The 121896-nt window shown below is 48.4% G+C and overlaps 4 protein-coding genes across 5 annotated transcripts; 3 read left to right on the top strand and 1 right to left on the bottom strand.

Annotated features, from left to right (window-relative positions):
* The first annotated feature begins 19362 nt into the window (after nt 1-19362).
* Nucleotides 19363-43551, top strand: Haus7 (HAUS augmin like complex subunit 7). Of its 2 annotated transcripts, none has more exons than XM_047537105.1 (10): nt 19363-19528; nt 20400-20515; nt 25428-25495; nt 27137-27198; nt 31900-31991; nt 32530-32688; nt 32837-32933; nt 33415-33627; nt 34978-35092; nt 43414-43551. In XM_047537105.1, the coding sequence occupies exons 1-10, from the start codon at nt 19367-19369 to the stop codon at nt 43482-43484; spliced, it is 1155 nt and encodes a 384-aa protein (XP_047393061.1). In that variant the 5' UTR covers nt 19363-19366; the 3' UTR covers nt 43485-43551. The 2 variants fall into 2 exon arrangements, with proteins under 2 accessions (XP_047393061.1, XP_047393060.1); XM_047537104.1 differs by having other exon boundaries at nt 19372-19528; nt 33403-33627.
* A 1852-nt stretch (nt 43552-45403) lies between these two features.
* Trex2 (three prime repair exonuclease 2) lies at nt 45404-47074 on the top strand. The gene is made up of 2 exons (XM_047537106.1): nt 45404-45463; nt 46106-47074. The coding sequence occupies exon 2, from the start codon at nt 46140-46142 to the stop codon at nt 46848-46850; it is 711 nt and encodes a 236-aa protein (XP_047393062.1). The 5' UTR covers nt 45404-45463; nt 46106-46139; the 3' UTR covers nt 46851-47074.
* An 8754-nt stretch (nt 47075-55828) lies between these two features.
* Nucleotides 55829-71795, bottom strand: Zfp92 (ZFP92 zinc finger protein). Its single transcript, XM_047535351.1, has 6 exons — nt 70985-71795; nt 66143-66176; nt 63985-64036; nt 63542-63668; nt 62253-62357; nt 55829-61874 (listed from the first exon to the last, which is right to left on the bottom strand). Exons 1-6 carry the CDS (start codon nt 71793-71795, stop codon nt 60640-60642), a joined length of 2364 nt encoding a protein of 787 aa, XP_047391307.1. The 3' UTR covers nt 55829-60639.
* A 12482-nt stretch (nt 71796-84277) lies between these two features.
* Pnma6e (PNMA family member 6E) lies at nt 84278-87280 on the top strand. Its single transcript, XM_047535350.1, has 2 exons — nt 84278-84420; nt 86104-87280. Exons 1-2 carry the CDS (start codon nt 84278-84280, stop codon nt 87278-87280), a joined length of 1320 nt encoding a protein of 439 aa, XP_047391306.1.
* Nucleotides 87281-121896: the final 34616 nt, after the last annotated feature.

Raw genomic sequence — 121896 nt, 5'->3', positions numbered from 1 at the left:
TTTTAAAGAAGTGGGTCTCGGAGTCCAGTAACACCAGGGCACCTGGCGCTTGTGCACGGCTTCTCCAAACAGGACCTTGATCAGGGTCCACTTCACTCAGGGTCTGGCTCAGGATTCCTGCGCATATCTTCTGGCTTCAATAGAGTCACTGGTCACAAGCTGTCTACTCCATTTGTAAACTCCTGGAGGGGATGCTTAACTCTGCCTGCCTAACACATTTCCATCTCCTGCTCTCACCAGCATGTCCCAGGTTGTCCCTGTGTGGCCACGATGGTGGCAACTGCTATGGGTGTAAGGGCTGTATGGGGGCAGAGGCACAGGGCACCACATTAGACATTCCCTTCCTGGAACAGCTTCTTCTGGAGGAGGACAACTGAGCAAGGCTTACCCTGCCATGGGTATGAGACAGGAACTCAGTACAGGATGTGGGAAGGCTGGACAGGACTCTGTGACTAAGGCCAGAAGGGGAGCAGAGATGCAAGATCCTGCTGAGGTCCCCAGAGGAGACACAGGCCCAGTCCCAAGAAATACATGGGTCTCCATTCCCATTTTCCACCCCTTGAACTTGTTAGCTTTATGCATGCCTCTTATTGTCCCCACTGTTCTTACCCTCAGTCCCACTGCCCCATCATCTTGGTATCCCCATCTCAGTCTGGGTACTGATGAGTGCTTCCCTTTTTGCCACTTGAACCCAGTCACTCCTACCCTATCATCACCACCAAAACGATTGCTACCACCATGTGCCTCCAGAGGTCCAGCACTTTGGGGTTAGTGACTGGGCTGCATATGCTATGATGCTCAGACAGAGCTGGTGCCTGCCCCAGGAGAAGGGCAATAGCTACCTGCCCTGCATAGGTGTGAGGGATGGCAGGAGCAGGCAATGAGCAGCTCCATCCTGGCCCCAGGCCCTGCTACGCTACACTTGCTCTCCAGGCTGGGCTCTGTCTGGGGATGTCCCTGTAGTGCTGGCCAGCATCTCCCACATTGTCACAGGACTGAAGCCCCAGCCTCCAGTTGCTAGGACCCAACCCCAACCCCGATCCCCTGGTTCTCTTGGGGAATCCCTTGGGCTGGAGAGAGTGCCCTGTGTTCCCTAGTTATGCCTCCTAGCTAATGATGACCTGGGGTCATAAAGGCTTGATTGCCCTGTCCCAACTCAGGGCCAGCCCAGCTCCTGAGTGCCCATGGGACTGGCTGAGGCCTACCTAGACCTGTGTTGTCAGTGGCAGGTCAACTTCTCACTTGGCCAGGTGGTGACCCCCTAGAGCCCCCTAGCAAAATTCCTGAATTCTAAACTCCTGCCCTCAATGGGGACAGTCACAGAGGGACTACTGCCCACCCTGGGCTCTGCCACCCAAAGTCAGCCCCGAAGACAAGCCATCTAGAAGTGAAATCAGCCCAGGAACCACCATGGAGTTCCTGCTCCCTGTCCTCCATCTGGCAGGGGCTCTTCCCCCCCTTGTCTAGAGGGGGCTTGGGGCCAGGTTGCCCCCACAACCCACGGCAGTCTTCCTGACCTCATTTGCTCTGCAGAGGTAAGAAAGGGGAGGAGAGGATGTTGGGGCTGCCCAACCCACACTTCCTGTGCCTCCAGGCCTGAACTCTGGGACTGAGAAGAGAGCAGGGGCTGTAGGACCAAAAGGCTGCAGCAGGAGGGGCAGAGGCAGGGGCAGGGGCTGGAGCTGCCAGGTCAGGGAGTAGGGGTCGTGAGAGATGAGAAAGCAGGGCCAGTGCCTTGAGGGCTGCTGACCTCTGACCCAGCCCAAACAGGAAGTGCCATATCTGTGGGCCCAGGCCCCAGAGAAGGAATGCAGGGATGAGTCCAAAGCAAACACTCCACCAGCTTCCCAGGCTTTTCCCCGCCCCCTGCCAGAGTCTGGCCCTTTCTCTACTGCAAACACAACACGCATGCGGGGGTGGAGGTAGAGGGATGGGGGCGGGGGCAGAGGCAGATCAGCCACAGAATGGGACAGAGGCAAGATAAAGTTCCCAGGCCCAGAACCCAGCTGGAGCCAGTGGCGGTGTGGTCCCTGCAGTGTGCATCTTTGTGCCCTTCCTCCACCCACATCCTTGAAGGCAGGGACTGGTCCCTTCCCTGCCATGACCTGCCTGCCTGCCACCTTGCATCACGAGCCCATCCCTTTGGCTCCCCTCACACAGGTGCAGGGCAACTGCCTCAGTGCTTTCTGGCGCTCTGCAGACCAAGGGTCTCTGTCCAGCACAGCAAGCAGTCCCATCCTCAGGACAGGGGCTCTTGGGCTTAGCGCCACAGGCTAACCTTGCTCAGACAGACAGCAATTCTGATCAGAGAGCAGTCACCACTGGGTTCCCAAGGCAGGGCATGGTCTTGTATAGACTCAGGGTTCTGCCCCAATAATTATTGAATAGATGCTACTGTGGCACCAGTCCTCACTGGGGCACAACCTGGTCTCACAGCAAGCAAGCTGTACGTCCTTGGGCAAGTTACTGGACTTGTCCACACCTTAACCTCTTGTCTGTGAGCTGGGGTGGTACCCTGAGGACTTGGCAGGCTGAGTGTGGGTAGGGGTGCATGGGAGGAGCAGAAAGAGGGTCCTGCAACTTGGAATGGTGGGAGAAGGAGAAGCAATGTTGGTCCCCCAGAGGTGACACTGTATGGCAGTCCACGTCCTCACTCTAGGACAAAAGACAGGTGCCATGGGCCTCTGCACTAGCCTGCAATGACAGTCAAATCCATCTCTTTGGATCCTGGCTCAGGACAGGGATGCTTGCTGGGTAAGAGGATTCAGGTGGCAGGAAGGGCAATTGCAAGGGACTGCAGAACCCTGGTAAGGGTGGGTGAGAACCAGGCCCTCTGAACCCCCTTCTAAGATAGTAGTGGTTAGGGCATGGCCCAGGGACTCCATGGATACTGCAGAGCCAGTAGCTTACATCTTGGAGGGAGGGAGGCCCATCTCAGGCTTGAGTGGAATTCATTTATTAGTTCAAGTACAAACCAGTGCTCCCCACACCTCTTGCCCTCTGATGGGACATTTGCTAAGTGAAGGGGCCTCCATCAGTCAATTGGAAATAGATCTTTCTCCCAGTCTGCAAAGATCAAGTGGAGCCTGCCCTGGGTGACCCCTCACACAATCAGCAGCATATGTATGGGGAAGTTGGGCATGACACAGCTAGGAGCCCTCCTCCCCCTGCTGGGGTCAGAGGACCACGCTGTGATAGGCCTGGATGCAGGAGAAGGCCATGGGCGGAAAGTGGCACCAGTCAATGAGGTTGTTCTCCAGGTGTGTGGAGATGAGGTTGGAATCCTAGGCCACATGCGTGTCATAGATGGAATTCAGGGGCACATGTCTGTGAAGTGGGTGGCAAGGCAGATCAGGGGAGAAAAGAGCCCTCAAAGGAGGGGAAAGCACCATGCAAAAAGAGACAAGGAGAGACCCCACAGAGAGAGGAGTGATTCCAGAGACTAAAACCTGGGCAAAGGTCAGGCAGGCTCCTGACGGCAGCAGTTGCTACTCCCTCCTGGCCCCGTCCCACCTGAATGTTCAGGACTAGATCCCAGCCCCACCCTTCTGTTGCTCACCCTCTTGCTCAGATACAGCAAGGGAGACCAGTTACAAGGGACTGCAGGCTCCTGGTGAGGGAGGGTGGGTACCAGGCCCTCTGAAGCCCCTGCTGAGGAAGCAGTGTCTAGAGCATGACCCAGGGACTCCATGGACAATGGACAGCCAGTGCATGTGGCTCATATCTGTCCAGACTCACCTGTCCCAGCCCTCTTCCTTGGCTGCCTAGACCTGGCAGTCACAGGCACAGATTCCCATCATGACAACCAAGATGGACCAATGGATGGATTGTGGGGAGGGAGTGATAACCCTACTCCTGCCCTCAACCTCTCCCAGGCCTCTGAGGCCTGTGGGTAAGGAGACCACTCTAGCCAAGCTGAAAGATGTGGCTTCCTGGCCTCAGATGGCCTCTTTCTCCCCTGGCTGGGGGTGGGGACTGAGGGCAGAAGGTGACAGGTAGGTGGCCCTACCTGATCTTATTGTGGCTCAGGTGCAGTGCCTGCAGACCTTTGAGGCCCAGGAGGCCACGTGGGATGGCCTGCAGCTGATTGTGATCCAGCAGCAGCTCTGCCAGAGTGGCATACAGGCCCTGGAGGGACATGCCATGGACACCGTCAGTGCGAAGCCTGTTGTGGAACAGGTGCAGGAACTCCAGGCCTGGTTGCATGTGTGCAAACACATAGCCAGGGATGTGCTTGATGAGGTTGTGATGCAGCATCAAGTGCCACAGGCCCCGTGGCAAGAAGGAGGATACATGCATCAGCCGGTTATGGGATGGGTCGAGGGCCTCCAGCTTCCTGGAGAGCAAAGACACAGGTGTACAGGAAGCTGGTGGCTCAAGAGTGCCATGCCCAGCTGTAAGAGTTCCAGAGACTAGAACTCCAAATCGGAATCCTGGGCCCATGCCCAAAAGGATTCTGGGGATTTGACCCTAGATGGCAGCTGCCACCTGGACCTCTCCACAGCAAGGACTCATACAATTTCTGAATCAGGCCAGACCTTGTGTTTCACCTTCCGTCCTCTAAAGACTGGGGAGAGGGGAGCTGGGCGGGACCTTTCTTACTCTCTGCAGGGCTAGCAACATCAACCTCTGTGGAGACAGCAGACCCTTCTCCCACTCCTTCCACTCCCTCTGTGCCTTGTCACCCCCCACCCCTCTGCTTCCCCATCCTCTGCCTCAGAGCCCTCCTACTCTCCTCCTGTGCTCTTTCTGCCTCAGCCAGTCTTGTCATTAGCCATGCCGAAGGTAGGTGCGCAGGGAGAGACAAACCAGGCTCCCAGAGGGACCCTGAGGGATCATGTAGTCTTCAGTGTCGACTGGTGCACAGGGATGCAGGGAAGCTGATGATGAACTTCAGGGTACTACCATCTGAGGGGCCACTGTGAGCCCCCTGTGGCTTCATGGTGGACCCCTGAGGCCCTGACCCCAGCAGTGAGAAAGCCCTAGACCCTGCAGTTCTGTAAGAGCAGAGGGTGGTAATGCTTCTAGAATGAATCAGAGCTGGAAAAAAGGTCCCTTTCAGTGATATCCTCTAGTCCTTTGGGCAGCTCCCCTGCCTCTGTTTCTGCAGCCCCACAGCCCCCTCCCCTTCCACCAGCAGATACAAGATGAGTCAAAAAGAGGCAGGGGCTGAGCTGCCTGTGCTTGACTGGCCGCCAGCCCCCTGCCCAGGCCCCGCGGCAGGCGGGCAGCAGGAGTGGAACGCGACTGGGTGGCCCCTCCCAGGCTGCTGTCTGCTTTCCTTTGCCCCCTTGGCAAGAGGGGGAGAGGAAAAAGGAATAATTAAACCCAAACGTCCTGGTAACTTTTTCCTGGAACATGAGGATGCAGGGCGGGAGGCTCTGGTCCGGGGAATGGTGGTAGGACTGTCTGGGGACCCCTGCCTCCCCTCCTCACTCCTGCCCCACCCTGTCTTGGTAGTCACCAGACCCTCTTCAGCCTCTGTCCTGGCACCCAGTCTCTCTCAGCCTTCCCCACTGTTCCCAGGACCAGGTCCTGGTTCCTTAGCTCTGCAGCCTCTGGTCACTGGGAAAGGCCTCTAAGTGCTCGCACCCTCACCCAATTGTCCAAACCACATCTATGACATCATCCTAACACTTCTTGTAGTGGGGTGAATGGTGGCTCCCAAAAGATATGTCTACCCATACCCTGTGAATATGACCTTATTTAGTTAAAGGGTCATGCAGATATAGTCAAGGTAGGGATGTGGCTATGAAGTCATCCTGGAGTGCCCAGGTAAGCCCTAAATCTAATGACAGGTGTCCTGATAAGAGACAGATGAGAAAGAAGACAGAGGAGGCTGTGGGGACACTGAGGAAGAGACTGAAGTGATGCTGCTACAAACCAAGGAACAATTTGGGGGCCACTAGAGGCTGAAAGAGGCAAGGGAGGATTCTGTTCTAGAGACTTGGGAGGTAGTATAGCCCCCAACACCTAGACTCCAGATTTTGGGCCTCCAGAACTGGGAGAAAAATCCACTTTTGGATTTCAGGCCACCCACTTTGTGGTGCTCTGTGATGGCAGCCATAGGAAGACAGACTCTACTCTTTGCCCTGCCCCTTCCCTTCCATGCCTCTTCTGTCCTTGTCACCTCATAGCTAAACCTAGCCCTAGGCCAACCTCTCTTCACTGCCACTGCCTCTGGTGGGCTTCCTGGTACTTGCTGGGGCAGACCTGCACATGGGAGTGCCAGGGAGACTCTCTGGACAGCAGAGACAGAGGGAAGGCCTTGGATGTTGGCAACAACTCAGAGGACCAGGTGGTGACAGGACGGGGGGAGGTGACCTGAGTGACCCAGCTAAAATCAGGCCCAAGCAACAAGTTTCCCCCAGTGCTTCAGGCCTTCCAGCCTCTCCTGGACTCGATGGCTCCACACCACCCTCTTTGCTTCCCCGCTTGTTTCTCTGGGTCTTTGCAGCCCTTCTTTCTTCTCTGACCTCCAGGTGCTCTTCAGGATGAAGCCCCCCGGGGTAGAGCACTCACGGGAGATCTATCCAAGCATGGAGCACCAGCTGGTCCTCCTGGACGACGCTGAGGCTGTGGTTGTCATTCAGCACACTCTCTGCCACCTCCTCAATGAGATTTTTTGCCAAGATGCAGCTCCTAGGGCCAGGGATCAGGGCGAGGGCCCACCTGCCTCTCACTGGTGGCCTGGCCAATTTCTGGTTCTGTCTGTCCCCATTACCTGCAAGCACTGCCCACTTCCACTCAGCTCCATCCGTGAGGTTCAGGTGCCATCATCTTGGCTACTCTCATGTCCCCGGCTATCCATGCAAAGGATCCTTGGAGTCCCCAAGACACATCCCCAGAGAGCACCATCAATAGGGATGACCTTTTCAGGGATCTATGTGGCTTACAGAGGATGTGGGCCTTACTCAGGGATGCACAGTGGGTCCAGGAGGTCCAACTCTGGGCTTTGGGAAGGTTAACTCAGGCTGAAGAGAGGCCTATTGCCTCCAAAGTCCCGTGAGTGTCATTGTGAAAATTCCCCCAAGGGGTTGCACTATGGCCTTCTGCAGATCCTCTGGTCATTCTACTGTAATGATATCACCTCCCTATCCTGAGGGCTCCAGCTCACCTGCAGAGAGGCCGGCAGGCCAGGTGGGACGGTCCGCAGTAGGTTCCGGTCCAGCCTCAGGTAGAGCAGGCTGCAGAGGCTGGAAGGACAGGGGGGAGATGTCCCTATCATGCAACTGGTTTCCTTCCACCTCCAAGGTCAGCAGATGGCTGAGCCCTACAGGGCAGACAGAGAAGCTCAGGCAGCTGGCTGCAGTGCTTCCTCACTGGCACCTCTCCTCAGCCTCCCCGCCTCCCAGGCCCAGCTCCTCCAGCCCCACCCCTGGAGTCTGCCCACACCCCGGAAGCTGCTGCGCTGCAGGCCCCGCAGGAGGTTGTCACTGAGTTTGAGTTCCTGCAGGGAGTCCAGCAAAGCTGGCACTGTGGACAGTGAGTTCCCATCCAGGTTCAGGCGCTTCGGCCGCGTCAGATTCTGGGGGAAGAGGAGAAGGGTTGGGCTGGGGGCTGGGGTGCTGCTGTCATGGCAGCACCCTATTTGACTGCATTGTGGCTTCCTAGTTCTCACTGGAAACAGTCCTACTGGGGGTATCATTTACTCTTTCATGAGGCACTGGGGTCTGTACTGCTCCCCACAGTCCCAGCTATAGACTATGTACCCCAAATGATGGAAGCCTTCCATTCTGGGTGACCCCTGCAGTGCCGCCAGATTCAGGCCTCACCCCCAGCAGCTCCATCCTGTAGAGCAGTGCAGAGGAACATATGCCAGAACCTGCCAGTCTCCAGGTCCAGGCTACCCCAGAGAGTAGGTGGAGGGCCGTGCACATCTTGAAGGCGTGCGGGGGCAGGCCTCGGGTGTCCAGTGTATTTCTTGCCACTCCAGGTTGGACAGTCCCAGGAATGTGTAGGCCAGCATCTCAGCAATTTCAGACACATTCCGTGCCCCCGTCCCCTCCCCTCTGCCACTCTGTACCTCCTGCTTCTTTGAAGAAGCCAACTCTTCTGATTGTCCCAGGTTAGGACATCTTCTTGCCACCAACCAGGACCCACAGGGGTAGGTTGTCCCCAGTGCAGTGAGGCAGCCACGGTGGCCTAGGACCCACCAGAAGGGAAGCCAGGGAAGAACCCAGGCATGTATATCCTTCTCATTTTCTCACAAAGCTGGAAGAGGGGTCACTCACCTGCCAGATAGAATGTGGTCAGGCCAGGGTCAGTCAGGGCAGGGACATGCTTCATCCTGACATTGCTGCAGGCGATAGCTGTCGGGCCAGGAGGCATGAGGCTGGCAGGGAGGGAATGGCCCGTTCTGTGGTGCCCATGTCTGCAAGCCCAGGCCTGTGGCTTCTCTTGCTTCCTGATCTTTTCTGCCCAAGGCGTGTGGTCTCCAAGGCGCTGCTTCTGCTGCCCTGGCCTCTGCTGTGGTCCTTCTGTTGGTGCTGGGCCCCTGGCCCAGATTGGTGGGAGGCACCTGGAGGAAAAGAGAGCACTCTAGCCTGGTCACAAGCAACAAGGGTCTGCTGAGGGGTAGGGGCTTGCCAGTGACTGAGACTGGGAGGTGACATGACATTGAAGGGTTCCCCTCCTGACCCCTGAGTTTGAGTGGCTGGTGATGCTGGTGTGATTTGTGGAGATTGGACAAAGCCTCAGCTACTCTGGACACTCACGGGTGGCCCCATTACCCCCAGTAGGCCCTGTCTGGGGACCATCTGTCCTAGCCAGTCTTTACCTTTCGGGAGCCTCCTGGGCTTTGGGCCCCTTCTTCTGGCTTCCCAGCCTCCTACTTTCCTGTCCTGGACCTCCTCTGTAGGTACTGTACCCTCTTGCATTCCAGAGGCTCTGCTGGCCTGTGAGGCCTGAACTTCTCAGCCCTGAGAAGTTGTGGCTGTGACCTGCAACTGAGCCTGACTGGTGCTGAGCATCTCGTTCTGACCCCACTCCTGCCCTGAGGCCAATGGAGCTGACTCTTTCCTCAGAGTCAGCCCTAGCCTGGCAGATGCCTTCCAGTCAGGGGTGAAGGACTTGGTGGGGGCCCTGTGGGCTTTCTCCTTGGGGGTGGGCCAAGCCTGTGGCCATTCCATGTGCCAGTCCTCAGGCCTGTCTGGGCTGCCGTTCCTGGGGATAGGTAGCACCTGACCTGCAGAAGGAGTCCATGTAGGGTGGTGTGGCTGAGGGGTCTTGCCTCCTTCCCCACAAGTGGGGTGTCCATGGTAGGCCAGCCCGCCAACCTCACAACCTCACCTCTCTCCATGCAGGCCTCTCTCTGCCTTTCATCTCCCAAGGAGCACCAGAGAGAGAGAGAGAGAGAGAGAGAGAGAGAGAGAGAGAGAGAGAGAGAGAGAGATTAGAGTGCTACCCAATGTCAAACAGGTCAAACCTGAGGCACCTCTGTTTTGCTCTGGGCTCTCCACAACCATTGGGATAAGGCACAGGCTGTCCCCCAGCTCACAGGGGCCAGACCTAGGACAGCTTCAGCTGCTCTAGGTTGAGGACCTCTGACTGCTCAGGGGACCTTGGCTACTATCTCCCCTCACTTCCCCCAGTACCTCCTGAAGACAGGGTTGGGGCGGTGGCAGGGCACTGCCTCAATGTCCCCTCTGCCCTGTACTCAGTGGTGAGCAGGGTCCTTACATGTGCATCAGGGGAGATGAAGGGAGATTCAGCTTCCTGGCACAGTTTGCTTTTGGAGCTGGCAGCCCCAGTACCTGCTGGGAGGCAGGGGTTGTTGGGGGCTAGGCAAGCCCAGAGGCCACCTTGAGGGGCTGTCAGCCATTTCGAAGAAGGGGTGTTAACCTCTGGGGCCTCTCTTCCATACAGCCCAGCAGCCTAGGAGCACTGTTCTATCTTCATGGAGCAAGGGTCTGGACCCACTCAACTGAACCCCCCTGCCCTGTACCTAGGTCTGTGGCAGGTACATCAAGCATAGCATCACCCACCAGCCTGTGAAACAAAGACTGTACCCATAGCCCTCATCCTGGAGTCACTGGAGCCCCTGAGTGCCAAGCACCCCACCCAACCAGGCCCTACCCTTCCTGATCCCTCAAATTCTCCTGGTCCCAGAAGACTTTGGGGCAACAAGATCAACTCCCTACCCAACAAACCCTGATCCATTCTCCCAGCTGTCCCCTTCCTTATTACATCCTATGCAGTGAGCACAAGGCCTCCCAGAGTCTGAAATCCCCTCTTGCTCACCAGAGACGCCTCTCTGAGGGCCTATGGGACCCTCCCAGCCCTGCTTAAACACCCCAGGTGGCCACCAACTAGGCAGCCTCATGGGGACTGGCTTTCTACCTACTCACCATTTGAAGACCTGGACAGTGGCTGCAGGGCAACCAGGCCCATAGGGGTCAGTAGAGCCATGGGCTCTCTCTCCAGAGTAGCACCCTGCCCAAAGAGCCAGGAGGAGGAGCATCATACCTTCATGGCCCCCATGGGCAGGCCCTGCAGGCCAGCAGGGGGCATAGAGAGCTGGGAGAGGTAAAATGGTGACCAAAGCAGGACGGGTCACAGGGACACATACAGTAATGACTGGATGGCATGTGCCAGTGCTGCTCCCTGAGCTTCTGGTCCTGGCCGTGGTGCTAGGAGCTGCCCTCACCCACCCAAGCCCTCCTCCTGGAAAATTCCTTTTTGCCAAACGATCACCACCCCAGGCCTTGCCTCTAAGTCCCCTGGTGTCCCCTGCTCCCATATGAGGAGAAAGACATACTGATTCTTTCCTGGACCTGAGTACTTGGGCTTTTCCTGTAAGACCTGCATTGATTCCCCACTGGCCCAGGCCCAGTGGCCCCCATGAATGGAGCTTCTGTCTCCACACACAGCAGGCCTGTGAGACCCACCATGGAGCAAAATGCCCACCACTAGTTGCCAGGTCCTACTTCCATGGCTGGAAAAGGAGAGGCCCAGGGGCCTCCTGGGTCCCCTGGAAAGGGGCAGGTACCAGGGCTAACTAGGCAATGGTGGTCCTGGCTTCTACAGAACCTGATAATCCCATGCACATCTGCCATAGGTAGCAGGCCTCCCAATCCCAGAGGAAACAGCACAGAGGGCAGTGAACATGGACCCTCTGTCCCTCAAGGCCCTGGTACTACTAGGCACTTGGCCTACCTACAGACAGGGCTGATTCCTGGTTCTTCTACCAGCTTCCTGCCTACTTCTGGGCAACTCCCTCCTCTCCAGACTGTTTCTTCTTCTGTAAAACGGGGGGGGGGGGGCAATTTGTACGTCTTGTGCCACCCCCACTGAAATTGCATATACCAGGGGCTGCCTATGTGATGCTATTTCACAGGTCTCCCAGACTTCTTGGCCAAGAGGCCTAGGTCTCAGTTGTGACTACTGTCTCAGACACTCCTCTGATGCTCCTGTGCCTCCCCCATATACTGGGTCAGAGGGTTCCCTGTGGGTCAGGATGGCATGAAGCAGCCAGAAAGGAGGCTGGACCTGAGGGCTAGGTGGAGGCAGATGAGCAGGTGGCAGAACAAGAGGCACAGAAATAGTCCTTGGAGGGGTGCCAACAGTCTCTGCTCCAGTGGCTGGGATTGGACACTGACCAGGCCCCAGTCCCACACCAAGCTCTGGGATCCTAGGGCGGCAGGCGGAGGGGCTGGCAAGGAGCACTGAGCTTACCACAGCTTGGCTCTTTGGGGCCAGAGTTGAGGAAGCTTTTCCTACAGCTCTGTCCAGTGTTGACTTATGTTTGGAAGCAATCTGAAAAAATGAGTTAATTGTGGGTGAGGCAGAGGGGGAGGGGCAGAGGCCACAGCCTCCGTCTCCATCTCTGTCTGGGTGTCTGAGTCTCTGTCTAAGGTCGAGGGGCAGTGTATGAGACCCTGGAGGGGTGCAGGAGCGAGTCAAGGTCGGGGGGAGTCTTCAGCAAGGGGGTCTTCATTGGGTTCCTCAATATTTACCTGCTCAGGTCTGGGAAACAGCAGAGGTACCATGTGTGGGAGATGGTGGGTGTGTATAGGAACTGCTGTCCTGGAGGAGCCCCCACACCAGCTGAGAGCCATGTATGAGCCACACAGGGTTCATGGTTGCCCTCCCCACCCCTGCCATGCAGGGCTCTGGTTTATGATCTGAATTTGGGACTGTGCCACACACTGGGCAGAGACAAGGACTGTCTGGGGAATGAGCAAATGCCTTGGAAGCCAGGGATGAGGCCACCGTCTGACTGTGCACGCCATGGGTGACACGGTATGGCCCAGGTCCAGCATCCTGCCTGATGGGGGGCATTGCTGAAGCTGGGGGAGGGGACAACTCAGGTAAGAGAGGTCTGAGGTGTGTCTGAGACAGAGTGAAGTCTGCCCAGGCAGCCTGGGAGACTGAGCACCACCAACCCCCCATTTTACACAGAAGGAACGTGGAGGGGGTTGGGCTCACTCAGTCACCATGTGCCTCTTGCCTCCTGGTCCAGGTTATTGCCTGAGCCAGGGGCTAGGACCCTGCCTGAGGTGGGCTAGAGAGGGCCTCAAGGGGCGGGGGCTGGAGATGCCTGTGCTGGGAGCCCTGGCTCTGCCCCTCCCCCTGCCTGGGGATGGATTCTGGAATCCTGGCCCCCTACCCATTTCCCCTGTTCTCGCTGCTCCCCAGGCGCTGACTAAACATCCTGCCATCTGGTTCCCATTAGCTGGGCTGGGGGTGGGGGGAAGCCTGATCCCAGGTTTCTCTGGCACAGTCAGTTTGGAAGAAGGAGGAATCCCTGCTCCTACCCACCTAGGCAGGAGGGGGGACGGAGCCTGGGGTGCTCTCAGTTCCCTAGCTCCCATGGAGCCCTGTCCTGGCTGCCCTTCCCTGGGATGAGAGGCCCAGTGGCCACCTAGGTGTGCATGTGGGGAGCAAGCGGTATGCTTGTCACCTACTCTGTCTGGTCTCAGGGGCCCTGCCAACTTGACCATCGCAGGACTTTGAAGAAACCCCCACAGAGCAAAGTCAGCCTGTGGAGCATGGGGGGCCTCAACAGAACAGAGGTTCCCAGCAAGTTTCTGTCTTGCCCTCCCTCTCCCACTCGCCCCTCCCCAAAAGCTCACTTGCGGAAGGACTCCACTGAGCCAGGCAGGGCCCCAGGCCAGCACTGATCCTGGAGCCGGTGTCTGGAGCAGAGGGTGGGAGGGGCATTGGGATTTTCCAGGAACTAGGAATGAGGCCTGGGGGTTGCTGGAAAGAGCTTTGGGCTCCCTGCTCCACCATGGACTGACTGGCCATGTGATTTCAGGAGCAAGCCTCCCTGCTCAGTGCTGCAGTCTCCCCTTCTCAACATGGTGGAGACGGGTTCTTCTGGAATCTGAGAACAAGCAAGGAGAAGGAGCTGCATTAGATGATCGAGATCACTTCTAGCTGTACAGTCCCAGGATTCTAAGGGCAAGGAAGGGATTCCTGCCCCTTCCCTTCCACACAGCGGGCATGCTCACCAGTGCACACACCCTCTGTAAGTCAGGACTCAGTTTGGTAGTGGTGGGGAAGATGACAAAGAAATGCTTTTTGTCCTTTAAGTCTCCTTCCACTTGCACAGCTGACAGGTCCCCTCTCATCAAGGGAGGATTGGAGAATGGAGTCTTTGCTCCTGGAGCATTCCTGAACCTCTGCTAGTGAGAGCACAGGGACTCCATCAGAAAGGGACTGGCTATGGTGGCTAGAGGGAGGAACACTTTTGTCAGAGGATCCGATAAGGACCATGAGAAAGCGCAGGGATGCGAATGGAGAAGATGTAGCCATGCAAAAAGAGCTCCGGTAAAGGAGAAAGAGCAAGAACAGAGTGGTGGAGGGTGAAGAAGGGGTTGAGACGGGAGGGGCAGGAGAGCCTGCTAGAGTAAAGTGTGAAAGGGTGGCCGGTCACCTCTGCCTTTGCCCTTGAAAGAAACAAGAAGACTCTGTGTGTGGGCTGCTCCTCAGAAGAGTTGTGGGGTTTGACTTCTATTATAAATTGGTCCCTGGGTGGCAGGGTGGAGCACAGACTCACTGGGGCAGGGAACAGAAGGTAGCAGTCAGTGAGGAGGAACTGAGTGGCCCAGAGGACAGCCTGGAGTAGCTGGCCCTGGGCGGAGGCCACAGGTGGGGGAAGTGGGAGGGGCAACCCTTGCAACTCCCCAGAGAGGGGCAAGGGGCCCATTCTCAAGCTTTCCACACCTTGTCTGTATGTCTCACATGGATGCGGGCTCCTCATGTGCACCATGTGGGCAGGTCTCTGGGTACATGTGCCTGCAGCTTTGTTTTATGTCAATACAGGTATAGGGGACCTTTTTTTCCTTTCTGTTTTGAGAAGAAAAAGGCCAAACTTTCCATGCCCTCCTCCTTCCCAAGAGAAAACCCATCTCATTTTAGTGCCATCAAAACCTCAGAAGATCTGGTCCCAATTAAAGAACTTTTCTGGCAGATGTTTCATGAGCACCAAAGACAGCAACTGATTTGGGTTCAGACCCACCCTAGGGCTTCCCTGCCTGAGACCTGGTTGGGGAGGGGCACACAGAACACAGATGCGCAGGAGCACAGAACCTCTGCTGGCACAGGGATGTCTGGAGACATGGGGGAGGGGAGTGAGGAACCTGGACCCTCAGGCCTTCAGCTGCTGGGCTGTGGGCATCCTCAGGGAGGGTGCCAGTGGAAAGTGACCTGGAGAGGGCAGCATGCACAAGGGGGGTTTGGGGGCAAAGGTTCCACTTGGCCCACGTGGCTGGGTGGAGGGAACAGGGCTGTGGTTCATATGGGGACCACTTTCCCATCTTCTTCCTGGACAGAAATTCCAGTTTGTTCCTGCCAAAAAACGTGGGCTCCACTTGACTCCCAGTGAAAGCTGTCCTGCCCTGCTCCTTCAGGTGGGCCTTAGACAGGGAGCAGAGGCTGGGCACAAACTGGGGCTCAGATTGGGCTGGGGGGGCACTAGGGGTAAGAAGGTAAGATTAAGTACCCCCTCCCCGAGTCTGGCCCGGCCCTCCAGAGCGGGCACGTTCATGTTCCAGTCCTGGCGTCCACGTCTCTAGCTCCAGACACATGTGACTCAGCCCTGCCGGCCTTGCCAAGTCGTCTAGACCCAAGAGTCTCCCCACGGAGGGGGCTCTCCCGCCGCCGCTGTTTCCTTCATTTCTGCCCAGGCTGAGCCCCGCACACATGCAGCCAGATGTCCCATGCTCACCCCCACCAGCCCCCGCCGTCAGCACCCATGGTGCACCAGGACCAAGGCAAATAGGGAGTGTGGGTGGCGGGGTACTGGATGGGGGTAAGAACTGGGCTCATCTGAATGCAAAGGTACCCAGAGGCCCTGCCTGTGTCCCCATTTTCAGGGCCTTGGGCAAGAGAATGAATGAAGACCTTAGTGGTTACCTTCCCCCTGCCTCTGCAACTCAGCCTGATGCATGGAGGCCAGTTACCATCCACTGGGTACATGGAGCCCATGTGAACAGGCCCTGTTTGTATCCTGATCAAAAGTGGACAGACTCTAGGGACCCTTGCTGGTTCAGGGAGTGGGCTGGAATCCCACTGGAGTCCTGGGCTGTTGAATGTGCTCTTGTAGGAAATTGTGGCCAGGAAGGGGCAGGTGATGGTGGCACCCCCTTGGCTCTGAGCACCCTTCAAATGCAAGATTTGAGGGTGGGGCCCTAACGCAAGAGACTCGGGAAGGAGTATCATAGGATAGCAGGGTGGTACTGCTTTGGACTCCCCGTGGGGAGCTAGCTGCCTTTGCTCCAGCATAGATACTAGAAATGACAGGAAGAGGAGGCCAAGGTCATATGGCAGCCTCCCTGTCCTCATGTGCCAGTGGACTCCCAAGGTGGACACAGTCTAGAGTCACCAGTCCTTAGCTCCGGGGTTTACAGTCTTGCTCATCCAGAACCAGGAGCAGAGATCGCCAGACTCCCAGGCTGTAGTGAGGACAGGCCCACATCTGTGAGTCTCATAGCTTCTCATCCCGTAACTGAACTCTCCTCCCAGAAGTATCTTTCTCTTTCTCAACCCCTCCCCCATGAGCCCGCATTTGGTGCTTGCTGCTCTTACTAGGGAACTTCAGGGGTGGGGAAGGTGGGCGTAAAGGGAGCTTTGGTTCCTGGTCCCTCGAAGGCTGCCTGGGATCCCTGGCTCGGGGTCAAGCATTGACCAGACTGGGACATGCAAGGCTCCTGGTGCTTCAGCTGCCCGTGTGCCTTTAGGTGGGGGAGCTCTTCATCATTCCTAACTCCAGTCGGAGGGCTGCTAAAAACGGGAGTTCTTGGTGACTTTGTCTTGTCCTGATGCCTTCCACGGCTCCCTCGATGATCTGCTGCTCCAAGGCACTTAGGCTGACTCTCAGCCTGACTGCTTGGTCATACATTTCTGAGCCCACCACACAAACAGAGGGGCCTCACATGCTTCCACCGCCCTCCAGCCCATCCCCAGCACTGTGGGCCAGTGCCTGTCAACTGCTCTCATTTTCCAGACTGTTTGCCAAGCACCGAAACGTGGCTAAGGCCCTGCTGGGACCCATGGCCAAGTTTCCCCTATGATCAGGAGGTTGGTTGCTACTGCCTGCAAAGCTCAGCCTCCCCTTGCAGGTCAGAGGGGCCTTCAGCCCCATTTTTGGCCCCTGACTCATGCAGCCATCCCTCACAGAATCCAGTCTCTGGCAGGAATGCCCTTTAGAGATCTGCCCACTTTCTCCTCCACTGCAAGCATCCACCCCTTCACCTCGCCCCCTCCCTGGGCCTACCAGCTCAGGTGTACATACCTCCCAAGGCAGGGCGCTCTCTCCCTCTCCAGACAGCCAGCTGGTATGTAGACCATGCTTCCTGGGAGTAGTACTTCCCTGTGTTGAGCTTGAGTCTATGTTTCCAGAAGCTTTTACCATTGGGCTCCTTCTTTCCCCCTCCCTGAGAGGCCCATCACCCTTTCTGTTCACACACCAGTCTCCAGCCTTTCCAGTGGGGGATGCCTGGGAGGTGCCATGACTCGGTAAGGGAGGGGGGATGCTGCAACCTACTGATGTCTCCGTGGGCCAGACAGCAGCTCCTCCATGCAGGGGGATGGCTTCCATAACCTCTTGGGATGGTCTTCACCCCTCCAGACCCTGACAATACCTCCATGCCCCACCCTGTGCCATAGACAGAGCTGCTGAGTCGGGGAAAAGTCTGCTTAGTGTACTGGCTCCCTGGAACTGGGTGGAGAAGGGGGATTTTCTTCCAGAATACACAGGGGCTGGTTTCTTCCCTATCCTCAGGAGCAGAGGATATGGGAAGGGCGGGGGCAGGCAGCCACACTGCTGTGCTTTCTCCCGCCAAATTCCCCAGTCCTAGGAAAGATCCACAGAAAAACCCACAAGAATTTCAATGTCTGAGCTGGGGCTGTGATTGAAATGAAATTTTCTAAAGAGAAAGGAAGAAAAACAAAACCAGAAAAAGAGGGGAAAAGGAGTAAAAAATTATCTTAACAACCCAAAGTCTCTTACAGTTCTCTTTTTCCAAAAGGGCCCAAGACAGCAAATGTGTGGAGTGGGGAGGGGGCCTTACGGTACTTTGCCAGCTGCTGGGATCCTGGGTCAGAGCTTTTGGGCCGTCCTCTCCCCAGGTCCCTTCAGTTCAAGTTTGGAATCTCCATGACTTCAGAACAGCTTGAAATTTCAAATCATTCAGTAAGCAATCAGGCTCTGGGTGCTCCAGCTGGGCCTGGGTCAGGGCCTCTGAAAGCCAGGCTGAAGTCTCTTCCTGTTAGCCCTATTCCTGCCCACTCCTTCCTCCCAGGATAGAACTGAGCCCTCTCCTGTCATTTGGATGACTGCAGTTGCCCACTAGCAGGTCCCTGACTTTCCCTGCCTCTTTTTTTTTTTATTAAAATCTTTTTTATTTTTACAGATTTCATTTTGATTCATCGTACACAAATGGGGTACAACTTTTCATTTCTATGGTTGTGCACGATGTAGATTCACACCATTCAAGTGATCATACATATACATAAGGTAATACTGTCTCATTCTACTATCTTTCTGTCCTCCACCCGCTTCCACCCCATTTTCCTCTACACCATCCAAAGTTCCCTTATTCTTCTCTTTCCCGCCACCCCCCTGGTTATATGTTGTCATGCACTTATCAGAGAAAACACTCGGCCTTTGATTTTTTGGGCTTGGCCTATTTCACTTAGCATGATATTTTGACATACCCCCACCATACCCCTCCAGGAAACCGCAGGGCAGTGGACAGATGAGGGACAGCTGCTGGCTGTGACTGACTATCTACTGATGCTTTCTCCCAACTTCCTGGCACCCTTCAGCTCCTACCTGCCTTGTCCAGTCAGCAGATCCCAGTGAGGGGGCATTCAGCAACCTGGAGGTTTTGGAGTTGTGGGGGAGGAGGGGTTGACTAATTTCACTGCAGTCTGACTCCACAGGCCTGAGAGATGCAAAGAAACTTGTAAGTGGATAGGACAGGAATGAACCACAGGATCATCCATGAAGGTCAAAAGTAGATTGGGGAGGAGTCGCGGGCAGGGCCTAGCACAATAATACTACACATTTGCCTGGTATGGGGGTACTTGCCTGTAATCCTAGCCACTCAGGAGGCTGAGGCAGGAGAATCACAAATTCGTAGGTCAACTCCAGCAACTTAGGGAGACCCTGTCACAAAATAAAATAAGTCTAGGGATGTAGTTCTGTGGTACTGGGTTCAATCTCCAGTACCAAACCAAACAAAAACAAAATAATAGTAAACATTTATCCGGTGCTTTTGACCAATCAGGCACTGCCCTAGGTATTTCATAGGAATTATTACCGCAGGTCATTCTCATTAGCAATTCAATGAGGTGACCTTTCTCATTATACCTGTTAGGTGAAGGCAAGGAGGCACCGAGATGTTAGGTAAACTGGTCCAAAGTTACACAGCTAGTGAGCCAGATTTGAACTTAAAAAACTTCTAACCATAGCGTGAGCTAGAGAAACAGGAGATGGTACTCCGCGCTGGGAGATGGGTCGCTCAAGTTCCGTTCTACACCCAAAGTTGCTCCCCTTCATCTTACTGGGGACCAGGTTCCGCCCAGCTCTGACCAAGGAGAGCTGTGGCAGGAGCGCCCTCTCCCGGAAGAGCCTCGCCTCTCGGTGTTCTGCTCCAGGGTCGCCACTAGGGGCGATGCCAGCAGACCCGCAACAGGGAGCCAGTTCCAGCCCGCCCCGCCTCCCGCTCCGCGCGGGTGGTACTGAGACCCACGCAGTGGAGCCGCTGCCCAATAGGAAGGCGCGGTGGGAAAGGGGACGGCCCACAGATGCTAGAGATCCTGTTGAGGGGCCCCTGCTGAGGGGCCCCGCCTCCGCCGTGCACGGACGAGGGGGCGGGAAGAGTGCGAAGCTGTGGTGTGATTGGCAGCCTGGATGGCGAGTGAGGCTGGGGGCGTGGGCGGGGCTCTGTTCAGAGCGCGAAACATGGCGCGGCAGGACGCTGGCGTAGGCGGCGGCTCTGGCGACGACTACTGCGAAGACAATGGCGACGACAGCGTTTTCAAGGCGGCCGTGGAGGTGTTCGGGAAGCTGAAGGTGCTGCGGGTCCAAGAAGCCACCCCAGGGAGGGGGGCTGGGTAGGGCCCAGTCCACGTCCTGCTCGTATTTACCCTGCGTGACGGCGGCGCCACGCGGCCACTGTCGCGGGTCTGGGCTATGGTCTGTGACCCCGCAGCGCGGGGCGGCTTTACCTTGCTCTTTGGGGTTCCCTGGACCTTTGCTCTTGGTGTCTTCAAGGCCTGTGCCTGGCCGTGAAGTTGAGGCCAGCGCCATGCACAGAACTGCAAGACCAGGTCTGGGATCTGTTTGTTATTTCCACAGTCCCACAGTGCTGGGGACTCGATCCCGGGCCTCCAGCATGCGAGTCAGGCACTCTACGTGATGGGCTATATTGCCAGCACAAGGTCTGGGATCTGGAAGCAAGTGCAGAGACCAAGGATGCGGGCCCTGACCCCAAGGAGCTTGCACGGTCTAAGAGGACAGATGGTCGAACTCAGTACCACCTGTCAAGTCAGAGAGTTGGGGAGCTTGGTGTGATCAGGGAGCTCCCCAACAGACTTCGTCCTCCCTCTCACTTTCCCTCCCCTTTCCCACAGTCCGGAGCTGAGATCTGAGTATTTCTAAAGGTCCACTCTTTAGGCATTGTTTCTAGTTCTGCTGCCACCAGATCCCAGAGGGGACACACTTAAAGGTGGTGTGGGGCAGCAGGCTGCTGCAGATGTGGGGGTGAGGATGAAGGACTTGCAACTACTGGCAAGGTGGAAGGAAAGCAAGAGGGGTGTCCAGGGGCATCCTGCTCTGGGCTGCCAGCCCAAGAATGGGTCTGAAACACACGCTGGCAGAAGTGCTTTGCCACCCAGCAGTGACAGACTTCCTAAAGCTTCCCATTTTTCTTTTCCTTGCTTAGGACCTAAACTGCCCCTTCCTTGAGGGTCTCTATATCACAGAACCAAAGACAATTAAGGAACTGCTGTGTAGTCCCTCGAAGTACCGCTTGGAGATACTGGAGTGGTTGTGTACACGGTAAAACCTTTCTCTTCTTATGGGGTATCCACCACGCCACCAGCTCACCTGGGGCAGATGGGATGTTTAGCTTCATAACTCAGCCGACTGGGAGAGTAGCTGGTTGTTGTCTACAGAGCACAAATTGGGGGCTATTTGAGCCTCAGCAGTGCTGGTCTACTACATCTGTCACCTTGCTGGGGAACTTGGCTTGCCTTCTGAGTGCTCTTCTAACTTTAACTACATGTTTGGATGTTCCGGGCTGGCAGGGACCTGAGAAATGCACTACTTCACTCCTTCTCAGACTAGGGAGCTGAGGATAAGTTGAATTCATGAACTGTCCTGGATCTGTGGTAGAGGAGAACCAGGAAGGCCAGGGTGCACAGGCTTTTGCCTGTGCGATGGGTTTACCAGGAGGCCCTCATGCTACCTTCTGTACCATGATCCAATTTCCCAGTCCTTTGGGTCAGGTGTGGCATGGTGTATGTTCTTCCTTGGTATGTGTACTGGGAGCAAATGGGTCTGTCCAGAAGGCAGTGAATGTCTGCTTCTCAGTAACACTATTCCCTGAGGCACATATTGTTCCCCCTCAGTTCCTGGGCTGAGCATCTGTCTTAAAGTTGTAGGTGCAGAACCTTGCCCCAGCCTCCCTGGCAAACACAGGCTCTTGTGGGATTTGGCATGACCTCCAGGAACCTCTCTGGAATGGCAGTCATCTGCTTGTATGGGAGTTCCTTGTGAGGCCAGGCATGGGCCTGCCTACCTCAGTCTGTGACCTGCTACCCTTGCTGCTGAAAAAGGGGCCTGGGCTAGCTTGCACTCAGCATATATGACCTGTCAGGCCACAGGATATCAGCAGGACAGCCAGGGGAAGAAAGCATTTTCACATTTGAACCTCTGCCTTTCCACCACACCTTTCCTCAGGCTCCTTCCCAGGCTTCAGCACCCTGGCATTTTATAACCTTTTGATCTTACTAATACTGCATGTCATACATACTCCTAGACACCCTCAAAGGGCCCGCTTGCATGTCCCATTTCCTTATCAACTTATTTTTTTTTTTACTAGTGATTGAACCCAGAAGCACTTTAACATTAAGCCTCATTCCCAGTCCTTTTTTAATTTTTAATTTTAAGACAGGGCCTCACTAAGGTGCTGAAGGGTCTTGTTAAGTTGCTTAGGTTGACCTTGAACTTGTGATTCCCCTGCCTCAGCCTCCTGAGTCACTGGGATTACAGGTGTGCACCACCATGCCCAGCTCCAACTCCTTTTATAACGTTTCCTGTTTGCATGGTGTGGTGGCATATGCCTATAATCCCAGTGACTCAGGAGACTGAGTGAGGCAGGAGGAACATAAGTTGGAGGCCAACCTGGGTACTTAGGGAGACCATGTCTCAGAATAAAACGGAAAGAGGTCTGGGGATATGGCTTAGTGGTAGAGTGCTTCTGGGTTCAATCCCCCATATTACAAAAAACAAAAAAGGTCTCCTGTTCTCAGGGTGAATCGTTTCTTCTTCCCCTGGATGTCTACAGTCATTTGAACATACTCACCCCTGCTGGAGTCCTTAGCCTTTTGTTCTCTTGGACCATTGTCCTATCTGGATCTCCAAAGCTCTGGTTCCAGCATGGTGTGGCACATGGTTGGTAGGTCCTCTAGGGTGCAGCCTGATTGGCAGGTGCACGGATGCACATGCACTGCTATGCTATTTTAGGTGCTGCAGGCATAGATTGATATCCTCAAGGATCCAGGGCTCTAGTGGGTATGGGTCCCAGTGGCAAGCAGAAATAATGTGTGCCTCTAGAGCCTGAGTTGCATGCAGTAGTTGTTGGCAAGGAGCAGTTAGCAGTTGATCTGGGAAGGGATAGGTAATGGCTGGGTGGTTGCGGGTATAGCTCAGTGGTAGAGTGCTTGCCTAGTGTGCACAAGGCCCTGGGCTCAATGCAGCACTAAAGAAAGAAAGAAAGAAACAGGAAGGGGAGGGCAGGGCAGCACTGACCCAAGGCGACATCTTGGTGCAGCTTACTCAGGGCCTGGCAAAGCCTTGTGAGGGCCTTTGAACTTCATGTTCTGGGTATGGCAGGCATGGGGCCAGGGGAAAATTGGCATTTTGGGGGTTCTGTGGTAGATAAAGCTTTAGAAAGCAATAGCTGGAGGCACAGAGACCAATACCCCAGGAAAGGATGGTGGGAACCTGGCTTGGAGTGGCAAACAACCTGTGTGACAGCCATTGCAGGTCCTGGAGGGACCAGTGCCACCTGGTCCAGGAACCTGGGAGGAGAGGCACTAGTGGGGTGGCCTGGCCATGTATGGTTTGAGGCCCCAGGAAGGGAAAGGAGGGAGGGAACACAGATTTGTCAGGCCCAGGCAGAAGCTTGAACCAGCAGGAACCAGGGTGCTACGTTGACCAGAGAGGGATGGGTAGGGGGCTAAGGCCACATCTCTCAAATGCTTCCAGTAATTCTTTAAATACTAGAAACAGAATCATTTTAAGAAGCATCCAAGGAAATATAATGCCATTTTATGATCCCAAGTTGGCAAAAGCACTTAGGCCTCTCAAGGGTCCCGAAGGAAGATTGGACAGATTTCAGTTTTCTCCCCAATTTCTTGTTGCTTTGTTTGCACGTGGCTGCACCAAGGTGGCCTCCATCAGGGCTGCTTTTTCCCTCTTCTAATGGAACCTGGAAGCTGTATCTAGCATTTGATAGATACCTTGGTGCACTGGCCCTCAAGGTGGGGTGGGGTAGAGCCATGTGGACTCCTTGGTTGTTGAGGTCAAGGTTTCCTTGGTGCTATCAAGGCCTTGAGCACAGTTCTTTCTACTCTGTTCTCCTGGCAGCATCAAGATTGACTGTAACAAAAACCCTTCCTGGGTTAGGCAGCATGGGCTTTTGTGGCTTGTTTTTGAGTATGCTGAGGAATTTGCTGTTGTCCAGCAGTGATTACTCTCCAGTCCATTGGCATCTTGTCCCTTGTGATCAGGGACATTGCTCAGCAACCCAGCAATAGAGTCCAGCCTCTAGCGTTTCCCTGCTCCTTCCTAAACCCTATTTGCACAGAACTGGGGGTTGTCTTTGTGCTTCCTGATGGCAGAAGATGCAGCTGAGGCAGTTGGTCCTAGCCTTGTCTTGCTGTAGTCCTGGATCAAGTGTGGCCCCAGGGAAGGAGTATCTGGGTCCTTTCCAGTCACAGCATCCTTTCCCACCACTCTGAGTCAGCAGGCCATAGTGCTGGGGTGCAGGTCACACACACCATGATGGAAATGGTGGTGTGGAGGCCAGCCTTCTACCGCTGTGTGAAGAGGCTTTTTCTCTGTACATGGGGGGCTTTCTGTGGTGACAAACACTTGGCCCTCCCTAGTGAGCAGATAGAGCCATGCTGCCAAGGCCTCAGCTGTACCAGGCATGGAGCTTGGGGTTGGGGGTGCAGCACTTGGACCTGCCCCACTGAAGGAGGAGACTTAGTGGAGTTCCTGGGTGTTGCTGGACTTGATGAGTTATAGTCGCATGTGGAATTTGTTCTGCTCAGCAGATTGCTGTCTTAAGACAAGGTGTTTACTGGAGTGGTCATTGTGACCAACATTTATCTTTGTGCCAGTGTCAAGGCCAGGGCAGAAGAACTGGGACATTGACTGTAGATTGTTTTACAGTAGGAGCCTCAAATGGCTTAAAACGGGACTCAGCAAGGCCTTTCTGGCAAAGGGCCAGTCAATGTTGTTGGTCTGTGTTATGACCCCTCCTGGAGGATTGGGGTTGGGTGAGTGCTGATAAACTTGATTTATTAATTGTTTTGCAGTACTGGGGATTGAACTCAGGGCCTTCTGCAGCTAGGAAAGTGCTCTACCACTGAATTACAGCCCCAGTCCTCAATAAACCTTTATTTCCAGAAACTGGAGGCCAACTTGTGGGCTGATTCCTGCTTTCAACTGTGAACTAGTTTTTTTTTTTTTTTAATTTGCTACCAGGTATTGAACCCAGGGGTGCCACATCCTCAGCTCAGTCTTTTATTTTTTATTTTGAGACAGGGTTTTGCCAAGTTGCTTAGGGCCTTGCTAAATTGCTGAAACTGGCTTTGAACTTGTGCCCCCCCCCACCCCCCTGTTTTCAGCTTCCTGAGCAGGTGGGATTACAGATGTGTGCCACCACACCTGGCTTCTTTTTTTTTACACTTGGAGATAGGGTTTTGTTAAGATACTTAGGGTCTATGCTAAATTGCTAAAGCTGTCCTTGAACTTGAGATCCTCCCGCCTCAGCCTTCTGAGCCACTGGGATTAAAGATGTGCACCACCTCACCTGGCCGAATTAAGTTTTTTTTTTTTTTTTTTTTTTTTTAAACAGAACATTTCTCTCTGGAAAGAGCTCAGCATTGGTATTTCTTGATAGCAGAGGTGGTGGTCATTCATTCCTTACATGCTCACTGTCGTCCTCTGGGTCATTGCCCAGAAACGTGCTAGGCTCCAGAAATACTGAACAGAAAGCCAGCTTCTGGCCTATAAGCAAGCCTGCACGCCAGGTGGTGAGAGCCCTGCTGGGACCACCACCAGTGTGATTGCAGCCTTCCCTGGGATGGCCTTTATGAAATGTTAGCCACTGACTTGGGGACTGGAGTTTTGCCTTTTATCTGTGTTCAAAACCAGGTTAAGGACAGTTGCTGCCAAAAAATGATAGGGAAAAAAAAGAGGTTACGAGACAAGCCCCATCAGAGAGCAAGCAGGGTGATTCTAGGAGTGCACATACCGTGAGTCAGAGCACTGGGGACGCAGGTGAGAATCACTCTCTACCTACAAGTGCAGCAGTGCCTGGGGGACCCTCATTCTAGACTCTAGAAATATCGACAGGGTGTGCATCACCCAGAACAGAGTCTGATGGAAAACTCAGTTAAGAAAGGGGGATTCTCCAGCCCCTTCAGGCCTGACTGACTTTGCTGTTTTCCTGCAGGATCTGTCCCTCCTTGCAGGACAAGTTCAACTCGCTGAAGGGGGCCTCGGTGGAGTTGAAGATCCAAGGTAGGTCTCTTTATGGGAGTGTGGAATGTGGTGGTAAATTCTGAGTGATTCTAAGCTTGATCACAGTCCTTACTAACAGCTGTCCCTGCATGCTAGGGATTGAACCCACGAGTGCTCTACCTCTGAACTGTGTCTCTATTCCTTTATATTTTATTTTTTTGAGGCAGGGTCTTGTTAAGTTGCCCAGACTGGGTTCAAACTTGCCATCCTCCTGCCTCAGCTTCCCAAGTAGTGTAGATTATAGGCCTGTGCTACTGTGCCTGGCTTAGGCTGGTTCTTGAATTCATCTGATATGCAGGGAGTTTACATGTTATGTAATAAACCAAGAAGGTCCTAAAATTTTCAGTGCATGGGGTGGTAAGAAGAGCTATAAAGAGTTGGGAAAAGCAAGGTGGTGCCTGTGGTGTCTGGGGGAAGCATGACCCTGTTGACATAAAGATGGCAGGAAGGGAGGAGATGAGCCTGGGTGATAGCAGGAGCAGTGGTGTTTAGGGTAAAGGGACAGCAAGTGCAAAGGGCCTGAGGTGGGCTTGTGCCTGGAAACTTTGAGGAAGAGTCAGGAAGCAGATGTGGCGGGAGAAGAGGGAGTGTAGGAGGTCCAGAATGGTTGGGGCCACATTAGACCAGGCCTAATTGACTTTTACTCAGGAAGGCTGCAGTCCTATGTTGAATTTTGCATGTTCTCTGGGGCCACTGTGCTTAGAATAGGAGCATGTTGGCCGAGACATGGAGACCAGCCCTGGGCTCTTGCAGTGACTGATCCAGGCAAGAGGTTGGAGGGAGTGCTAGCCAGGTCCTGGATTTATAGTTGAGGGAGGGTTGGCTAGACTTGCTGAGGGGAAGAGAGGAGTCAGGGAGGATGTGGGTTTAGGGCTATGAGTGCAGCAGGCGTGCTTGTGGGGAGCAGTTGGCATTTGCAGAACATTTCCAGGGGGATCGAGAGCTCACATGTAGATTGTCTGCTTCCTTCTTGCAACAGACCTCCCAAAGCACTGGCCCCAGGCATTCTGACTCCATGTCTTGGCCTTTCTCCACATTCCAGATGGTTACAAGATACCCTGGGCACCCTGGAAGATGTGACTGGGTGTTCTCTGGCCTGTGCAGGGACTCAGGCTTCCCATGTATAAAATGAAGCTAAGACACTCCCCAAGGTTGCCACAAGGTGACAGGAGAGGATGACATAAAAGGTCTTTAGGATGTGAACCAGTGTGCTGTGGTTCCTTTTGCTTTGGTCACAAGGCCTCTGAAAGGGCTGCACACAAAGTGTTTCAGAGGTTCCCTGACCTCTGTTGGCTCCTCGGGCAGCTGACTGTCTCTGTTAGAATCCACTGTTAGAGAGTTCCATACATGCAAGAGCATTAAAGGCAACCTCTTATTTTCACACAAGGAAACTTGTTCAGAAAGGGGCAGAGAATGGGTGTAGGCCACACAGCAGCAGGTACTGGGTATGTCTTTCACTTGCCTCCTTGTCCTCCTGTTCTTCTGTACTCAGGCCAGCCTTGTGGGTCCTGCTACTGCTGCTGATGTGGCAGAAACCAACTCACTGATGAAGAGCCTCAGCACCCCATTTCTGTGACTTCCTGGGTGTCTGGTGTCCTCTGTTCGGGTAGGTGTAGTAACAGGGTCTTTGTGTTCCAACAGAGATGGTGAAACTAGGCCATGAGCTGATGCTGTGTGCGCCAGATGATCAGGAGCTTGTACAGGTGAGAGAGGGCCCTTGTCTGTCCCTGTGGAGGTAGTGCACGTTTCCTCTCCTAGGCTGAGGTCTCCACAACCAGCCAAAGAAACCCACTCCCTACTGTTAAAATGTTTAAATTTCGAAGTAATTGTCTCCACTTTTTGACTATTGTGGACAGTGCCACTATGTGGTCTTGCTTGTTTTTGAATGAATCTATTTTCGCTTCTTTTGGGTTTGTGGCGGAGAGTGGGATTGCTGGGTGATGTGGTAGCTCTGTGTTTAACTTTCTTTCCATTCTGCTGTTGAGTCTGTCCGGTCAGGTTTCTTTTATTTTTATAATAAGTAGACTTCAGTGCACTGATAAAAGCAAAAAAAAAAAAAAGTAATCTTAATGTTTTGAGAGAAGTTTTAGATTCACAGCAAATTTAAGCAACAAGTACAGAAAATTTGCCCATACTCCTGACCGCCCCCACAGCCTCCTTCATTGTCAACATTTGTTACAATCAAGGAACCAACATTGACACATCATTATCACCAAAAAATCATATCCAGTGAGTTCTAGTTCAGTTTATTCTGTTTTTCTGTTCTCAAGTTGCTACATGGTTGTTTTATTTTCTGCTTCTTTGCTGATGCTTCCAGTTTTAACTTTTGTTCATGTTCATAGTTGCTTATTCAAGCATTTTTATAATGGCTGTTTTAAAATCTTGGTCAGAGTATTCCAACATCTGTGTAAGTTTGTCATTGGCATCTATTGATCATCTTTTCTCATGCAAGTTGGTGTTTTTTCATGTGCCAAGTAATTTTGGATCATATCCTGGATATTTTTGCTATTCCTTTGATTCTGGGTCTTGTTAAATTGTGTAGAGAATGGTGACGTGTTCTAGCAGGTATTTGACCTGGTTAGGCTTAGGCAGCAAGGTCCAGCACCCCCTGGGGCCCCATTGTCAGCTCAACTTCTTGCTTCTGTCCTACCGGTGCTCCACCCATTGAACAACCTGGGACCTGGGCCTTGGTTTAGTAATCCAACTCAGCTGTTAGGTCAAAATGAGATCCACCCCTGCTCAGGTGGGGCTCAGCCCAGGCATTCAGAAACAGATATATGGAGGTTACTTTCTTGAGCTCCTTCTTCTCCACCATCTCTTTGAGATGATTTTTTAGTTTGTTGGGGCTCCCCTTCCCCATTCTCTATAATCATGGTGCAGTGGTCTGTGTACAAAGAGGGAAAAGTAGTAAGAAGGTTACCCCTGTGCTGTTGGTACTACTATCCCTGTGTACCCCTAACAGAGCAGAGGCTCTCCCCATCAGAATTTTTATTTTGAAGAGTCTCAGTAAGTTGCCGAGACTGGTCTTGAACTTGTGATCCTCCTCTCAAGTGATCAGCCTCTCAAGTTGCTGGGATTAAAGGCATGTGCCATCTATCAGAGTTATGGCTCCTGCAGATTTCTCTTCTCTCTGGCTACTTCTGTCACCTCCACCATATTGCCTGGGGTCTGAGTGACAGATTTCCACTCTTTCTGAGCCTTATGGGTTCTCTTCTCTGCTCCTTGAGCCAGAACTCCCTAGAAGGTCTGTCCTGGGGCTCTGGCCATCTGCTCTGCAGCACTCCCTTCCAGTGTTCCATCTGGTGAGCTCTCCACAGGCTGAATGATGGCTTTGAATTCTCGTGTTCCTCCCCAACCACCTGCTGGCGTTTACTGTCCAGAGACTGCAATCCCTGCCCCCTGCCTCCTGCTGTCCAGCTCTGACAGATGGGACTTCAGTGGGCCAAAAAGATGGTGTGTGTTCTCTATGTCTTACCTGTACCTGGAACCTTTCTCCTCTCTTCAGTCTTTATAGTATTTATTGTGGTAAGCTGCACATAATATACAGTTCACCATTATAACAATTTTTTAAGAATTTCCCAGCAAGTCCTGAGGGGGCTCTACTCTTTTCAAAGAAACATTCTGACATACACGTAAGATAAAATGTGCTATTTTCACTATCGCCACTATCCATCTCCAGGACTTCTTCCCAAGTCAAAATTCTACTCTTTTTTTTTTTTTTTTGGTACCAGGGACTGAACCCAGGGGTACTTAGCCAAGCTACTGAGCCATATCCCTAGCCCTTTTTATATTTTATTTTGAGACAGAGTCTCACTAAGTTGCTAAGAGCCTTGCTAAGTTCCTGAGGCTGCCCTTGAACTTGCAGTCCTCCTGCCTCCAAGTCTCTGAGATATAGTTGTATGGGACTGCTTGACTCTACTCAAATTTTAAACCATTTTTAAAAGCATAAAAATGGCATTTAGTGCATACATTCACAATGTTGTACAACCACTGCCTGTAACGAATTCCAAAACATTTTTATTCCCTGAAAGATACCCTGTACCCACTAAGTGGCCTCTTCCTCTTCCCCGCAGCGCTGACACCCATTCAATTAGTATCTCCTTGTGTCACTTAAATGGGATTTCTCACTGAGCACAGTGTTTTCAAGGTTTGTCCAGGTGGCAACACAGTATATCAAGACTTTATTTCTTGTATGGAATGAAAACTAGAAGCAAGTGGATGATCACATTGGCATTATCGAGATGTGGAAGATACATTTGTAAGATTGGAAGGTTTGGTCGAACACTGTCATCCTGAAGTTTAACCAGGAGCATCAGTGCTAATATATTCTGACTTACAAATCTATTTGCATTCACTTGCCTTGTCCCCCCACAAAGGCCTAGATCAGTGATGGCTCACTTGTAACAGTGATGACTGGGGGAGGAAAAGTACAAATTGAGCCAGGAACACCTTGTGACAGCAGGGAGTGAGGCAGCCATCCGAGACTTAGGGTGACATCTGAGGGACTCCAGAGCCAGCAAATGTTAGAAACCTTCACTGGCCAAAGAGGGGCACACGTGAGCACCATGAGCACGATGGCTGCTGTGGATTGCTGTCCTTCATGTGCACTTCAACCCAGGCATTCATTTCACACTGAAAGCACAAGCAACAAAAGAAGAAGTAGGTCAATTGAACTTTATTAAAATTAAACCCTTTGGTGCACCAAAGGACACCTAGCAAGTGAAGGAACAGCCTACAGAATGGGAGAGAGTATTTGGAAGTCATCTATAAGGGACTTATCCAGAATCCATGAAGAACACTTACAAATTAATAACCCATTCAGAGAACCCAATTCAACCATGGGCCAAGAATCTTGAGCAGATACTTCTGCAGAGAAGACACAGAAATGGCCAATAAGTTCCTGGAAAAGTGCTCAGCATCATTTGTCATAAGAGCTATGCAAATCAGAACCACAATAAGAGGCCCTTCACATATATTGGAGTTTTTTTTTTTTAAAAGGAAAATAGCAAGTATTAGTGAAGTCTAGGAGACATTGGAACCCTCACACATTGCTGGTGGTGATGTGAAATGGTGCAGTCACTGTGGAAAACCATCTGGTAGTTTCCCAAAGGGTTAAACATGGAATAACCATATGACCCCAACAGTTGTACTCCCAAGGGAATTGAAAACACCTGTGCACGCCAAAACACATATATGAATAATATTATCATAATAGCTCCAAACTGGAAATAACCCAAATATTCATCATCTGAATGGATAAACCGATTTTCAATAATAAAGAATAAACTAAAAAAAAAAAAAAAAAAAAAGAATAAACTATTATAGCCAGACACAGTGCTATAACCCTAGCAACTCAGGGTGCTAGGGAGGAGGATCACAAGTTTGAGGTCAGCCTCAGCAACTGAGTGAGACACTCTCAAAAAATAAAAAGGGCTGGGGATATGGTTCAGAGGGAAAGTGTCCCTGGGTTCAATCCCGAATGCTGTGAATTAAAAGAATAAACTATATGGGGGAATCCTTGAGAACATTATGCTAAGAGAAAGCACTCAGGCAAAGGTCACATACTGTGTGATTCCATGTACATGAACTATCTGGAAAAGGCAAATCCATGGAGCTACAAAGGAGCTTGTTGTGGGGTGGGGCGGGGGAGCTGAGCTGCCCCCAAGTCTCCTCACCAGGGCAGGTCAGCCCTTTTTTTTGGAGCCTGAGATTTCAGTGTGGTAGTGTAATATAAATGCTTCTTGTAGGGCATTCTAGAAAATTGCCAGTGATGCTCTCTGGGTTAGTTCATTCCATTGTGCTCCTCCGAACAACAATGAAGTAAAATCTGAGAGATGGACCCAGCTTTTATTCTGGTGCTGTTGCTTACTCTGGGCTTTCTGGAGCAGGCATAACTTCTCAGGTTGTTTGCTTCTGGGGATCAGTGCCTTTCTGGAAGGATGCAAACCTTACACCTTAAACTCTTGGTGGGGTAGCTCCTTGCAGGAATTTCAACCACTTTTCCTGGCAGGTGGGCAGAGAGAAGATCAGGTCACTGGGGCTTTCTTGACTGGACCTCCAGTCCCCTGCCAAAGAACAGGCCACCTCTAGGGTCCCATATCACACACTCACCCAACGAGCTATGCAACTGGCTGAGTGACAAACACGCTGCAGCATGTTTCTACTGCATTCGACATTTTCCAGACTGGGGTCCCAGGCATCATTGCAGCCCTGGGTGGGGCTGGGCAGGGAGCACTTCTGAGATAGTCCCAGATGTTGCTGGGTGCAGACAGTGAGCTGGTGGGCCAGGTCCTTCCATTTGAGTGGTGCCCAGCAGAAGTCTGCATGAGAATGGGGCACCCAGAACAGCTACACGGGGCCTGGACTTGGGTAGCTAGCAAACGTGTGTGACCTTCCCTGTACAGGGCTGTGCCTGTGCCCAGAAGCAGCTGCACTTCATGGCCCAGTTGCTGGATGCAGTTCAGAGCCTGAATGTTGGATGCTCCACTTGCTCCAGGTAACTGTTCCCACAGCCCAGCAGGGCACCCTTGACAGGCTGGTCTTGGTCTTAGGAATGGAACTGAAAGGGACCAGGACACCTTTCCAACTGGGATCTTGCCGTCTCCCTTCTGTGGCACAGGCTGATTATTGGCCCAGGAGCTAGAGGTGGAAGCTGAGGGAGACAGGGCACTGCTCTGGGGAATTGTCTGGCTGGTCAGGGGCCAGCAGTGTATAGACAGGGTGTGCTGCATCATGTGGATGCCCGGGTGCTGCCCAAGGTCCCAGGCACTGCACCTAAAGGGTGCTGTGGGCTTTGGAGAAGACAACCTGGGCACATTGGAGGAGGGCAAGCACCTGGGTGCATATGCAGATGGGCAGGCTTCTTGGAGGAGCCAGAAGCAGGCAGGCACTACGAGTGATGCTGGGCAGTGGGCTCCCTGCTCCCTTCCCTTCTGCCTGCTCTCCTGTTGCCTCTTGGGTCTTTCACATGGGACGTGGGCTCATTGGGCTTGGGTTCTGCCAGTGACGGTGTGTCCTGGGTTGTGCCTTTCCAGCCTGAAGGAGCATTTGGAGGACACCACAGAGAAGAACGAGGCATTGCTGGGGGAGCTCTTTACCAGCTCCCACCTGCGGACGCTCATGAACCCCAAGTGTGAGCCATGGCCCCTGGATTTGCAACCCCTCCTCGATAAGCAAAGTGACAACTGGACAAGGTAGGTGTCAGGGAAGGCTCCTGTCCCAGCTCCAACCCTGCTTCCTTCTGTTACTTAAGGCAGACCCTGTGTGCGGCCCACAGGGTGCCCCACTGCCCATGGCAGCAGTGGCAGACGGCTGGAAGTGTCTCCCTTTCTTTCCTTACAGGGCCGGCCCCTCTGCCCAGTCAGAGGAGGAGAAGGTGGCACAGCTGGCCAGGCAGCTGCAGGAGAGCGCCGCCAAGCTGCAGGCACTCAGGGTAGAGGTGAGGGGCATCAATTTCCAGGAGCTGGGGGGCTTGGGGACTAGACCCTGGTCTGTGTCCTGGGGCAAATGATGTCACCCCCAGCATAGTGTGCTGTGAGTCTTCAGTGAGGTTGCTTGTGTACATGACCTGCTAGGTTCTAGAAGGTGGCAGGTGCTTAGTTCACATGGAGTGGGGGAGGCAGGTGCTGAGGTTGAGCTCCCCCCATATCTGGGAAGCTTCCTTAAGAGGCTTAGTGTTAGGCAGCAGCCATGTGCCAGGCCTGAGCTCCATGCTTCTGTGTACCTTGGCTGGGCCTCTTTGTTGAGCCAGACGAGAATAAGCAGCAGAGCTGAGGCTCTGCACAGCTCCTCCATCTCCTGGTTCCTGGAGGCTTTCCTCCTCATCCTGCCTGTGCAGTGCTTAAGGCACCTGCTCACAGTAGCTCAGCCAGGGCAGCCTCTAGGGACTGTCCCCTTTGACTTTGCAGTGCTTTGCGCAGCAAAAACCGGGAGCTGCTGCAGGTGGAACTGACGCTAGTACCCTAGACCAGAAGCTGCGCCTGGTCGTCTCCGACTTCCACCAGCTCATCCTGGCCTTCCTCCAAGTCTACGATGATGAGCTGGGGGAGTGCTGCCAGCGCCCTCGGCCTCACCTCCACCCAAGCGGCCCCATCGTCCAAGCCGTGTACCACACTCTGACTTCCTGCAGCCAGGTGCGAATCCTCTTCTCCTCTTCCCACTGAGAATTTGTGCCTTCCCAGGCTTGGGGACCTCAGCAGCCCCTGACGAGGGACTCGAGGGCTGGGACAAGGGGCTACAAAGGGCTTGACTTGGGCTCCCCAAGCCAGTGGCATGACAGGGCTCTTGGTTCTAGGCCTGGGACCTTTGGTGGGTTGGGGCAGACAGTTCTGTGCTTGTTCGGTGGAGGGTATGAGAACTGATGCAGATGTTGTCCCCAGGAGACCCACTGACTTCAGTGGATGGGGCATTAGCCAAGTCACAAGCCTGGGCTCTGGAGAGGTTTGTGCAGCCTGTGTTGGGTCTTCTTAATTCAGTATGAGATCCTCGTCCTGGCCCTGTACTGGTCTCACTCCATTATCACACTAAGCCCTAGTATACCCAAGTGCCTTAAGTCTTGTATGACCAAGCAGTGCACCAGATGGGCAGACAAATGCTTGCTGGTCTGTGCCCACCAGTCTCAAATGAGACAGGAGACAGCTGTCTCATATGGCTCTGCCAACTAAATAAATGTGCACTTATTTTGTTCTGCATTTTAGCTCCTATGAGGCTGACCTCAGATGCTGGGTTAATATCACTATAGTTGCCATGTGTAGAACTCTGATGTTGACTCAAGGGTTTCGAGAAGTTTCTTTCTTTCTTTCTTTCTTTCTTTTCGTGATCTATCTATCTTTCTTTCTTTCTTTCTTTCTTTCTTTTCTTTTCTTTTCTTTTATGTACTGGGGATTGAACTCCAAGAAAATTCTGCCTCTGAGCTACATCCTCAGTCCTTTTTTTCTTATTTTTTACTTTGAGATAGGATCTCCCTAAGTTGCTGAGGCTGCCCTTGAACTTGTGATCGTCCCAGAGTTGCTGGGATTACAGGAGTGCACTACCATGCCCAGCTTATTTTGGGGTTTTAACAGAAAGGTTCCAAGACTGTCCACACTCAGACCAGCCTGTCCATGAGACTCCCCCAGCAGGATGGTTAGGGCACTGTCTTCTCTCATCAGAAAGGCCTTTTATGTCTTAGGACATTTCTTTTCCCTCCCTACCATTTGCTTTGCTTGTGCTGGGATATCACACATTGCTGGCATGTCACTGGGCACTGAGGGTTTCCAGAGTGACATGATTGTGTGGTGTCCCCACCGGACCAGGAGCAAGGAGACTTAGGTTTGATTGGTTACTCTCTGGATGCGAGTTCTGTCCCTTGCTCTTGGCTGTTTTGGGGGTGAATGCTACCTGCTGAGGGTGAGCTTGCACGGGAAGCAGGAAATGCTATCTCCAGGTCAGAGCAGCAACATTGAGTGCCTGCATGTCCTTCTCCCTCCCTCTCCCCATGCCAGCTGTTGAAAGCAGTTGTGGAGGTGACCAATACCTCTGCGAAAGCTGTGGATACTGTGAAGAAGCAGCAGAGCGAGCAGATCTCTTGGGGCAGCAGCAGCTCCGTGATGAGCTTAGGTATGTGACTGCCGCTGATGGGGTAGGGGCAGGTGTCCCCATGTCTGCTTAGCACCCACTTGGCTCAGGACTCTACTAGCCCTTGGGAGCATTTGAGGACTGGCCCCTTCATTTCTTCTTTTTCTAATGCATGTTTCCTTCCCTTGAAAAAATGCTTTCAACAGATGATAAAATAAAAACATTCATGGTAGGAAATTGGGATAATCCAGAAATGTACAGAGGTATAAATGACAATCCACTGGTGGTCAGTGTTACTGTTTTTGGTCTATTTCCTGCTATTCTTTTTCCTATTGTCATTTTAATTTTTTATGACTTACATGTAATCAACCATAACACGTATAGTTATCCATTTCCTTTAACTTCATTATATGCCTTTCTCCAGTTTTCCTAGTAAACATTTTTACTTATCAAATATTATTGCATTCAGTCATTTGCTGTAATTTGCTTAACATTTTCTATTACTGAGTCTGTAGGTCATTTTCAGTATTTGCTATTGAAGATATTGCTATTGCAGGATTTATAATAGTGAAAATGGAAACAATCTAGAGTTCTAATGCTGGGTAATGCTTGGTTAATAATATCTGTATGGTGGGACTGTAATCAATGTTTAAAGAGTTAGTTACAATGACATGAGGGAATGCATACTGTAAAATGTTAAAGGAAAAATCTAGAAGAAACCCTTGAAAGAAATGAGTAGGACATTGATTTCTCTCTGTGTTGGAATCAGAGGTGGTTCAGTTGGTTTATCTTTCTATTTATGTTTGTGTCTGTCTATCTGTATTTATTGTGGTGCTGGGAATTGAGTCCAGGAGCGCTTTACCACTGACCTACATCCCCAGCCTTTTTTTTTTTTTTTTTTAATTTCAAGACAAGGTCTTACTAAGTTGCTGAGGATCTTGTAAAATGCTGAAGCTAGTCTTAAGCTTGTGATCCTCTGCCTCAGTCTCCTTAAGTGGGATTACAGGCATGCACCACTGTGCCTAGCTGAACTTAATTTTTAATTAAACCTTTTTTCTAAGTTTTTTTTAAATTGTGGAAATATACATTCAGAAAAGCTTTTTTTTTTTTCTAGTAAGAAAAATAGCATTCCGGAAGTCTTGATTTGCAGGGCCATAATGATCAACTGATTTGGATATTTTCCCTGTGCCATATCAAACCTAACTTTATCCCAAATTGATGATTTCCAGGACAATGGTGTGGTGACTTGTGTCACCATAACCCAGGTGGAGAACAGACTGTAGCTGCCATGTGCCCCTCAAAGTCACTGCTGACCTGACTTAGTAATAATTCTTCATGAGATTTGTCTACATCATCTGTGCTGTAATTGGCTCGTTTCATTGCCATGTGGCACGGGTCAGCGAACTTTATCAGTAAAGGACCAGATAGTAAATATTCATGACCTTGCAGGCCACATGGTCTCTGTGACATCTCCTCCTCTCTGCTCTGCTGCTGAGAAAGCAGCCGTTGAGGATGCATAAATGAGTGAGTGTGGCTGTTTCAATAAACTTTTACTTATAAAAACAGGTGTGGGCTGTAGCTTGTTGACTCCTGCTGTGTAGGGTGCCATCTGCCAGCATGGCACTGTATCTGCTCTTCCTGGACATGCGAGTTGCTTCAGTTAGGAGGTCTTGTGAATAATGCTGCCGTGAATGTTCCTGAGCACCTCTCCCCATACATACTTGCCAGTTTCTCTAAGATGTCGCCCTCGGAGCCTGGTTCTCTGTCTTGCCATCTCACTGCTTCGTGTCTCATCAGCCCTTGCCTTACTTAGGCTTGGTGATGGGTGCTATTTGGTAGGTATGTAGTGTGCGTTTCCTTAATTACTAACAGGGCTGTGCTTTTTTACTTTTTTGTTTTTGCAGAGCTCCACTGAGCCACATCCCCAGCCCTTTTTGTTGCTTTTTCCCATTTATTTAATTAATTGAGTAATTAATTTTGTGGTACTGGGAACCAAACCCAGGGATGCTGTACTACTGAGTTACATCTCCAGCCCTTTTCATTTTTGGTTTTGAGGCAGGGTCTTGCTAAATTGCTGAGGCTGGCCTCAAACTTGCCATCCTCCTGCCTTAACCTTCCGGGTCGTGGGGATTACAGATGCGTGCTACCACTTTATGCATGTATTTGCCATTGCAGTTGTCTCATGTCACATGCCTGTTTAACTCTTATTCATTTTGCTATTGGGTTGACTCATCTTTTTCTCCTTGATTTGACCCCGTTTTATATTATAAATATGACTTCTCAGATGTGAAATATCTTATGGATGTCTTTTGTTTCTCACTGAAGATTACTTTCCTACTTCAACATATCATCTTCCAAAAGCTTTATAGCATTATCTTTTATAGTGAGGTTATTAATCTTTTTGAGTGTGGTGTGAGGTGGGGGTCTAATTTCATTTTTTCCTATAAGAATACACATTTGTCTTAGCACCATTTAACGGAAATCCACTCTTTACCCATTGGTCTATAATACCATCACCTCTGTTAGTTATTTAGTGTCCATATGTGTGGATTTCTGGGTTCTCAGCTTTTTCTATTTCGATTTTCTTTCTATCCTTGCACCAGTACCATATTTAAAGAGATTAGAAAATAAAAGGTACCAAGCACAGTGGTGCACGCCTGCAATCCCTGCTGTTTAGGAGACTGAGACTGGAAGATCACAAGTTCAGAGCCAGCCTCAGCAACTCCGTGAGGCCCTGTCTCAAAATAAAAAAAAGGGCTGCTCAGTGGTTAAGTATCCTTGGGTTCAATCCCCAGTACCAAACATAAATAAAGAAAAGGCAAAATAAACCCAAAGAAAGAAGGTAAAAGTAGTTTATTTATCTGTCAGTCCTTCCCTCTCTCCCTTCTCTCCTTTTCCCTTCTTGTGCTAGAGATTGAACCCAAAGCCTCAGGCGTGCTAGGAGACTACCTCTGAGCTACACCTCAGCCTTAATTTTAGTGACAGCTTTACTAAGCTATAATTTATTATAACATAAAATTCACCCTTTTAAAATTGTACAATCTAGTTTTTTTTAGGATATTCACAGAATTGCATAACAATTACTGCTAAATCTAGAGTATTTTCATCACTGAAAAGAAACCCCATACCATTAGTAGTCAATCCACATTTGTCCCCAGCCAACCATTGATCCATTGTCTATCTCTATGGATTTGTTTCTTCTGGACATTTCCTGAAAATGGAATCATACAATATCTGGTCTTTTGTTTCTGTTCTCTTTCTCTGAGCATAGCGGTTTCAAGATTTGTTCATATACTATATACTACATTCTTTTTTTTTTTTGTACCAGGAATTGGTACCCAGAAATGCTTAACCACTGAGCTACATTCCCAGCCCTTTTTTTAAAAACAATTTTTTTTAGTTGTAGATGGACACAATGCCTTTATTTTATTTATTCATTTTATGTGGTGTTGAGAATCGAACCCAGTGCCTCCCACATGCGAGGCAAGTGCTCTGCCACTGAGCCACAATCCCAGCCCCCAGCCCTTTTTTATATTTTATTTAGAGACAGGGTCTCAATGAGTTGCTTACGGCCTTACTAAGCTGCTGAGGCTGGCTTTGAACTCATGATCCTCTTGCCTCAGCCTCCCCAGTTGCTGGGATTACAGGCATGTGCCACTGTACCTGGCTCTACATTCCTTTTTATGGCTGAATATTATTCCATTTTGTAGATATACTGCATTTTTTTTATCTAGTCATCTATCAGTGGATTTGGTTGTTATGAAAACCAGCCTTTGTGTGAACATGTTTTTAGTTGCCTTGAGTCTATACCTAGGAGTGGAATTGCTGGGTCATATGGTGACTTTGAGTTTATCCTCTTCAGGGACTGATAGGCATGTTTTATTCATTCTGTAATCTCTGTCTTTGGATTGGGGTTTTTAATCCACTTGCATTTAATGTAATTACTGATGAGGTAGGATTTCTTTCTCCCATTTTACTTGTTTCCTATAATTCTTAGATCTTAATTCTCTTTTCCTCTTATTTAGTGTTAAATAGATATTTTCTATTTCACCATTTTAATTCCCTTATTGTTTCTTTAACTCTAATGTCTTAATTTAAAGCAGTCAGTGTTGTAGCAGGTTGATTTCATTAGTACACAAATGCTTTGTTCTAATGGTACTTCCTCTCCCTTCCTTTGTGTTATTTTTATATAAATTTCAACTTTATATATCACCTGCCTATCAAAACAGATTTCTGTTATTGCTTCTTGTAATTGCCTTTTAAATTATGAGAAAAGAGTCACAAACAAAAATACATTTATATCCACTTTTATATTTATCTGTGTAGTGATTTTACCGGAGTTCTTTATTTCTTCACATGGATTGATGTTACTATCTAGTGTTCTTTCAGCCTAAGGACTACCTTAGTTTTCTTATAGGAAAAGTCTACTAAAAACTTCCTCGGTTTTTGCTGGTCCAGAAATGTCTTATTTTCTCCTTCATTTTTGAAGGATAGTTTTGCTGAATATAGAATTCCTGGTTGACAGTTTTTTTTTCTTTCATATGTTAACGTACAATCATTTGGCCTCCATAACTTCTTCATCTTTTTGGTACCAGGGATTGAACCCAGGGGTGCTTAACCAGTGAGCCACATCCCCGGCCCTGTTTTGTATTTCATTTAGAGACAGGGTCTCACTGAGTTGCAGAAGCTGGCTTTGAACTTGCGGTCCTCAGTTTCAGCCTCCTGTGCCACTGGGATAACAGGTGTGTACCCCCACACCTGGCTGGCCTCCATAGCTTCTGATATGAAATAAGATTTTAATTTTATTGAGAATCCTTTTATGTGAGAAACTTCTTCACTTGTTTTTTTTTTTCATTTGCAGTGCTGGAGATTGAATCCAGGGGTGCTCCACCACTGAACTATACCCCCAGTCCTGTTTACTTTTTAATTTTAAGAGAAGATCTTGCCAAGTTGCTAAGCCTCCTGAGTAGCTAGGATTACAGATGTGTCCCGTGCCTGATTTCTTCAATTTCTTGTTTGTATATGTCTCTTGTTCTCTGGCTTTTGACAGTTTGGTTGTGACATGTCTTGGTGTGGGTCACCTTGAGTTTATTTCAGTTGGAGCTCTTTGGACTTTTAGATCTGTAGATTTCTGTTTTTCATCAATACTCAGCCAGACAGTTGGCAAATCTTCCTTATGTACTTTTTACTGACTTACAGCCTCAAGGTCAACTGAACGGAAGAACTCAGGACCTTCGTTGATCTCCTCTGGTCATGCACATGGCCTTCTAAAGACTGTCAAGAGCTTTTCAGAGCACTGTGGACAAGCCTATTCCATAATCTTTCTTTCCAGGCTTTTTGGTTAGTCTCTTGCGTGCCCCACTATTATCCACCACCTCAGGCAGCAGCAACTAAAGCCTTTGCCTGGATATGTTTTCCACTGTTGTGTCCCCAAGTAGTGGCTTTAGGTCACACAGCCTCTGAGCTCCTCCCTTTGGAGACTATCAATCGATGATCTCTCCAGCTGGCTCTCTGCTCTGACAACTTGACCTTGGCACATGCCTGCCACGTGTATACCAGACACTCAGGAGTCTGTTTGTACTGATTGAATGGCAACTGAATCCTCCATTTAAAAAATTTTTATAGCATTTATCCTAATCACCACTGTCACTATGACTCTTGTTGCCATGTGTATAATTGCTATTAGTAAAATGCTTATAATCTATACTATCATTATCATAATAATATTCACTACTATGTTTAACAGTATGCCATTTCACTGGTCACCAGGGAACAACAGGGCTAATGGCAGGTGTGGCTTTTCACTCTTTATGTCTAAGCTGCATGAACCAGGCAGTGCTAGTCCTGGCCCCGTGCTTTGCAGGGCGGCGGCTGCTCACCCTTGAGCTTGCAGTAGCCTTGGGGTATCAAAGCCAGGGCTCCTGCCAGCTCTTGTCAGTGTTGCTTCCTGATTTACTTGAAGATGTTTTCTTAGACTCTAGACATGCCCAGAGAAAGGAGCCAGTACCATATACCCGCCAAAGGCCACTAGGAGTGGTCCTTTGTGTCTCACCTGTCTCCCAGCATACATGTTAGGACCTTGGTCTCGACCTCCTCAAGCCATGCCTCTTGGAAGGATTGGTTTCTGTGCTATTTGCACCCCCATGAACCTGGGTGCCAGTAGCCAAGCATAAAGGGAGGGCTCACATGGGGAGCTGAGTGCACCTGCTGTGAGTGGTGCTACCACGAGCCACATGCTGAGAATGAGGGAGTGTGTCGATGGCACCAACACAAGAAAGATGGTTACAGGCATAGGAGGTGGGAAGGCAGTGGGAGCCATCTGTCTAATGCTGTGCACAGGGAAGCTGCAGGGACAGGATAGCCAAGGCAGCAGTGGTGGGACAGCGGTGGGTTGCTGCAATGCTCCCAGGCCTGTCTGCTCCAGAAGAAAAGCAGGTGAAGCAGGCCTGCAGAGAGGGGACAGCTATATAGGCAGATGACCCCCAGCAAGATCCTAGCCTGTGCTTGTGTGAAAAAAATGATGGAGCCAGGACACGGGCAGGGCCCCTGGGGTGCAGGGGCAGCTGTCACCCAGGCTCCTCTCCCAGGGTGGGAATGAACACCAGTGCCAGGAAGAGACGAGACCTGAGCGTGCAGGAAGTCTGACCTGGAGAACTTTAAAAGAGACTAGACAGAGCACTTGTCCAGTGTGACACCCAAGCCTGAAAAGCCAGCAGACTGAGGCAGCACGTGTCTGAGTGGAAAGAAAGGACAGAAAAACGAGCACAAGGCTCAGAGGCGTGGAGGCTGGATGGAGGTAGCCAACCGTCTCCAGAGCCAGAGAGGAAGGGAAGTGTTGGGGGGCAGAACTGAAGTGGGCGAGTGTCCACACCAAGTCCAGAGTGGATGGAACCCAAAACATGCAGCCCAGGACCCAGCCTCCTGCCACCAGGAGTGCCAGGACCAGGGACCTGGGGGCAAAGCTTGCAGAAAGAAAGCCCGAGCAGGGCCTCAGGAGCAGCCCTGGAGGCCAGATGGTAATGCCTTACAAGGCCAGGCATGGTGGCACATGTCTGTGATCCCGGTAAATCTGGAGGCTGAAGCAGGAGGACCACAAGTTCAAAGCCAGCCTCAACAACTTAGTGAGGCCCTGTCTCTAAATAAAAACTAAAAAGGCCTGGGGGATGGAGCTCAGTGGGAGGGAACCCCTGGGTCCAATCCCTGGCATCCCCCCAACCTGCCCACCTGAAAAAGGAAGGATCAGGTGCCTTGGGGCCTCTGATACTGGACTCAGCCAGGCTTCTCTGAAAAAAGCAAGGCAGACCAGCTGGAAACATGCCAGGGTTCGATAAAGGCAGATGCCACCCAGAGGAAGGGCAGGTTGGAATCTGGGAAAACACCATCTGCCCAGAGGAGTGGATTGCCATAGGAAGCCCTCTCAACTGGCATGCCATGGAAGCACTGGTGGCAGTTGGGGAGGTCCTCAGGGCAAGGTTCAGGGTGGCCAGCACATCCCCGCTTTGTAAGGAGAAGTCTCCCATTCTGGCATCAACCCTGAGGCACACCCATGAGTCTTGAGCTCTAGAAGCACCCTTGGGATGGGCAGAGGATGACAAATTCAGGTGATCAGTGGACCTAATGTCTATGTTAATGACCTTGAAATGTGTGTGGCAAAATGTAGCTGAGGGTGGAATGTCCTCCCAGGGAGAAGCTGGGGGTAAGGGGAGTCAGATTGGCAGAGGAAGAAACAGGTTTGTATGTAAGTTCCAAAAACTCGAAGGCAGAATTTAACTGTGGTTGGGGGAAGGCAACTGAAGTTGGTGGCTGGGGAGGCATATGCAGTTGCTGGGCAAGCTGGGCAAGCTGGGCGGCACGTGCCATGCTCTTGCCTGCAGGGTGGGGTGGGCAGCAAAGACTGGCACTCTTCAGCTTAGGCTTTAGGACTGTTCTGTCACTGGGCTTCTTACTTTACACACATATTATTCATTTGATTAAAATACAGACACATCTTCATCCACCAGATCAAGGCCCTGCTCCTCACTGCACTGCATCCCCTGGGATCTGGGGTGGTGGGCAGGGGCAAGGATGTGACTGCCCTTAGCCTCGGCTCCATGCTGTGGTCAGTGTGACCCAGCCCAGGGCTTCAAGCTGCTTTCCTGGCACTCAGAGTAGTTTGTGGGTCACAGGAGAAGTCAGGCTCCAGGCTTCGAGTCCCATGAGGGTCAGGGGGCTCCTCCCTGCCGCTCAGTTGTGTCTGCGAGGAAGGATACAGGCCTCTGGTGGGAGGCAGGAGGTGATCCTGGTGGGTGCTGCCCAGCACTGCCTTTTCCAGGCCCAGAAGCACTAGACTCACTTTGCTGTTTGTGTTTTTCTTTCCTCTGCAGCCACCAAGATGGATGAACTAACCCAGAAGTACAAGGTCTTCAATGACAGCCTGCAGAAAGGCACAGGATAATGCAGGAGCAGAAGGCCCTCCCAGCACCCTTGCTGGAGAAGTGGTTCCAGTCCCCAGGGCTTCTCCATTCACCGGGTGTCTTCAGCTCCTTGGGAGGGCGGGCAGGAGGGCAGAGATGGGCAGGGCTGTTTGAGCGGGACAGAAAGGACACCTCAGGCTCCAAGAAGTTGCCTCCAGCCTGCTGTTTGCTTCTGCCATTTTGCCTCCCCTCTGGCCTGGGCTGCTGAGCTCCCTTCTTCTTGTCCCCATTATCTTAGCCCAGGGTCTGCTGTCCTGGTGGGTCTGGGCCCAGCCTCTACTCCCTCCTGTCCTTGCCTGGTTAAGCTTGGTCGTACCCAGCCCCGGATGCACACACCCCTCTCCCTGCCTCTGCCACTCCTGGCCTGTCCTCAGCTCCACGTGAGCACTCCTTACAGCCCCTCAGCAGCCCTCCTCATGGTGCCCCTGGGAGACAGCCTCTCTTTCTTCCTCCCTGGGTGCTCGGCATCTACTGGGGAATTCTTGATGTGGCCTGACTGGTTGTCCAGGAAGCTGCTCTCTTGGCTTCACAGGATGACCCAGTATCTGCCTGAGCAGTGTGCCTGTCACAGACACCTCCCTTTGAGCATGGGACCAGGCAGGACTGGTGGGTCCTGAGGAGGGGGCTCCCTCCCGCCTGTGGCTGCTTCTGCCTACCCTGCTCTCTGCGCCATCACCTTTGCTCCCCCTGGTTCCCCTATGGGCACCTGAGGCAAGGAAGCACTGGGGAACCAGGTACCAGACCCCCTCCTGCCATTGCCTGGGGCGAACCCCAGATTGCTGCTATGGGAGGGCGGGCAAACCGGTGCTCACCACCATCCAGGTGAACCAACTGCCTTTCAGGTCAAGGGACACAGGACTTGCAATGGGCAGGGAGAAGCATCCTGATGGCCTCCCTGTCCCCGCAGCAGGAAGCTGGACCTGTAGTGCATCCACTGCCAAAAGCTGGCATGTGGTGCTCTGGAATGAGGTTCTCAGGATGCTGCATGCTTCCTGGGTTAGGGATGGTCCTCTGGCCACCCTTCCATCTTGATGGTGCCCTTCATCTGAAGCCAGGGGGAACAGGGAAAGTCCCAGAGCCTGGGATCCGAGCAGCTGGGCTTTACTCCTATTCTGTGCTATTGGGGCCTCCCAGCCCCAACCCACGGTGTTGCATGTCCCTGTAAGTGGAAGAATGTGCATAGCCACAGCCCATAGGGCTGCTGGGCCAGGTCCATCCACGCTCCAGCCCAGCAGAGTTGCTCCTGTCTCACCTCTTCCCTCCCTGGCCGCCTCTGCTAAATGCTTGTTAGGCATCATGGGTCACTGCACCCCTGGAACAGATTACCATCTCACTCCCCTTCCTGCTGGAGGATGAACCCACAGCTGGCTAAGCCACAGCCAGGCAGTGTCTATACTGGGCACATCCCTGAGGCCACCCCTAGTCTATCCTAAGCACCCCTCCTCCACAGGCTGAGCATGACATGTGGGTGCCTGTGTCACTCCTGAGGTCACATTAGGACATCCTGGTCCCCAGCTATGGGGAAAGCAAGGCCTAGAGAAGGTGACTAGTCTTTGCGTGGCATGCCCCAGCATGGGGCTTGGCATCAGACTTGGGTCTGCTGGACTGGTAGCTGCAGCCTGATCTTCATCAGACTCTAGGCAGGACTGGGTGGAGGGCTTCCTTGTACCTGTGAGGACACATTCCTCCTTCCCATGGCAGCACTCACTCATCACTCACCGGAAGCCTGCGTGTGGCTGGAGCCTGCTTCCCAATCTGTAAACATGGGGCGTGTTTTCCAGTGGTGAGTTGAGAGGGGGTGGCAAGCGAGCCGGCCACACAGGTCCTGCGGCCTCAGGCCGCCTAGTTGCCCAACAAGCTGCTGGGGGCGGGCCACAGCTGTTGATTAAAGGCTGCCTCAAGCAGCCTGTGTGGAGACAGGTGTCCCGTAGCCTAGGAAGCTGGCCAGCGCCTGCCCCAGGTAAGCCAACATGGTGGGGTTGGCAAGGACCAACGCTGGGAGCCAGGAGGCAGGCAGAGGCTGGTTTGGGGCCAACACTGGACAGGGGAAGGCTGGGAACACTGTGTGGGCTTTCTGGGTGTGTGCTCCTCTGCTTCCCAGCAGCCCACCCATGGGTAGAGAGACTAAGGCTCCCAGCCATGGTGTCTGTAAAACAGCTGGGCCCCCACTGGCCCAGGTGCCATTTCTGGGCTGCATCTGCCTCCCCATGTCCCTGAAGGGGACTGTGGCTAGACAATGGCCTGGCAGCATAAGGTGGAGGGCACAGGACTAGGATCTGGGCTCGTTAGTCCTGCCTTTTTCTTGTTAGGTGGCAGGAGTGGGACTGTTTAGGGAGAGATGTGAGGGACAAAGGGATATCGGTCCCTGGGAGGCCCCTTTCTGGACAGAAGTTAACAGGTCCTGGTCACTGGGCCCCTTCAAAGTCTCCTTGGATGTAGGCTTTACATACTGCTTCCAGAGCCAAATCCCTGTGAACTGGGGTGGGGTAGCAGGAAGTGAAACCTAGTGGGGTCAGAGCTTTGACCAGAGAGATGGCTGTGGGTACCAGGGCCCAGGTGTCCTCATCTCTAGCCTTCAGATTTATGCCTCTTACTCTGGCAGCTGTAGGCCTTGCTGCCTCTGCGAAAACATCACCATGTCTGAGCCACCCCGGGCTGAGACCTTTGTCTTCCTGGACCTGGAAGCCACTGGGCTCCCCAATGTGGATCCGGAGATTGCTGAAATATCCCTCTTCGCTGTTCATCGTTCCTCCCTGGAGAACCCTGAACGTGATGAGTCTGGCATCCCCATGCTGCCTCGTGTCCTGGACAAGCTCACGCTGTGCATGTGCCCAGAGCGCCCCTTCACTGCCAAGGCCAGCGAGATTACGGGCCTGAGCAGTGAAGGCCTGGCACGGTGCCGGAAGGCTGGCTTTGATGGTGCTGTGGTGCGGACACTGCAGGCCTTCCTGAGCCGCCAGGAGGGCCCTATTTGCCTCGTGGCCCACAATGGCTTTGACTACGACTTCCCTCTGCTTTGTACAGAGCTTCAACGCCTGGGTGCTCACCTGCCCCGGGACACTGTCTGCCTGGACACGCTGCCAGCATTGCGGGGCCTGGACCGTGCCCACAGTCACAGCACCCGGGCTCAAGGCCGCAAGGGCTATAGCCTGGGCGGCCTCTTCCACCGCTACTTCCATGCTGAGCCAAGTGCAGCCCACTCAGCTGAGGGTGATGTGCACACCCTGCTCCTGATCTTCCTGCATCGCGCTACTGAGTTACTTACCTGGGCAGATGAGCAGGCCCGCAGCTGGGCCCACATTGAGCCCATGTACACACCCCCTGATGGCCCAAGCATTGAGGCCTGAATGCCACCTCACCAGTTCAGCCAGGCTCTGTGCCCTGGAGCTGGTTCTAACCAGGGAGACTTGCTGCCCCTCTCGCCAGCTCTTAGCTGGAAGGTCCCAGGCCTGGTTGACCATGGAGCCCAAGAGCCTTCTTTAAGCCCCACCTTTGGGCCTGCATGCTCTGGCAGTTGGCAGCTTTGGGGATTCTGCTCTTCCCCCCGTTTCTCAATAAACATCACTAACTACTTGCCCGCTGACTTACTGGCCAGACCTTGAGGTCAGGCTCCCTGCCTAGGCCTTCCATCATTGTGTCTAGAGAGGGCAGACAGGGAGCTGTGCCTGCCAGAGAAGAGCTCCCAGGTTGCTCCACGGTGGCGGATCCTTATGGGGGTCAGCATTCCTAGGTGTTGACCCTGAGTCACTGACTACCTTCCTGGCTGGTCTCAACGTCACCTTGAGTATGCCCCTCTCTGTATTGTTGCTCCAGGGGTTTAAGAAATCAATGAACAGGGCCTTGAGGTGAGCAAGCTAAGTCTGTGCTGGAAGAGGGAGCTGAGCCTGCAGAACTGGCACCTCCCTGGGTGCAAGCCCAGCTCCAGCACTTGGCCACTCGGGCCCATCCAGAGCTGTCTCTGTGCTGTGAAGTGGTAACAGCGTGAATTGATGTGGGGCACTGGGAAAAGGGAGGTGCCCCTATCCACATGCAGGTGTGGTGCATGTACATGCCTTGCCATGGGAGGTCCACGGAAGCGTGCAGAAGAGGGGTACACAGAGGAGGTCATGTTGTAAAGCTGACCAGAGGCACGGTAGAGGGGTGGGGTGGCCAGCACAGAGGGCACCACCTAGAAAGGAACCTATCCTGGGCCCTGTGGAAGGCTGGGAGGGCACCTCACTAGCCACATTGGCTGGGCTTCAGGTGCTGGTTAATCTGTCTCTGGGGCCCCACCCTGAGGCACTCCCATCTTGCAAGGAGGTGGACAAGGAGAGACCTGTGTCACCCAAACGCTGGGGTAGGTACGAAGGAATGGAGTGGCCACACCCAAGAGTGACTCGCAAGAGCAAAGCCTCCATCCTCAAGCCAGCCAGGCCCGTTTGGGGAACCCTAAGTAGGTCAAAAAGGCTAGGACTCTGCAGTCTGCAAGGTGGCAGGATGATAAGGCCAGAGCACAGGCAGCAGCCACATCAGATCGTCCTCATCCACATCAGGACAGCCTGATAGTAATGGTGAGTCACAGAAGGCTGTGCGCAGGAGAGGGCAGGATCTGACCGGCACGTAGTTTTCAGTGCCTCTCAGGCTGCTACTTGGAGAATGAAATGAGAGCAGGTGTGGAGGGGATGATGGCAAATAAGGGACAGAGAAGTAGAGTGAGGGATTGGAAGGAGAGCCATCAACCCAGTTAAGGACAACATGGTGGACTCAGGGGAGGGAGGCAGTAAGGGCAAGCCCTGAAGTGGCTAGTTTGGGAGTGGGCTCAGAAACCAGGTCTGGCCACAGCCAAGCTTCCTGACCAGAGCAGCCCCCAAGACTTGCAAAGCCAGGGTTGGCCAGGTGGTGCCAGTGCTCAGAGGAGCTCAGGGAGTAGGGGGCACAGGTCTCCCAGAGCCACCACCCACGCAAGGCTGGGCTCCAGGCAGGCAACCTGAAGCAGCAGGTGGTGCCTCAGAACATTGGCCTTACTGCTGGCTCAGGTCAGAGGGGGCTCAACTCCAAGCTCAGCAGACAGGAAGACTGCCCAGTCTGTGGTGGATGTCGCCTCTGCAGGGCAGTCTCTGGCTTCTGCCCTCCCACCCCTCCGGGGCCAAGGTGCCGCTCCCTCACAATTCTGAGCTCCCTTGACCTCACAGTGGCCTGACCTCAGGCATCCTCCCTGAGTCTGTGCTCACCCAGACCAGCCAGGACAAGCGTTGTGTTTCCATGCAATAGACAGGCTGTTTCCAAGCAGTGTTGTGCTGATAAAAGTGTAGCCGCTGGCCCCCCAGGAAAGGACCTGGAAGTGTGTGTATGTATATACGCATGCTTGTGCCTGAGCCGTGACAGCATCTGATGAACAAATGTGGTTCCCATGTGAACATCGACTGATGCTCTTGTTATCTTAAGATGAAAGCAAAACAACGAGGATGGATGTTAGAGCATCACCGACTCATGGTATTCACAATGTCATGGGCACAGACAGACATCCTCAGTTTGATCTGTATTAACATTTCCCCCATCATTTGCTAAGTCTAGGCAAAGAAAAAAGAAGAAAGTAATCACTGAAGGTGGACTTGGCAAGAGATTTGACATAACACACTAGATCGTCTGCACGTTTCCACCATGCAGATCCTCTAGGTGAACAGCGATACATAGAAAAGCACGGCCAGCTAAGATGTGATGGGTTTTGAGTATCACCTTTCTTTTTAATAAATGGAAGATGTTCTCGCGACACACAACAATTTGGATGAGTCTTGCAGTAATTATGTTGAGGGAAAGGAGCTGTGGTGTGTCCCAAGAGGTGACTCCAGAGCTCCAACTTATCCCTGGACTACCACCTGCCCCCCACCAAGCTGCATCATTGACTGACATGAGGCCATGGGGAATCTGCCCATGCAGACACGCTGTGATGACAAGGGCGTACCTGGGGGACTTTTGACACAAGCCAATTGCAAACAATTATCCACAGAAAGGGACAAATACTAAAATTAAAAGGCCATAAGCATTTCCAGTTTGTTCAGAAGCTGCATCAGCATTGTGGAGACTCTGCTCGTGCACACACATCCCCCCACATACTGCACCCCTACACACTCATATGCACACACACATGTTCTAACCCACCCCCTTCATCTTTCTACCTTTCTTTTCTTTCTTTCTTTCTTTCTTTCTTTCTTTCTTTCTTTCTTTCTTTCTTTCTTTCTTCTTTCTTCTTTCTTCTTTCTTCTCTCTCTCTCTCTCTCTCTCTCTCTCTCTCCCTCTCTCTCTCTCTCTCTCTCTTTTTCTGATGCTGGGTATTGGACCCACTGCCACATCCCCAGTCCCTTCATTTGCCTATTAAAGTCCCTTAAACATCTATATCTCCCAGCAGATTCACCTGGGATGAGGGCCTGGCAGTTGGTATTTGAACCTTGCCTCGGTCTCTACAGGATGCTATAGCTTATAAGACTCAGTAGCTTATAAGCAACAGAAATTTTTATTGCTCTTAGTTCCAGAGGCTGGAAGTCCAAGACCAAGGTGATAGCAGGCTCAGTATCTGGTGAGAGCTCCCTTTCTCAAGGATGGAAGCTTCTTGTGAGTCCTCATGTGGTGGAAGGGACTAGTTCGCTTCCTGGGGTCTCTTGGACCAGTACTAATCCCATTCATGGGGTTCTGTCCTTATGACCTACTCACCTTCCAAAGGCTGCACCTTATAATACCACCACCTTGGTGATTAGGTTTTAACATATGAATGGGGGCACACTCAGACCATAGCACACAAACATACACAGACACACACGAGTCTCCATTCCTCCCACGTACACGCACCTCTAAACCCCGACTCACTCCCACAACCCATTCTCACACAGACACACTCACACACATGCACCTTGCTCCCACACACTCATGATTTTACATAAATGGGATTTTACTGGATGCTGCTTTTTAAAAAACTCGTAAAAGCCTTTGTTGTTTGAGTCTATCTTCTAGTTGCAGCACTGGTCTTTGAACCCAGGGGCACTCTACCACTCAGCTATATCCTTAGCCCTTTTAAAATTTTAAGACAGGGTCTTGCTAAGTTGCTGAGGCTGCTTTGAACTTGCCATCCTCCTGCCTCAGCCTCCTGTACTGCTGGGATTCTAGGCATGCGCCACCGCACCTGGCATCATTTTCGTTTCTTTTTGAGGCAGGGTCTCACCATGTTGCTTATCTTGCCCAGGTTGGTCTCTGACTCTTGATTCCCTTGTCTCAGTCTCCTAAGCCACTGGGACTACAGGTATGTGCCATTGTGCCTGGAGTTTTTAGTCTTTTTCTAACTGATTTCATGTAGGTTTTCAAATGTACTGCCATCATTCATTTCTTTTGTTTTAATTTAAGAAAAAAATTTAAAGCAAGTGAGCAGGAATTTCATTAAGAAGTTAAGAGAAAGATTCAGAACTCTTGGTGTGGCACATCTGGGAAGCCAAGAGTGCTCCATAACTCCTTCCTAGTCATGTGTTCATCTGCGACTTTTTTCTTAACAAGGACTGTAAGAGATATATACATTTTAAAGAAGAAAACAGAATTTTATTTATTTATTTATTTATTTTTGGTACCAGGGATTGAACTCAGGAGCACTTAACTGCTGAGTCACATCCTCAGCCCTTTTAATTTTTTATTTTGCGACAGGGTCTCACTCAATTGCTTAGGGCCTCACTGAGCCGCTGAGGCTGGTGTGATTCTCCTGCTTCATCCTCTCAAGCCACTGGGATTACAGGCATGTGCCACTGCGTCCAGCAGAAAACAGGAGTTTGAATTCTCCTTTCTCCTTTTTAAATTTTCTGCTTCATTAACTTCAGCTTTTATTTTGATTAATTCCAACAATCGATTTCCTTTGGTTTAGTTTTTGCTCTTTCTTCCAGTTTCCTGCCATGAAGACTAAGCACCTTTGTCATCTCCCTTCTTGAAAGACTAAGGCATGCAAAGGCTGCAATTTCCCCCAAAGCATGCACCTCACTGTGCCCTGTTAAACATGCTTCTTTGCTTTGCTTTAGAGACAGCTGGTGATTCTGCCTTTGATTTCCTTCCCAATCTAATGCTTGTTTAGTAGAATTTATCTTAATTTTGGAGTAGTGAAGATTTTGTAGTCATCTTTTATTGTATATTTTAGTTGGAAAATAAGTAAGAATGTGAAGGGCTGGAGTTGTGGCTCAGTGGTAGAGCACTTGCCTAGTACGTGTGAGGCACTGGGTTCCGTTCTCAGCACCACATAAATATAAATGAATTAAATAAAGATCTATCAACATCTAAAAATATTTTTTGAAAGATGTGAGAATGTGTTGCTTAAAATATCTTTTTGTCCGAGTGCAGTGGACATGCTTGTAATCCCAGGAGTTTGGGAGGCTGAGGCAGGAGGATCCCAATTTTAAGGCCAGACCCAGAAATTCAGTGAGACCCTGTCTCAAGATAAAATTAAAAAGGGCTGGGGATGTAGCTTAGATAGAGTGCCACTGGGTTTGATTCCTGCTACCAGAGAAAGACAAATGATCTTGAATTAAGGTTGTCTGGGGACTGTATGAGTTTTCTAGGACTGCCATAGCAAAGCATCATAAACTGGGGGCTGGGAGTTCTGGAAGCTGGAAGTACACGATGTAGGTGTCATCAGAATGGGTTCCTTCTGTGGGTCCTGAAGAGTCTGTTCCATGCCCCTTCCCTACCTCTGATAGTTGCTAGCAGTCTTGTTGGTGCACAGTTCTGATCTCTGCTTTTGTCTTCCCAAGGTCTTCTCCCCACCTGCATGTCTCTGTGTCCAAATCCCCCCTTTCCTATAAGGACACAGTCACCCTGGATGAGGGCCTACCCTAATGAATTCATCTTAACTTCATGATCTTTATAAGGACTTTATCTCCAATGAGGTCACATTCTGAGGTGCTGAGGTTAAGACTCCAACATATTGGGGGACCCAGAAAATTGGGCAAAGTAATGAATACTTTAAAAAAATATTCCACAGACTCTAAAAAATGGTGTCTCCTTAAGGCGTGTTATATATTTCTAAATCTAGTTTGACAATCAGACTACTATTCAATTCCTTTACATTTTTAATTGTTTTTAACCAACTACGTCTGCCTGATTCTATGACAATATAGGGAAATATTCCATTCTGATTGCCTTTCACTGAAGTCTCCTTCAGGTTCAGTAGTTTTCTCTGCGCACACAGCTGCTGCATGTGTGCCTGTTGCTTTTGCGACAGGTTAGACTGGGCTCTCTTGGTGCCATCTATGGAGAAGCTGGAAGGCATTGGCCCATGTGATGTGGAGGCTGCAGGCCAGACTGGGGACTGAGAGAAGAGCTGCAGTTTGAGTCTACAGGTCACTTGGGGCAGAACTTCTTTCACTTCAGGTGATCTTAATCTTTCTTCTTAAGGTCTTCGGCTTATGTGGATGAGACTGACCCACACTGTGGACGGAAAAACTGCTTTACTCAATGTGCTGGTTTAAGAGGTAGTCTCGTCTCAACAATACTTTTGCAGCCATATTTAGACTGGTGTTTGACCCCTAACTGGGTGCCATTGATACATGGGTCAAACTGATCCCTGAGTCAGGCTCCCAGTGACTATTGTGTAGTCTTTGTTCGCTGACCTGTAATGGCAGCAACCCCTTAAGTGGGGTGAGGTCTGACAGTTGCTACAGTCCCGGTTAAGGCCCTAGCCTTCTAGGTTGCCAGTCTCCTCCTGTGGCAGTGGCCACAAGGCCTCAGCTTGCCAATGGGTGGCTGTGCTGTTTGTTCCCGGAAGCTTCCATGGCCCTGGGTAGCTGGGTGCTGGGTCTGCACTCAGCCCTTCCCACACCGACCCTGATTCCAGCCTCCCTCGAGGAAGACCCTGCCAACCCAAAGTCCTTTCCAAATATGTAGACAAGAAGCAAACAGTAAACTGAGTGGGGATGATCACGGGCACTCCAGTCCTCTAATGACATTGCAGAGGTCATAAAAAGAATCTCACCCTTTAGCCAGGCAGATAGCATCTTAAGATAACTCTAACTTGTCCTAGTTCATTGTGAGTACACCTGGTAATTGGCAGTATCCATTTAGGCTAGTGAGTTGTCTTTACCCCAGGGGAGCATAAATCTCTCTCTAGTTAGCATGAACTTGGAGCCAGAACCTAGGCTGAACTCCCACAGAGGCAGGGAGTCAGGCTCACTGGCTTCCTGATGTTTGCATTTCAAAGAAATGCTTCTAGGCCCTTAAGAAACACCTCCCTGGCTGATGGGGTTGGTGGGAGGCCTTATTGAAACAGTTTACAAACATATACACATATCCCCAAGAGCCAGAGGGAGGATTCCTTTCTTTTTTATTTTTGGTACTGGGGATTGAACCCAGGGACACTTTACCACCGAGCTACATCCCCAGTCCTTTAATTTTTTTTTTAATGTTGAGGCAGGATCTCACTAAGTTGCTAAGGGTCTCACTAATTTGCTGAGACTGGCCTCAAATTTGTGATCCTCCTATCTCAGCCTTCCATGCCACTAGGGTTGTAGCCATATGCCACCACCCCAGACTCAGAGGGAGGATTCACATAGCAGAGATCACTCCCTGAAAAACTCTAAAAATGGGAGGGAAAAGAGTTCTTCATCTGACAGGGAATCCCATGGAATGTGAATCCCAGAATTTCATGCTGAGTAAGCTAGGCACCCAGCCTAGCCATGGCCCCTGCTCTCCACCTTAAGATGTGTAGTTACTCAGGTCAGGTGAGGGATGAGCTCCTGCTGAAGGCTTCCTGGTGCCCATCCTTGGCACTCTTGTCTGCCTGTGGACTCCCCTCTCTGGGTGCACATGGTTCCCATAATCTGCCTGATTCTCAGTAGGGGAGCTCTCTGCTGCCAAGGGGCAACCTCCATGCACCCTCGACCGCAAGGGTTGGGCTGGAGAAAGAACCCAGAGTCTCTCTTCCTCAGTAGGCTTGGCCCTGCCAAGTTCTACCCTGTGTCACTGCCCTGAACCTCAGCATCAACCAGGGCTCTTGGCGAGAGTGCTCAGTGCTGGTGGGTATCCCTGTCACTGAGCATTTTTAGAAAGGCCTGGCCTTGGAAAGGGCTTCTCAACCTCAGTGATGTGCTGTCATCTGAAGTGACTGTTTGGAGGACCAGGTGAATATGCGTGTGACCGCTCCTTCAATTTCTACCCATTGCCATACACCGGCTCCCAACTTCCAGGGTTCAGATGCAAAGAGTCAAAGGGTCACAGGTGGAAATGGAGGAGTCAGTGGAGCCGAACTCCCTCAAGATGCTCTAGGGAAGGGTACTTGCCTGCCTTTTCTAGCTTCTCACGGCCCCACAGGCTTTTATTGGTTATGGCCACGTCGCTCCAATCCCTGTCCCTCTTCTCCTTGTGTGACATGTCTGCACATGACATTTGCTTCTCCATCCCATCTTCACAAACACAGGAGATAACCAGGATGCCTTGGACCCCAGTGTTCCATCTCTGCAAAACTGCTCTCCTTCCCTGGACCATGCTTTCTGCTTTCCTCCTCTATCTTCCTCTCCCCATCCCATCTCTGCCTGTGTGACTCCATTTCCCTCCACCTCATCTTCCCTTGTTTCCACTCAACTAGCTAAAGTGTGGAAAAGGCCATTATATATTAAGTGGAGAATATTTTCACTGAAAAAATTAATTCGATTATTTGTTTTGATTCGATTTTGATTTTCTGTCAAAAAACTGCTAGAGAATGTTTTCTTTTCAATTGTGGAACAATTATAAATTCTCTGAATCATCAACATGGGACACATGGCTCTGTTTTATACTGTGGTCAAGGTCACTGTCAAATCTGGGCTAGGCTAAACAAAAACACAATAGGAACAAATGAATATTCCTGATTCTGAGTCTAGGCAACACATACATCCTCATTTCAACAGTTAAATTTTCAGCATGTGTCTGTTGAGTGAATGGATATCTCAATGAGAATGCAAGGTTATTAAGGGTGGTTGAAAAAAATAACCCAAGAATCAGTAAGGACGTTGTCAGAGAAGGCCTGGACACTGAAACTACACCCTAATGCTGAGAGGAATTGAAAGAATCCTTCAACATGGAGAAATATACCATATCCTTGGTTTCAAAGGCTCAATATTACAAAGTCAATCCTCCCCTAAATGATTTATTGTTTTGATTCAGTGCAATCTCAGTCAAAATCCCAGCAAGCTTTTGTTTCCTCTAGAGATTGTCAATGTATCCTAAAACTCTTGTGGACTTTGAAAAACAAGAACAACAGAGGACTCATTGCCTGATTGATTTCAAGATTTAGAAAGCTACAATAATCAAGAGACTGTGGCACTGACAGAAAGGTACACAAACTGTTTTAGTTGGTTGGGCTAGAATAACAAAATACCATAGACTGGGCAGCTTAAACAACAGATTTATTTCTCATCATTCTGGAGGTTGGGAAGTCCAAGATCAAGGTGCTGTCAGATTTGGCTCTCGTACATAGCTTCCTTCTCTGTGTAGCTTCACGTGTTGGAGAATGGACAGTGCTTCTTACTAGTAGGGCAGTAATCCCATCATGGGGGCCCCACACTCATTACCTCATCTAAACCTAACTGCTCTCAAAGACCCCACCTCCCTAATACCAGCAGTTGGGGGGTCAGGGCTTCCACACGTGACTTTTGTGGGGACATATACTTTCAGTCCATAGCACTGATATGGCATCACAGAGTCCAGAAGCAGGCTCACACTCATACATCCAACTGATTTTCCACAAAGGCCCCGAGGCAATTCCACTGAGGGAACAACCATCTTTGCAACAAATATTGCTGGGGAAACTGGATATCCAGATAGGAAAAGGGGAACTTTGAAAGACATGTACTGTACAGAGTCCATTTACATAGAATTTTGGGAAATACAAATTAATCTATAGTGACAGAAAGTAGAGCAGTGATCATGAGGCTGGGGCTACTGGGGCCTAAAGCCACTATTGGGGATGAGGGATCTGTTCACTGTCTTGATGGTGGGGTGGTTTCATGGCTGGACACACATGCCAAAACCCATCTAACTGTACACTTTAAAGATGTGCAGTCTGTTACACCTCCATAAGCTAGCTGTCAAGGAAAGATTAAAATCCAAGAACCCCTAGTAGCCCTTCATTTCCAGTCTGAAAGTTCCCAATTGATGGAGAAGGACCAAGTTTAACCTTCCTGTACACAAAAGGAGGCACTGTGCCATTCACCAATCCCCAAGGCCTTGAACTTGATGGTACTTCTAATATAAGAATATAAGGATCTGCTGACAGCAGGAATCCTGGAAGGTCTCGTACTGTGAAGTCATAGATATACCAGGGCCAGCAAAAGATGAAACCAGCTACAAATAGCATGGCAAGTTGGACCTCCTGAGGAATGTGGTTGGGACACTGCTATGCTTCCCTTTCAAGCTCCTCATCATGCACAGTGGACTCTAGCCATCCAGACCCATGTGTCACACCTCACAGACATAAGAACTGTCATCTAGATAGTTGTTTTGCAGACTACACCATACAACATTGGTGGTTGTCAAGATGTCAATTACTATAGCAGCTATAATTCACATTAACTTTCCTTCTTCCAACACAGACTAATTCATGTTTTGCAAAGTTGCTCCTTACCTAAAACCAGCTAGATGCAAACTCTTGAGTGTGGCATCCCAGGCTCTCCACGCTTGGGGTCTAATTGACCTTTTACCCCAGAACTGTCCTAGAGAAATCCCTCTGCCTTTTTTAGGTTCCCCCACCACACCACACATGCTCTCTTCTTTCCTTCACCTGTTCCAACCCAAGCACTTCCCAGCAATCCCCCACTGGAAGTCCCTCTACTTCCACTTCCTGTCTGAAGAGCTGGGCACTCTCCCTGGCAGGTGTGGATTTTGCCGTGTTGTGTTGCCTGAAGTCTGGCAACAGAAGTATCCAGAAGGAAGACGGAGCTGCTAATTCTCAGGAGGCGATGTGGCAGCTTGTTAAGGAACATATCAGGCAGGCCAAATCTCCCTTTCTGGTCTCAGTTACGGTAGCCAACCAGCTTTCATTGGCTCTCTATGACCCAGTCAGAGGAGTCTGTACCCTTGGGTCGTATAATAGGACCCCAGACAGGGATCCATGAGCCAGAGGACCCAAAAGGATACCCAAACACTGGTTCTGGGCTCTTCCCAGATTCTTGCTGGGGGCCTTTCCTGCAACCTTAAACCCAACTGCCTGTTTAGTCTAAACATTCAGAATCGCCCCTTGTATTAGAGGGCTCCTTTGAAGGCCAACACTTGTAGACCTTTTTATTTGCAGCCAAAGGAAGTGGAAGCAATTCCATCTCACAATGAATTCAGCCAGGACCATTTAGCAGTTGCATGGAGATACTGCCACTGCATGTACACACCTCTTGAAAAGCATCCAAAGTTTCAAAGAGCAAATGGCCCAAAGGCGAAGGGGCCTAAGATTGGCATCCAGGAAAGTTCTGGGGGTGGGAGGAGCAGATGGAGGAAGGAATGGAAAGCAGCAGGACTTCCCTCCATAGTTTAAGCTTTTACACTCTTTCTCCCTCAAAAAGCAAGGGCAATCATCCCCACCTCCCACACAGCAGGAGGGATGGAGCCCAATTTACAGGCACCTTAGAAGGAAAAAAAGAGTCCTTTCCAGGCCCTCTCTTATTCCACACAAAACCCGTGTTGCATACCTGATTACCCTACCTGAAAGAAAACACTACTATTATTTGTGTGGTAGTGAAAAAATCTCATTAACAGGAACTAAATTACTCTGAGAACAGGAGAAACAAAACGACTAGCTTGCCATTTGAAGCGTCATTTATCTAGGAAAGCATTGGGGATTCTGGAGCTTTCCAGGTCACTCAAAGTCAGAGAGCAGTGCCCCAAGTCTCTCCTGGCAGATCCACTTTCTGTTGAAAATGCTGCACATGATGCTTTCTGTAGCGAGTCATTTTTGGGTATAGGACTAAGGTGAAAAAAAAGGTGCTTGTGTTAAAAATAGAATTAGCTTATTTTAGAACCAATGGAATGTCACTGTCCTGGGAGAGCCAGCTCTTCTTTGGTAGAAGCTAGTGACTGGCTTGTAGGAACTGAATCATTCCCTTCCCAGAGCACAGGAAATGGACATTAGAGTGTGTGTGACAGAGCCCATGCACATAACCTGCTACAGGTACCTGCCCTAATGGGAACTGATTCCCTGCATCTGTGCCAGCCCCAGAAGAGACTGTCAGAGCCTCAGAAAAACCCCAAATGCCCAATTACCTCACTAGGGACTTCAGAGACATATTTCTACTAGAAAATGCAAAGTTGAAGATACTTTGGATTGCCTGTGTGAGGCTGGAGCAGATGAGACAAAGCCCAAGTGCAACGTGCCAAGCACACAGAGTGCATTTCACATGCAGTCGCCAGTGCCAGCCCTGGGCTGGTGCACAGGACAGGAGACTGAACATGACACACAGCTACGGGTATACGGGGCACTGGCTTACAGACAAGAAGGCAATCATAGGATGAGGGGATAGGGAGCCACTGGAGACAAGCTAACTTGAGACAAGAGCAAGTTACAAGAACTCTGGAACTTTCCATAAAATAATTTTATATATATAAAACTTATATACATGTGCATGTGTGTATGTGCATGAGATTTCTGGAGTTGTCCTAATGACTGGAGCTCCAAGCAGCATCCTCGGAAGGAACCTGGATTTCCAGGTCCTCCCACATTCTCCTGGCAGGAGGTAACTGTCTTTGAACCTCCCCTGTCTGGCAGTGCATGCTCTTTCTTGGGTAGCCTCCACCACAACTACCACTTGCATATCCTTGGAGAGGCCTGTGTGACAAAGAGCAGCTCTCCCCTGGGAGAGTAGAAGGATGGAAGGGGTGGCCAACCGACCAGGATGCCGGACTGAGAACACCAAGGGGTCAGAATTCCCAGGCCTCTGGGGACTGTGTAGGCAGAACAGGACAGTTAGCAGCAAGCTTTCCTCTTGAAGACTCCCCTAAGATTTCATAAGTGCCTTCTGAAGGGTCCGCCCTGACCATGCAGCTGAAGCGGGGGTGCTGCATCATTACAAGGAGAAGAGGCTTACCAGGTGTGGGCCTGGGATGGCCCCCTTTCTTCTGCCTCAGGTCTTCTCAGGGGGTTGGGGGATTCTAATTAAGGAGTGATTCCCTGCACGCTCATATGGCAAAAATCTCCATTTTTGACTTACACTACCCCTGAATACAAAGACGTTCCAAGCAAGGGCACCTTGGATATTCTAACAAATGTCATGCGAAAGGCAGCTGCCCTGTTGCCCAAATCCAACACAGGAGCAGTTAAGTTTAAAGCTTTAGGCACTGGTGGGTGAGGGGGTAGGCAGCAAGGCCCGGATGTCCTTTGCTGGGTGAGCAGGGTTGGGGCCTGGGGGACGAGGCAACAGGGCATGAACTTGGGGGCTGGTGGGCAGGGAGGAGACTGAAGTCAGAGGGAGGATGTGAGGGGGGCACAAATGTGGCCAGGTCTTGCTCAGAGGCCACTCCTGTGAGAAACCACAGGAGGTCCCTCCAGGGCTCCTCTCCTAGAGAGGAGAAGCTCAGGCTCTCTGGGTCTTACCTCTCTGCAGAGCCCAAGGCCAACCATTTCCCAGAAAGCCCCGCTGAAAGGCAATGGGGCTGTGTGCAGCTCCTCCTCCAAGCAGCAGGGGGCGCCCAAGAGGGCTGGAGTTTTCAGGCACAGCCTCCCGCGGCTCCCCACACCTGCAGGGCTTGCCCACACTACTGGACAGCGGGGTGCCCCGTGCCTTCCCTGGGAGCAGCAGACTACTTTCAGAGCTCTCTGCATTCAATAAGCCCTGAAAGGGTTAAAGTGCTTTTTAGTTCTTCTACGCAGAGACACTAACTCTTGGCAGGAGGCAAACAATCCGCCACGTAGGTACACTCCGCGCGAGGCGAGGCTGCCTCCTCCCTCCGCACAGCAGGCAGCTGTCCGCGGACGGGGAGCAATTCTGCAATGTACAAAGCTCAGCCAGCACCCCCGCACGCACGCGGGCCGCCAGGAGTACCCTGGCGGACTGGGCTGGGCCTCGGGGTGCAGTCTCTAGGCGTCGACCGCCCCTGTACACCCGGCCCTTCCTTTAGGGACAGAACGCACTTGGGGAAGGGTGCGTCCTCCCACTCAGAGTCGTGCCCTGTTTCTTGACCTCAAGGCGAGGCTTTGCCCTGGGTCTTCCCAGGGTCCAGAACGCTGGCACCGTGGCCGCCGTGGCTCTCCTCGACGGGCGATTTCCCTTCAACGGCAGCCGCTCGCGGGCCGCCCACCTGGGACTTCTCGCCGCCGTGGGCGCGCTTGTGGCCACTCAGCTGCGACTTGCTCTCGAAGGACTGGCCGCAGTGCTCACACGCGTGCGGCTTCTGGCCGCTGCGGCTCCGCCGGGACTCGACCGAGTCGCCCTCGCCGCCCTCCTGGGGCCGCGACCCTCGGTGCCCGCGCCGGGGCTCCAGGAGCACGCAGCCGCGCCGCAGCCCCCTGGCTCGGCCGCGACGCTCGGAGGGCCGCACCCCGCCGTGCACCGCCTGGTGCTTGAAGAGGTTGGCGCGGCGGCCGAACGCCTTGCCGCACTCGCTGCACTCGTAGGGCTTCTCCCCGCTGTGCACGCGCCGGTGCTGGCTGAGGCCCGAGCGGCCGCGGAACGTCTTGCCGCACTCCTGGCACGCGAAGGGCTTCTCGCCGCTGTGGCTGCGCTGGTGGTGAATGAGCTGCGAGACGCCCTTGAAGGCCTTGCCGCACTCGGGGCAGGTGTAAGGCTTCTGGCCACTGTGGGTGCGCTGGTGCTCGATGAGGTTGGAGCTGCGGCTGAACGCCTTCCCGCACTCGCTGCACGCGTATGGCCGCTCGCCGCTGTGGATGCGCGCGTGCTCCAGCAGCGCGAAGCTGCGCCGGAACAGCTTGCCGCACTCGCCGCAGGCGAAGGGCTTCTCGCCGCTGTGGATGATCTGGTGCTTGATGAGGTTGGAACTGCGCGTGAAGGTCTTGCCGCACTCGCTGCACGCGTACGGCTTCTCGCCGCTATGGATGCGCTGGTGCTCCAGCAGCGCGAAGCTGCGCCGGAACAGCTTGCCGCACTCCGGGCACTCGTAGGGCTTCTCGCCGCTGTGGATGATGCGGTGCTTGATCAGATTGGAGCTGCGGCTGAAGGATTTCCCGCACTGCTGACACAGGTACCGTTTCTCCACGCCCTTGGAACGCTGCTGCTTTAGAACCGGGTTGTGCGCGGTGCCCTGGGGACTTCTCTGCCCAGACACTCCCTTAGTGCCTCCTGGCTGGGGAGGCGACCCCGCCACCTGGCCCCTTCTGCCGCCCTGAAAGTCGGGTCCTGGGAGTCCGCTTCCAGAATGTTTCTGTTTTGGAATGGCCGTCTTGCTCTTTATCCCGTCACCTGCCAAGACAGATAGCGCCGGCCAGTGTCACCCGTCTCTGGGACTCTATTGAGGGTCTTACTCTTGGCTGAGGGGAGCTGAACAGGACTGGGGGAGGAGCAAGAGGACCCCAGAGCAGAAAACCATCAGGTAGGCAGACAGGAGAGCAGAAGGAGAGAGACAAGATGGGCTGGAAACGGTGGTGGAACGGGTGTGAGGCTGCAGGTCAGAGGTTCTCACTTCACCAGGACAGTGATAGGGCAGAAGCCCTTGGGAGACTAACATGGGACACTAAAGAGAATTTCCCAGCCAGGCAGGATGTGCCACACCATCCTGTTTGGCTGGAGCTCTTTCCCTCCTCAGGATTCAAGAAAGTAGGATGAGCACCCCTCACTCACCTGCATGTGATCCTGCCTCAGCTTGGCTTCTGAGGGAGTCTGCTACCCAGGGCCCCTCCCCTTGCTCCAGCTGGGACACCAGGAGAGGCTTGGAGAATGCAAATCCTGTTCACAGAAATAAAGCAGGTTAGCAACACTCTGGCTAAGGACAGAGTGACTACTGAACACAGTAGCCTTAATATCTCCAGGTAACAGAAAGCAAAGAACTTTCTAGAAAGTGCCACTAAGAAAGTTCAGAGAAAGGCCACCCACAGTCATGCTCCTCAAAAGCTGAACCTCTCTGCTTCACCATCAAACTCAACTGAGAATTCCTGAAGTCTCTTTGGAAGATTTGCCCCCATCTGCCTGGTGAGGGTCAGAGAACCCAGGGGGAAGAGCTGGTTTCCCTTTATGGGGTCAGGTTACAGAAGTGAAGTCTGTAGAGTCAAAATAAAAGGGCTCAGTGCTAAATAGCCCCCTCACAACCCCAAAGGCTTTGGGGTACACTGGGGGAGCCACCTCTGGATTTACAGTCCACTCCCAGGAGCAAGGAAAATGCCTGGAAAAAGGAAGGCCTGAGCTCAGCTGCAGCCTACAACATGTGGGGCTGCTGGAGGGGAAAGGCCAGCTCCTGGGCTCCTGTCTCAGCACCACTGCTCCTCAGAGACAGGAGGCAGGGCACATTGCTCATGCAACTCACACTCTCCGAGCTTCTGCCTCAGCCCCACCACTCAAACTGTGACTCTTGGTTTTGCCCCTTAATTGGCAAAATTGACACCCCCTCGTGATGTCCTAAAGACAAGAAGTTGGGGGCATGTTGGCAGAGGAAGGGGAGGGCTGCTTGCTCACGCCTGCCCCAGCTGCATCTTGGATTCTTTGAGGCACACCTAGTGCACACTTAGTCCTCGCATGGCACCTCTGTGGCTGATGCAAGGAAATCCTGCTGCTCAATTCTCCAAAGTGGGAAAAATGGAAAATGCAACTGTTATAAAGATAAGTGAAGTTTAAAATAGTGCATATAAATATCCCAGCATAACTGACACTTATATTTTAAGTAGAGAGATATTTAATCGATCCATGACTATGTACAAAATAATTGACTTGGCATTATTGACATTTACAGGTCTAAAGCATTTAGCTGAAAACTCCTATTGACATGACAGCTGGCCCAGAACAGATGACGGGTCTGCTGGAGATGGACAAGTGCATAGTAATCAACCACCAAGGAAATTAGGAAACAGAGTCCAGAGACAGTAGGTGGGACTGCGTGTGTGTGTGTGTGTGTGTGTGTGTATGGCAGGGTCACTTACCCAATGACACTAAATGGCCATAGTTCTCCAGCATCACCTGCTTGTAGAGGATTCTTTGTTTGAGATCCAGAAGCTTCCATTCTGTCTTTGTGAAGTATACTGACACGTCCTCAAAAGATACTGGGACCTAAAATAAGCCATTCCTGCAGCTGTAGGGGAATTCAAGCCCCTGGGCCCCAGGACGAGCTAGCAGCAAGAAAATGTGGGTGTTCCCTCACCACCCCTGGAGAGCTCACAGGTAGGGCAGGTTGAGCTGTAAGTAGACTACTTATGAAAGAGAAGCTGAGAGAAGTCAGGACAACTATTTTGAGGCACTCAGGAAAGGGGCATGATGCTGAGGCCAACCTAAGCTCTCCTGAGTGGAGTGGAGAGGTCCAGGATCTGGAGGGGCAATGGAGGCCACTAAGGGGACATGCTGTGGAAGGGAAGGGCTGCCCACTCACCTTGGGCCTTGTCCTCAGGAGAATGGCCGCCATCACCAGGTACCCGAAGAAGCTGGGGGAAGTGCAGAGCCCCAGTGAGACCAGGCTGGCCTAGAGCACCAACTGGCTGCTCAGAAGCCAACCACAACTTGTTTCAAACTCTGGACAGTTTTCCTTGTCAAGCAGAGCCAAGCAAGGTCGGACTTTGGTGAGTGCAGCCGTGAGGCGGAGCAGGGAGCAAGCGAGTGGCCTCTCCCTGAGGCCCAGGACTCAGCCCCGGGTCCCACTGAGTGTGGCCGCCTCCTGGCGGGAACAGCCAATGGGCTTTCTCACTCTCATTCTCACTCAGGAACTTCCCCAAGGTCCCTGACCATCCCACCTCCCGAGAGGGTTTCCTGGGGCTGTCAGAACAAAGTACCACAAACGGGGGCCGGGGATGGTGTGAAAACCGTACCCATGTATTTTCTCCCAGTTCTCTGGGCTTCTGGTGGTCGCCAGCAACCCTTGGCTGGCAGCTGCATCCCTCCCATCTCTGCCTGCATCTTCACATCCTTCTGTGTGTCTGTCTGGCTCCAAATTTCCTTCATCTTATAAGGACACCAGTCATTGGCTTAAGGCCCACCCTGCTCCACTATGATCTCACTTTATCTTGATTACATCTGCAAAGACCCTATCTCCAAATAAGGATACCTTCACAGGTAGCAGGAAACAACATCAATGTGTCTTTCTGGGGGGCATGTTGAAGCCCCCAACATGTTCCTAAACAGCCTCCATGCCCTCTTCTCTCCTGTGCAGTGGGCTGAGGGCCGGGATCCCATGCCCACTTCTCACACCAGGGCATGCCCAACCAACCTTTCAAGAGAGTCTGTTCTTTTTGTAAATTTTCTTCTTTTATTAGCTCTATTCTCATCTGACCAGGACCCCCTGACCCTAACTTTCTAGCCATTCTGGAGAAAAGAAGGATCTCTTAAAATGGAATGAATGCTAGGACTATTAAGTGAAAAACCAAGGGAGAATGGGACATCACATGTCAAAATGTCATCCCCTGGTTATTTGCTAGTTGCAAGAGAGAAATTGGACCTAAGTGTGGAGTAGAGGGTAGGACAGACCTGCTTCTGGGACACAGGGGAATGGGCTCTTGCTATAGCCATCTGACTACATCCTAGTGTAGCCTTTGGACTCAATGTGCAGTGTCCAGAGGATTTTGGGGACAGATGCAGAAGTGAGACAGCACAAGGGAGCAATCTTCCCAATTCAGAAGGTGGCTCTTCCACAGGGCAACTGGCCCAGTCTCTGCAAATCAATGTCAGTGGGAAAAAGGAGGCTGGGGAGGAAGATCCTTCTGGGGGGAAGGAGATTTTAGGGGCTCAACACCCAAGTGCAACAAGGGTCCTCAATAAGATGTTGAAATGAATGAGAAGAGTCATCAAAGGCATTGGAGATGATGGGAAAGTGTGGGTGATGATGAGGTGGCCATCAGGGGACAGTAGGGGATCATCAGTGCTCATGTGCTAAGTGGATAAATGGCATTGAGTCATGCAAGAAAATGTCCTTTTTTCTTTTAAAATGTGATTTGAGAAGTGCATTTGAGAAGTGTCAGCCCTACCAAAAGCAAGTAATGCTAAGAAGTTATAGAGAACTTGTTCATTTGCATAACTATCTGAAGGAACTAAGGGGGCTTGGGGTTTAGCTCAGTGGTAGAGTGCTTCTTTAGCATGTGTGAAGCATTGGGTTTGATTCCCAGAAGGCACACAGTCAAAATCCTAAGTCTGTTTCAAGTTAATTTAAGTCTGATCTAACAGATCTGCTAATGGAAAAAATTCAGACCCTGAGATGTGTACAGGTGAAAAATGATTAAAGCTTACTTGCCTAACCTCAGTTGGCTGTTACCCCATTAGGACCTTAGGCTACCATACTTAATCTCTCAGTAAAATTTGTATCATCTAGGTCACAACAGTACCATGGTTAAGGCCCATACCTCTTCTCAGATTCCCAGGGGCTCCAAAGGCTCATCTCCAGCTGACCCCTTTTGAAATATTATATGGCAGATGGTTTCTGTACACCAAGCTACCCCTGAGTGTGCTAACAGCCTGGACACCAGGGTCGAGGCCCTCACTGACTGATGGCAACAGGTCAACTCCCTGGCTGCTGAGGTCCTTGGCTCTGATCACTGCCACACCGGGGTGAGTCTGCATCATGCTCCCACAGGAATACTGTTTTTGGAGCAACAAGTCAGGACAGGTTCAGGATAACATTCACATACTAACCCACCTGACATCACAATTCAGGGAGAAGGCAGCCCAGGGCTGGTTCTTGTGGAAGGAGCCTTGGTTGTGGTTCTCCTGGCTTTCACCCCTTATTAGGACTATTAACCTCAATCCTACTTCTCTGGTGTGGTTCCTGTTTGCTAAACCTCCTCACTAAGTTTATCTTTTTCCACCTACAGGCCACCAACCTGCAGATGTCTCTGAGGCTTGCTGGGGACTATTAACCTAGTGTGCCTGAGGCCCCACTGCCATCATCATCTGTATCAGATCAAGTGGGACAAAGATTCTGCACTGCTCACCTGCCAGCAGATATCTCCTGTTAGGCTGAAGCAAGGAACCCTAAAACTCCTATCTCAACCCCTAGACAGTTAGCAAGGACCCAGAGTTTGAGAAATCATTGTCCCTCTCCAGCACGAAGCAGCTAAAGATGTGAGCTGATGCCCCAATCTGAAGGCTTTCAGAGTTCTGAGTCCTTGACGGGGGAATGATAGCATAGGTAGATAGACATGAACAGAGGAGTTGGGGAAAGGGAATTCAGGCTGTGACCCCGGGGGCACCCAACTGACTTATGCTGCCAAGGGACCACCTTCTTGCAGTCAGACAGCTCCCTGTCAATATGGAGAAAATGAATATGGTCTGTGCTGGAAAAATTTTCAACATGGCGAAATTGGCTCAGAGTAAGCTATGGTGGAAACCACACTGACCAGCCCAAATACATAATTCATGGGGTGGGAGGATCTTAAACAGGCCATAAGTACCCACAGTGTAGAAGACACAGGCTGTTTCCTCTCTTGAAGGAGCGTTACTTCCATATAAACACCTTATGCTTTTCTAAAACAAACAAAAAACAGAAAACGAAAACAAAACCCAGAGAATGTTAAAGAAGTGTGTATTGTAGAATTTAAGGAGGAAATGGTATACAGCTCACTTTAAAATATTCCAGGTAAAATACAAAACAAAAATAGAAAGAAGGATGAAGCAAAATAAGGCAAGATGGCAACTGCTGCTAAAACGGGATGGTAGGAACTTGGGCTTCTCTGGATTATTCTTTCTCTCTGTCTAGACACTTGATAGTGTTTGCTGTAGTTTGGATCTAGAATGTTCCCCAAGGGCCCATGTGTTAAAGGGTTGGTCCCCAGGGTTGTGGTTTTGGGAGGTGAGGCCTAGTGGGAGGCCTTTAGGTCAGTGACAGTGTGCTAGCAAAGTAGAGAGTGGGACCCTGGCCCTTTCCTCTTCCTTTTGTTGCTTCCTTGTGCTGAGGTGGGTGGTGTTGCTCTGCCATGTCTGCGTGCTCTAGCTATGACATGCTGCCTTAGCACAGGCCCCAAGCAGGGAGCCAGTTGATCACAGGTGAAAACTCCAAACCTCTGAGCCAAAACAAATCTTTTCTCTTCATTTTGTTAAAGTAATGGACAACTGACTAACAGTGTTCACAAAAGGGAAAAAGCTATGGAAACCATTTTGGTCATTACTCAATGAGTCAAACACAGTTACCATACAACTAGCCAATTTCACTCCTGGGTATATACTCATAAGAATTGAAAACACATGCTCAAAAACTTGCACACCCATGTCCACAGCAGTATTATTGACCAAAGCCAAAAGATGAACACAAACCAAATGTCTATCAACAGATGAATGGATAAACAAAACGTGGTCTATATATACAATGGAATATTATTTGGCCATAAAAAGGTTGGAAATTCTGACACATGCTACAGTGTGGGTGAACCCTGAGGACATTTTGTTAAGTGAAAAAAGCCAGACACAGACATAAAAGGCCACATATTGTATGATTCCATTTATATGATGTAACATCATATTTCACAAGAGCTATCTTGACCTAGTTTTGAAGTTGTAGCTGGAAACTCTCTTCTCTCTGTCCTTCGGGGCAGTTTGCTAGGCTCCCATCTCCACCGCTTCTTGTATCAGGCCCAACTCTCTGGGGCTACTAAATGCACACCCTACTCACTCCTGATTGGGCTCCCACACTGGGGCCAGGTCCCAGAGAACTAGGGAGAAACTCAATGCCCCAGAACCCACAAAATTCTTCAGATTAGCCAGTTCACAGAGAACCACCCCTCCCACTGACTATGTATAAATTGTCCCTACAGCTCCCGCTTGCTGTTATCCTGTCACTGTGTGCAATCTCCTGTGGCCCCATGGTGGCAGCCTTCTCTTGTTCAGATCTTCAAGAAACTTGACTTCTACCTTTTGCCTAGCCCAGTGTCACTGTGCAGTGAGCCACTATCCAAAAAAAAAATCTGATAGAACATATGACATGCCCAGAATAGGCAAATCCATAGCATCAGAAAGCAGCTGGGGACTGGGGGCTGGGGGTGAGCCGAGACTGTTAATGGGTCAGGGGTTTCCTCCTGGGGTGATAAAAATATTCTGGAACTGGATACAGGCAGGGTCATGCAACACTGTGAATGTACTAAATGCCATAGAACTGGTCCTTTAAAAATGGTGAATTTTATGTTATGAGAATCTCACCTTGATTAAAAAAAGGATGGGGTGGAGAGGTGCTACTGGACTCACTCAGATACTCACAGGTTACACACACATTTTCATTATGGCACACTGTCAGTCATGGGGTGCCCTGCACCTCTAAAAGAATTACTGATAATTTCAAGGATTTCAGGATAAAATTATTGTTTTGAAACCCAGTGTAAGCTTGTTTTGCACTACCATAAGAGTCCTGCAAGGTTACTATCCATATTGGAAGGAGGAGGAGGTAGCCCTAGTCCCCCAACCCAAGACATATGAGGTAGGTCTAATACCAGAGGCGGCAGAAAGCTGTGGAGTAGTGACCCCTGAGAGACCCGCCCCACTGTCAGGATTCCACCTTAGGCAGCCATCGACAGCAGAAGACCTAGTGGTGGTGGGGCCACGTGAGGTTCCAAGTGTCTGTCTTTGAGATCTACTACAGGAAATTCAGCCATAATTTCAACGTCCACAAAAAAGACATGACAAGCTTGTCCTCACAGATCCCAGCAGTAACCCTGAGGCAAGCAGGGTGATGCTCCCTAGTGTGTGTAGAAGGAAGCACCTGGAGGGAGCCTGGTGGTCCTGGAAACACCCTTTGACTCTGGTGGGCCACCAGAGCACAGGACAAGTTGAAGGATGATTCCAGGCCCTAAACCAGATTTTCTGCAGTATGATGCTAGGGACGCAGGTGAGGGGCCTTTAGACTGTGTCTCAGGTAAGGCCAGGAAGGCCTGTCAGCCTGTGTACCCAGCAGCTTTTTCCCGGGCTGGTCCACTTCTTTGAGGAGCCAGCAGCAGACTCCCCCATCCTTGCTCCCAGCAAAATGCAGTGTGCTGGGCAGCCCCACTGCTGGCTGGGAGGGCAGGAAGGGGGGCTTGGAAGGAGCCTGCAGCCCAAGGAAAGAAAGCCCTGACGAAAAGGCAGAGCCAGTCAGTGCACCTCAGAGCCGTCCTGAAGACCAACACTAGGTGGGGTGCTTTCCCCAGAAACAGAAAACAAACCAAACAACATCAATTAAAGCATTCAGCGTTTGGGCTTTTTCATCCACGAGGAGGGACAGGCAACACCGCTTGGGGTGGAAAGTCCTTGGGTCCAGCGGCTCAAGACCTCAGCTGCCTTCTCTCAGTCCCGCTAGCTCTTCTCATCCTGGAGTCCTAGCTACCTGCCACCCACCTAGCGCGATGGCCAGGGAGATCAGCTCGGAGGACCTGCCTGGGCACGCTCACAGCTCAACCCCAGGCCCCAGGCTCTGTGCAGCCTGGCCTGGTAAAGCCCTCTGGGAGCTCCCCTGCAACTAGTGTCTCCAGGCAGTGGGGACAGAGGCTGACCTAGACATAAAGAGGGCTAACCAGGCTGTTTCCTGAGGATTCTTTCCACAGGTGTTTAGATCTGCCCTTTTCTGTTCACAGATCATACTGGGATGTCCATGTCACTCAGAGCCCCTTCCTGACCCGTTTCTCTCCCACCCCTCCCTCTGCTCCAGCCATACTAGTGTTCAAGCTCTACCTCCCATAAGCCAGGCCACTCCTGCCTCAGTGCCTTTGTACCAGCTGTTCCCTCTGTCCAGAATGCTCTTCCAAAGCATAAGCATATGACTTGTTCTTTTACCACCTTCAAGTGCTTTGTAGAAATCATGCCTTTGAAATGAGACCTATTCTAGCTGCACTAGGCAAACCTGCAAGTGGACCTCCCTTCCCCAGCACTTACCATCTTTTACATGTTGTATAATTACTAATTTAAAACGTGTACTGTTTATTGTCTATGTTTAGTCACCAGGACTAGAATCAGAAAGCAGAGTTTTTTTTTTTTTTTTTGCTGTCTTGTTCCCTGATGGATTCCGGATGTCTGCAGCACCCTGGCCCATAGTGGGTGCTTGGCAGATATTCATTGGGCTGAACTAGTCATAACTAGCCCTGTGGGGAAGTGTTGGGCACAGTTCCCTGCTCAAATCAGCTCAGCTTGCTCCCTCTTGCTCTTCCCCACCTTCCATCCAGCCCTTTGCTTCCTCTTCCTTAGCTTGGTTAAGCTTATGCCCTTCCCTGGTGTAGGATGGGATGACACAGGTGGACATGAACCACTGAGATGCACGAACCCCCACCCTAGATAGCCACAGGAGCACGATTTTGGACGTCCCCCTATCAGGGGACCCTCTAGTTCTGTGCCTGTGGACAGTTTACCAGGTGCCCCTAGGCAACAGTGTCATGGCCACACAGTGCCAGCTTGCCCCGCATTTCCACACCCAGAGGTGCAAAATCCAAACTTACCTGGCGGATCAGCGACGGGATGCTTTTGCGCCAGCACCAGGATCAGCGGCGGAAAACCAATCAGAGAAGAGAAACTGGAAAACACGGGCTGAGGCTCCCCGGGCGCCCAGCACAGGCTGATCCCTCTCCTGTGGCTCCCCTGGAAGCGGGTAGCCCCTAGGGCAAGCCTGACTGCTTTCCGCCCTCGCCCGCCTCCCAGGACGTCCCCGACTGTCGCCGCTGCCGCTGCTCCTTCTACCCTGTGGCCACCTGCGCCCGCCCTCCCGCGCCCCTGCCGAGACGGGGCTCCAACCCGCTCCACTGCGTCTCTGTCCGGCGGGCTACCGGGTCTCCGGCGGCGGGGGCTGTCGGCCTCCCCTCCCGCCCCCGGCAGGCCTGAGGACAAGGCCGCCGCCTCCGAGAAGCCCTCCGGGGCGGCGTCCCCAGGAGGCGGGGGGCTCCCAGCCGGGTCTCGACCTCGCTTGCAGGCGCTCCTTGGGAGGAGCGTCCTGCGCGGCTGTCCGTCGGTCGGGTCGGCTGGCGCTGCCGAACGGGGCCGCGAGCGGGCGGGACTGGGGCGGCGGCGGCGTGGGAACGGGGCGCGAGGGGGGGCACGGAGCATGCGCGGCGCGGCGGGAGGGCGGCCCGGTCCGCGTCCGCCCCACAGGGGCGTCTGGCCTCGCTCCCCACGCATCCCTGGGCACTTCCGTTTCCCGTCTGGGCTGCTCCGAGGGCTTGGGGTCGCCGTAGTCACAGTACTGAAGTCCCTGAAGGAGATAGGGGAGGGGCCAGCGTTGGCAGAGTACTTCTCATGGGACAGACCCATGGACATTACGTCCATCCATTCATCAGTCGGCCCCTCTGGGGTCTAGGGCCCCTGCAGAGTGGCTAGCATCAAGTGGGGAGGCTAGAGGACCAACTTGCATGTGCTGGGAAGGCAGGGATCAGAAAGTGGTGGGGGGCATGAAAGGGGTTTTGGGGAATGGGGGTATGGAGGCAGATGGAGGGCAAACAGGGACTCAGGAAGTGAAAGAAGCAAAGACTTACTGGGTGCAGAGGCCTGCCCCGCAGGTTTCCCCACAAGCTTCAAGCCAGCCACAAGGGTGGGCATGGGATTGCCATTTTCCAATAGGTTATGATCCACGTGGTGGAACCAAGATGGCAACCCAGGGTTGACTTGGGTGTTGCTCTGTTGAGGATTATGAGTTCCTTGAAGAAAAGGTAGAACAGTGGAAAAAATAAAACTAAGAGAAAAGTAACAGGGGAACAAACCCAGTCACCTGCATGTCTCAGCCCTGCCCTTGTGACCCTGGGTCCCAGCCAGGACAACTTGGCCAATGGCAAGGAGCCCTTGGCAAGCCTATGGTACCAGGAGGAAGGATGGCTCTTCCAGGCACAGGTGAGGGCTGGGACACCCACATGGGGTACATAGGGGCACAACTTCTGGGCCCCTTCCCAGGAGCAGAGACACGGAGTCGTCATCATTGCCACCACCCCCCATGACCCTCAGCTGTGGCCCAGAGGGCCCCTTGCTAGGACACTGAGTGGGCAGGTCCAGGCTTGGGCTCCTGAGTTGGACTGGGGTGAGTGGTGGTTCCCCCAAATTTTGCAAATGTCTCTAGATTAAGGATGTCAAGATGAGATAAGCCAGATTCTCCAGGTGGGCCCCAAGTCCAATGGCAGACGTCCTTATGAGAGACAGAAGAGAGACACAGAAGGAGAAGCCCGTGCGGAGGTGGAGGTGGAGGTGGAGATTGGAGGCATGCGGCCACAAGCCAAGGGATGCCTGGAGCCCCTGAAGCTGCTACGAGACAAGAGAACCTGCCCTAGAGCCTCCAAAGGGTGCCCACACTGTGGCCTCAGACTCTGGCCTCCAGGACTGTGACAGTAAATTCCTGTTGTTTTGAGCCACCCGGTTTGTGGTCATTTGCTGTGGCCACCTGAGGACACTCACAGGAGGGAACAGGTTGAGCCTGGAGCCCTCCTAGGCCAGCTGAAGGGAGGGCTGGGCCCTTGTACCCACATCATCCGGTAACTGAGTGGGTCTGGGGCATGCTCCCTTTGGCCTCGGGCTGTTCACAAGGAGTTTGGGCATCAACCTCCATAGAAGCCGGGGTCCCTGGGGTGCAGCCGCATTCCCCGTGGGAGGAATTCCTGTGTGTACTGAGCTCACACGTCTGACCCAACTCTAGAAATGGGGAGGACTGGGGGACCCGTGTGCATGGCTGTCTTCAGCCACTTGGGGTTACTCTCTTGGAGGAGGGAGCTTTGCTACAGTCAGTCTGTAGACTATGTGACAACTGAAGCAAAGTGAGGGGGACGCTGACAAGCCCACGGTTCCACAGGGACATGCATCCCCTTCTTGAATTTGTTCCATGTTTATTGGGAAGAATTTCAGACACAGGTCTACCTGCCGAGAATGAGCGTCCACCGATTCCCCATCAGCACCTGCAGCGACCCAGGCATGGCCATCCCTGCCTGCTTCCCCTTACTATGGCAGAAAGGCCTTCGCTGAGAGAAGGCTACAGGCAGGAACAGGGCCTCTGGGACAGCTAAACCCAGATTTAGAAATGGGAGAAGGACCTGGGTCGTGGAGGTTACACTTTCCTCCCCTGGGCCTTGAGGCTCTAGTTGTCCTGCTGCAGCGTCTCTTCATTTTCCCCTATCCCTGGAATGGGCCAGCCAGCTGCTGGGCTGCAGGGAGCAGGCGCTGTCCCAGGCTGCGGTCCTGCCTGCTGAGCAGGGGTCTCTCTGAGGCAACTCGGTCCTGGCTTGGCTGCAGCAGATCCCCAGGGGCTACCATGGGGATGGATCTGGAGAAGGAGTTCTGGGTGAAGCCATGCATCTGTGGAAAGTTGAAAAAGCCTCTGGAGAGGGTCTGAGCCAGTGTGTGTGTGGGAAGATCAGTCCCTGTGGGCTGCCTTTGCATTGAGGCTGAGACTGGAGTGGTATGTGCCCTGGGGCCAGCTAACATGCTCTGCTGGCCTATCTGTGGAGGGAGGTGGTTTGGGGGGATGTGCAAATCTTTGAGTGGTGTCCTCCAAGCCCAGGCACTGACTATGTTGATAGAGCCTGGGAGCTTAGGTATGGACAGGCTGTGTGGTTTCTCTGCAGCCCCACCCTTGCACCCCTGCTGGGAAGGAGCACATAGGTGGGGGAAGGGGAACGTCCAAGCTGCGGTCTAAGGAGACAGTGGCTCTGGTGGTGGGTGGGAGCAGTGGGTGGGAATGCATGTGGAAATGCCCCAGGGCACCCAGGCTGCTCCTTGACCTTGCAAAGGGGTCAGGGTACTGAGCAGCTTGTGAGTTGGAGGAGGTCATGTCCTATGTGAGACCAGCCCTCACAGCCCTGAAGCCCTTAAGACTTTATGGGGCCCTCATGGTGAGGCAAGTGCGGTAGAAGATCTACCACGGCTGAGAGAGAGCAGCTCCCAACCCTGTGGACCATCTTTGCCGTAGGATGCTTGTGGACTTGACTTGGGGGTCAGCTGGCACCACCGCCAGGAGGTTGCAATCCACCTGCTGCAGCTGAAGCAATGGTTTCTGAATTTCCCAACTGTCCCCCTCCTCAGTGTGTCCACCACTGTCCTTCCCTGCCCTTCCCAGTACGGTCTTCCTTTCTGTATATTGACCTTTCAATGTGGCTATCACTCCTTCTTGACTGGCCCTGTCAGTATGGCCATCATCTCCTTTCACTGCTCCTCTCAGTGTGACCACGATTGTACCCAGCTTCCCTACTCTCCTGAACTGTCACTCAGGATCTAGTCTCTTTACATCTTCAGGTCTTGGCTCTGGCTTCAGGCTGCTCCTGTGTGCTTGAGAGTCTTTCAGTGTCAATCAGGAACACATATTTCCTTGTTCTTGCCCAAGGAAAGAGAAGTCTCGCATCTGTGGAGAGAATAGGAATGGTTCCCCTAAGTTCCACTTGGTCATTTGGCCAGTGGACTATTGGAGTCATTAACAGATGCTTTAGGAATGTATGTGCAGCTGTGCTTTGACCGATCAGGTCTGCTTCTGAATTTGAAGTTGGAGGTTAAAATGCCCTGAGTCATGTGGGGGAGAGTTATGGTTTGGATATGAGGTGCCCTCTGAAAGTTCATGTGAGACAATGTAGCCATGTCCATAGGGGAAATGATAGAGAGATGTAACCTAATCAGTGGATTAATCCATTTGACAGATTGCTAATTTGAAAGGACTGCTGTACTGGGTGATAACTGGAGGCAGGAGGATGCAGGTCACTGGGGGTGAGCCTTTGAGGTTTATATTTTGTCCCTGGCACCTTGCTTGCTCTCTGCTTCCTGGCTGAGCAAAGGTGAGCAGATTTCTTCCACTACGCCCTTCTGCCATGATGTTTTGCCTCACCCCAGGCCCAGAGCAATGGAGTCAGTCAATTATGGATTGAGACCTCTGAAACCAAGAGCCAAAATTAACCTTTTCTCCTTTAAGTTATTCTTGTCAAGTATTTTGGTCAGAGTGACAAAAGGCTGACTAACAAAGGGAGAGGCAGGCACTTCAACAAAAAGGGGGGGGTCCTCTTTTATCGAGGAAGAAGGGGGATGACTGCTGGGAGGGCAGCCAGCAGTGCCTACTCTCCAGGCATTCCTTCAGGTGACAGGGACCGCATCCAGGAGGATCATCAATGGTGAGGACCTGAAGAGTCATCAAGACTTTCCGAAACTTCCTGGCAGGGAGGAAGGCTCAGTATTCTAGTGGCCTAGGATAGCTACTCAACCTGAGGTTGGCATGAAGCTGGCCTGCCCCCTCTAGTGGCCACATCCCCCACCCCCTGGCACATGTCCACACTTGGAAGGAGGGATAAATGAGGCATGCCTATGAGTGGGTTCATTCTTGGGTCACCTGGAGCTTTCCATGATGCCCATTTCCGTTCCTAACCCAGACCTCTCCTTAGAGTTCCTGCTCTTTGTATCCACCTGCCTTCTTGATTTGGATTCTTCCACTCCACATGTCCAAAACTGAGCTCATGATTTACTACCAGGGCTGCTGCTTATGTCAAGTCCCCCGCTACAGTGAATGAAATCCCCGTGCACCCTTGTTAGAGGCTAGAAAGTGGGGATATATATCTTTTGCTCACCCTCCACATCCCACCATACACAGTGTTTGGTTACACATATTTTAGGCCTGTGAAATCTTCCCTTTCTGCTCCATGATACTACCATTACTGTTTTCCAGACAATGGGCACCTCTCATGGGGGAATTCCAATAGGTCCCTACTAGTCTTCCTGCATCTATTCTTCTCCTCATATAATTTCTTCACAAACAACCAAGTCCTTGAAATATAATGTGATACTCACATACATGAATGTGTGTGTATCACTGGCTTCAAACTTTTCAATGGGTTACTAACTCTTTTAGAATAAAGACTAACCCCTGCTTAAGGCTCACAAGGATGGTATGGACTGGACCTTCCAGCCTCCGTGCATATTTCTTGTTCTCTCTCTCTCTCTCTCTCTCTCTCTCTCTCTCTCTCTCTCTCTCTCTCCCTCCCTCCCTCCCTCTCCTCCAACCACACTGTCATTTAGTTCAGCACTCACCATGTTCCTTCCAGCCCCAGAACTTTTGCATATGCAGTTCTCTTGTCTGTTGTAAGGACCATTTTCTATAAGAGGAGTGGAAAATGCCAGGTCTGGGATTTCCCAGGTTCCCTTGCAGTTAGGGCATGAGCACATGACCCAGGTTCCACTCATCAGATACACCCATTTACAATTGAATCTGAGGCACCAGATAGGAGGAAGCAGGAGCCCCACAGATCCCACTTGGGTGGGCTGGTGGCAGCAGAGCCAGTGACACCTGTTTCCAAGGAGCAGAGGCAGCTGTGGCTCTTAGGGCAGCATTCTAAGCTCCATGGTGTCTGTAACAGCTGTGGGTGAGAGCCACAGTGATGCCTCCCCCAACCAAGCACTCTGGTGGGGTCTGGACCCTTGTCCATCTCTGCAAAGGCCCCAAGCCTGGTTCTTCAGTCTTCCCCCAAAGCATGGTGGATTCCCTAGAGCAATTCTTATGCTGTGTTCATCAGCCAGTCAGTTTGTGTTATTTGTGTTGTTGTTAGGAACTGTGAGGGACCAGGTCTCTGCAGGTGCCATCTGATCCCCTCCAAGGGCTCAGGGACACCACTTGCTCCTGGTTTGCTTTTTTGGCCTCAGGTGGCTCTTTACAGAGTCCTTCACTGACTCCTGTTCCTGTATCCTTCCTTTATTTGTTGGTGTTTGTTCATAGTTGTCAATGTTTAGAGACTTTGCATCTCTTGTTGGCTAAATGACAGTATCTCTGGTCCCTCACAGTGGTGCTTCCCTGGATGACTTTGGTGTCATTTACTAAGATGATGCTTCTCAGAAGAAGAGACTTGGAGGAACATTCCTAGTGCTATTGTAGACATGAGCATTAAGGGGCTATTGTAGTGTTAATTATCCATTTTTTTTGGTACCACGGATTGAATCCAGTGGTGCTTAACCACTAAGCCATATCCCTAACCCCTTTTATTTTTTAATTTAATGACAGGGTTTTGCTAAATTGCTGAGGTGGGCTTTGAACTTGTGATTCTCCTGCATCAGCCTCCCGAGCTGCTGGGATTTCAGGCATGTGCTACCATTCCCAGCAAGTTATCCATTGTTATAAGCCAATTACCCTTAGTGACTTAGCTGGGAGGTTCTGGCTTAGGGTCACTCATGAGGTGACATTCAGACTGTCTTGTGAAGCTGCAGTCTCTGAAGACCTAACGGGCTATGGGATCCACTTTAAGCTACTCTCATGACTGTTGGCAAGTGACTCAATTCCTTATCACCACACGGACCTATCCATAGGGCCACTCATGTGGATTTATCCATCAAATAAATGATCAGGGTGGGGAGAGAGGAGGGATCTATCTATCTATATCATATATATATATACACACACACACACGCACACAGAGGGGGAGGTGTGGGGGGAGGGAGAGAGACAAGCTGTGCTCTCCTTTAACCTACAGTTGGAAGGCAAGTTATAGCACATTGATTCTGGCTTATTCTGTTTGTTACAAGTGAGTCACTATGTGTAGCCTTCACTCCTGGGGACAGGGATTATTAGACTACATCTCTCAAAAAGGGGAGTGTCAAAGAATTTGTGGACCCACTTTTAAAATCATGTTTTGAGACACTTATGGTAACTGCATCAGGTGCCATGAGAAGGTGGGATGGACAGGAGACAATATGAAGTATTAGGTCAGTTAGAGGGTATCTTGCAATAGTCAAGGCCCAAGTGATGGTATTAGACTTAAGTCAGGTTCTGCCCTTAGCCAATGGTGGAGACCAACCCTTCTACAGATAGTAACCAGGATGAAATATTAACAACAAAATTTCCTGACGGCATGAAGACTAAACAGTAGAAGCAGAAACCATGGGAAATTGACACAAGGAAGAAGGGACCAGCAGGATATACATTTCTTGCTTGTCTGCATGTGAAGGTGGGCATTGAGGACACCATGGTAGATGGCCCAAACTCAGAGACAGACTTCAGGGTTTCTACAGCAGAGGGAAAGCAAGAGATACGTGATCCTGGGAGGACAGAAATGGATGGGGAGCCCCAAATTTGGCATGCTAAACTCTGTCCAAATGTGTGGTTGATCCTAGAACCCACACAGGAAATAATCCAAGAATGGAACTGAATGTAGATTTGAGTTGATGCCCAATACAAGGAAAGCAGAGTTTGGAGTTTGAGTTTAGCTAAATCTACAGCCTTGTAAAAGAACTATAGTGACATAAGCAACAACAAAGTCTTTTTGGAGAAATACAACCAAAACCAAGAAGCCAGAGCTACAGAACTCATTATTTGCAATGTCTAGGATATAATGTTAAATTACCAGAAGAAAAAGAAAATAAATTACTAGAAAATAAAGAAAATGTCCTGATATTTAAAAAGTATTTAAGGGAAACTGACCCTGAAATGACCCTGAATAGGATAATTTGGAATGTTTTAAAAGTATGCTTAAGGACATAAATCATGCTCATAACAAATTTTTAAAAAGAAAATCTCAAATGTGGAAAAGAAAGTATGGAGAAGAATCAATTATAAATTATAGAACTGATAAATATATCCAAAGCGGAAATTTTACTGAATTTTTTGGGCAGTACTAGGAATTGAACCTCGGGCTTGCATATGCTAGGAAAACACTAAGCTACATCTTCAGCCTTTTATTTTTTATTTTGAGACAGAGTCTTACTAAGTTGCTCAGTTTGGCCTTGAACTTGTGACCCTCCTGCCTCAGCCTCCTGAGTCACAGAGATTACAGGTGTGTGCCACCAAGCCTGCTAGATGGTATTTTTTATTTATTCATTTGTTTATTTTTTTCATTCTTGGTAATGTACCCAAGGGTGTTTTTACCACTGAGTTTACTCCCAGCCCATTTAATATTTTAATTTGAGACAGGGTCTCTTTAAATTTTCTGGGCTGGCTTTGAACTTGTGACATTCCTGCCTCAACCTCCCAAGTTTCTGGGATTCAGGTATGTGCCATTGTTGTGGGATAGATGGTCTTAATAATAGATTGTAGAAGACAGAAAAAAGAATCATAAATCTGGGGATAGATAAATAGACATGACTCATTCTGGAAAATTGAAATGACAAGCTTTTTGTTTAATGAAAATAATATAACTTTAGTGATCTGTGGGGAAATATAGTAAGGTGAAATAAATATGTATATGTAACTACAGGAGAAAGTCACAGAAGGGGGAAGGAAATCACTTGAAGAAATAATGACTGAAAATTTCTACAATTTGGAAAGTGACATAATTTACAGTTTAAGAAAGCTCAGTGAGGGGCTGGGGTTATGGCTCAGTGGTAGAGTGCTCGCCTAGTCCATGTGAGGCACTTGGTTTGATCCTCAGCACCACTGAAAAATGAATAAACAAAAATAAAGGTGTCTATCTACAACTAAAAAATATTTTAAAAAAAGAAAGCTCAATGAAACATGAGGAGGCTAAATAAAAGAAAAACCAGCCGTAGGGACATTGTAGTCAAAGCGCTGAAAGCAAAGGATGAAGAGGAAATCTTGAAAGCAGCTGGAATAAAATGAAGCATCACTTATTGGTCATTAACAAGAAGATCAACTGAGTTCTTATCTGAAACAATGAAAGTCAGGAGACAATGGAACGTCATTTTTAAAGTGCTGAAAGAAGAACAAACCCTTAGCATTGAAATCTATATTTACATCTAGGTAAAATATCTTTCAGGAAAGAAGGTAAAATAAGGACATTTTGAGATACAGGAAAGCTAAAAGAACTCATGAGTAGATGTACATTAAAAGAAATGTTAAAGGAAGCCTTTGAATCTAAAGAAAAAGATTCTTTTGCTCTTTGTATGGTAACAAAGAGCTCCACAATTGGTAAATGTGTGGGTAAATATTAAAGAATATTTACTCTTAATTTCTTCATAATACATATGACAGTTTCAAGTAATATTACTTGAAATATTACAAGTAATATTGCTTCACAGGTTTTATAGCATAGATAGGTTTACAACATATGGTGACTCTAGTATAAAGGATGGGGTAAAATGGGAATGAATGTATATGGTAGTTAGGTATTTACATTTTGTGATCAATCATAATTAGACAGTAAAAAATAAAAGATATATTTTATATCTGCAGTAACCACTAAAAATAATACAAAGTATGATTGTTAAAAAGGCAAAGGCAAATTAAAATGGAATTCTATTTTTTTTTAATCCAGGCATGAAATAGTGAATGTAGAAAGAAGAGCAGATGGGACAGACAGTGTAAGGGTGGACCTAAATTCAAATTTAGAAAATATTAATGAGCTAAATAATGCAATTAAAAGGAAGGGTTTTCCAGAATGGATGGAAAAATAAGGATCTTGCTATCTAAAGGATATTCTATTTCAATAAAAAGACTCACTTGGTGTGACAGGAAATGTATAGTGATAAACCGTGCAAAGGGCAAGTATAAGAAAGTGGAAACTGCTTTATTAATAGCAGAAAAATAGAGACCAAGAGTATTAATTGAAATCAAATGTAATGACATAAGGGTTAATAGATAAGGAGTACATAAAATTTGTCAGTGTCTTCTATTCAATAATAGAGCATCAAAATATATGAAATAAAACTTGAAAGAGTAGGGAGGGAAAAGGGGGAACTGCAGTATGAAACTGAGCAAATTATGTTTTGTGTGTGAGACATCACAACAAATTCCACCATCATGTACATTTATGAAGCACTGATTAAAGTCAATCAAGGAGTACTAGTAAAGAAAAGAACAAGGGGAGGGGGGAGGCGACTGTAAAAGAACAAATTTCATTGTGTGCATTAACTACAATGCATTAACGAAAGCACTAAAAATGAATAATTGATACAGCAAGGGGATTTATTCCCTCAAACCCACTGCCTTCTGGGTAAGCCATTTTATTGGCCGAGAGCCAATGGGCGTGTCCATTGTTTGTGGAAGTTGTAACCCCTGCTGGGGGGGGTAAATCCTTCCCATTGGGTGCGCTTTATGCTGGTAGCGCTGGGTGCCTCCCATTGGTTGCTCCGGATTCAAAGTGCTAGAACTTTCTGTGTGGTCTGCAGGGGGTTGTGGGAGAAGCAGGGCTTTCTGGGAGCTCACCTGGCTTGAGCACAAAGGGCCTGGGAGATCCTGAGGTGACCTCTTCCCATTCTTCTGAGAGGGATTGCGGAGTTGTCAGAAAAAGTCCACGGACAGGTAGGGTAGTCCCTAGAGTTTCGGGGAGCGGGAGGTACATGATTATGAGGTGCCAGAGCCAGAGGCGCCCTGGCACTTCATAACCGGGAGGGGGCTCTGGCTGCTGGGATCGGGGAGGCGTGCGGGAGGGGTTCCCTGTCTGGTTTTGGGGAACGGGTGGGGAGGGCCCCTTGCTGCCTGTGGGGTCTCTGGAGGGGAGGGCTTCTGGCCGTGGGGACCTGTGAGACAGGTCTGGTGGTGTGGAGGCGACTGGTGTGAGGTGGTTGAGGAGGATCCATGACGGTGGGGCCGGCTGTGGAGCCGGGAGGGGGAGGGGAAAGGAGGGCGTGGTGGCGGCTACCCGTCACGCTTGTGGGGAGCAGACTCGAGGGCCACTGGCCACCATGTGGGCAACTCGGAGGGGACCAGGGTACGGGGAGTGGGACGTGTGAGGGAAGGCTAAAGTTGAGGTGTGAGACGGCTCCTCAGCGCGGGCAAATGAGCTGCTGGCTACTGGCCGCGCCGGTGGAGGCGGGCGGGAAGACGCTGCGCGTCCCACGTGTCGGGAAGTAGGCGGCAGGCGGCCACGGATCGCGGTGGGCGGGAGGTCGGGGCTGGAGGTCTGTGGCTTGACGGTCGCGGAATTGAGGGCACCCCTCAGCTGCCTGGGGGTGGCGCGGCCAGAGAGAGCCCTCGTTGCACCTTGGAGAGAGCCTAGCCGGGAGGGAAGACCCAGGGGCTCGCAGGCTCGCGGGAGCACCGGGGACGCCCTAATTCGGGCGCGACGGGCCAGCGCTAGTGGCAGTAGGTGTGGGGAGCACTGGGAGGAGGGGCTGCCGGCTCGGGGCTCGGGGCCGCGGCCCAGCTCCAGATGTGAGAACGCTGCGGGACGAAGGCCACGTCCCAGCACGCGGGGGCGCCCTACTTCCTGGGGCTCCTCCCGCCAGCCCAAGTGCTGTGTGTCAGCGTGTGGCACCACGCAGGATGGCGGGAGGGGCTAGCTTCTCGAAGCCTGGAGGGACATGGGCTGGAAGACAGGGTCACCACCGGAGGGTGCGCAGGATGCCCTGGGGCATCCATGATGATGAGACACCCTCAGCTATCCCAGCCAAAGTGAGGAGCGGAAGACTCGAAGAGAAACTGTAGCCCCTACAGTTGGAATTGGAGACGCTTCGCGTGGCCTCTGCAACATGGGATGCAGTGACTGCATGGGACAGGACCTGGGCGTCTGGAGAAAAATAAACATTAACTACAAGGGCACATTCGACTTTTACCTTTACCTAGATAGACTACATACCACTCACAAGGGAAAAAAAAAAAAAACACTTTACATAAATTCGGTGTGCATCTGTCATCCCAGATACTGGGGAGGCGAAGGCAAGATGAACACTTCAGCCCATAAGTTTGATACGACCCTGGGCAATGTAGCAAGAACCTGTTTAAAAGAAATTCATGGATTTTAAAGGATTGCACTCTTATTTAATAAGTTTTTTGATTACAGTGCAATTCTACTTGAAATTAATGATAACATGTCTAAATATTTGCAAATCCATGAACCAAAGAAGAAATCACAAAGGAACTTAGAATATATTAGAAACACAATAATAAAAAAAACTGCAATGTACCAAAAATAAGTGGGAGGCAGCTAAAGAAGGGATCAGAGGAACATTTACTGCTTTAAATGCTTATAATTAGACAAAAAGAAAGGTATAATGGCAATGGTCCACTGGTCCAATTGAAGAAGCTAGAAAATCAAAACCAAATACAAAACAAGTCAAATGAAGAAACAGCTGATAAAGCAGGAAATTATTGACAGAAAATAAATCACAGACAACTAACAAACACACATACTCCTTTTAAAAGTGTAACAAAAGTTATAAAGCAACACTAATGAAGACAAAAGAGAAAAAGACACTAATCACCGATATTGGGAATGAAAGGACATGTTATTACAGGCTGTACAGACATTTAAAAGATAATGAAGAAATAGCACAAATTTGTACAAAAATGTCGAAAACATGCAAATTTGGGGATTCCTTGGGGGAAAAGTATTTTACCCAAACTGTCACCACATAAACTAGAAACTACTGACTCTATGCCTTATAAATAAATTTTTGTTTTGTAATACTGGGGATCAAACTCAGAGGCACTCTACCACTGAGATACATTCCCAGTCCTTTTTATTTTCAGACAGGATTTAACTCAGGGCATGCTACTTCTGAACTACATCCCCCACACTTTTAGTTTTATTTTAGACAGGATTTAACTCATGGGCTCTCTACCACTGAGCTACATCCGCAGACCATTTTATTTTATTTTGAAACTCAGTTGCTGTGGTACTCCAACTTGTGGTACTTCTTCCTTACCCTCCCAAGTTGTTGAAATTACAGGCATGAGCTACTGCACATGACTTGTTATACATAAATTAGTTATAAAGATTTTCCCTAAAATCAAACAAAATAAAGGAAAGGAGGAACCCCTGGCTCCATGCTCAAGGGGCAGCTGTATGAGGGGTTGGGTCATCTAGCAACAATAATTCTTTCTCTCCTTTGTACACACAGGCTGCTCAGAGACTGCAAAACTCAGCATACCTCCCTGTTCAATCATGCTTCCTTCCCCCAAGAATACTGCTATGGCAATGGCAGTGCTGCGGGACTGGTGCAGGTGGATGGGTGTCAATGCCCACCGCTCACTGCTCATCCTGGGCATCCCTGAAGACTGCAAGGAAGATGAATTCCAGGAAGCAGTGCAGGCTGCCCTATGGCCCCTGGGCAGGTACCGAGTGCTCTGTAAGACATTTCGAAAGGAGCTCGGGGCCAGGGTTGCTTTGGTTGAGTTTGCTGAATATTTAAACCGAAGTTTGATCCCCCGACAAATACCAGGCAATGGGGGCCCCTGGACTGTGATCTTTCTGCCCCAGGCCCCTGATGCTGACTTCCAGGATACACCCAATTTCCCTGCACAGCCTCAGGGGAGAGTGGTAGGAGCTGCATGTGAGGCAGAAGCTACAGGTGAGGCAGGAGCTGCATGTGAGGCAGAAGCTACAGGTGAGGCAGGAGCTGCATGTGAGGCAAGAGCTACAGGTGAGGGAGGAGCTGCATGTGAAGGAGGAGCTGCATGTGAGGGAGGAGCTGCATGTGAAGGGGGAGCTGCATGTGAGGCAAGAGCTACAGGTGAGAGAGGGGCTTCATATGAAGCAGAAGCTGCAGGTGAGGAAGGAGCTACAGGTGAGGCAAAAGCTGAAGGTGAGGCAGAAGCTATAGGTGAGAATAGATCTGCAGGTGAGGGAGGAGCTGTAGGTGAGGCAGGAGATGGAGGTGAAGGAGGAGCTGTAGGTGAGGCAGGAGATGCTGGTGAGGGAGGAGCTGCAGGTGAGGGAGGACCTACAGGTGAGGTAGCAGTTGCAGGTGAGGAAGGAGCTATAGGTGAGGGAGAAGCTGCAGGTGAGGGAGGAACTGATAGTGAGACCAGGGCTGCAGATGAGGAAGGAGCTGCAGGAGAGGAAAGAGCATCTGGTGAAGTAGGAGCTGTGGGTGAGGGAGGAGCTGTAGGTGAGGCAAGAGATGCAGATGAGATTGGAGCTGCAAATGAGGAAGGAGTTGAAGGGGACAGAGAAGCTGCAGGTGAGGCAGAAGAAGCAGGTGAGGCAAGAGAGTCAGATGAGGAGGGAGCTGAAGGTAACATGGGAGTTGCAGATGTTCTAGGAGCTGTGGGCATATCAGCAGCTGCAGGTGAGGCAGGAGCTGCAGGTGACAGAGTTGATGCAAGTGAGGGAGGAGCTGTAGTCGAGGCAGAAGATGCAGGTGAAGTAGGAGTTGCAGATGAGGCAAGAGCATCAGATGAGGAGGGAGCTGCAGGTGACATGGGAGTTGCAGGTGTTCTAGGAGCTTTGGGTATGGTAGGAGCTGCAGGTGAGGCAGGAGCTGCAGGTGATGGAGGAGTGGCAGGTGAGGCAGGAGCTGCAGGTGAGGCAGCAGCTGCAGGTGGGGTCGAAGAGGCAGGTGAAGTAGGAGCTGCACATGAGGCAAGAGTGTCAGATGAGGAGGGAGCTGCAGGTGACATGGGAGTTGCAGGTATCATAGGAGCTGTGGGTATGGCAGGAGCTGCAGGTGAGGGAGGAGCTGCAGGTGATGGAGGAGCTGCAGGTGAGGCAGGAGATGCAGGTGAGGGAGGAGCTGCAGGTGAGAGAAGAGCCGCAGAGGAAGCAGAGGAAGCAGGTGAAGTAGGAGCTGCAGATGAAGCAAGAGAGTCAGATGAGGAGGGAGCTGCAGGTGACATGGGAGTTGCAGGTGTTCTAGGAGCTGTGGGTATGGCAGGAGCTGCAGGTGAGGCCGGAGCTGTAGGTGAGGAAAGAGTCTTGGATATGGCGGGAGGGACAGATGAGGCAGGAGCCCGGACCCAGCAGTGGAACCAGGCCCTGCAGCCAGTCCTGGAAAACATGGCCTATGAGGAACTGAGAAGCTTTTCTGGGATGGAAGAGCCAGCCTGTGGGGAAGACTCCTTCGAGAGCTGGCTGGATCATGCCAATGACATGCTGTACCTGTGGCGCCACATATCGGAGAGGGAGAGGAGGAGGAGGCTGGTGGAGAGCTTGGGTGGGCCTGCCCTGGATCTCATGTGCGGGCTCCTGGAAGAATATCCAGACACTCCTGCGCAGGACTGCCTGGCGGCGCTGGTGCAGGTGTTTGGGAACAAGGACACCCGGATGACCGCACGGCTGAAATTCCTGACTTGCTCTCAGCGGCCTCAGGAGACTCTCTTTGCCTATGTGATGCGCCTGGAAGGCCTGCTGCAAGTGGCCTTGGAGAAGGGGGCCATCCACCCAGCTATTGCAGACCAGCTGCGAGCCCGACAGGTGCTGATGCGGGCCCGACCCAACCAGATGCTCCAGAACAACCTGAGGAGGATGCGTCTGGAGAGGAGGCCACCTGGCTTCCTAGGGCTTCTCCGGCTCATTCGGGAGACGGAGGCATGGGAGGCTGCCCGAGCTAGGAATGAGCAGTTGGAAGGTGAAGAGGGAGCTGAAGTTTACCAAGGCAATCTGGCTGCTGCCCAGGCTGCACCTGACAATGAAGATAATGCTGGGGCCACTCTAGCCTGTGAAAATGCCAGTGAGGCTGCCCTTACTAATAAGATCACCATGGAATGTATCTCCATCATTGTAGAGAAAAACAAGGAAGAACCATCCAGTGAAAATGCCAGCAAGGCTGCCCCTGCAACTGAAAACACTGGTGAATCCTACTCAGCCAACAAAGATGCCGACGAGGTCACTCCTAGCCCTGAGCATGCTGCTGAGGCTGCTTTCAATACAGATAATGTCACAAAGGCAGCACCTGCCATTAAAGAGGCCAAGACCTCCCCTGCCACTCAGGAAAATGAGAATGCTTCTACCCCTGCAAGCCGAGGCCAGGCAAGATCAACCGAGGCCCTCAGTGGCCCCACCCAATCCCAGATGGGCAGTGCTTCTGATGCTGGCCTACTAGGGCCTGGTTGGGGGCCAGAGAGCCTCAGCCAGGGAGAAAATCAGGAGGCAGAGGAGCCCCTGCTGGAGGGGCTCAAGGACATTCTAGAGGAGTCAGGAGATGAGGATGGGGCTGGGGAGTTGAGCCACCCCAAGCCCTTCTTGGGCGAATAGGCCCAGAAGTCCCAGGGGCCTCCTCTCCTCTCAGGCAACACATACCTGGAGGCAGAGGCAGGCCAGGATGGGGCTGTCACCCCACCCCACATTTGGAGCACTGTTTTGAGAAGGGCTCACCCCACCCAAACCAAGCTTCTCAATTCTCCAAGGAGCTCTCGTCACCACCACCAGCTCTTCCAAGTGACCTACATGACCACATTTTCAACGAGATTTGGTAGGAGGAGTTACCCCTCCCCATGGCATCCCCAGACCCAAACTGCCAATCTAGGGCAGTGTTCTTAGAAGCAACCCTGAGTGGCCAGCCCTGGTCTAGAGGAGGGTGCCTGAAGATGTCTGCCACCTGCACTGGACTGAGAGACATTGCGGATGGTGGGGTGGGGAGACGCCATCTCAAGGGTGCCAGCTGCCTGTCTCTACCAACAGGGGGATTCTGCCCCCTGCATTCACCATCTCCAGGACAGGCTGCTCCCTGTTCCTGGAAATCCACCCTTATCTGTAAGCCCCATAGAGATCCACCTCAAGCAAATGTCCATCCCTACATTAGCCATCATTCTTGTGCAAAGCTATGAGGTGTGTGTCAACCCTATGTGAGGTCCCTGCCCTCAGAGCCAGCCTCCTCCAGGCCTGGGCACATGTTGTAAGCCTCTGTGTGAGCCAAGCCTCTGCTTGTTCCTCTCCAGTGTCCTGAGCTCAACCTCTTCTTTCTCGGTGTAGATCTAGGCCCACCGTCTTCCAATTGTTCTTGTGGGCTTTTGTATGTTTTTATCTGAGCAGTTTCTTCCAGGAGATCCGGAGCCAGCCCCAGGAGACAGTGGAGAGAATGGATGGCAATGGCATGATTGATGCTCACTCCATGACTGCAACTACAACTGTGACTGCAACCTGTCCTTGTGCAAGAAGAACTGGACTGGGGAGGGATGGAGAGGGTTGGAGCCTATTCTTTGATGTTCCACCTCTGTTGTTATTTGTAACTCAGTTTCCTCAGCTTGGTGAGGCATTTCCTGTGCTTTTCAGTGTCTTTGTGCCAGTTACAGGGCAAGGGCCACCCCGAAGTGAATCAGCCCCAGAGGATATTCCATGAAATTAATGGGTATTGCCAGAGATCATCATCCTGGCAAGAGGCAGATCTGGGGGCCCTATGAGTGGATAATGTGGCAGGAAACCCCCAGCATGGTCAGCAGATGAGAAACCTCATTAGGAGCCAAGGATGAGGTGTCCCTGTGTCCTAGTACCTGTGGCCTCCACAGGCTGTGGAGAGTCCCTTTCTGTGTTGTCATCCTCTTCTCATCAATGGTTTCAGTAAATGTTTCTCTTCAATAAATTTCATTGATTGTTCTGAGTCTTGACTCTGCTATGGGAAATTGATAAAAGGGTTGGCTGGAGTTTGGGTGGGAGTGGAGGGACAGAAAAAGATCTCTGCTAAGTATCAGTAGGAGACATCCACAGTGAGAGAGCGTGCACTTCAATAAGCAGGTTAGGAGTTGATTATGACTTTAAAAATTTTTATATGTGAATTACAAAATTTTGAAATTTAATTGTTCCTTGATTGGGTTGGTCTTTACCCTGGTGTTGGGGGCTGTGCCATGTGGGCTGCACCGGGATGGTGCCTGGCGGCCAGCCAGAGGTTGTTTTGATCACATTGGCAGTGAGGAGGTTGATTAGTATAAGCACACTCAGGTGATTTATCATTGGCCATATTCAATTAAGTCCGTGCACACAACGCGTGCACAGGTGTTCCCGAGTGCTCCTGCTCGGGCCTGCTCATTTTAACCTTTGCTGTGATAGGGCAGCTGTCTCCTCTCCTGATCTCAACTGGCATGGTCCTGCCCTCTGCTTCCTGGAAGGAATATAAGCTGGCAGTAGGTAGAAGGAAAAAGGAAGCAGCTAGCAGAGAGAAGAAGCAGCTCAGATCGCAGTACACGGGACACATCACTAAGAAGCACCTCAGATAGATAGCACGTAGTTCACAGGATGTGGGACCTACCTCTAAGAAGAATCAGCAGAACTCTAAGAAGAAATAGATCTCTGATAAGCATAGAAGCCTGTCTTTCTCTAAAACTTCCTCTATAAGCAAAGCCTATTTTCCTCTCAAAGCCTCTCTTCCTCTAAAATTAAGCAAGACTGTCTTCCTCTATAAGCTAGAGAACAAACAAGTAAGGAAGCAGCACAGGAATAGAAGTAGTTTATTCCCAGTCCACCTCCGATAAATACCCACACAATTGTTGCTGCAGGTGGTAACAAATATCCTCGGGATTGTTGCCACGGGTGGCAACACCCTGGGACTTTTGAAAATGCTTGAGGGTGGTGCTGTTTTTCTCCTTGACTGGGGGAAGACACCACTATCACATGCCAGGGTTCAGGACTACTAAATATGAGTGATTCTTTGTGGTAGGGTTATGCAATAAAGAACAATTGTACCCAGAAGTTCAATAGCACCTCTGGCGAGAAAGCCAGCATTAGAGTGTCTTGGTTTTTGTAAAAAACCTTGATATATTTTAAGTTATTCTAAAACTTGAAAATCTCACCCAGTAACAACAATGACAATTTAAACAACTGAAAATTTCTAGATATTTGTGGGAATTCTGAGAGAATGGGCACATTTCTAGACAACCTCCACTTGCAAACCAAGACTTTCTCTTGAGGATAAAAGCAGGCCAGACAAGTAAGATATACAGCAAAGGAGGGGTTTATGGGAGAAGGAGGATGATCTCTGTAGGGGTGACATCCTGAGGACCAAATGCTGTGTGTGCCAAGAGCATGTTATTACTGGGAGCAGTGGCACACGTCTGTAATCCCAGTGACTTGGGAGACTAAGGCAAGAGGATCTGAGTTCAAAACCAGCCTCAGCAATGGCAAGGTGCTAAGCAACTCAGTGAGACCCTGTCTCTAAATAAAATACAAAATAGGGCTGGGGATGTGGCTCAGTGGTTGAGTGTCCCTGAGTTCAATCCCCGGTACCCATCCCCACCCTGGGACAAAAGAGTAGCATGTTGTTAAAAGAGAAACTTCAGACAAAATAAATCTAACAAATTTTTTTGGTCATTAAAGGATTTATGAATAGTACAGCTAGAAGAACTTCAGAGAGCTCAACTTTTATCAACATGAGCATTGAGCTTTTATATGTTCTGTGTGGAAACAAATTACTTGATCAGCTACAGCTTGGTACTTTTCTTAAGGGAGTACAATTGGGTGGGAAATCCCATCAGAGGTTAAAGGTGTCTTTTGATTTGTTAAGCTTACATTTTTTTTCTGTTTACATTGGGCTTCAGTTTGCTTACATAGGAATTCAAGACACTGGAGTGTCTCAGGCTTCCCACATAATTATTATTATTTTTAACAAAGCCAAGGGCATATAGCATGTACTCTTGGCCCTCAGAAGGATCAGAGCATGGCATTGTGCTGAAAACTGGAGTAATGGGGTGCAAAAGATGAGACCACTTAGAGCTCCGTGGGGATGGGAAGGAGTCAGATTTCATTCTAAAAGCAGTGCAATGCAATTAGACCGTTTATGTGGGCCCAGGGGACACTTTTCATTCTTTCTGTCCTGGAAAGTTGCTGCCTTATGAGAGAAGTGGAAAATTCCAGTTTTGGGCTCTCTCAGTTTCTTTTGCAGCTAGGGCATGGGCATGTGACTTGGGTCCCACCAATCAGATGTACCCAATGCCATATGAATCTGAGGCCCCAGATGGGAAGAAGCACGAGCACCATAGGTTCTGATTGGGTGGTAGAAATACCACCTGTTTCCCAAGGAGCAGTGGCACTGGTGGTTCTTGCAGTAGCATCTGCTTCCTACACTGGTGGATGCAAGCCACAAAGTGTTTGTGTCCAGGTGCAAGTGGGAGCCATGAGATGCCTTTTCAGACCAGCACTGCCACTTAATTTTGACCCTTTTTCTTCTCTTCAAAGCCTCAAAGGCTGGTTTTCTGGCCCTTCTAAAACACCTGTGAGATGCCATCTTTTATCTAATTCCCTTTGGATTTTCATCAGCTGCAGTGAAAGGTGATTGCTAATGACTCTGCATGCTACAGGAGCTTCCTAATGACATTTGTAGACAAGAGTACCCACTACTCAAATGAGCAGACATCTGTACTTTAGCTCCTACCTAGTGGCTAGCACTAATGGAGCCCAGGAATAATGCCTCCCAAGGCCCTTGAATCCTGCCTTCATTACTAGCTCTCACTTAGAGACATGCAGCACACGCCTGCTCTTGTCCTTTCCTCTTTCTGGGCCACAGAAAGGCCCTGGCCTCCAGCCTTTCCATGCCCTAATGACACCACAGATGTCCCACAGAATTGTAGCCACTTTCTTCCGTCCCATTTTCATCATACGACCAATCTTGGAATAGTACTCTAGAGGCCCATTGGTCTTTACAGACCCACCGTCAGCATCTTGCGAATTGGTTGGCTACTGTGTATCTTAAACAAAAAAGTGAGATTGTCCTAAGAATGATATTTATTTGGGACTAGCAGAACACTGCAGTGGGAGCATGCATACCATAGTAAACTACAGGTGCATTCAAGGAAGTTGAGGCAAGGACAAAAAATGAGAGATTACATTAGCTATTTCAAAACAATAATCTTTAGTCACAACAATTAACACCCAGGGTAATGTTAGTCTGAGGTTGAACAGACAGTTGCTGGGTAAATGTCCTTGCAGAATACTTTCTGTGTAAGGTTGCAAGTGGCCTCTGTGCAACCTTGTGGTTATGGTGAAGTCTTTTGAGATAGTTTGAAGCAGGCAGACATTCATAAGGACTTTTACTTTATAACCTCCTATATTTTTATTTATTTTTTAGGGTTGACACAAGTGAATCTTATTTTTATTGTGACAACTGTCATTTCTTTCACACAACCCAGAATGCAATAGTTCTTCCTTTTAGTTGTCTCAGAGATTTAGGGAAAATTCCTTTTTGCAAATTTGGTGGAAAGAAGCCTGTCACATCACTGAAGGCACAGTTAGGGGATGGTCATGTGGCTTAGGGTGGATTTAAATGCCTTGCCTAGGTCTCTGAATCTGAACAGGAGATGCCAAGATGGGACATACTTGGAGGTCTGGATCTGGGCAGCAGCAATGACAGCATGCTTGCCAGTCTACTCCTGCTCTTGGCCTCTGCTCTGGGTTTGGAAGCCTGGCCTTCCAGGAGCCCTTGGGGAACCAGTATTCCAAACCTGGTCCCTAGCTTCCTTCCAATATTGTGAGCCACTAGTAGTCAGCCAAGGGATTTCCTCTTCTTTAAAGAGAGCCACTGGCCTTCTTGGTGTAATCTGGCCACTGCCTTGTGCACGCTGCTCACCCTCTTGGCTGCTGGGCAGCTCTTTGTGACATCTGCCCTTCTGAAACTGTTAAACCCTCAGTGCAACCTCCAAGCGTTCCTTGAGGTTGGAACAACTGGCAAGCAGGGCCTGGGTCTTGTTCATCCCTGTATTGGGTATAAACAGGCAGGGACTGGGGTTCAGCAGGTTTTCAAAGAGTGTAGAGATGATTCTACCAGTTCCAGGCTCTGTCCTGTTTTCATTGCTGCAGTGAAAACCAAAGAGGCGAATTCTGCCCCACAAACCAAGTACACTCACCCTGAGATTTTCATGTGTAGTCCCACGTGTCCGATCCCACAACCATCTTCGAATGAAGTCCTTTATACATCTTAGCCTGTGTCTTTGTGGTTTGTGAGCCCCAGCGAAGCACCGTTGACTACGCACTTCATCAATCAACATGTGAATAACTCCACGGGATGAACAAGCCTCACCCATCCCATAGTCATTACCAAGATTACCAGCAATCATTTCTACCTTGTCACATGAGGGTTTTCTACTTCCCCAAACTGTGGGATACATCTGGCAACAGAGCTACGACAAATTCTCCATTTTCAAGTCTGAGGTCACCTATGTTTCAGTTCACCCTTCCTGAGAAAAGAAAGAACAATTTAACTCCCTTCTGCCTTCTTCTGTTATTGCCCCGGAAGGTGTGTGGACAGATACCCCAAGGCCACTAGGGACTAAAAATCTGTCTGCCGGTAGCCCAGCATGATGCAAACCCTGTGCAGGAAGTGGGATACTGGGACTGAGCCCAACAGATCCACAGGTCCAGGGGAAGCAGGACAGGGTGGGCATAGTCTTGGCTCTGGGAGTGTAAGGTGTGGATTCCTGCGGGGGATAGGGCCTGAGTAGATGGGCCTTGTCTCTCATGTCTTAACTGAGTTCTCCAGCTGAAGCCTGAATGGGAGCTAACCTGGTAGAGAGAGGGGAACCCCCAAGCAATGTGAGCAGCAGGGCGCAATGACCCTGCCTGAAAAGCCCTCCAAACCCCAGTGAAAGTTGGCACCTTCTTACAGAGACTACTGCCATTTGGGTACTCCTGATCACAGAGAGAAGAAAGTCTGTGAAAGGGCAGGGAGAGTTTCTGGGGTTGGGGGATCTTGGGGGTAATACTTAAGTCATTTCAGTGTGTGTGAGTGTGTGTGTGTGTGTGTGTGTGTGTGTGTATGATCAGGTGCAAGTGTGTGACTATGTGGGATGTCGTTGGGTAGGTCTCAGTCTGTCTCACCTTCTCTGACTGGAGCCTGAGACTTCCAGTGGCTTTCCTCTTCCCCGTAAACTGAAGGAGGAACACATTGGCATTTTCCAGCCCAGAGCAAGACATGCTTCCCTTGCAAAGCTCAGCCAACTGAGGGGTAGAGCTGATTGACTGTTGAGGGAGCCTCTGTCACCAATTCCACACCCTGTTCCTATTGCCCAAAGCTTCTGGGACATGAGCAAAATACCAGAATCTTTGGGGAATTGGGACAAAGCCAGAGCCTACTGCACAAGCCTCAACAATGCCATTCACATTTCTTTTTCATTCTCCCTGCTGTGAATGCCACTGGGCCCTGAGGTCCATGGCAATCTGGACTCTTCTTCCACTCTCCTGCAGCCTCTCCTTCCTGCCTTGCCCTGTCCTGTTCACTCACAGTGCCACATGCTAGGGGTGAGGCAGGCCATGGGGCCATAGCTCAGAGGGCGTACATGATAGAACCTACTGAGTGGATGGCTTTCCCGGAAGCCCAGCACAGACTCTGCCACGCATCCCTCAGGCTCTGTGCTTACCCTCATGCCAGCTCAGCTCCCTGCATGGAGGGGGGCATTATATTCAGCATATGTCCACAAATACACCCTTACTGAGGTGCCCCGAATAATTAAAGAGAGACTGCTTAGTGAGCTGACACAGTGCCTCCTTCTAGGGGACATCCAAAAAATTGCCATGAACAGATTCCCCCAGCAGATAAGCTGGGGTTCAGGGCTGAGAGTGGCAATGGAGGAGAAGCCTGGTGAGCCCTGGTCAAACTTGGTAGGTTCCAGAACCCACATCTTTCTGAAGGTTTAAGGCTGGAGAAGTTCCCTAAATCCTGCTGCAAGGACAGACAAGTTCCATTATCATTGTGCAAGTTGCCACTCTTTCCACTTGTTGCATTCCAGACACACTAGGAACTTGGCTGGGACTTGGGCCAAAGAGGCCACATCAATCCAAGCACGAGCTGTCTGCCAGAGCTGCTTCAGAGGTGGTGCCTCCTGCCTTTGCCTTCTGAGCCCCTGGGGCCTAAGCGTCCCCCAGTGGCTCCCAGTAACTGAGTCCTTCTGATGACCCTGTCCTCTGATGCTATCAACTGAGGTGCATGTGGCATACCAGAGAAGCAAGCAACATGTTCCACCAGGGAGAATTTGGGGGTCTTAGCTGAGGGCACTGTGTTTCTTGAAAGAATAAAGAATAAAGTAGATGTCCCAAGGTGCATATAAAGAGGTAGTGGGAGGCAGAGGAAGTAAGGAGGCATCCCTAGACCAGGGACAGCAGGTGTCAAGTGTATTGTGTCCATTGTGCTAAGCTGGAACTAATTTTCCCAGAATTCCCTGTCCCTTATGGTCCTAGGTTAGAGTTGATTACGAGAAGGGAGAAATGAAGCAGAAGCCATGTTTTTGTTTTAATGTTCAGAATGTCAGTGTATGCCAGGAGACATTGTAGCCCCCTGCTGATCTGCTACCTCACCTGGTCTGTTTCTCTCCCCATGTCACCTTGCAAGTCTCCAGGTACAGGGCTACGTGCAAGTGCAGTGCTGGTCCATGGGGAAGGTCACCAGGAACTCCTGTAGGACTCCCAGGGGTAGAAGTTTGAGGCAGTGGGAGGCAGAGTGGCTTCTGGATGCTCCTATTCTCCCTGCTTCTCTGTCCTGCTGACTTCAGACCCAGCAGAAGGCACAGAAGGGAGAGCCTGGCATTGACCTCATCTCCCCAACTGTGATGGCTGCAGTCCCATGAGACGTTGACTGTGTTACTCAGGTAGGGAGTTCTGCTTGGACTGAACCTTACTTAACTGGCATACCACAGCCACAGTGCACCTTCGCAGCACACAGCCCTCATGTGCTCAACATCCAGGGTACTCCCAACCAGGACTGCTTGTCCTGGCTGCCCTTAACCCAGAGGTAACTAGCTCCTTGTTCCCCTGCTCTGCTCTGGTCTCTTGGGGTTCCTGAGAACTGCCTCACTGCGTTGCCTTTCAGGAGTTACTTCAGGTCACATTCTCTTCAACCTCTTCCCAAGTGGGTGAGAAGGGCATACATCTAATGCCCCAGGCCACAGTTAAAGGAATAGTCACAGTTGCCCAAGAAGCCTCATTTTGCTTGGCAAAGGAGTCAGAGCCAGGGGGCTAAAGCCCTACCTTTTAGACACTTCCAGTCACATTTGGGGGAATGGCCCCCTGTCTCCACTGTCTTCAGCTCCCTCATGAGGCCTCTGGGAGTCATTCAGCTGCGGACTGACTCACAGCTCAACTACTATCATCTGTTGACACCTGTCCTAAAAACCTATTGTGACATTTCATTGACACAATAGATGTGGTCCCACAAATATGAGGCCTGGCAGAGACCAGAGCTCAGACTTTGCAACTGATGAGGCCTTCCCAACCTGAACCAGCTTTTAAGTTGGGGCACAGATACCCCCATTCCTCGCTCTGGTGATTCACCTTTCCTTGACTGACTTGGCCTGGGGATTGATGGAACTGGGGTGCTTTATGCTCATGGCATATAATGTTATCTGTCTTCAAAAGATACAGACTTCAGAAAGGAAATTCCTTCAAGGCCTTGGGCTCTTTTCCTTTCTAGTTATTCAGAAAAATGATGGGCTGGCCTTGCTTCAAAGACAACTTCAAAGAGAAAAATACCATTGGAAACTGCTATAACCCCAAACCACAAAATTAGCCAGCAGCCCAGCCAAGCACTGCTAAGTCTGGACAGAGAGCAGAGAGCAAGCCGAGTCAACAATGCCTTCTCAGAATCAGAGCACGAATCAGATTGTTCCCAAGTTAAAGATCACAGTACCAAACCTCATAGAAAAATTGAAAACAAATCTCTGATTAGATTAATAAAATTTAAGGTCATAGGTCACAGGAGTGACAGACCATCTCTGTCAGATAATGTGGAAGCAGGAGACGATTTGAAGATGTTGGTGAAAATGAAGCACATTTACCAACCAATAGTGGTCTTATACAGTAAAAGTGACAATTACAAAAATAATAATAGGATTAGTTGATTTTTGTACAGGGTGAGTTATAGGATCTAGTTTCAATCTTCTATATATGGATATACAGTTTTCCCAGCACCATTTATTGAAGAGGCTGTCTTTTCTCAGATATATGTTTTTGGTACCTCTGTCAAGAATTAGTTGGCTAGAGATGTGTGGGTTTATTTCTGGATCCTCTATTCTATTCCATTGGTCTATGTGTCTGTTTTGATACCAATACCAAGCTGTTTTTGTTACTATGGCTCTGTGGTATGTTTTTGAATCAGGTATTGTGGTGCCTCCAGCATTGCTCTTTTTGCTCAGGATTGCTTTGGGGGTCTTTTGTGATTCCTTAAGGATTTTAGGATTTTTTCTAGCTATTTGAAGACTGTCACTGGTATTTTGCTGGGGATCACATTGAATCTGTAGATTTCCTTGAGACATATGGCCATCTTAACAGTATTGACAGTCCACGAACATTAGGAGGTCTTTCTACTAGTGTCTACTTCAATTTCTTTCTTCAGTGTTTTATAATTTTCATTATAAAGGTATTTCACCCCCTTCGTTAAGTTTATTCCTAGGTATTTTGACTTTTCTGAGGCTATGGTGAATGGGATTATTTCCCTGATTTCTTTCTTAGTGAGTTCATTATTGATGTATAGGAAAGCTACTGATTTTTGTATTTTTAATTTGTATCCTGCTACTTTGCTGAATTTACTGGTTCTAGGAGACATTTAGTGAACTCCTTAGGGTTTTCTAAGTGTAGAATCATATCATTTGCAAACTGGGATAACTTGACTTTCTCCTTTCCCACTTGTATCCCTTTAATTTCTTTTTCTTGTTTGATTATTCTGGCTAAAATTTCAAATACTATATTAAATAAGAGTAGTGAGGGTGGACACCCTTGTCTTGTTCCTCAGTTTAGAAGAGATACCTTAAAATTTTCTCCATTCAGTACTGATGTGGGTTATGGGTTTGTGGTATAGACTTTATTATGTTGAGGTATGATCCTCCTATACCTAATTTATTCAGGGCTTTTATCATGAAGGAATGTTGAAGTTTACCCAGGGTTTTTTTTTCTACATCTATGTGATCCTTATCTTTGATTCTACTTATGTGCTGCATTACTTTTATTGATTTTGTTATATTGGAACCATCATTGCATCCCTCAAATGAAACTTACTTGATCATAGTGTATGATCTTTTTAAAGTGTTGTTGAATTCAATTTGGAAATACTTTATTGAGGATTTTTGCAACAAGGATATTGTTTGTTAGGGATATTTTCCTATATATTTCTTTTTTTGATGTTTCCTTATCAGGTTTTGGTAGCAGGGTAATACTGGCTTTGTAGAATGAGTTTGGAAGGGTTCTGTTCTTTTCAATTTTATGTAATATTTGGAGGAGTATCTGTGTTAGTTCTTTAAAAGTCTGATAAAATTCAGCACTGTATCCATTCACTCCTGAAATTTTGGGGGAATTGTGGGAGATTTTTATTATTGTTTCAATCTCACTGCTTGTTGATTTATTTAGATATTTTATATCCTCATGGTTCAACTTTGGTAGACTGTGTCTATCTAGAAATTTGTCCATTTCTTCTAGATTTTCCAATTTATTGACATATAATTTTTCTAAGCATTCAGAATGAATAAAAGATCTTAATATAAGACCTGAAAGTGAAACTACAAGAAGAAACACTTCAAGATACTGACAGAGGCAACAGTTTCCTGAGTGAATCCAATAGCTTAGGAAATAAAAACAAGAGTTGGCAAAATGGGATTACATGAAAGTAAAGAGCTTTTACACAGCAATGGAAATAATCGAAGTGAAGAGACAACCATAGAATGGGAGAAAATCTTTGCTAGCTGTTGATCTGATTGATGATTAATATCCAGAATATATAAAGAACACAAAAGAGTCAACAACAAAAGAACAAGGAGTCCAATCAACACATGAGCAAAAAGATCTGAACAGACACTTCTCAAAAGAAGAAATACAAATGGCTAGTAGACATATGAAAAAATGTCTAACATCTTTAGCCATCAGGGAAATGCAAATCAGAACTCTACTGAGATTCCATGTCATTAGTCAGAATGGCTATTATAAAAAAAATTAGCAAAGGATGTGAGGAAAAAGGAAACCTTATACACGGTTGGTGGGAATGTAAATTAGTATAAGCCACTATGGAAAACAGTATGGGGGTTCATTGACAACTAAAAATAAAACTACAATATTATCCAGCCATACTGTTCATGGGTATATACCTGAAGGAAATAAGTCAGCATATTATAGAGATATTTGCATACCCATGTTTATTTTGGCATTATTCAGGATAACTAAGGTATGGAATCAGTCTAGGTACCTGCCAACAAATGAATGGATAAAGAAAATACTGTATATATACATAACAGAGATATTATTCAGCCATGAAGAAGAATGAAATCAGGTAATTTGCAGGAAAATGGGTGGAACTGGAGGTCATCTTGTTAAGTGAAATAAGATGGACACAGGAAGACAAGTATCACATATTTTCTTTCATATGTGCCAACTAAAAAATGAGATGACCTGAAAGTAGAAGAAGCACTATAAGGGAAGGGGAAGTGGACTAAGGGAGGGGTGGGAAGATAGAAATAGGTGCAAGGAAGGGAAATAAGGAAGATGGATATGGTGAAAGCACAATATATGCATGTATAGAAATGTCAGTCAAATCATCAATTTGTATAATCAATATGTATTAATAATTATAATAAAAATTAGAATATTGGTCGTGTTGAACATTTTTTCTTGTGTTTATTGGCAAGTTGTTTATTTTCTTCTGAGAAATGTATATTAGGATCATTCAGTCATTTTTAAATTGAATTATTTGTTTAATGCTGTTGAGTTTGAGTTTCTCATATATTCTAGATATTTATCCCTTGTCAAATGCATAGTTAGCAAATATTTTTCCCATTCTGTAGGTTATAACATCACTCTATTGTTTCCTTTCCTATGCAGAGCTTTTTAGTTTGATGTAATCTCATTTGCCTATTTTTGCTTTTGTTACCTATACTTTCAGATTATATCAAAAAATCAATTGCCCACACCCATGTCATGAAGATTTTTCCCCTATGTTACCTTCTAGTAGTTTCATAACTTCTCACCTTAAATTTAAGTTTTTATTCCATTTTGAGTTGATTTTTATAACTGGTAAGAGGGATGTAGTTTCATTCTTATGCATATGGATACCCAGTTTTCCCAGCATCATTTTAATATATTTTTTAGATGTCGATGGACCTTTATTTTGTTTGTTTGTTTTTATGTGGTGCTGAGAATCAAACCCAGTGCCTCACACAGGCTAGGCAAGCACTCCACCACTGAGCCACAACCCCAGCGCCACCCAGCATCATTTATTGGAGACATCATTTCTCCAATGTATGTTCTTGGTGCTGTTGTCAAAAATCAGCTGGCTCTAAGTACATTTCTTTATTTCTGGGTTTTCTATTCTGTTTCTTTGGTCTATAAGATACCATCTCATTCCAGTTAGAATGACTCTTATAAAAAAGACAAAAATAAAATCTGGTGAGGATGAGGAGAAAGGGAACTTTCATCCTCTGTTGGTAGGAATGCAAATTAATATAGTCATTATTAGAAAACAGTTAAGTAGTTTCCTCAAAAAGCTAGAAATAGAATTATCATATGATCAAACTCTTTCACTATTGGATATTTACCTAAAGGAAAGGAAATCAGTATGTCAAAGAGATATCTGCACTCCCATGTTTATTGCAGTGCTATGTGCAATAGCCAAAATATGGAATAAACCTAGGTGTTCATTGATGGATTAATGAATGTGTTAGCTTTCTGTTACTGCAACAAAATACTATAGACAATCAACTTAAAAAGAGGAAAGGTTTATTTGGCTCACAGTTTTGGAGGTTTCAGTCCATGGTCAGTTGATTCCATTGTTTTTGAGCCTGTGACAGTACAGAACATCTTGGTGGAGAGTACATGGTAGACCAAGCTGCTCACCTCATGGCAGTCAGGAATCAAAGAGAGAGAAGAAGATATTGGTGTCCCCAAATCACCTTTGAGGGCATGCCTCTGATTATGTAATATCTCTCACTGTGTCTTACCTCTTAAAGTTTCCACCACCTTGAACTAGCACCAAGCTAGCAACTAAGTCTTTAACACACAGGCCTTTGGGGGACATTTATCCAAACTTATGGATAAAGAAAGAGTGTATACACACACAACGGAATCTTACTGAGTCATTAACAAGTATAAAATCCTGTCATTTGCAGCAACATGGATGAGTAAGAAGAACAGTCTTAAGTAAAACAAATCAGGCAGAAAAAGGCAAATACTATATATTCTTGCTTGCATGTGAAGGCAAAAAATATTTTCAAAAATGCTCTCATAGAATTAGAGAGCAGAATGGTGGTTACCAGACAGTGGAGAGTTGGAGGGAGGATGGAAGGAAAGAGGACAGCTAGCAGATACAAGGTGCAATTGGATAAGAGGAATTGCTATTAACGTTCTATAGCACAGTAGGTTGACAACAATTTTTTGTATTTCAAAACAGCTAGTAAAGAGGATTTTGAATGTTCATAACACAAACAAATGATAAATGTTTGATGTGATAGATATGCCAATTACCCTGATCTGATCATTACATATTGTGTACATGTATTGGAATATCATGATGTACCTTATAAACATGTGTAATTATCATATGCCAATTTAAAAAAATAGCAGGAACAGAAGCAAATAGCAAATAAAAACACATCACTAGGGGAAGTTACACAAAAATACAGGCAGACTAGCAAAAATTCTTCATAGACATAAAAAAAATTCCAGAAAATATGATTTTTTTCAAGTCAAAAGAGAACTTAAGAACAGATACAGGGTTCAAAGAAGAGATTACCAGAAAACAGAAGGAAATGAAATTAGGGTAGGTAAGTCCAGAAAGGACTTGGAAGAGAAAAATAAAAATATTGTGGAGATGAAAGTCACATTAAAAGCAGTAACAATTTAAGGAAGCATGTCCAAAGAAACTTCACACATACTGTATATCTGGGGGCTTCGTGGCCAGGCTCAAAGAAATTACATGATACAAAATGGAAGAAAGTGAAGGACTAGAGAGAAGATACCAATTATGCAAATGAAAAAGGAGATGCCAGATACATGTAACTGGTAGTCCTGAAAAAGAGGATAGATAAACTAAAGAAAATACTCTTGGAAAAAATCATGTTGACTTCAGACTTCACCTCAGTCTCAATGCCAGAAGACAGTGGGTCAAAGTTTATATGCTTCCAAGTAAAAGAGAAATTGCTTCAAGAATGTTGCATCTGTCCAACTGTCCTTTACGTTTAAAAGCAAAAAGTAAAATTTACCACTGAAATCTATTCAAGTAAAAGATCTATCAAAATAAAGAACTGAGAATTGGAAGAACAATCAGGGACAGTGAATTCATTTATACACAGAACTAACATTAAACAACTGTGGAACTGTGCATTGATACCCAGTGCAGGACAGGATGTAAATGTTAAGATCCTTGACAATATAAAATAAACAAAAATCAGGGGTGGAGGACAGAAGCTGTGGGAGAATGTGTGTGGAATTTCTTCATTAGATATTGCATTGCGACATGGAACTATACATAATATTCCAAATAGCTTAGCACTTTTCACAGCTTCAGTCCTTAACTTTGGTTTAGGAACTAATACTGCTTGTGAAGCAACATTTATTACAGGTTCAACAATTCTTCCAGCTTTATTTTAGTCTCTTTTCCTTTGTTCACATGTGAAATGAGTGTAGAACATTAGAATAAATATAATGTATATTTGCACAATAACCCCATTTCATTGAAATATAATACACTTATCATAATATTCAGCCTTTTAATAGGTACAATTTAGTATATTCACCGAGATGTGCAACCATCACTGCTATCTGCTCCCAGATCATTTTCACCACCCAAAGGAGACCTTGTCCCCGTTTACAGTCACTCCTCCATTCCCCTGGCTCCAGCCATTAGACCACCGATGTGCTTTCTGTCTCTATGAATTGGCCTATTGTGGACATTTCTTAGAAATGAGATCCCACAATATGTAGACTTCTGTGTTGGGTAATTCCATTAGGGGGAAGTAATCTCGTCTTACCCACCCATTCCTGCATCTGTCCATCTTTCTAGCTTTCATACCCTTGGGTTTGGGATGGTGTTAATGGTGGGTATGTCTGGGTGCTAGGGTTTGGAGTAGATTCAATGTCATCTCTGGACTTTTTCTGTAACACTCGACTTTTTCCTGAGAGCATATTTTCTGTCTTTTCTTCATGGGGATCTCTCTCTCTCTTCTTCAGGTATTGATTCCAGAAGTATTTGCTGTGTTCTTCCTGTGTGCACTGGTCATGTGGTGGGGTAGGGGCCTGGACCAAAAGGGGCAACAGGGAGTATGGGGAGGAGTGGAGGAGGGTTGGGGACTGCTGAGGAAATGAGATAATAAGAGTTCCTGGCAGACTAGTCAAGACTTGGTGTGAACTTATGCTTAAGGAAAATGAGACATCCTGGATGATACTGAAGTGTCTATTTTCCTGAGCAAGTGGATCTAGGAAGTCAAATGAATAGAAACATGGGTCATTCCCTCTGTGGGCAACCTCTGCCAGGGTCCTGAGGCTCCACCTCAGGAGTTCCTTGGACTGGACAAGGCCTTTCTGCTATGCTGGCTCCTTCCAAACCAGGTCCACGTGGCTTGTGCAGTAGGTCTGGGAAGCAGCTCTGAAGGTGTGCTTGGTGTATATAGGAGAGCAATAGACCCCCATTCCAATGGATGTCAATTTGCACTCAGCACAGGTGGTGTGTGTGAGTGAATGCTCATGTAAGCTCGAGTGTGTTTGTGAAACTTCTCATAGATGAAATCAGGCAGGCCACACTCTGTGGGAAACAAAAATTTCCATGATTCCAGTGGGGCCCTCCCCAGAGCCACACCTCCTCAGCTCTAGAATTGCACTGGGTGACAGGGACCAGGTGAGAGGTCAGTTGTATCACCCACACCCAAGCAGCTCCCAGTAAGAAATTGGGAGAAGGTACCATAAGCCTTGGCTACCTCCAAGCAACAGCTGCAGGAGTTTGTACTGGCCCCAAATTTTCCAATGTGTGCAGAGGGATTTGGAGCACTCTTCCCCATTCTGCCTGTCCTTCTCTCCCTTCTCCTGCCTCACTGTCTGTCTCAGTCTCTCTCACACACACAAACATGAAGCTCAGAGGCCCCCAAAGAGAGCTGAGACCCTGCTGGGTACAAGGTAACCCTGTGTGGGTTCCAGGCAAAGCCAAGAATTATCTAGCCCTTCCTATTCCCGGAACTGTGCTGTTTCCTAGACAACACATTTTGTGTAATCATGGTCAAGGCAACGTACATTTCTGCTCAGAATCAAGGTCACAGTATAATGCTGATTTACCACGGCAACAGCAGACTACTCATCTGACATGGGAGATGAAATTGCAATGAAAACCACATGCAGATCGCTAGTTCCCCGGTGATTCTGCACCATGAAATAGGTTTGATTCCAGTGGAATCTGGAATCCATAATCTGTGTCCTTAAAAGTCACAGAGTCCCTTGTAGTTCAATATATGTAATTTTCCAGACAGGGACAGACAGGCGGATGGTGCCACTGGTAAGCAAACCTGTCACAGCAGGAGCCATTCCACCTGACCCAGCTTCTAGTTCAGTCCGTAAATCAATATGAGGAACATTTCTCATTGTAAACAAGCCCTGTGCAGCTCCAAGTCGGTCTCAGTACTGGACGAACTCTGCCACGAGCTCACTGTGGGACTAAGGCAGGCACCCATCATCTGTGGGGTTCAGACAAATGAGCTCTGATGAATGGTGGGTTAAAAAGAAAGTCTTGTAGTTTAAGATTTGATCTTGTTCCTAATTGCTTGGCTGGAGGCCACTGTGGGTCACCTTTAGCTCATGCCTCTCTTTTCTGGTCCCCTGAAATCAGAAGATGGCAATGCCTCTTTTATTTTGGCAAGCTTGAGCCTGGTGTCTTTATGCAGTTTGTGGTTCTGGACACATTGCCTACCCACCCACCAACAAAGCCCCATGCTTGAGAGGAGATAAAACAAGAAGGAGGAGACTGCACAGTAGGGTCTTTGTGAAGGTGAACATCACTTAGAACCATCTCCTCTGGGTGTCTGACAGCCTGGTTCAGAGTGCAGAGGTCCTGCTATTGGCCTCCAGAAGAAAATGTGGTTGGTGCCTGCCTGAACCTTCAATGTCAGTTTCAAGTCCCCCTCGCAGGCAACAGTAGGTGATGGGACCTTTGGGGGGGGGGTTCACCAGGTGAGCAGTAGTAAGAAGGGTGACTCCTTTACATTAATGTCCTCAATTATCCAGCCACAAAGGAGGCATAGATCATCTGCCATGCCCTCCATGAAGCACGAGAAATTAGTTGACATATTTTGTCAAAACAACCAAACAGTCTGTCCAGCATCCCACTGTCAACCAAGTACTTGAGACTCCTAAACTGACAACCCCTCCTGCCCATCTGGAGCCCTCTCCAAATGTTCTCTTGCCTTGTCTTGGTTATAGCTGGTGACTTTACAGGCACATTAGTCTCATGTTCTGGCCTGAGAGCCTCCCTCAGGGTCACATGGGAGCCCAGTTGACTTCTCTTCCCACCCAAGGGAGCCATTTCTAGAAGCCCTGATTGGTGACTTCTATTGCAAGACCTGAGGCCTTGAGACTGAGAACTGGCCCTCATCCCTAGTTCAGCTGGAAGGGCTGGGGCTGGGAGGGCAGCCAGTGCTGATGAGGACAGCTGTTCTCCATTGTAGCTCCACTGATGGGAACATGTGTTCTAACTCAAAGTCCCGTGACTCTGGCCGGGGTTGCCTGCCTGTGCATAGCTGCCCAGGAAGGGCTGGAGGCAAGCTCTCTGCCTATGTGGGTAAGGATTAAAGCTGGCCTGCCAGGAAACTCTCAGCTCCACTGCTTTGGTTACCAACTTTCCTAAACTTACATTCTGTTTGGATCTCCTGGTTCAAGGAAATGCCAGAAGCACTTTGTAGCAGACATGGTGTGGGGCACTTTTCTTCACTTCATCTAATTTCCTCTTTACAAGCTACTCTCTTCACTGATTCCCTGATGGTTGGAGCCTCACACACATTAGTCAGGTGGATAGATGTGGCTCTGGAGGGCTCAGGGAGTGAGGGAGGTATTCATTAGAAAAGTCATGAACAAACCAGATAAGGATTAGCAAGGGTGAGGTTGGGGGGGCATTCTAAGTAACTTGAATATGAGAACTGAAGAAGGGTGTGTTAGTTAGCTTTTTGTTACTGTGAAAAAATGCCTAAGATAACCTAAATGAGGAAACATTTATTTTGACTCATAGTTTCAGAGATTTCAATCCATCATTGTTTGGCTCCATTGCTTTTGGGCCTGTGGAAAGGCAGAACATCGTGTCAGGAGCACGTGGTAGGGCAAAGCTGCTCACCTCATGGCAGCCAGTAACCCAAAAGAGAGGAAGGGGGCCTGGGGTTGTGGCTCAGTGGTAGAACACTTGCCTGGCATGTGCAAGGCACTGGGTTTGATTCTCAGCACAACATATAAGTAAATAAAATGAAAGTCCATTGACAACTACAAAAAATTAATAAAAAGAGAAAGGGGCTGGGTTCCCATTATTCCCTTGAAGGGCACACCCCAAATGACTTACTTTCTCCAACGAGGCCCCATCTCCTGAAGACTCCATCACCTCCCAATAGTGCCACAAACTGGGGATGAAGCTTTCAACACATGAGTCTTTGGGAAACATTTAAGATCTAACCCATAATAAGGCACAGGAGAGAACTCTACAGAAATGGGACACATGTGCCAAGTAAAATGTGCAGGATGGAAACTGTTGAACATGTTGGGAACTGAGGCTCACACTGGAAAAGGTGTGTCCAAGAAGCCACTACCAATGAGTGGCTCTGCAATGTTGAATTTTGTGACAGAGTCCTGTTCTCCTCAGGGCTCCTGTCATCCACACATTTACATTGTGACCTCACTTCTTTTCTGGCATGATGCCTGCTTCTCTTCCTCTTGAGACTGTAACCCCACTACGTTTCTTTCCCTCTCCAGATTGTGAACTCCATGAGGGCTCTCCAAAGACGCTTCTAGCTCCTTTTGCCTATGCACAGTAGCCGTCATTCGATGACACTGACATCCATGAAGTACCCACTCAGGCCATCCTTGGGTCGTAACCTGTGGCTAGGGGTTTGGGACACAGAGGGAGATGGAAAGGTCCTTGCAGACATCACTCTTCTTACATGGAGTCTTGTGAGTTGACCACCACGTGACCTCAAAGGTGTGTTTGGAAATTCGGGCTGCAGCTGATTCTACCACCTCAAGAAGGTGACAGTTCTCCAGATGGCTACCCTCTTCCAACTGTCTCCCTGTACTGCTATGTTCCCTCCTTTTTCCTCCTTAGGTCTTCTCCTGTGCCCTGACCCTAGGCCCTTGCACTTGCTTTCATCTCCATATCTTGCTTCAGTGAGGCTTGGATGTCTCCAGAAGCCATGTCCCATTTAGCACCAGGGTATGAGAAGGGGCTGGTGCCTTCTTTGCTCCACAATGTCTTTCCAATTACCCCCTTATAAAGGTAAATGTAGCTGTATTTAGGGCCCACTCAGATGACCCAGGATCATCTTCCCATCTCAAGGTCCTTTAGTTCTTTTTTTGCCATATAAGGTCATACACTGGTTCCAGGGATTAGGTCATGAGCATCTTCTTGGGGCCTTCACATGTCCTGTGGGCTTGGCCACATGGACCCTGAGCGGTACAGGAGGGCCAGAAGCCTGGGAGCACAGCCAGGGTTGATCCTGCTTCTCTGGAAAATTCTGCTTCTGTGGGAATTTACAGTACAATCTGAATGGAATGTAGCGGCAGAGAGGATTTAGTCCTGTGTACCTAGACTTTAATTCTGCTCATTTGGGAGCAGGGCAGGATTGGAAAGTCCCTGGCCGGCTGAGAGCCCATGTACCCAGAACTCATGGACTCACTGAGAAGGGGTGAAGTTGGTGGCTTGACGGGTCTGTGATGGATTATCCAGGGGTTCAGACAAGTGGGTGTGGGGGAAGCATTCTCATAACTGTCCTGAGTTCTGCTTTGGTTGCTTTTTCTTCTTATTTGGATGTCTACTTCAATGCCAAGTTGAAGGTCCTCTTTGGTCATAGAAGGGCTCTGTGTTCACTTCAGACCATGTCTCTCTGGTCAGCATCCTCATGTCCTTAGTCAGGGCAGTTCAAGGTCCAAAGACCTTCTTTCTCACCTCTTCTTTTGCCACCTGACTGACCGGACTTGACCACTGATCTTCTCCCTAGGCCCACCTCCTCCATCTTAACTTGTGCACACTTCTCCTCTGTCCCTGAACCAGTGTGACTGCCTTCTCATAGCTCCCCTGAACTTCAAGCAGTCACCTCCAAACCCTCCTCCCCCAGCAGCGCAGAGCTCTTGATAAGTGAAGCAGCATCCTGTTCTCTCTTGCTTAAATCCACCCTCCCCAGCAGAGAGGCCAAAACAGGCAGAACTAGTCCCTAGAGCTCCATTGCCTCACCTGTCCCCTTCTTTGTAAATGCAAAAGCCACCAGAGACAGTCATGCATATCCTCTGGACACCCCCACCCCTGTCTAACTCTTTGGCCTTCACTCAGACCTGTCATTTAAAGCATTTCTTTCCTTCAGGATCAAGCCTGATTCTGCCTCTTCCTTGCAAACTTCCCATGGGCATTCCTGAGCCTTGGGCTGGCTATAATCCTCACTCCTTGCTCCAAGTTTCCACTGGGCTTGATGTCTCTGGCAAGTGGACATGATTGGTTTATTCTTTCAGTTGGTGTTAGTTTCTTGGGACAGCTATATAAAAGTACCACAAACTGGGTAGTTCAAAACAAATGTGCGATCTTCCAGTTTAGGAGGTCAGAGGTCTGAAGTCAAGGTGGGAGTAGGGCCATGCTCTCTCTGAGGGCTCCAGGGGAGGACTCTTCCTACTACTTCCAGTTTTTGGTAGCCACAAGATTCCTTGATCTATGTCTGCATCATACTGATCTGCTCTAAGAGCCCTTCTATTTGGATTTAGGGCCCATTCTAATTCAGAATGATGTCATCTGGAGATCCCAACCTTAATTACATCTGCAAAGACCTCTTTTCCAAATAAGTTCACATTTACAGGGCCCACACACCTTTGGGGAGCACCATTCAATGCTCTATAACAGGTATATATTTGATTGCTGAAAAACAAATTACTACAAATAAGGTAGCTTAAGATGGCACACACCTATCATCCCACTGTTTTCCTAGGCTGGGTAGGATTTCACCTGGAGCCTCAGGGTTCTCTTCCAAGCTCACTCCAGTTGTTTTTCAGAGTTTTTGTCCTTGTAGTTGAAGGACACAGTGTCCTGTTTTCTTGCTGGATCTCAGTGGGGCTCCTCATCTCCTCGAGGCTGTGCGTAGGCTACCTCACAACATGGCAGCTCCCTTTGCCAAAGCAATCTGCTGAAATGGAGTTCTATATAACATGCTGCAATCATGAGAGGAGTATCTATCACCTTTGTCACGGTCTTTTGGTTAGAAACAGGTTCTATCTGTACTCAAAGGGAGGGGATTACAACAAGAGCATGACTCATTGGGGATCACTTTAGAATTCTGCCTGCCACCAGATTCAACATTCACTGAGCATCTGTGTGCCAGGCCTGGTTTGGGTGCTGGTGGAATGAAATAAACAAAAGGGAGTTCCCTAACCTCTGATAGAGGATTTCTCTGACAGACAAGGGAAGAGAAGTGGTTGGGGAGGGCTTCATAGGGAGGTTCTACACCAACTGCGTCTTGAGGTACAAGCAGAAGTTTGCAGTGGCAGGTAATAGAGACCGAGCCAGGAGCAAAGGGATCAAGAGGCCAGGCCAGGACCAGTGGTAGCAGGTAGGCTGATGTGAATTAAGAGAAGGCACAAAGAATGAGCAACAACTCTATATGCAGGCTCTCCTGCATGCAGGGCACTTTCTAGGCACTGGGATCAGAACAGCACACAAAACACATGAAGCCCTGGTGGAGCTGGCATCTAGTGGTACAGGCAGATGACAGACAACGAACATAACAAGTATGCAGTAGATCAGTTGTGATAGGAACTGAAAAGAGCCACAGACCCAAGAGAGGGTCCTAGAGACCTGAGGTGTTGAAATATGTACCATTTTCCAGAGATTGGTTGGGGAGTCTCTCATGAAAATGATACTTCAGCAGAGACCCAAATGAAGCAGAAATTGATGGGACCTGAGGATTACATGCAGGCACCCTCACTTGATGTCTTCTCCCAGCTTCAGTGAAGAGCAGGCTGAAAGTGCAGTGGAGTTAATGCCCCTGGAAACAGTCCTCAGGCAATGATGGATGGGAGCTGGAGGATCAATGCTTCATCTCTCTTGTATCTCAGGCTTGGCATACTCATGCTCACAGTGGTGAGTGGCTTGAGAACACACCATGTACTGACATCCTTCATTCCCTGCATCACTCCTCGATTTTCCTATGGAGCTTCATGGAATCACTTCCCAAATAAACTGTGTTCAAGAAAAAGAAGGCTTGTCATTGTAAAGATGACAATTCACTTGTGACTTGATTCCTGAATCAACTATAAGGTGACAAATGGTAAAATTTACTTGAATGAAGATATGGATAATGTATAGAATATTTTGAAAAAGAACAAAGAAGGGCACTCATATTTTCACGTATCCAGACATTTCTCAGTTCTAGGAATTAAAGCAGTCTGGTGCTGCCTCAAGAATAGACAGAGATATGAATGGGATAGAAAAAGAAAGAGGACTTTACACATGTAGAGCATGACAGGAGGTATCATGACCAAGCAGGGAAAGGAGGGCATCTTCAATCTATGGCAATGGGGAAATTCATTGCAAAAAGATCCCTACCTGACACTATTCTCAAAAATCAGATCCAGAGGAGTTAAAGATAAGACACAAATGTGAACAACAATTGCATTAAAACACAATATAGAACAAGTGGTCTTGTAGGGAATTCTCCAAGATTTTCTTGAGTAAGAAACAAAACACACAAAGGCAAAGATACAGTAATTACATTAAAATTAAAAACTGTGTGGATAAAAGTCACTATTAATATAGTTTAAAAGCAAATGACAGCCTGAGGGAAGATATCCCAATGTCTAAAACAGGCAAGAAATGAATGTTAAGACTATGAAGAACTCTATGAATCAGGAAGAAAATGATAGGTCAATCAACGGAAAAGTGGACAAAGATACAAACAGAAGATTCACTGAACTAAAAGTGGCTAATATGCCTATGGGAAAATGCTTGACTTAATTAGATATCAAGGGAATGTAAGTCAAAATATCAGCAAGTCACCTGGTTGATGAAAGAAATTTCAAATGTTGGCAAGGGTATAGGGAAAATGGTATTCTCTTACATTTTTGATGGGGTTATAAACTCATATAGCTATTCTGGAGAACGATTTATAATAACAAGTAAAATGAAAAAGGAAACACAGCGTGTCTGAGCACTCTACTCTTGGAGATGTCCTTGAGCAACGTGCTTGCGTATACATGGAGACAGACATGGATTTTCAGTGAGGCATTTTCATAATCGGGGAAAGTTGAGAACAATCTAAACATCCATGGGGAGGGGAAAGGATATACAAGGTAAATTATAATTATATGATCAAATACTACAAAGTGGTGCTTCATTCTACTCTATTACAGGCAGTGAACAAAATAAAGCGTCTGCCCTTATGGGGCTTGCATTCTAGAGAGAGGGGTAGACACCAAACAGTCACACAGAAACCGCCAGAGGATGCTAAGTGATGAAAGGTAAAGCAGGTGAGTGTGACGGGAAGCAGTAACATTCTAGAAAAGGTGCTTAGGGAAGGTGTGTCTCAGAGTGTCAGGAACGAGAATGCAAGCAGGGAGACCAGTTTGGAGGGCACAGCAATAATCTATGGGTGCCTAGTACCAAGGTGATTGCAGGGAAGTTGGTTGGAAAAGTACTCAGATTAGGGTACACTGTATTGGAGAGTCAACAGGATTTTCTGATGATTTGAATGGGGGTATGAGAAACAAAATAAACTGTCAGAAAAAAGATTCAATTTCACTGAAAAGAAACTGACATTTTTTATGGACTTTATGTAGGGACAATATCAGTTTATTTTATCAATTTATCTGTAAAAGTTTGGGATGCTCAAAATAGGTACACTTGTGTTATACTTAGTGCTGAGAAATAATGCTTTTTATACTCAAATTATTAAAATAGTATTAGAAAGAATGAATTAGATGAAGGGGAGTCAAAACACTGAATATTGATCAGGTAAATTAAGCAAGATGCAGCATGATACCATTGGTGTAATTTGATAAAACCCAAATGAGAACTACTATATAACGTGTATGGACATAAATGTGCATGTTAAAGTATACAAATCAAATGAAAGGAAATGCCAAACTCTTGAGGAGTGGGGAAGAGCACTGGGAGTTAAGGAGAAATTTACCCCATATGTAAATTTTGTTTCCTTAAAAAGTAGCTAGAAGTAAATATGACAAAATGTTGATGCTTGTCAATTCTGGATAGTAGGAATATAGGTTTTTCTTATTGTTGTACTATTCTTTGTAGTTTTTTTTAAAAAATTCCATTTCTCATTAAAATGTTGGGGAGGGAATAGAATCTGTAGATGGGATTGATGTGGTTGATCAGTCAAGTGTATCTGTGGATTACATACAGATTGACTGGGAAGGAGAAAAGTAAAACTGTCTTCATTAAGTGCCAACATTACTGTTGAGAATATTCTAGGAGTTAATAAATGAATTGATCAAGGCTGCAGAATACAGTTCTGCACACAAATATTAATTGCATGTGTATAAGCTAGCATCAAACAATGCAAAAACAAAATTATAAAATGAAGTAATAATCTATGCAGAACACTAAAACTTCTGTGGAGAGAATCTGCCAATTGTCAGTTACACAGAAATTTTATCCTTTGATGCAACAATCCCACTTTATTTTTTATTTTTTTGGGTACTGGGGATCGAACCCAGAGTCTTATGCTTACAAGGCAAGCACTCTACCAACTGAGCTATCTCCCCAGCCCCAACAATCCCACTTTTAACAGTATGCTTTCAAGATGAACCTTTCCAAAATGAAAATACAAATGCACAATGTCATTTACTGTGTCTTTGTAATTGGAAAATACTTGAATATAGGCAAGTATGTAATTGCCTAAACATAGGAGAGTGATTGAGCAGACTATGGTATATACTTATGATGGAGTATTATGCAGTTGTATAAAAAGAACATGGGAACACCTTACGATTTTTTTCTTCTTTCTTTTTTTTTTTTGATGCAGGGGGGTGAACCCAGAAACACTTAATCACTGAGCCACACCCCAGGCCAGTTTTTATTATTTTTATTTTGAGACATTCTCACTAAGTTGCTGAGGCTGGTTTTGAACTTGTGATCCTCCTGCCTCAACTTCCCAAGTTGCTGGATTACAGCGTGCATACACAGATTATTCCTCGTGGTTTGATACAGAGTGGTTCACAGGAGTTATTGTTACGTAGAAAAAGCAAAGTGCAAGGAGAATATATAGTGTGCTGCCTTTTGTGTAACAAAAAGGGAAAACAGAAATAAACACATTTCTGCTAATCATTGTAAAAATAAGCACGGGAAGGACAACCCAGGAAACAACAAATTTGATGACCTTCAAGGGATGGAGATGTGAGAAATGGAGTAGAAGCAGGAAGGTATACTTTGCTGGGTGGGCCTTTTTGATTAGTTTTGACTTTTAAAATCATATTAATGTTCTTCATTTCTGAGAAGCAAATGAACCTATGTGTATGTCAGGTGAATAGCACAACTACACTGAAGGGGGAGCACAGAGCAAGTCTAGGTAAATCAGCACACAATCTGACCATGTCTCTGCAGACTCAGGCAAGGTTGCTAGGGAAAAGGGGGAATGGCACAGAAATTCCAAGTTTGTGGTAGTACAAAATGTGAAGCAATTTTGAGACTATCTTATATGTGTTATAGGACTGAACAAACATGTACATATTTTATTGTTGACAGTTAGGGTTCTTCTCAATGTGGAAGAAGGAAGGTAAAAATATGTAATGGAGGAAGTTGAGAAGGAACCGTGTGGGGATGGATTTAGGATGAAGGCCTAGATGTGGATCCATGATTTCTCAAATATGCATATGCATGAATACGTGCACATGTATATGTATGTGTGTCAATATGGATGCATATGCATAGGTTAGTAATATACACATTTACATACACACGTACACATACATACACATATACTCCTTCCACTGAAAATGCCCATTAGCAATACAGTATACAAATCTTGTTCTCTAAAAAGACAAAGAAGTCATGGTTCCTTGGACAATGGCTGATTTTAGCCCTGGGGAAGGAAAGGTATGAGATGACCCTTCTATCCCCTATTGAGTCAGGAAGTAAGGAAGTGCTGAAATAATGATGGTAGCATGTCCAAAGGACATTGGAGCCAGCCCAAATGAGCTTCTACTGGTCAAACCTAGGAAAATGTGGGCACCAAATAAGTAGGGAAAGAAGTGAATTATGAATCTATCTATCTATCTATCTATCTATCTATCTATCTATCTATCTATCTATCTATATCTATATATCTATCTATCAATCATCTGTCATCTTCTATCTTTCAACATACATAGGAGATGTAGATATAGATAAATATTTATTATGAGGAGTTGACTGACACAATTATGAAGGCTGAGAAGTCCCACCATCTATCATTTGAGAACTAGAGACCCAGAAAAGCTAGTGGAGTAATTCAGTCCAGATCTGAAGGTCTAAGCAATAGGGGAGTAAATGATGTAAATCCCAGTCCAAGGGCAGGAAAAGATGAGATAAGGCATACCAGTTTAAACAGTGAGGCAGAAAAATAAGGGAAAAATTCTTCCTTTTTCCATCTTTTGTGATAAATCCACTCTAACTTTCTAACCTTCCTAAGCTTCCAAATCTCTCCTCATTAAACCAAGGAAGGTTGAAAATCTCCAATTAGCTTATGGTGGGCCATCATTTGGTCCATGTTTCAACCAAGCGAGCAAGCAGTGAGAGCCCTTTATAACTCTCTGAGTTGCAACATTTAATGTAGAATCTTTGCTGACTGAGCTCATATCAATAAATTTAGCCTTATATAACTTTATGGTTTTGTCCACCATTATCCCACACCATCAGTTTCCATTCCCACATATGTTCCTTGAATTTCTGTTTGCATAAATGAGAAAACTTGAGTAATCTTTTGGAGTATAGAGCATCTCCATGCCTCACTATTAGGTGAATCCCACCTGCTGTGATTTGAGTCTCATTATAGGTCTAGAAGCAAGGAGGAGTGTTTGGGGTGGACCTGAGGAAAATCAGCATTGCCTTGCATGGCAACTGCCAGTGTGGGGGGCATTCCAGTTTGTTTAGGCAGTGCAGGGCAATCTGATACTACTGTGGGTACAGAGGCCCACACTGCTGGGGTTGATAATGCTGTCTTATTGGAGATGGGGAAGTCATTTAAATTTTCTGGGGGTAGGAAGACTTCTTCCACCAGCAAAGAAAGCTAATCAAAATTTAGGGGCTCTATGTCCAAATTCATCCAGATCTTCCTACATATCCCCAACCCAACACAGAATGTTATTCTTTCCCAGTCAGTGTGCCCTCACTTTAATAGTACACACTCTGAATGTCTGGGAGTTAAACTTGCATTATAATCCAGCTAGCTGCAGGATGAGATTTTGTGTTTGATTTTCAGTAATTTCAGCCCTACAGCTAAATGAGGATGTTAGCGAGATAAGGCAACATAGGTCTCTTTCAAGATACATATAGAAATTGTTAGGGCATTCATGTGGTGCTTAAGTTGGAAATTCAGATCTCTGAGCTCATCCCTATCTTGCACCTTTTTGTCTAACATTAGAAACAACTAGTCAACATCATTTTATTCATCAATTTACAAAAATGTTCAAAAGTATTACATACAAAGTCACTCAGCTCCTTGCTTCTTTAAGTGGTTGATTAGGAGTTAGTGTCTGATCACCGTGGACTATCAATAGTGCCCTCTTTACTACTGGAAACAATCATTAACATCTTTAAATCTAATCAGATTAGAGAGCCAGTTTCAGAAATCACAGAACCAATTCAGAAAGCTAATCCTTATCACTCTGTTCTTCTAGACCCATACTTCTTTTAAATTTTTTTCATTTAAAAAATTGTTTTGTAATTGTAGATGGACAGTGTGTCTTTTGTTATTTATTTTTATGTGGTGCTGAGGATCGAACCCGTGTCTCACACATGCTAGGCAGGTGCTCTGCCACTGAACTACAGTCCCAGTCCTAGATCCACACTCTTGCTACCAAAATCTGTATTATGGTTCTCCAGAGAAACAGAACCAAAAAGATTATATAAAATGAGGAATTATCTCACATTGCCATCTACAAACCAGAGACCCATGAAAATTACTAGTATAATTTTGTCCAAAATTAAAGACCTGAGAAACAGGGTGGCTAATGGTGTATGTCCCAGTCTGAGGGCATGAAAAGATGAGATGCAATATCCCAACTCAGACAGTGAGGCAGAAAAGGGCAGATTCTTCCTTTCCTGTACTTTTTGTTAAAGTCAAGCCCTCAACAAATTGGTTGATGCTCACTTACATTGGGTAGGGCCATCTACTATACTGAGTCCCAAAATTCAAGTGTTAATCTTGGGTCTAGAAACACCTTCACAGATATATCCAGAAATAATGCTTAATCTGGGCATCATGTGGCCCAGTGAAGTTGACACATAAAATTAACCATCACAAATTACAAACCATTGAAAAATTGAGACATAAGCATCTAAAGCAATAATAAAAAGATAAATAAATGAATAAACAATTGGGAGTAAAGGGAGAATTTTGCTTTCAGTGATAAGCTGAATGACAACTGGAGTAGTAAAGATTGGACCAGGTAAGTATTGTCAATGGAGGATAAATCTAGGGAGAAATTTTGATGAGAAGCAGTATTAGCATGGTTTTAAAATATCTCCCTATAGATTGCTTATTAAGGGAAAATTGCAGTGGAAAAAAATCAGTCAGCACTTGACTGGGTGATCATAATTAACATCATCAATGAAAGGCAGGTAGATATCAAACATGATAGCCTGAATAGAGCATCACAGTACTTATGTAGTATCTTAACCAGAAATGCACATTGAGTCTAATCCTCAGGAAATAGTATACAAACTTAGACTAGAAAAATTCTATTTACAAAAAGGAAAAGGAACTATATTCCTCAACAATGTCAATCTCATAACAGTCAAGAAAAGCCTGTGGAGCTGTTCCAGATTAAGGAAGACTAAAAAAAAGTATGATACCTGATTTTTCCTTCCTTCCTTCCTTCCTTTCATTCCTTCTTTCTTCCTTTCTATTGATCTATCTTCCTGGGGCAGGGGAGATGAAAAAGTAAATGGGGCCAAATGTTAACAGCAGGTGAATTTGATTAAAGTGTATGGGCATTTTTGTACTATTCTTGCTACTTCTCTGAAAGTTTAAAAATACTTCCAAATAGAAGGTATAAAATATTTAATTTACAACAGCATTAAAGACAATTAAGTATTTTGAGTATATTTAACAAAATATGTGCAAGACCTATACACACATTGATGAGAGAATTAAAGAAGACTAAAATAACCAGAGGAATCACGACAGCTCTTCCCAAATTGATCAATAGATTTATTGCAATCCCAATAAAAATTAACAATATGAGTTTTTGGTGGAAATTAACACATTGATTACAAAACTTACACTGAATAGTAAAAGACCTAGAAGAGTAAAAACCTTTCAAAAACAAAACCAAAGTTGGATAACTCATACTACCTTGACTCCAAGTCCTACTATAAAGTGAGAGTAATCAAAACAGTGTGGTATTGGCACAAAGACAAGCAAATACTTTGAAGGGATAGAATAGATCCCAGAAACACACCAAAGTTCCTACAAAAATTCAGTTGTTTTTGACAAGTGAGCCAAGACAAAAGAATCAACATTCAACAGGTGGTTCTGGAACAACTAGGTAAAAATGAACCTCAATCCCTACCTCACACTATGCACAAAAGTTAATTCAAGATGGTTCATAGACCCAAATGTACAAGTTAAAATGTCTAGAAGAAAATATAGAAGAATATATGTAGGTCTTGGAGTAGGGAGAGATTTCATAGAGATGGCACAAAAGCACCAAATGTAAACTTAGTTATTAATGTAAAATTTAAAATATTGGTAAATTAAAAATTTAAGAGCTGTGTTCATTGGAAGAAGGTAGATTTCAAATATGTCAGTAATTACATTAAAGACCAAAGGACCAAATGTTTTATTCAAAAGACAAAGATTATCAGTCTGTAATTTTCAAAAATCAGCTATAAAATAGTAAAAACCCAACCATATGCTCTTTAAAACACTTCTGAATCATACTGATATAGAAATTTGAAAATAAAAGGAAATAAAAAGGTAGTGAAAAAAGGAAATAGTAACCAAGAGAAAGCTAGTGTAGTTATAAATTAACTTTTGACAAAATTGGACTTAATGCAAAAGCATTAAGGTGGTTTTATTAAAAAATGATCAAAAGTTCTAATCACCAAGAATATTTTAAAACTTCAAGCTTCAAGTTTGTGAGTACATATTAACTTAGTAGCAGAATACCTGAGTCAAAAATGACATACTAAAAAGGGGAAACTCATAAATCTATAATTATATTTTGAGATCAATTTCCCCTCTGGAATTATTATTTTTTGCCTTACTTGGGATTGAACCTAGGGACCCTCTACAAGTGAGCTGCATCTCCAGCCTTTTTATTTTTTATTTTGAGACAGGTTATCACTAAATTGTGGATACTGGCCTCAAACTTGCAATCCTTCTGCCTCAGACTCCCCAATAGCTGAGATCACAGGTGTGTACCACCACCCTTGGCTTTTTTATTATAATGAATTTCAAACATGTGCCAAAAGTTGCACGTAGTATGATGAAAGTCCATGTAGTTATCATTCAACTTGAATGACGATGAACTTATAGCCAATCTTGTTTCTTTTATATAGCTATCCGTTTGTCCCATATTATTATTATGATTGCTGTTTTTATTTATAGTTTATGGATTTATTTTAAGGGAACCACCTTAGTAGCAAGTGACTGGATCAAGAAATAGAACTTTTCCAGCTAGTCAGAAGCCCCGTATGTATTTCATTCTGATCATACACCCCCATCTTTCCCCACAAAATATCCCCTCTCTTATCATTTATAGTAATGACTTCCTTTGTCTTTATAATTTTATCACCCAAGTGTATATCTCTAGACATTAGCCTGCACATTTTTTGTCATGAGTTTTAATTCTGTTTTAATCTGCAAGTTCTTGCTCTGTTCCTTCCCTTTCCCTACAGTGTATCTGAGGAAGAACCTAGGCCATTTGATCTATAAAGTTTCTTAAAATCTTACCTTTGTTGATGGTACCCTCATGGCACAGCAGTTGTTCTTTTGTATCTCAGTATTTCCTGCAAATTGGCAGTTGGATCCAGAGTTTTGATCATTTTCCAAGATAAGATGGTATTGTGATCTTCCATCCAAAGGAACATCATGACTAGTTTCCTTTCTGCTTTTGTGGCATTGGCAGCTGATGAAGCTGAATGACGAGATGTATTGATTTATTGACATTGAAAATCAGTGATATTCTGATTTTCCCATTTCATTTTTATTTATTAGCAGGAGTACTTTCATAAAGAGTGATACTCAGGCTGAGGACATAGCTGAGTGGTAGAGTGCTTGCCTAGCCTGAGCAAGGCCATAGATTCCATTCTCAGTACCACAAGGGGGAAAAAACTGCTACCCCTCATCTATATGTGGTACAATTTGTACAGAAAAGGCAGTATACATGCTTGCTTCTTTCCTTTTATTGACTAGATTTCAAGATTATGATCAGTTTCTTTAGCCACTGGATATGATCAATTAGATACTTTAAAAACACAGTTGTGGGGCTGGGAATGTGGCTTAGAGGTAAAGTGCTTACCTAGCAATCACGAAGCCCTGGGTTTGATCCCCAGCACCATCAAAAATATGTATTTTATTGTGAACATTTAGATTCAAACATTTTTGATCAGTTTCAATGTATTGTATTATTATTCCTATCCAAGTGTAAATTGCCCCTTTTTGGACCAATGAGAGCTTCTTTGTTTTGTTCCTGAATCATTTCTCTTTGATTGTTTCCTTGCTTTATAGTGTGACAAGATATCAATTGAAAGTTAATTTTGCTGCATAAACAATATCCTTGGCTTATTCTTCCCTTGGTGTCATGGGTTCAATTGCTCATCCATTCAATTCATGTTTAAGTCCTAACCTCAGAATGTGACCTATTTGGAAACAAGGTCTTGACAGATGTAATTAGTTAAGTTGAAGTCATAATGGGGTAGGATGAGCCTTCAATCCAGTATGACTGACGCCTTTATTAAAGGGAAAATTTGTACATAGGAGCATGTATAGTATGTACACAGGTCGAACATCATGGGTGAATGAAGACAGACATTGAAGAGATGCTTCTACAAACACTGCCTGAAAACAATCAGAAGTTATGCAAAGGGCACAGAACAGATTCTGTCTTCCAGCCTCCAGGAGGAGCCCAACCCTGGGACACTTTGATCTCAGACTTCTAGACTCCAGGGAACGGTGAGTAAATACATTTATGTTGTTAAAGCCACTAAGTTTGAGAAACTTTGTTACAGCAGCACTAGAAAGTGTATTAGGGCTCTTTGGACATAAAACACTCCTGTCCAAAAACTTTGATTATTATTTAACTTTATTTCCATTGCAACTCACTTGCTCTTCTTTCATAGAGGCCTGGAGGATGTTTGCCTTCTTCTTTGTGTTTAGAGTCCAGTAATTTTACTAGAATAATTTGGAGTTGGTCATTTTGAGTCAATATTTACATGTTTTTCTCTTTAAATATGTAGTTTCAAATCCTTCCCCCTGCAGGAAGGTTTCCTTGAATCATAAATTTTAGTATTTGTTCTGTTGCTCTGGGTTTCGGAGTCTTCAGGAGTATTCAGTCTTTTCTTATCTTCAGTATTTGTCACTTTGTCTCATATCCTTTAAATCTATTTCCTCATTACTTTTGTGTCTAAAATATTTCCTCATTTTCATCTTTTAGATCTTTTAATCTGTTGTGCTTTTGCTCTTGTGTTCCTTCTAGTTGAGTCTTCATTTCTGACTCTGAAAGTTTTATTTATGAAAATATCACACTGAACCCCATTAATACGTACAATTAATATACATTAATAAAATTTTAAAAAAGAAAAAGATTAAGTGTTTTAGAAAGCCAAAGGATAATAAAATATGATTCAAGAAAAAATACAAATAAAAAATTTACTTCTAATTCTTTTCTGAGTCCCATAACCTAATTTCTGAGGTTTTCCAAACGATTTATGGCTTTCTTTCATGTGTTGCATTGTTTTCTTAATTTCGTCAGCTTGATTTTGAAATAGTAATTCCCATTTTGCTTGGTTTCAAGGACATATCTCTCTGCTGTGCCTTCACTGTCCTTACAGATATGATTTTGCTCTTTATTTTCTTTTTTCTTAAAGTGGATTCTGTTATGAAAAAAGATATGGATCTTACCTTGATATTTTCACATGAAATTATTTTTCTTAAACTTCTAGCAGGAGACATGATTCAGGATGGCTTTTCAAATTTCACTCATCTGTTTTCTTGTGATCAAAAAAACAGCGCTTGACTTTTGGAAACTTCTTCACTCTGTTCTCTTCATTTTGGCTTTATTGCCTGTATTTCAATTTTAGCTTCTCTTCAGCAGTTTCTCTTTCTTGTGGGTCCCTGTCCTAGAAGGGAGCACTGTGTGGTAAATTTTGAATGCTTACAGCGGTTAGACCTTCCTGTGGAACCCTTTCACTCACCTGCTACTAAGCTGGGTAAAACTCCTCCCAGGTTGAGCTTCTTTTTTCAAATTGGCCTTCCTTGCTTCTCAATGAAGACCTGTTGACATTTTGGGGACTCTCTGTTCTTGGCTCAGTCATATGCCCTTTGTTTCCCTCTGCC

This window comes from Sciurus carolinensis, chromosome X (genome assembly GCF_902686445.1).
Source record: "Sciurus carolinensis chromosome X, mSciCar1.2, whole genome shotgun sequence".
NCBI lineage: Eukaryota > Metazoa > Chordata > Mammalia > Rodentia > Sciuridae > Sciurus > Sciurus carolinensis.
This window is presented reverse-complemented; position numbering and strand designations above follow the sequence as displayed.

Coding starts and splice junctions, on each gene's coding strand:
- Haus7 (XM_047537105.1), top strand. CDS start 19,367: ATGGCGAGTGAGGCTGGGGGCGTGGGCGGGGCTCTGTTCAGAGCGCGA. Junction 33,628..34,977: donor CTCTGACTTCCTGCAGCCAG/GTGCGAATCCTC, acceptor TCCCCATGCCAG/CTGTTGAAAGCAGTTGTGGA. Junction 35,093..43,413: donor CAGCTCCGTGATGAGCTTAG/GTATGTGACTGC, acceptor TTTCCTCTGCAG/CCACCAAGATGGATGAACTA.
- Trex2 (XM_047537106.1), top strand. CDS start 46,140: ATGTCTGAGCCACCCCGGGCTGAGACCTTTGTCTTCCTGGACCTGGAA.
- Pnma6e (XM_047535350.1), top strand. CDS start 84,278: ATGGCAATGGCAGTGCTGCGGGACTGGTGCAGGTGGATGGGTGTCAAT. Junction 84,421..86,103: donor GCCCTATGGCCCCTGGGCAG/GTACCGAGTGCT, acceptor TGAGGAACTGAG/AAGCTTTTCTGGGATGGAAG.
- Zfp92 (XM_047535351.1), bottom strand. CDS start 71,795: ATGTCCATGGGTCTGTCCCATGAGAAGTACTCTGCCAACGCTGGCCCC. Junction 63,669..63,984: donor TCCTGAGGACAAGGCCCAAG/GTGAGTGGGCAG, acceptor GGCTTATTTTAG/GTCCCAGTATCTTTTGAGGA. Junction 62,358..63,541: donor TGGCCATTTAGTGTCATTGG/GTAAGTGACCCT, acceptor TTCTGTGAACAG/GATTTGCATTCTCCAAGCCT.